Below are 144,179 nucleotides of genomic sequence, written 5' to 3'. Positions count from 1 at the left end.
TGCGGCGGAGCCCAAGCCTCTTCCCAAGCCTGCGGGGAGGAGACGGTGTCCCTGCTGTGTTGCACTGCATGTGTTTGTTTGTGGGCAAAGAGGAAACACACCCTGTGTACAAGGCCAAGAATTTATTCCTACTATAATTAAAATCTTAACGGTCGAATCCAGCGGTCGAATCCAAGGATTATTATGAGTTCAGATCGGATTATTACAGAAAGAGGAAGAATATGCAGAAAGTCTATGTAGAAAATGTTTTAATGATAATACAGTTAAAGCTGTTACACGCACACTTTCTTCCTACCCCTTTGGCCGCTGTCGTGCCACCCTGCCCTGCTCCTTGGGTCCCTGGGGTCGGTGGTTTCGCGCTGGCACTGGCAGTGAGTGTTACAGCGAGTCGCAGCATTGGAGCCTTTGCTCCGGGCATGGCGATGGTCTCCTCTTCCTCGCCCTAGGAGCCACTTGGGGTCATTTCTGTATGTTTGCTAGCAGGCTTTTACACCATGCTCTTTCTTCATTAGCCTGCAGCTCTATGTTGCATCTGAATTTACTATATTCGGTGCTCTTTATGTACGTTAGATACTGTTTCTTTGGTGTCTGCCCCTAAGACCAGTCTTGTCCAGCATCAGGCCTGCACATCTTTAACTGACCGTGGGCAAGCTGTCGACTGCTGCAGGGTCTCAGCGCCGGCCCAAGCCTGTCTCTGGCCGCCCAAGCCTGCGCTGCCCGATGCCTTCCCACAGCCTCTGCTGTTGTGCCAGCCCTGTGTTTCTCTACACTACATCGCTATGTAAGAGTTGTAAATCATGGTGGCACGATGCTAATCTAAACAAAGTAAAACAAATTAGCCATAAACCCTTGGTTAATTAGAAAAATTGCTGTTCAGCTAAACCAAATTAAAGCTGCTGGCAGGTCAAGACAAGTTCAGACAGAGCAGCCTGACAAGCCCCAGTGCTGAGCCCTTGCAAACTCACTGGCGATGCCTGTTGCTAGCACTGGCACTAGTGTTACAGGGCTGCACAGTCAGAGACAGCAGGAGCTCCTGGGTGCTGGAGGAGCTGTGCCACCAGGCGAGGGGGCTGCAGGAAGAGCTCAGCAGACTGCACAGCACCAGGGAAGATGAAAAAGAGATTGCCAGGATCTTCTCTGAGGCACTGCAGAGAAGAGACCCTGAACTGCCAACTTCACAGAATCATGGAACAGTTGAGGTTGGAAGGAAACTCTGGAGATCGTCTAGTCCAAACCCCCTGCTCAAGCAGGGTCACCTACAGCACGTTGCACAGGACCGTGTCCAGGCGCATTTTGAATATCTCCAGAGAAGGAGACTCCACAACCTCTCTGGGCAACCTGTTCCAGTGCTCTGTCACCCTCAGTGAAGAAGTTTTTCCTCATGTTCAGATGGAAGCGTCTGTGTTTCAGTTTGTGCCCGTTGCCTCGCGTCCTGTCGCTGGGCACCACTGGAAAGAGTCTGGTCCCATCCTCTCGACACCCTCCCTTCAGATACTTGTACACACTGATAAGGTCCCCCCTCAGCCTTCTCTTCTCCAGGCTGAACAGTCCCAGCTCTCTCAGCCTTCCCTCACATGAGAGATGCTCCAGTCCCCTAATCAACTTTGTAGCCCTCCGCTGGACTTGCTCCAGTAGCTCCGTGTCTCTCTTGTGCTGGGGAGCCCAGAACTGGACACAGTACTGCAGATGTGGCCTGCCATTCCGCCAGTTCTCAATCCACCTCACTGTCCGCTCACCTAGCCCACACTTCCCGAGCTTGCCCGTGAGGATGTTGTGGGAGGTCGTGTCAAAAGCCTCGCTGAAGTCAAGGCAGACAACAGCCACTGCTCTCCCCTCATCCACCCAGCCAGTCGCCCCATCACAGAAGGCGATCAGATTAGTTAAGCAAGGTTTCCCCTTGGTGAAGCCATGCTGACTACTCCTGATCACCTTCTTGTCCTCCACACGCTTGGAGATGGCCTCCAGGATGAGCTGCTCCATCACCTTTCCAGGGATGGAGGTGAGGCTGACTGGCCTGTAGTTCCCTGGGTCCCCCTTCTTGCCCTTTTTGAAGACTGGGGTGACATCGGCTTTCTTCCAGTCCTCGGGCACCTCTCCTGTTCTCCAGGACCTTTCAGAGGTGATGGAGAGCGGCCCAGCAATGACGTCCGCCAGCTCCCTCAGCACTCGCGGGTGCTTCACAGAAGTGGGGGCAGCCAGTGCCTGGAGTTGGTTGTGGGGCGAATGGAGACTGCCGCCGCGGGGAAGACGGGAGGCTTGTGACGTCTGGCACCCGGAGGACAGCTCCTGCTCCCCCTGCAGATCTGCGGCCACAGCGTAGGTTCGGTGCCCCCACGGCAGACAAGGGGTGTGATGGTGGTGTCGAGGTTTTCGAGAGGGGACGGCGTAAAGCCCTGAGCAGCCTGGCCTGAGCCCCGAGCTGGCGCCGTTGGGCAGAGACCTCCCGAGGTCCCGTCCTGCTTGAGTTATCCTGTGATCCTATGAACTGATCTCGTGTATAACAGCTCGGAGTTCCCACGTTAATTCTATTTCTTTCAACACCTGTAGATTTAACAGCTTAATGATTTAATAGTAACTGTCAATCTGGTATTTTCACTTGATCCAGAAGAGGGCACTGCAGCATAAAAAATACCTGCAGTGTCTCTCATTAAGTATAGCTGACAATATTTTTGGGAGAATTAAGAAAAGAAATATTAAATATGACCAGGGTATTTGCTAAAGAGAGGTGTTTTTTTTTTCTAATCGTATTCTGTTTTCACTACAATTCCTGGTCTAAAACAGTAGGTATACCAAAAATTATATCCTTTTTTAGATTTTCTATTTTAAAACTCCTGCTTCTCTTTATGTCAGAGTTTGAAATAGGGCTAATGTCTAGCATTCATACTTGTCTTTGTTCCACTATAATGGCAGTTGTTTCACCAATTAAACCTTTTCTGTGTACTTTTTTCAGTCTGAAGAAAATTTACTTTGCATATTTCTGTGTATTCTTGTATCAGCAGGAACATACTTCAACAATGAAATTTCAGCATGGAGCCACCACTGTTCATGAAAATAATATGCTAAATGAAAGTGCTCTACAGTCCTTATGAACTGCTGATGGGGTAAATAAGCTTCAACAGTTGGATTTTTTTTTTAATCAGTTCAGGTACTGAATCATTTTATAGTCGAAGTAATAATGTGTAAAGGAAAATTGGAGAGTTATAGCTAAACTGGCAAAGCGGGACACTGCAACCCCATCACATTTCAGCTTATTTAAAGGGCTTAAATAGCATAGGGAGCATAATCCTAGAGCGAGTAACACTCTTTCCTCTCTGATCTTCTTGGAAAGGACGGAAGTGCCTAGCCATTGCAGAGTGCTGAATAGTCGCGCAGGTCTTGGTCAGCCTGGAATACGGCTACAAGTGCAATATCCAGACTGGCGACTAATGAAGAGGGTGACTGTACTGAGACGGGTGGTGGGCAGTAGGTGGGTGCTATTCAAGGAACCAGAAGCCTTTTATCTGGTTTCAGTGGTGTCACGGCTGTAGAACAGATTTTGAGGAAAAGAATATTCAGAAACATGGAGCTAAACAGAAAAAAAAAAGAATTGTAATTTTGAATTACTGTATCTCTAGTATAAATGCCCCAGACTAAGGTAATGATTGATCTTGGATGAGAGAATTGATTTTCTACACAAAGTAAATCACAAAGCCCTAATTTATCTGGACTTTAAGCATTTCATCATTTCAGTCATGGCATAGTCTTAGCTAAGATGGAGAACATAGGCCTCAAAACTGTACAGAAAAAATTAGAAAGTTTTTGATAAAATTTGCTATTGACATAACACTGCATGGTAGCAGTAATACAGATGAAGATGAGACTAGCGTACAGGAAGAGTAGCTGGCCTTGTAGACTCTAGTAACAGAAATACTATGCAAATTGATGGTGCCTGATACAAGGTAAAGTACTTTAACTCGAACGAGAATTTCTGCTGTAAGTTGGGAGCTCATCATCAGGAGAGGGGTACAGGAAACAGAACAGTAATCCTATTTCTGGATTTCTTTTCCAGCAAAGAGCAATTTCAAGATTTGAGACATCATGGCTGCTGGTGGGCCTATCCTTCATGAATTTGTCCAGCTGTCCTTTAACCCATTTATTTTATTCTGCACATTATCTTCTGACAAGAGTTCCACATTTAATCATGACCTACTGCATTTTATGCAATTTAAATGGGTGCACAGCCGATCAAGAGAATCAAGAGTTTATTTCTGGGATGAGACTATGGCAGTTTACCTTGTTGATCCTAGTCAAAAGAAGACTCAGTGGGATTATGATCATCCTGTATAAGTAAAACAGAAGGTAAGTACTGGAGACAAATTATTTATTTTAAAAGATTTAAATTATTCAATTTAAATTAAAAATTAGTTATTTAAATAGAAATTTAAACCAATTATTAAAATTAAAATTGTTGTGTGTCTCACTCAGGGTTTTTCCAGATTTTCACACTTTATTGCTTTTTTTCTTAAACATTTTCAAGAATCAGAAATGAGTTTTAACTATGGATATTACTCTGGAAGGAATACTTGTCAGTGAACAGTGACTGTTAGACTTGTTTACCAAATGTTGGTGCCATCTTCCCTACTTGAAGCTGTGGCAAAGCATTTTAATTAAAACTAACAAATGGATTTTTCCAGTTTTCATCTGTTAGTATTTGTACAGATGGCAAGAAAGATGGGCAAAGCCAAAAGTGGTTAAGTACATAAGAACACGTACATTTTTGGTAGGATGTCATCAGTGATGGAAACAGCTGATGTCCAGCATATCCAAGCAGATGTCACCTTGACACCTTGTTTGGCCCAGAACAGAACAGATGCCCTTTGGTGACGTCGTGCACGAGCAGGACAGCAGTGCTGCAGTGAAGTGCGAGGATACGATTCCCACCTTTTCTTGCAGGCAACAGACAATTAATTGTCGAACGTGAGCAACCGGCGGCACTGAGCAATAGCAGGCACGTAGTGGGAGGGAGACTCCTGCAGATGACGCACACCCCTTTCCATGGGATGCTGTGGATGCTTAAAGGTTACACTGGTTCAAAATGAATTGGACAAGTTAGTGGAATAAAGCCCCTGCAGGCCTGTTACATTTATAGCCACACTTCTGGGCTCAGGGTGTCCCTAAGCTAAAGCTCACTAGAGTCTTAGAAAACTTTATAGGGAAGTATCACTACGTGCCTGTTCTGCTCTTATCCTCCACCCAGGATGTCTGCCTTCATCACTGCGAGAGACGCACACTGAGCTGCTCAGAGCAATCCAGCATCTACTGTGCTGTTAAGAGACTTGCAGAACAAAACAGACCGCGTTTAATACTGTGCACTACTGGTGCACAACTGGTGCAGAAAAATATGCTATTAGGCCAGCAATAATAAAATGATGCTTGAATGAAATATATTATTAAGGAAAGATAGATGGTAAAGTACCAAAAGCTGATGTTCTAGTAGACCAAATAAGAGGTAACAGGGTTAACGACATATTGGTCAAGCACTTGAGAAGATCTGTTAATAAATATTACTGTAGTAGCACTAGGTTAGATCTAAATTGTCAGGAAGATCTCTGTTATTGAAGAAGTCTGTGTTGTTATTACAGAATATTATGTCATTGAGGATAATTTATTCTTCAACAAATGCTAGAGAATAAATGATATCAATAACTGCTATTCCATTTATTCCTGGTTGTGATACCTTGTAAAAGTGTTCAACAAATACTCACCAGACCAACAAAAGAAAGATACTTTTTCAATTTTTCCTTAAGAATGAGTGAAGAGTTCTGGAACAGCAGTTCACAGAACATGACTGTGGACTCGGTGATTGTTAGCTGATCTACTTTTTAAAAGAAGAAAATAAGCAGAATGAATTCCTAAAATTTACCTAGGAAAGCAGATACAAAGCAGAGCTGTGGTTCACCTTTGGCTTTAAAGGCTAAGGCTAAGGCTTTCACTGACTTTAATTTGGGCGCTTTTCTCCTTTTTGTATTTCCAAATTTCCTAATCTAATCTGTCACCAGTCCGCATTGCTTTAATGCCTGGATGAAAGCTGTGAAGGACTTCATCAAATAAGGTAATTACAGATTTACAGAGAGAATTGAAACCAACAGAGGTCTCTTAAAGAGACAGAAAACATCAGTATATTGTTATTACCAATATATAAAAGAAAATTTGAAAAACTTCTTTCCTAAATCCAACCAATGCAGTTAGCATTATGGCTTTCTGTTAAGTAATATCCTCAGGAAAGGACTAACATATGAGTGCAGAAATACAAAGAAACCTGCAATATTTGTTTCATGGAAGTTGGTTATTTCAAATATTTAGGTAGATGTATTAAAAGTGTCTGACATCAGCAACGGCCTTTATCAAGGAGACCTTTATATTTAGTTCTAAAGCACTGTATCCTGACATAGTCTTTACTTTAAACCAAAAAGCAGAAGTGTACTAATATGTACGGAAATGGCATCTCCTTACCCGTTATCATATTCCTGGTTTGTGTTTGTCACATCATGTCAGCCGTTCTCTGCTGTGGGTAATGTGTGTAACAGGATCTCTCGAGCACCCAAGCAGTATTTAGGGCTGTGCAGAGTTGATGCAGGGAGCCAAATAAGAGTTTTCCTATGGCTCTGATCAACCGGCCACACCTGGAAAATGCAGCAGGCCACAAGACAGTTTAATCAACAGCACCGATTTCTGATTTTGATGACCCTAAAATGCTTTCCAAGCAGACTATGGGCAGCAATGAGTTTGACTCACAAACCCTTTTGCCCTTTAAGCAGCATCTCCATACAAGAGTCGAGATCAATGACCAGGTGAAATTTGGTCTCAAGACTTGAATTCATGGGCTGAGGCTCAAGAAAACACACACGTGACACCGTCAGGACAAGCCATGCCCTACAGCACTGCAGTGTGCAGTCAGGTCTGGGGTCCAAGAAAAGCGCTTGCACAGCTCTCGGATACTCCTGAGACCAGTAAAACAGGTACCAGTATACACCCTTAAGAACAACAGAATTGTGATTTTTGGTGAATAAATCACAGAACTGGTAATATAACTTTCTTTTAACATTTTTGTTATTTTCTCCAAGTCAGATATATGGGCTAATGAATTTTGGATTAGGAAACATCTGCCACCTTATCCTATTAAAAAGGAGTAAGTCCTTTTTACATTCCATTCTGTGATCCAAAGAATACAGATTCCTTTATAAAACAAGTAAATGCAAAATTTGTTCCTTTATAGTTTGAAAAATGGCCTTAGCCAGCAAGGCAAGTCTCTCCCCTTTCTTTCCCCCAGGATCTATTTGTTCATAGTGCAGTTTTGATTCCCTTTTGTTATGTCACCTGTGGTTTTACTGCCCACGGAAGCCAAGAGTGAGCATATGAGATTTCCATGAGAGTATGTGATGTGGATACAGACAACACTGCACTCAAGCAAATCCTTAACTAGATCTTAACACCAAATGGCTAGTCAAACAGCAAGGTTGAGATAATTTAGTTAACTGGAATTAAAAAAAAAGAAGACGTGAAGTCTTCAAGTCCTATTCACACAGAAAATTCATTAATTAACAGCTAATGAAGCCGACCTCAGTAGGACTGCATAACACATCCATCAACCGATGGAAAACATAGGCTGTTTCTGCATTCCTGCGTCACCTAATTTTCGCCTTTCTCAAGTCCAAAGCCCAAAGTCCATATAGTTTGTACATATTGTACAGTATGCTGTATGCATTCCTTCAAAAAATATTCTAAATTATTTTTGTGATGCAGGACTCACCCTAGGAACAATAATTTACACATTTGGCATGAAAATGCAGAAGATAGACGTGAAAGTTATTTATGATTCCATTTGTGTGCATTTGCGTGGCCTAACACCAAAGTACAATATCCAGACTTGCCAGGAGATGTTGAAAACATGAATCCTAAAGAAACCTCACTTACTTAAACAATAGTTAAAAAAAAAAATCCCACTCACAACTGTACTATATTAATACATCTGAACTGTATTTTTCGTTTCAATTTCACATTCAAAGAAGAAACTTTTTAATATTTAATCCAGTTTTAGGTTATAAAATATATGTGGCAAAGCTGTTACTATTCATTTTCCTACTTGACAGCACAAAATGCCATATTAAAGGGCTTGAAGTTATAATAGACTGGAGGGAGGGAGAGGAAGAGGTGAACTCTCAGCATGGCTTGTCCTTTGAGCTGTTTTCTTTGTGGTGGCCTGCCTGAAAGAAAACTATTTCCATTACGTGCTGTAGAGATAATCTGTCAAACTTCTGTATAACACTCGGGAGTCTCTTTCTGCGGAAGAAACTGCCAGTTGGCACGCACACTCTCATTCGACAAAATTTTAAACTGACAGTCCAAATGTAAAATCATATTAGAGAAGCACAGTCTGATGATGCTTGCTACGGCACTGGGGCCTTCCCGAGGCTCAGAGGTGCTGACCTGCCTGGGACACGCCAGTGCCCTTTCCAACCGGGCAGGAGCACTTCAGCTGAATTCGGTATTCCCATACATCCGTTTTCCTTCCATCTGCTTCCGTGTTCACTTGGGGAAAGAAAGGATATTACATGGGCTTTTTTTGGGGATACCCGTTACTGACAGCAAATGAAGGTCATATTCCAGCAAGCAACGGAGATGGAAGAGCCTCTGCTGGCTGCAGACTGGGTGAAGGCTGCTGGCGCTGCCAGAGCCACGAATTGCAGCTGCATCGAGTGCTGGCGAGGGCAGTGGCTGCCAGCAGAAGAAGGCTTGCGACTGGCGGGGGATGATGCTGCCACGCACTCAGTCTGTGTTGCCAAAACGTGGGTACAGGTTCATAAAAGTCTGTAGCCCGTGTTTTTTCTTTTGAAAACTTTCCTACCAAAATAATTCAAACAAAAAAAAATTGCTGATGTTGCCACTCTGGCCACCTTAGAGGTATATACGGATGGTCAAGGCTAGCCATATAGGTCACACCAGTGGAGAGGAATTATTCTTTCCCCTGAGCCTTCCTGAGGGAGTGAGGTGGCGGGTGAAATCCACTGTTCAGGGTGGGTTGGTGCATGCAGTGGTGACAGGGAACCGACAGAATGAGCAAAGTGATGGACTCTGAACTAGCCATTTTCTTTCAGGGAAGGCATCTTGGCACCACAACAGATAATTCTGTGTGAACGTCAGCTCCAGGCTCAATAATTGTCCAAAGAAAAGTAGAATGCAAGGAATTACTAGAAAGGGAATTACTGAGAAGGAAAAAAAATCATCAGATACAAATCCACAAGGTCCTGGCATCTTGAATAGTGTATGAAATTCTTGTCTTAAAATACCACACTAGAACTGAAATAAAGTACAGAGAATGGTGACAAAAGTGATAATAGCATGGTATGGCTTCTGTATAAGAATATTGACTGCAGACTGGGGCATTTCAAGTCGTTGACTGAATATTAGAGTGTATAACAGTAGCCTGTAAAATCATGAATATAATAGAGAACTCTTCCCTATTTCACCTGGTTCAAAAAGTAAAATTCAAAACAAAAAATATTAAGTGTAAAACAGGCATAAAGCCAGAAATCACTGCAGTAACTGAACCTGCTGCGTGACTCAGGTGATAAGAACCTGAATAAAGTCCGTCACGCACCGGTCCTTGGCACGAAGGCGCATCAAGGCAGCTCTGTGCTGCAGAGCTCACTGGCGTGAGCAGGTAGACCACCAGGCTCCAGCGAGCTCAGCTTCCCGGGGCCACCCTTCCCGGGGGCAATTCCACACGCAGTAATCCCTCCCTTCACAGGCACCGAAGCCTGAGAATTTGGACCTTTTATTGGTGGCTAAGTGATCTTATCAGGCAGCTGAAGTTGCAAAATGTTTCTGCCTGATCAGAGCTGGTTGCGGTGGGAACCTGGTAACTCTCCCTACAGCCTTGCCTTACCTCTGGTTTGAATTTCAAATGACATTTTCTTCTGCCCGTATAATAAGGATGAAAGCTTGATGGTTGTGTACCATGGTACTACGTAGGTGAAAGTATAAAGAGACTGAATCGGCAAACCCTAAGCCTTGCTTGAATGTTTAGGTAACAGCTCAACTGTGCGGATTTTGCTAGTACACAAAACTGACCCATTCTTGTCAAAGAACAACATAAAAGCACTTGTAATCGTTTAACTCAAAGCTTCTTCTAACCTGTCTCTGGCCGGTACCTAGGTCATGCTTGAGAGACATGTAAGAAAGCATAAGAATATATTCCTGCCCTCACTACTTTCCCAGCTTCCAGCCATTTGAAACTCAGTCTTCCTGAGCCGTGATTGGTTTCAATACATTTAGCAACTCAGTGTAAAAACAAAGCATCCAGGCTAAGCTGGTTGAATTATAGCACTCCTAATACGTAAAATCCCCATCAAAAGGCATCTCACAGCGCACCCTGTGACCACCCAGAGATGTGTATATCATGACGGGACTTGCTGCATCCTGATAAGGCGTGAGGATGTCTTCCTCCGGGAGCAAGAGACTTGTTACCGCAGTCACCGCTATGCAGAAAGCAGACTCTTCCCCCTCCAAGCACTGCAGTTACTGTGTGACAGTGGCCCTGGTTCAGAACAAAAAGCAGGGGCTGGCTGTGCCCTTATGGGCCACATCATTTCTGCTTTTTGCCTTCTTTTTTTTTTGTGTGCATGTACTAGATGCACAGATACATTATGTTTTTAGAAACCCTGGTTTCTTTGAAATAAATATTTTTATTGCTCTCTATAAAGGCTCACTGTACATATACATTTGTAGAAACAAACACGCACTATTCACTGTAGAACAAATTTGCTGTTTTATTCCATGTGGTTTCTTGTGGACAGCAGCTTGGAAAAAAGCCAGTTCTGTTTTTTTAATTATTTTCCTGTTGGCCATTATTTTACTCAAACTCTAAAATGATTAATCCTTCACTTTCTAATCCTTTAGTTTGTGGAGATGCTAAGTAACTTGGCAGATATTCATAAAAGACACAGCAATCCCCCCATTTTCCTAGATTTTCATACTGATAAGAGATGATGTTGAAGACAATGAAACTAAACAGTACTGGGTTTGCTTAGAGCACTGAAAGAAGGTAGCCTTCGACCACATCCTAAGAATATATTCATTTTTTGTAATGAGATGTGGCTTTTCATTAGTTCCACTTGACAAAAGGAACCAAAAACACCAGTGTCCAACCAAAGGTGGATTGATTGATGGGTATTCTTTCAGAACTGCCAAAGATGTCTTTTGTGAAGACGGAACAAAAGAACAGTGGAATAATGTTTCTGAGAAAGAGACCAAGTTCTAAGGTGAGAAGTGTCCGTTAAAAAGAATAATAAAAAAGAAATCCCCTTCTAAATTTTAAACAGAATTTTCCTTCCTTATATTCATGAGCTATCCCATAACACGTTACCATTTTTTCAAATCTATTGAAATAACTTGGGTAATCCAAATGAGCCTTGGAAGTGCTTCTGCCGGATCTGGGTCAGTTTATATTTGGGAAAAGGAAACCTCATAGCTCTTGAGCAGAGAGAACCCTGTTGTGCTGCTGAGATAGTCGCTAATTATTCAGTAGCTGTTACACAAAGCAAAGCAGAAGCTGGGATAGTTCAGGTGTCAGTCTCAGCTGCTTTGCTAAGAGGACAGCTGACGACTGTGAACGACAGAGGAACAGAGCAGATCTCTCTTGTTACAGAGCGAGTGGGTTATAGGACCTCTGCAAGGTGGAATTCTCCCTCCGTATAAGTTTTCACCTGTGCACGTCAAAGGCAGACTTGCTTGCATTCCTGACTCAAACTCTTGCATGAAAAAACAGTTAACAGATATAGATCCAATTTAATATAATATATTTTAGCATGGATAATAATATAAATCTAATAGAATTTAATACATTTAACATATTTATTATGGATATAACCCATTTTGTGGATTTTGCTATAGCTACTTAAATATACTGCCTTGTTGTTTAGATGGTATACAGAATTTTTCCAGAAAATAAATACTCTTGTAGTAAGTGTTTCATAGGCTTTCTGGCAATTGTCAAATAATTGGACAGTGAAATAGCTGAAACAATTTAAAAAGTCCATACAAGTAGAAAGGCTAGAAAGAAAGTTTTAGGAACTTGGGCAAAGTACATTAAATTTCTAAAAGCCTTTGAAGTTTCTCCTTGGTTTTCCAGATTAAATTACCTATTGGTATTTGCTAATAACACCAATGAGATCTGTTAATTTAGTTATGGGAAAATTTAACTGATTTCCACATCAGCTGACGTAAAAAAGCAAACCATGTATAACCTTCATATAACATGGAAGAAGAAAAATGAGGGTTTCAGTTCTTTTGCACACTAACAAACCTTCCTCACTGCGTATGAAGACAGCTTTTGCTATTAAAGGCTGGTCTTTCACCTCCCTTTCCTCAAACAGGAAAACAAGCGCCACCCCCCCACACACACACTTTGAATTTTTTATTTTCAGACTTTCGTTGGTGCTGAGACTGCTGCGGAGGCTTAGCAGATCCCTTAGATGCACCGGATTTTGGAAGGTCGCTGGCTCAGGAGCCTGAACCCCGGGGTGTGATGTGAAATGACGGTCGCTGCACGGGTCCGTGGCTGCGCGGGCGTCACGGCAGGTGTTGGGGTGGGGTGTTCTAAACCAGCCCTGCTCTTTTGTCAAAGCAGGTGCAATTTATCCAATGTTAAAACCTGACTTTTCACTGCTTAATAAGTGCAACATGGTTAAAAATTACAGAACGCCACCAACAGGTGTTGCAGGAAAAGATTTTTCAGAAAGGAACAAGAAGCTTCCTTCACAGCCCAGTTCCCTCTGCTTTCCTTTCCATGTTGCAGGGCGTTTTGGAAAAATCTTTCTCTTCCAGTGCATTTGAGACTCCCCAGAGTTTCCTGCTGTTTCGCTGCAGAGCCCAACAGATAAGTGCTGGACATCCTACAGCCGCAGAGTGCCTAGAGCAAGGCAGAGGGGGCCCCTGTTATCCCCATCCTTCCACTCTCGTCTGTTACGTGTTTCTCCTACGGTCATCTCCTAAAGACTGCCACGTTTTTTTGGACGTGGGACTGCGTGATTCTACACATGTGGAAAACACTTTTAAAATAAGATCTATGATAGCTGGTAAGAAACAAACTGCTGCTTTACCCTGTAGCCGAGTCTATCTCATGAGATGCAAAGGAACTAAGTTAGCTGATTTTTAACAGGTAGGGCTGGGACATAAACAGAGAACCTTCTCCCTGTTAATTCCATACATGTTCCGTACAGGGAACATCCTGTCCTTTTTTCAAGGGTTCAGGATTCTGTCTGAATGCACAGAAGGATTTACATTAAGATTAGGCCTAGAGTTTTACAGGGTGGGTGAATGCTGCGGGCACGAAGGACTCATGCTGCAGTCAGCCACTGCTCCTGTGATCACCGCGCTCAGGGCTGTGTCCTGCACCGGGCAGATGAGGGTCCCTCGCCTATCGGAGCAGAGTTATAGTAAGGACAATTCACGCTATGTCCCTTCAGTGCCTCTTCTTCAGTAGCGAGGCCCGTACGCTATCCTACTGCCTCAGGCTCACCTTTATCCTTCCTTTTAATATCTTTATGCCATCGAATGAAAGCAGAATAAGAACGAGCACGTGTACATTTGCTTATACGGCCATTCATTAACAGCAAGGCTTTGTCAGCATGGCTCAGTTCACGTGCCATTTGCTGTCAGCTGCTCGGAGGCGCAGGGGGGGAGTGGAACAGACCAGTCAGACGGGAAGTCTGGTAGGCAAGGGGAGTCTCCCAAATTTGCTGATAGCCTGAGAACTTGTATGTGAGCTGAGCCCTGCCTGCAAGACTGGATTTGCCTAGTAGAAGAAAATAGCTTGAAGTTACAATTCATTGAATGCTGATAAACAAATAGCTTTTGATTGTACAATAAAGATAATAAATACATGTGGAAATAGAGCAGATGAATTTTATAAACATCTGGGAGGCAACAGATCTTCAAACTATTCTCAGTTGCATAGTTTTATGCCCTGTTAGAGGGCCATTGACAAGGAGAGAAAAGAGAGGGGAAGAAAAAAGAGTCCATAAAGCAAAACCTCTGACCTTTGCAGGGCAGAACATATTGGGGAATTTGAATTCTGCTCTGTCTGACACTGCTCAGCATCCACATGTGCAGAAGACAGTATTTCTTTCCTCTCTACATTGCATAGCCATATGTAGGCATTGTCAGTCCCTAGTGCACGTTAGAGATGTTCCAGAGCTGTGTAGCCAGCAGACCACAGCAACCCTTTCCAGACATACGTGCCGAATGCATAACTGAGCTCCTTCCAGCGGGTAAGGCACAGTAAGTGGGTTCTGACAGACCTGTGAATTAGGCATTTATTGTCTACATCAGTTTTCAAATGAAGTGCAAACGACAGAACAATGTTATGAAGCAACAAAGCCTTCCCTTGTGTACATTTTCGGGTCTTTATTAACCGTTTTAAGGATGGAACTTAGTGTTTCTAAAAACAGTACATCCCAGTTTGGCTAAGGGAATGTGATTGACAGAGACAATATTAAAACAGGAATCCCATTGCTTTAGGAAACCAGCATTAAAATAAGAAAGCTCATCCCTGCCTAGAAGTAGAGCCAGGAGCTGTACTGAAGCAACCGCAGGGCATCAGGCAGGTACCGAGTATGAGGGCAGGAGGAGATGGCGAGACTCCACCACAGCCCTGGGAACAGCTGCATCAGAGCAATAAAAGTGAAGAAGTCAAGGAGAGATGCAGATTTAGAGGAGGCTGTGGATTCAAATCACTTGCTGGCTTTAAATGAGACGAAATGGAAGCGAGTCTCACAGTGGTAAGCGATGTTTTCCAAATCTTGCTGATTTATCAGTAAAAAAGCAGCCTTATTCTTCTGCTCCTCCCTCCCGTGGACCTTTCGACACAGTTGTTCCCCCGTCCTTCTCGGGAGGAAGGAGAGGACCTCGTGCTTTCTGAAGGCGAGCGGCGACAGACTGTCCCACTCCGACGGGAGGCAGCGCTGTGCCTGGCACCGCCTGTCCGGGGAAAAGGGCCTGCAGGAGGGCGCGATCGATCGGTGCAGCGGCTCCTGGAAGAGGCGACCTGGGGACCCGTGAGGGCCGGGCGATGTGGGACAGAATTTTTCTCTGCACCACTCAGGGACTGAAGCGCGAGCTTCACTAGCAGTTGTCAGAGCACAGCAGAAACAGAATATTACGTGGAGTACAGAGTACCCAGGAGCCTTTCTGAGGTAGAGAGCGCTACTTCTTAAGTGTTTGATCAGTTACAAGCACTAGAGCAATCTTTAATTGAACAGATTTTGGTTGGGAAAGGCACATCTGAAAATATTTGAATTCTTTGAAAAATAATTGCAGTTGCGAGTGCTTTCTTTTCATTATAATGTCAAAACCATCTATCCTTGCTTTTATGGAAATGTTTTGATTTTTGTAATTGCCTTGTTTTCTATTACTTCTTATTTTTGTAAATGTATTAATGAAGCCATTCTTAAAAGTATTCTTAAAAATCTAGAGATTTTTGTGCTTTGAGATACAGCCACACTCAAAAACCTTCAAAAATGGTTATTTCCTTTCTCTGCTTAGCTCTGATAACAGTCACCAACAATACACTGCAGAGGTGACCCAGGACTTGAACGAAGCACCAGTCTCAAAGCCCTTCCCTGAGCAGAGTTCGCACAAACAGGGACGTATCAGAGGTAGCTGCAATGTGCTGCTCTCCCTTAGAATGCTTACAGAACATTAAAAAAAACCCAAAAATCTTTCTTTCCTACACTAATTAACATAGCCAGTGAATTCCTATAAACCCTCTGCTGCCTTAACATCTTTACCCCAGTAATCTGTTAGGCTAAGCTGGGCTCCTTTTCAGGCAGACCACAGCTAGAGCAGGTGATTTTCATCACCCATTTTAATCAGCAGCCTATTGAAAAAGAAGAATCAGTGCTCTATTGTGCTGCTGTGATTGCAGGGGAGCTTTTGTTAGACTGTACCTCAAAACTGGTGATGAAGCAAAACATTTGAATTCTGATGAATAGGTTAATATTTTGTCACCTAATTTATGCCAGTTTTCTGCGGAAGAAAATTTGGGCAAATTACTTCATCTCATCATGAGGGGAAAAAAAGGCTGTAGTCAAGGTACCAGTATAATTATAGGCAGAGCTAATAATGCTGTGAGTTTTAAGGTTCCTTAGTACTTCTCATAAAACACCACCTTCAGTTGCCAAATATTTAAAGTTTGGTTTAAATTCTTTCATGCTAGTTTTCTTCTTCAAGCTTGCTACTATATTTTACTTCTTGGAAAACTTTAAGCAAAACAGCTTAGCTATTTCTCAGACTGAAGGGAAACAAAAATATATTATTTTGCCTATTTTGCCTCTTTTTCACTACACTTTGTTGTGCTTTCTCTTTAAGAAGTTCTCTTCTTCCTGTTTCTGAAGTACAAACTTGGAATTTGTCGGGAGGCTTTGTGCCATGGATTGGCTTTCTGGTTATCTGAGAAAAAACTGCTCATAATGATAATTACCGTGATGTCTGAGACTTGCTAGCTCATGGGAGCCAGTCCCCTGTTTGCACTGAATGTACACCAGCTGAAGCCTCTCCCCATTTCCCTGCTGTGTGGGAGCCAGGGGATAGGAGCCTTGGCTCTGTTCTCCTAGGGCCTCCCTCCCCACCCCGGGGTCTAGCAACACAGAGCATGTAGCCCCCAGGCTACAAAGGAGATGAAAGCTTGGCTTGGATGAAAGAGGAATACTGGGACACGGGGTGGGGGGTGGAAGGCTGGAGGAGGGCATCCTCTGCTCAGGACCGATGCTGAGGGTCGCAGTCTGCTGTGTCCTTGCAGCTTGGCTTCCAAGCGATACCTGAGCCTGTGCGCAGAGATGCTCAGGATCATCTGAAAGAAGAAGGCATGCAAGCCCCTGAAGGGAATTATCAAAGGAAGAACAGTTTACCTCAGTGTTTCCAGTGGCCTTGGGTCTCCCTATTGCTTCCCTCGTGTCTAGCAAAGGGAGAATGTGACCTGTTTGCAAGCTGCTTCAGTTGGCTTTGAAGGTGGTCAAACACAGGTTTCCAAAGCCCTGTTCTTCAGGAATGAGTTTCTGCAGCGAATGATCACCTTGGTCTGCCCCAAAGCTTCTAAGTTTAATGGATCCCTGCAGAAAGATTACAGATGAGTCCAAGGGCCAAAGACACTCGCTACTTGGCTAAGCTGTCCTTGCTGGGTGGATGCACTGGAAAATCTTGTCTGATTTTTTTCTTTAAATCAGTGAAATTACCCAAATTAGAAGAAAAAAATGTATTAAAGGAACGTTATGGAGATGTCAAGATCAAGTGTTAACATAAAGACAAAATGCCAGGATCAATTTCAATATTAATTTATACCCTCTTGTACTGTGAAGCATGTACATGTATATGACCGGCTGCTCTTTTCCTTTTGTCTTCCCTTCCCCAGCTCACCAGTGCATAGGCAGCCACCTGCCTCGAGGACCCGTGTGATTTTTGTTGCAGAACAGAGAAAAGAGATGCACAAGGTAAGATGAGCAAAGCTGATGTGACCCAACCGAAGGTTGCCCAGGAGAAATAAGTCCATATGCCTTTTCTATAGGTAAGTCATAACAACCTTCAGGTGATCTCCAGGTGTAATCCGAATCTTCCTGTGTGCTAGATTCAAAGGCTTTAATCAAATTTGCAGAACTGCTAAATGCTCAGAGCAACACAAAGGGAGCTGTATAATGCCAGGAAACTAGTAATAACTTCTTATAGCTAGAATTAATTGACATGTCAAACTCTGTCTCTTTGTTCCTCAGTCTTTCGCAAGTGAGGCTGACTTAGTCCTGCCTCAACTTTCAGAGACATCACAAAAATATACTAATGCCTGTGGGACTTTACAGTATGATAATCTGATCAGTCCAGGAAGACCTATGAAGAAAATTAAATATTTTTCTTAAGAGTTTAGCTTGAATAAAGTGCAATAAATAAGGCCTAAGACGCACATTAAGCAGCAAGAGAAAGCAAAATATTGGATAACTGCTGGCTGTGGCAAAGTGTGAGCAAGCTTCACTTCTGCCAAGGCTTACCTTTGGAATAGTTGGTTTTCTTACTCAGCAATTTTTAAATGTAGTTTTCTGTGTGTAGTTGTGAGATAACACCTTAGACAAGACTATGACAGGTGTTGCATGAATCCACAGTAAGACACAGTCTGTCTTGTTTATTTGCGTTAAAAGTTTAGACAAGGGACAAAACATGATCACGAAAACAACTTATGTGTGATCAGTGTTACATACAGGCTACTGTCAGTGCTGGGACTGCCCTCAGATCTTCCCGCTTCTGATCCGGGAAACTCTCTTCTATTTAACTCTGTACCATCTTCAGTGATGCTGATGAACAAGTAAAATATCTCACTTGATAGGACTATTGACCCTTATCAGCAATAACTATGGTGCCAGGCGTCAGGTGGTGAAGTAAGATGGTGAAATAAGATTAGGATATCAAGAAATTAATTGGCAGAGAATATATGTGTTGCTCTGATTCTCCAAGAAATGGGAATACAATGCTCATCTCTTCTCAAGTCCTGGCTCTATCCAGTGGCTTCTCCTGTAATGCAAATTTGACAAAAGCAAAGAGTCCAAAGACTGCAGGTGTCACTAGTACATTGTCAAAGATTTTCTCCCGGGATACAGGAACACAGTGAGAGGCTTTCTTGGGACACAGTAATTACAATAAATGGGAAAACTGTATACCTTAGTTTACATGGAGACCTGTTGTGGGCAAACAAATTTGACTTGGGGAACTTCACCCTCATAAAAGAAACATGTGGACCTACTGGAGCGAGTGCAGAGGAGGGCCACGAAGATAATTAAGGGTCTGGGGCATCTCTTGTATGAGAAGGGGCTGACAGAGCTGGGACTGCTCAGCCTGGAGAACAGAAGGCTCTGAGGGGGGGGTGTGTGTGTGTGTGTATCTTACCAAAGTTTGTAAATATCTGATGGGAGGGTGTAAAGCAGACACAACCAGACTCTTCTCAGTCATGTCCAGTGACAGGGAGAGAGGCAATGGGCACAAAACGAAACACAGGAAATTCTGTCTGAACATAAGAAAACACTCCACTGTGAGAGTGGTTGAACATTGGAGCAGGTTGCCCAGAGGTTGTGGCATCTCCATCCTTGGAAACGTTCAAAACCTGGCTGGACATGGTCCTAGTCAACCTGCTCCAGCTGACCCTGCTTGAGCAGGGGGGTTGGACCAGATGATCTCCAGAGGTCCCGGCCAACACCAACTATTTCGTGATTCTGTGATTAATTTAACGTATTGCCCATTAACACAAACCTTTAATTACAGATTCAGGTACTGAAAAACAAAGAAGACATAAGCAATTAAACAAACACTTTGGGAAACACCTTTCCTCTCCTTTCCTCCATGTAATGGGATAATTACCATGATTGTTTTGTTTACATGTACAGAAATTTTAAATAACTGCCCTGAACAAATGAAGTCCTAAAGGTTGCCTCCTATCTATGCACTTAAATGGCTCAGTCTCACCATAATATGTGTAGACATATTAAGCTGGCTTAAAATCTTTTAAAATAGATGACAATTATTACTGGAAAACTATTGATATAATAGGTCAAAACTTTGATAAGAAATTTGGCTGGTACGTGTGACATTTGATTTGGGAATGCAAGGTTGTCCTGCCTGGCCACAGTCGTGGGGTGCACAGACCCGCCTGGCCTGGGAAGGGGCCGGGGAGGCTGCTCTCCGCTGGCGGAGCTGCAGCAGGTGCGGAGCTGTGCGGAGCCGCGCAGGAAGGTGCAGCGAGCGGGCTGGCAGGCGCAGGTGCAGGTGCAGAGCTCGCTGGCCGGGGAGTTGCAGTGGATGATCGTTGACAGGCTTCTGGAGGAAGAGAAGTCTGATGGACACTAATGCTGGGACTCAAGTGCAGAGGTTTGCCAGTGGGTATTGTCTGAACAAAGCTTTTCTGGGTGAAGACTTGTCCTAGCTGAGGTGAACAGAAATGATAAATTTTGCTCTTCCTTTTGGGCTTTGCTGAACTAGGGCAACCTTAAGGGCTAGAGCGCTGGTGCTGATGAGATGGAAAATGTGAGTCCAGCGCATTTCCAAACCAGCTGTGCGTGCTCATAGTGTGGTAAGTGAGCCCCACTCGCTCTGATGGGTATGCGTTTCTGTGTATGCCTGAGCACAGGCTGGCAGTGACACAGGTCTTACTAGAAATACCTCTGTTCCGAAGATGTTGGTGCAGGGGTGTCTGTAATACTGGGGTGGCTAGAAAAGGCACACAGTTAATTCGCACTGCAAGCGAGCAGTTGCCTCTGCACTGAAGGGCAGGACAGGCCTGAGGTTTTTCGTCATTTCCCCCTGCCCCCTTGCCGCGTGTCACAGTGCACCTGAACATGGACTTGTGCTCACGCCGTACAAACCAAGACGAGTTAGTCCCAACAGTGAGCTTGGGCTGTGCTCAGACTGCAATGCAGATGCATCCTAAGGAAAAACTGAAACTGTAAGGGAAGCTAAAGAGGAATGCAGAAGTATGAAATATTGAAAATTTTGAAAAATTGGCAACTGAACTTACCGGAAAATCTTGAAAGACTGTCCCAGTCACACTAAGCTTCTCTGTTCACTAAATGTTGGAGGTAGGAGATTTTCTCACTGTCATCACAGAGGATAGAAGACTTCTAGTATTGTCACTTGCTGTGATGAAATATGCTGCAGTAGGGAAGTCAGAACCCTTTCTGTATATAATTCCCTGAAGAACAGGGAATGTGGGAGAGGTTTTCCTGCTGGCTTTGTTCAGGCCAGATGTGCATGACCCATGCTGCTCTAGGAGACCACCTGGGAGACCCAGGCAGGAGGATGCCACTGTGTGCCCAGGGCAGAGAAAGCTGATTCAGAATGACATCCTGAAGCCCCCACAGTGTCACCTGCCAGGTGAGATGGGGCCCTGTCCGTCCAGATGAACAGGGTCTTGAGAGCAGAGTGCTCCCATGCTGCTGACTGGATGGCCAGTGCTCACGTTTTTTCAAAAATACTTATAATTTGACTTGAACAAATCTGTGTCAAATCCAACTAGGTTGTGTGGCAACAGTCAGGAGATGGAATTTTTGGTTATTTGTGGCTAGTTCATGTCCTGGCCTGGGACTGAAGTGACAAGCCCTGCTCCCTGCCTGGCAGAGGCTCCCAGAGTGGTGGTACTGCCTGTTCTCCCGGGATACTGAGCATGAATTCACTGATGGAGAGGTGACTGCGGGGTCCGTCATTAGAGTGATCTGCTGACTTGTGTGGCCCATGTCCAAGACCCGTGTAGGCATCCCCGTGACGTGCAGGCAGGGCTCAGTTGCTGCCTCTAGTACTGCACTTTTGGAAAGAAATGTTTCCAGACTCCATGTAAGAAGTAGTTTTGCTGTGTGGGTTGGCGTGAAGCCCTGTTGTCTCTGGTAATCAGACTATACCTCTATTTCCAAGAAGACAAATGTAAAATTGTGGCAATAGCATCCAATAAGTCACAAAGGATGTGTGATTATAATGCAAATGCTTACATTCAGGTGATAGGTATCCTTCATTAACATCCATAGAGGTGGAAAACAGCCCATTTGATGGAAATGTGGTCCTTTGGTTTAAATATAAAGGTACTAAGATCCAAACAATATAGGATGTTACAGCTGACAGAAGAAATGAGCTCCCAGTCCTGGCTTAATCACCTTCACACACCATCTGTTGACACTAAATGTAAACCATATATATATATTTTTTTCAACCTTCATGAAAATGATACCATTTTCTCAGCTAAAGTCAAGATTTACAAGAAAATGCCAGATGAAACACAATTTTCCTAGCTTCCCTACCAATGAGGCTTATGACAAATGAAAAGATACCAATATCAACCGATGTTCTTTGTCAGTATAGCCCTGCTGAATATTGCCTCTTGGCTTCGGGCTTCTCTTTCAAACAGGCAGCCGGATAACCAGCTACCAAGTCTAGCTTGCCTAAGATAAACCCTCACCATATAGCAGGGTGTGTCAGTTTTGTATAGGCAGTGATGAAATGGAAAGAGGTTATGCAGGAAAAAAAAAAGCATTAATCCTGGGAAAACAATGTATTTACAGAAATGATACGATGATATGAAACAGAGAAAAGACTCAATTTTCTCCAACCATGGGACATTTCTAGTACTCAGAACAACTGAAATCACAGTCTTAATTTCTCAAACTAAGAAATGCCTTTCCTAATATTATCCTGCACTGGCTCCTGTGTATTGCATTTGCTGAGTTGCATTGCAACGGACTGTCTCTTGGCAGAATTTTAAGAATTCTTTCTTCATTGACTCTTACTGGTGTGCAAAGTTCAAACTGAACATCTATATTGAGTAACAAGCAGCTCTATGTATTTTGGTTTTATGTTGGAGAGGAGGAGACTAAAAAGTGCCCTAGAAGGAAGACACTGTCTGCTCATTGAGTTGTTCTCCACTGTCAAATGAAGAGTTTATAAAATTATTTGTGGACAGAGCTTCACCTTGCAAACCTCCATTGTCAGCAGCTCCTGGACATTGTCTCTGTTGGGAGCACGTCACAGATGGGAATCCCGGTTCACTGCCAGTTCCCCCATTCCTCATGCAGAAGCAGGCAGTGATGGACTTTGGAGGTCTGAGGTGAAAGAGGCAGGGGCATGGCATCTGCTGTCAGCTCAGTCAAGACAAAATACCCCTGAGAACCAGGAAAGTGGTGGGTCTACTCTCCTCCAGTGTCCTCAACACAGATCTGGGCCACCTAGATTCAAGCACTTCTGTAAAATAGAACAAAAAGTCTCCCTGGAGTAAGGCAATGAATCTGTTTGAAGTCCTCTTGTAATATTTGACTTTTTTATGGACCTCAGTGAAAACTTTGCCCAAATAAAGTTCATAGGAAGGAGCCACTGGTGATGTGCATTCCCTCCCCTTCCAGTTTCCCTTTCTAGACTTCATTCGAATTTCTACAGATCAGGAGGGAAACTAAACTTGCTTTTTGTGACTGTATGGAACCAGAGGCCCTTGCTGTTCACCTTATGCAGTGACGACCTGACATATTCTTTGCTTTCTGTCCCTAAACAGGGGGACACTGGAGGAGGAGATTGAAAGTGAAGTCTTATCCTGCAGAGATTAAGCTTCTTCTGTAGGATACTGAAGAGCTCTGCAGCCTAAGCAGGTTGTCAGCCGGTTCTCCTTTTCCTGCTTTACCTGTTCTTTTCCTACTTTACTGGGGTGTGCAAAATGGCTTGAAATAGTTGGAGAACTGTTACCATCCTTTGAAGAAACAAAATAATACAGTTTCTCTCAGGTCATGATTTCTTGATGCATACTGTTTGTTGTTATTTAAATCACTTTGCCATATGTGGATGTGGGGTTCCCAGGTCTATAATTTCTGAGATCATTGTTAGTATTCTTCTAAAACAAAGCTACAGCAGTTGTTACCTTTCTTTCCTACTGTGGTTCTGTGTTGTGATTTCTCACTTAGAAGAAAAACAAACCCATATTTTCTTAGTGAATCAACCATATCTTAGCTGAATTTCTTCAGGACTCTTGGAACAATTCCCACAGGGGCCTATTTAGGTTACAAGTCAACTTGTCTGTATTTTCCTGATAAATAAGGCTGAGAAGTAGACCACTTGTTTTTTGGGAAAGAGAATATCTGGGGTAGTTATCACTCTAATGTTTTCATGGTTACAGACTGCTGCCAGTAATCCATCTGTAGAGATACTAGAGTTGGATATTACGGAGATCTTGCACAAGGGAAATCCTGATTTTCCAAAAAAAATTACCCCAAATAGAACAAAACAGAAGCCTGGGAATGTGGGAACTGAATGATACTCATAGAAATATCTGTAACAGTTTTCCTTCCTGAGACATGTTTTTAACAGGTGACAGATACAATTTAGTTTTGCCTTGTCATGGTCACTTTGAACATAAAAAGGAGTCATTGCGAAGAAGAAAGGCCTGCCAAAAAATTACTTGTCAGTTGTTCCATTGGCACACTACTTCTTTCAAATAGTACATCACAGTATGTCCAAATTAGCCTTCTCTATGGAAATTAAGCTCTTACATTTGAGCTGGTATGCACGAAAATTGAACATACAATGTAAAACCAATGAAATGACAGTTATTTTCAGGTTTTAGTTATTCCTGTGCTCTTTTCTGGTCAAAAATAAATAATTCTACTGTCTACAATAATGTACTAGCAAAAAGTTGCAATGAGAATCTTCTCCTACTGCTTCTTGATGATGCAAATTCATAATTTGCCTTGGTTCTATGCTTTTGTTTGTTTGCAGTTTTGGAGGCATGGGAGAGCAATAAATGTCTTGATAAGAAATCTTTTCTGTAGCAGCTGAGCACCTGTGTTACTTCTGAAGCCATTACTGTGTGCAGAATACATGTATTAGATATGGCTTCTGCAGGTGGCCTGGGCACAGCCTGGGCCTGTGGTGCAATACGGAGGTGTTGTGGGCTCACAACTTGCTCCTTCAGAAGCACATGAGCATGGAGCAGAGTTGTGGCTGGGCTTGGCAGCGGGTCTTAAACCCCAGAGTGCCCGAGGACAGTCACTCTTAGGTTCTTTAAACAAAATCCATGAAGGCATGGCAATGCATGGTTCCTGGAAGGATATGTTAGTGCCATGTCCCCCTCTGCTTAGCATGGGGAGTAGGTGCTGAAAACAGCAGAAGGCTAGAGATTGTCAGCGACTTAGCCATGTGTAGAGAAGTTCTCAAAATGCACACAGCAAGCCCCCGTTCTGGGACCAAAGCCAGGTATGTGTGGCATGTATGCGCCTGCAGTGAATGCAGGGCAGCTGCTTCTGAATTTTCAGTGATCAAATTTTTCCCCCATTTGTGGTATCCTGCAGTGCTTTATGGCAGACGTTGAACAGCTGGCAGTATAGCACTACAATGTTGTTATACACAACTAGTTGTGAAAGTAACTCATTTTGCCATTGAAGAGTTTGGCGTAGCTCTTTCTTAACGAAGAGGAGAATCAAGCTCAGTGTATGCCGCGATAATGGAAAACAAGAGTGCGTCTTCCTCCTGGCTGAGGAAACTCATTTCTCTCCCTGTTCTCCCTTTCTCTGTTGCTCACGGGAATCGGGGCACCCAGGGAAGGGGCCAGCGTGGGAGCGCAGGCCTGGCGTTCCTAGGGCGCAAGCGTTTCGAGCGCTGGCCGTGGCATCGAGGAGCTGGGGAGCGGGCAATTTGGCAGGGAAGGACTGCCAGTTTGATGCCTGAGCCCGCAGTGAGCAAACTGCTCTGCAGATGTCAGAGGAGTTCCTGGGATGGCTTTAGGTATATTTTGAGGTTTATTATTCTTTCACTGAGGAAATTAGACGCTCAACAGGTCATCTTATTTCTTATCACCAAAACCTTTTCTGTTTTGACCTGGCCAATTTTTCTTCAAGAAAACTAAATAATCTGTCAGTAGTTCAGTTCTGCCATGCTGCGCAATGTAGCTTCTGAAATGGTCACGACGAATATAAGATAGTTGTTGAGTAGTCTGATATCCTGAAATGTATCAGCTTCTAAGGCAATCTTTTGTCCATTTTTGAAATATATGAAAGAAGGAAGAGGTCTACATGAGGACATTTTGGCTTTTGATATATAGTGCTGCTTGACTTCTTTCAGGGATATCTGCTACGTTTTTCTTCCTTCATTTGAATATCAGTGCAAATTGAAGGATTTCCTGACGTTGATTTAGTCCTTACAGGTTTTAGGGTGGAGAGCCTTTCCATTGCCTGATGGGAGAAGAATATGAAAGCTGTGAAGACGACTTTTTTCATTAAATCTGGCTCTCATCTTCCTTTAGGACTAGTTGAAAACTGGAGAAAGAGATTTTAGCGTGGGAAATATTTCAGGCAGTACTGCAGAAACAAGGACAGCAAATTGTCATGTTGAGGTATGGTAGAAAGTTCCCCTTCTAGACAGTGGGGATCAGCATCTCTCACCACATTTATGGAAGATATAGGAGTGAATAGACAACATTCTGCTCACTTTCCAGTGCTAGAGGTAACCACGGACCATTTTGGCTGTAGCTTGTCTGCTGCAATGCTCTTCTGCTGTGCTTCAAGTGAGGATCTGTGGAGTCCTTGATCTTTGGATATGTGGTCTTCCATACTTTGTGACCATCTCATTTGACTGGAAGGGACTGATTCTATTTTCTATTTTGACTTCTTGCATAACACTAGGTAGAGAACATTCATTAATGCTTCTGCTTCATACTCTTAATTTTTGTTTGGGGTAACGCAAATAATTTTTTTCTGGATAGTCTCTCACTTTGATTAGAAAAATCCTGTGACTCATTGCTGGAACAGCCTGACAGAATTTAGTCACTTAAAAGTAGGCACAAGTGCCTTACTTGGGTCTAGAATTTGAAATATCAGGAAAAAAAATTTATAATAAGAGCCTGAAGATGGAAATTGAGCCTAAAAAAATACATCCCCATATTCAGATCTTGTCTCAGTATAATTGCTGTGAGAGCGCATACTTATTCCCTTAATTTCCTCCCAACCTCTGCTGGAGAAAACATAATGGAGCCTCCTAAATCTCCAGATTAATCTCTGTAGGTGTTTCCTGAACCTTCCCCACATGTTAGCTCCAGAGCTGGACACGCTGTAACGTGATCTGCCCCAGTGTCACAGGTGTTGGGCCTCCCCTGCTTTCTCTCTGCATTTCCCTGCAAAAATCGCTGCCCTGTATTGCAATGGGACTGATGTTCTGTTTGGTCATGTCACTGCCTCAACCTCCACTTTCAGTGGACCTCGGTGGATCTAAGATATCAAACTTGTACTTTAGCTTAATTTTGACATTAACCACCATATCACTCCATGTACGCTTAGCTTTAATGAGGCTCATATTTCTGTGTCCTTACTTTCATGTGCACAGAAATGAGCTGACATCAGTGGAGACCAGGCCAATACTATGGTGATTCTCTGTGTTTTATGAGATCATATGGGCTGGCATTTGGAAATGGGGTAGGTACTGATGAGGTATTTCTTATGAAGTATTTCTTATTCCTATGTTTATTTGGTAGTGCTTAAACTCTCTTCCTCTTTCGTATAGAGACAGTCAACATGTCAATATGTTTGAAGCACATGAGCTGGTTGGTAGTGTTGAATGGGAAATGCTTTCATTAAATGCAGCTTCTGTAAGAATCTGTGTTGGTGCCCAGTGAACCTGCTGTTAAGGAAAGAGAGTAGAAAGAAGAGAAGAACGTAAAGATAAATGGAGAAACAGTTCTCATTTTCACTTAAACAATAACATTGATAGTGCATATTTCTCAAAGGAATTATTTCTTCATGAAACTACATGATACTCCTTTTACTGCTAGGGTTTTGCAACAGTCCAAGGCTTGGTGTAACTTCTGCTGCTGTCAGCTTGAAGATTTTTGAAGCAAGAGGACTTTGCCTTATGGTAAATATATGTGCAATTGCTAAAGATGCCTCCCTGCAGTCCTGTTTCTCACTCGCAAGAACTTATGCCAAACTACCAAAAGATGCTTCTCCTTTCCTTTGCCATTAGCGGCGATGGTGAGAGGAACTCTAACCTATGCACATGTGCTCTCTGAAACCGCCATGGGAGTACAAAGCATTTCTCTTTGCTCTGTACATACACCATTGTAAGATGCTGTGTCTCTTCAGATTGCTCTGCTTTGTGTATCTGTGGACCCAGTTTGTCTCATTCTTGCTGTTCCGAGTGCCTTGCTCACAGCTAATTGTTATGCATTTCCCTAGTTTAAATTGTCTGTCTCCCTCATGTCATTATTTGGCTCACATGTCTTCTGAGAACAATGTAGCTTCCTCATCTGATCAGCTGGCTGATGAATATTAGCAATGATATCAGTGTCACTGCAAGTCCTAATCTCACATGTGGTTTTATTCACTTCCCCAGAATTTGTGCTTATATTAGTGAGCCTGAGCAGGTACATCAGATTGTTCTGGACTTTATGATCTGTATTTTTATATTTTCTCTATTGCTGTGCTGTAGAAACATCACAAGAAACACAGCCAAGCTTGGAACATAAGGCTGAGTAAACATAGGAGAGTGATTCATGAGTTTTGACTGGCTTAAGATTTCTGATTTTCTTGAGGAACCGTGTTTACAGAATACCTTATTATTTGGCATGAGAATGCAGCAAAATGAGGGAGGTGCCTTTTTCTTCACCCATGGAATTCTGTTCAAGTTTGTCGGAATTACAAACTCTTGAATATAATCTTTGCTCTCACAGTTTTAAGGATATGATTCATTCAGTTTGTGTTGGATGCAGAAGGAAGTAGAATGAAATTTCTGTGGCTATTCACATGAAAAGCAATATTTGAAAGTTGTCCAACTTTTTAAAATGACTAAACCTACAAATTAAACATCTTTCTGCTATCTTCTTAAATTCAAGCAACATGCACTTTACCATTTTGTCAGCTTGCTCTCCAGCAACATGTGCTCTAACATACTATCAGCATGCTGCAGTGGCTCATGCTCTAACATGCTAACATCACACAGCCTACTTCTTCTAGCAGCTCGCGTAGCAGCAGCCCTTGAGCTGCACACTTCCTGTTCCAGCAGCAGGTGGTCTGACACCTCCTGCTCTCGCTTTGCAGTGATGTCCCCTCCAACAGCATGCTTCTGTCATTGCAGCAACAGGCATCCGAGCAGCTCATGTTCTGCAAGACACGTCCTAACATTGCAGTGGCATGCACAATGACATTTTAACAGTGTATTTCAGCAGCACTCTCTCGAACAACACACTTTCTAACACTAAAACAACGTGTTTCCTAGCAGCACACATACCAACAGCACACCTTCTGGCAGTGTGCTTTCTGTCACTGTAGCAGCACACCTCCTAGCACCATGCACTCCAACACCGGCACACAGTGTGACAGTCGCAGGCAGATGACAAGTAATCCAACAGCATGCTTTACAACACGCTGACGGCTCTTGTTTGAATGGCACACTTCCTAACATCCTAACGGCACACGTACTGACAACTCACCGTCCAGAGACACACATGCTGGCATGCTTTCTGCTCTTCTAACAACATGCTTTCTAACAGCATCTCTTCTGACAGGACTCATTTTAAAATCACATTTTCTGACATTCCACTGTACACTTTCTAAAGCAAGACAACGACATTCCTTCTGACAGGACTTGTTCAGATATAGCGCTGCCACAGTCAGCCCCACACACTCCAGCAAGGTGATTTGTCCTTCACACAACATGCATTGCAGCGCCAGGCCTTATAAAAACTGGCTTTTTTGCATTCTGATGGGAAAGACAGGCATAAGGGAAAGAGAACAGTTGCCCTAAATATATAAGGCTTTTAGTCCCAGAAGGAAAAGGGAGGATAGACTAACTGAAAGTTGTTGGATAATAATTAAAGTGGAAAAGAACAAAGGCTCTGTCACAGTATCGGTCTAGTTATAGACTGACAAGCTGGCTAGATCAGGTTAAGGGAGTTTTGGCAAAACTGGTATAGGACTAACAGTGATGGGGGCTTAACTGCCCAGGCTTATGTTGGAAGAGGTGCAAATAAGGGAAACATCCAGCAAATTATTGAAACGCGTTCAGAACATTATTTCTTTTCTTTAGAAGGTGGAGGAAAAAAGCACAATCCTGGATGAGTGCAGAAAAAGGAGAATGCACGGAGAACTGCATTTTGAGTAGCTTAGAATAAGAGCACCTGCACAGACAGAAGAGGAAGGCTAGAAAGAGTAGCAAGAGACTAAACGAGTTGGATCGTGGGATCTCTGCTGACTCAATGGGACTGGATGAGGAGACATTCCCTCCATGGCCTCCAACATCTGTTGCAGCTGAGGTGGTAGAACAGAGACTGCCTGGAGCAGGCAGGAGCAGTGTGCTATTGCAGCTGGCACTGCTGTCAAATCACTGCCTTATGTGAGTGAGATATTTTCAGATTAGCTTTCCCTGAAGAAATGAACCCTCAGGTCTGTAGAAAACTGGTTGAGGCAGTCATAAGCATTAGTGGTTATCTTTGAGAAATTGTGAAAGCTGAATGAGGTAAGAGAGAGCTGGGAAAGAGAAGACGTCCTTTTCCAGAAAGGGGAAAGAAGGCAGAATGAATTTTAGGTCAGTGAGTTTAACTGCAAGTTCCAGAAAAATACTAAAATAAATAAACAGTTTGTGAAGACAGCTAGATGTTTATTAGCAGTGTTGTGCTGCACAAAGCTAATTTCCATGTGCAACAGAGGAAAGAGCCTTGTAGGTACAGAGCAGCTGGCCATATCTTCCGTTTTAATTTTAGTAAAGCTTCAGCACTGATATTTTTATAAGCAACCTAGGGTAATATTGATAAGTAGAACTAAATTAGGTGGATGAATAACGGTTTGGAAACTGTGTTTGCGCATTGATTGTCAGTCATTCACTGTCAAACTGGGGAGCCATGCAGAGCAGAGTTTCACAGGGATCCATCCTAGATCTAATATTATTTAATATTTTTATGATTTATGTATGTAACAAGGCAAATGAATCCAGAATGTTTTTGCAATTGAAGAATAAACAGCAACAAATTCCCTAGCAGTAATAATCATAATGACTAATTGCTGCAGAGAGTGTGACACATGTTTTATGGAGACAAGCCAAAGGATCTCTTGAGATCCCCTCCAGCTCATCCTTCCAAGAGTTTGTGAGATGGTCAGAAACAAAGAAATAAATCATAGCTTGTTTTTTAGACCAGCTCCTACCTGCCAGGAGATCCATGGAGGGCTGTTTGATGCTCAGGCAAGATTTCTTTTGACTGCATGTACATTTCCCCATTTGCTGGTGTCAAAAGCCCTTATGGGGGAGTGCAGGAAGGAGTGGTGGAGCTGGAGGAGGGATGCAGGGTCTCTATCCTTTCTCTCCAACTGCTTTCAGAAATGACACTCTGGACTTGGTTGACACAAAAATGGTGTGAAGTTTTGCTCCTGCACCATGGGCCAAAGGAGTGGAAATATTCCCAGCTGTGCAAGCAGCCTTGTCTCAGACTGTTGAGCCAATGGGAGATCTCCAGTTCCTGTTGTGTTCCCTCTTCTGCATCCTGTGGCCAGTGACTCTCCCGGTGCTCTGCTGCTCCTCCACAGCTAGCATTTTAAATTTTCATTTCCCTCGGAGGAAAGCTCTAAGATCATCTTAGTGAGAGCTCTGTTTCTGGGCAGCCTCTTGGAGCAAGACAGGCCCAGCTCATATTCTCATCAATAACTCAAAGACCTGCTGAGCCACCAAGGTGCCCTTGTGGCCAGGAAGGCCAATGGCATCCTGGGCTGCAGTAGGAAGACCATTGCCAGCAGGTGGAGGGAGGTTATTCTCCCCCTCTACTCAGCCCTGGTGAGGCCACATCTGGAGTACTGCGTCCAGTTCTGGGCTCCCCAGGACAAGAGGGATGTGGCACTACTGGAGCAAGTCCAGCGAAGGGCCACAAAGATGATTAGGGGACTGGAGCATCTCTCTTATGAGGAAAGACTGAGAGAGCTGGGCCTGTTTAGCCTAGAGAAGAGAAGGCTGAGAGGAGATCTTATCAACGTGTACAAGTATGTGAAGGGAGGGTGTCGAGAGGATGGGACCAGACTCTTTTCAGCGGTGCCCGGTGACAGGACGCGAGGCAACGGGCACAAACTGAAACACAGACACTTCCATCTTAACATGAGGAAAAACTTCTTCCCTGTGAGGGTGACAGAGCACTGGAACAGGTTGCCCAGAGAGGTTGTGGAGTCTCCATCCTTGGAGATATTCAAAAGCCACCTGGATGCAATCCTGTGCAACGTGCTCTAGGTGACCCTGCTTGAGCAGGGGGTTTGCACTAGATGATCTCCAGAGGTCCCTTCCAACCTCAACCATTCTGTGATTCTGTGAAAGCTATACCAGCAAGGCTGCCTTCTTAGGATGTTGCTTTTTTTCTTTCACCTCCTACTTAGTCATGGGCTCAAAGAAGTTTTGCAAAAGATACAGTCTTACTCTGCAAAGGGCTTCCTAACTTAACTTGATGAAAGCAGTCTATGTTTTATCTAAAGTCTTTCCTTGCTTTAGGTTTGCTAGTCTTGGCAAATTAAGAATTGTAAATTCAAAGTTTCTGAGGTAAGGAAATGGATTGTATGCTATCTTTTTTGGAATCGTATGTTTCAAAAACCCCACAGATTTAAAAAAAAAAATGTAAATCTAAATATGTGTGTGTAAAAACATTAATAGTTATTAATAATATTTTGTATTAATGACTGCTGTCCAACTGTCTTAAAGAGGTACACTTTTACAAATAACTTATTGGAAACTGGCGCAGAGAGACACTCAAGGTTCATGAAGGGTTAAACAGGGTAGATTTTATAAAGGACTTGCACTCCAAGCTGCGTGGGGAGCCCCGGGGACCGCGCAGAGGGGCTGCTGACGGGAGGCTGCTGGAGGCACGGGTTGGACGCCCAGGTGGGACTCCACTCGTTGTATCCTAAGGGCCCCTTAAATCTGCTAGAACTATTCCCTTATCTCAGCTGTGCTAATGTTGAGAAACTACTGTCCGGGAAGCAGCTAGACATTGCTGACAAAACGGAATATGCTTGCCTGGCATTGACGGGAATTCGGTCAGTATGTAGGTTCACACACGGGGGCTGCTATCACGTACTCTGCCAGGCACCTGACTCCCAACCAGATCTTCTGCAGGTGTTATTACTACGCAGGTCCATTCAGCAAAATAATATTTGTAATTGCATTCTTGTCACAGTATTAAAATATACTGAAACCTAATAAATAATTTATAATTGTTATTTTTTATGAATTAAAGTAATTCATTTCTGTGTCAAATGACAGGTGTTTGTAAATTCCTTCAAAAATGTAATGAAGCAATATTAATATTTTATTGGGAAAGAAATAAAACTTTTGATGACATGGTCATCAGCTGACAGAAAGTTTCTGGGTGGCCGAGTAGAGGATTTTGAAATTTTTTAAATCTGTCCTACTCGCTTTCCTGGCAAGAACTTTGTGGTTTATGTGAACTATGGGTGACTAGGAGTCAGGGAACTTCATTTAGAAAAGACACATTTTAGCCATTAATTACAACCACTCTTGTTCTTTCTAAGAGCTCTCTCTGATGTAATGCCTTTGCTTTGAAGGAGAAACAGGGAGCATTTTGAGAACCAGTTACTGAGCTACTGGCAAAGTTTGCATCAGCCATGAAAGTATTAAGCAACTTAACTTGCATATTTTTTGCCTGATTTGCTAAGGAAATTAAACTTATGTGGCCATGGTATCTGTTTCACACACTGTCTATGAGTCTGTTGTCTTAGGAACATTTTAACTCTTTGGCCAGGTTTGACCTGGCCAATATAGTAAAAAGGGTGGGCTCAAAGACAGTGAATTCCTACAGATTTTTGAAAATTAGCAGTTAGGTAGAGGAAGACCCGTGGTGAGTGAAAAGATGCAGACCTTGGACCCTGGTCAATACCTCTGGCAGCTGGTGTTCAGAGTCGGCTGCTGTCTGGCACCGGCGGGGTCTGCCTCTAGCTGGCCTGGGTGTGAAGAGAAGACTAAGGGGCAAAAACCCACAGGCACCTGGGCTTGGTAGGCACAACTTTTTTATTTCTGTTCTGGCAAACTCATAATCCTCTGTGAGGACAGCAAGACTCTGCCCCTTACAGCTTGGTGTTGGATATGCCCCAGCAGGAGGTGGTGGGGCAGCACCAGTGGCGTGAGACCCTTTTTGAAGACCAAGTCCTTCCGCCCTCTGTCTGGGTGGGTTCGGTGTTTTGTCTTGCCTCATGATTCACAAATGCTTGAGAAATGGTCCTTCTGCAGAATCATCAAGCGCATCTGCACTGGCCTGTTTTGCTTACAGTGTTCGAGACTAGTCACAGACAAGTGTCTGCAGCATCCTGCTCATTAACTAAAGGGCCGTCCCGTGACAGCTGGTAGCTTTTATTTGTGTTGTGCTAGAGCCATTGCACAGTGTCCAAGCAGGCAATGCGTGTGTGTACGTGGTAATCCAGTAGCAGCATTCACAGAAATACCTGAGCCAGGAAGCACTCAATAAGTTGATATCAATATGAAACTGAATAACTGCTGGCCCCTGGGCCTGTCCTTGAAACTTTATCATCTGATTCACTTTTGTATGTTAGAGTTTTATATTCATTTTCACCATGCTATGGAGTAAAGCTTTATGATGATTGATGCGTTGTAAGCCAAAATTAAACTAACCAGATTCTTCCAGTTCCCATAAAATGAGAGATCTTTGCAGTAAGAGTTAAATATGGTAAGGACAGTGAATTGAATTTTGACAAATTAATAATTCAGTTACTACAGTCACCAATAAGGCACATTCGAAATATTAGAACTCGTGGCATCTGAGGTAAGTTATTTCCTCTTATAAGAATTGGAAAGTGCATGATTCTATAATTGAGCTCACTACATTTTCCATAAATCATTGTTATGTCTCTATACTAATCTAATTTAGTTAAGTTCTTATTCTGCCTTCATCACCCCTGTATTCAACATCATCAACATCTGTCATGTTCTACCAGATAGAGACGTATGTGCAGTGTAGTTTGCAGTGATTATATACAGAAAGAGGGGAGTGTTTGACCAATTAATGTTGGTGATTGACCAACATTACTGTATGTTTTGTGAAAAGTTATGTAGACCTGCTTTTACAGAAACCATCATGATGGTATATTTTCTCTCATTCTTAGCATGTGATTGACTTTGTAGGTATGTAAAATGTGAGATTCTTTTCATTGTTCACTTGCTGGACTGGTTTTTCAAAGCAACACTTGGCTTGGGTATATTTCATGGGGACCCAAACAACAGCTTGCTGGTAGTAACATTTAGGTGTGCATCTAGGGGCTGACTGTACAAGCACTGGTATTGACTCATATGCTGGGAAGTGTCATCTGAAAGAGAGAGGAACCAAGGCAGCAAACAGTTTCTAACAATGAGGAAGTCAGTGTGACATCTGCCTTAACTGTTTTTGTGCTTGCCTTTTGTTTACATGCAATTGTACAGTTGAACTTCTCTTAAGCAAATAACAAGTTACCTTTATTTCTCTAAATTTAAAAACTTCATATTCTGTCTGTTACCAATCATTTTGGCTGTGGTAGAGGGGCAGGAAGGTTTCAAGCTGAGAAACAACATTAAGCCTCTTGTGCTAGGGCCAGTCTCCAATTATCAACATCCCTGATGAGACACAGTTTTGGTACCATTCTGCATACTTATGTTTCCTACATCTTCCTAAGAGGTAAGGTTTCAAGGGAAAGGTGCAGCCTTTTTCTGGCATTCTACCTGGCAACCTCACGGCCCACGGTTCTTCAGAGAGCTGCCCTGTGCAACAGCAAACCTCAAGAAGAAATAGGGTGCTACAATACCTTTGCACTGTTAATAACTATAGACACATTTGAATGCAAAGACATATTGCACATTATTTTATAATTACTACAGAACTGTTGCATTCTGATTCTGCTATTCTTTGGATCAGATTTTCATTCTTCAGAATAGAAGGTTATGGATAATAGGTTGTCATCATTGGCACTTTATTGAATGCCCATTGTCTTTACTAGTGAAAAGTGTGGTAAAAGTTAAAAAAAGACCAATGCATTTGGCTGAAGAAAATGGACTTTAAAGGCAACAACAAGAGGATTGCTCCCAGGACCATATTAGAGCACCTTGTTTTCAGACCAAGCATAATCTGAATACTCCGAAAGTCATAAACAGTATTGCAAATGGACTTTGTAAACCAGCTGGTTCTTCCCAGTAGGAGGTCTGTGTGAAGGTGTTTTTTTGTCTCTGTCTGAAGTGGAATCTCACCTGCAAGCAGCTGTAGGTTCTTCATAACCATAAGGATTAGACTGTCTGTTTTGCCATGAAGACTCTGAAGCAAATGCCCCATTATAGGTCATTTAATATCATATAGGTCATTTAATATTTTAATATATATTTACTTTATTTAAAATAGTTCATTTAATGTCATCATTTGTCATCAAATTATCCTGTGACAGAGGTTTTATATACTAAAGCTAATGAGATTTTTACTGCTGGCCTTTTAATCATCATAAATGTTGGAGCAAATTTCAGCTGTAAAGGACTTTCCTGTCTTTAGGAGTACTACTACAAATGGAGAAGAAGGTGAAACTCCGCCCTGCTCACATGATTGAAGGGAAATGCTTTTCCAGCCCCAACTGTGGTATCTGTATGGTTCGAAACATTTCAGCAAAACTGATGACCAGAACGCTTGTTTCATTTCACTGGTCTGCCCCGTCCAGTGTCCCGTCTCCAAGCACCGCTGGCCCGGACAGCTCACGCTCAGCGTGTCCCGTGGGGGGTGAGGGGGGAAACCCCTTCGGCAGTCTGCGAGTGCCCGCGGCCCGGACACGCGTGATTTCCCGGCCTGCGTGGTGAGCGCGAAGCGGCTGCGCCCTGAGGCTGGGCAGGGGCTGGGGGACGCCGCTGCTCGCTGGCTCTGGAGGACACGGGCACGGAGGGGCGCGATGCCAGGGTCCGACGCTCTTCCCAGGACAGGTCGTCGCAGCCTCCCAGCCTGGCCAGCTTGTCTTGAACTAATCCTGAACGGTGAAGATAAACTGCCCCACTGTTAACTTCTGCATTGTTTCAAGAGTGAATTTATGAACTTCCAACGGCTAGACTGCGTTATGTCTCTGAAAGACATGGTGGCATGCTTTTCGGAGCCAGGCAGCTTCTGCGTCTCTACCTATGGTGAGCAGCAGCAGTCTGCCCCATCGGCTCTCTGTTAGACTGAGGTCTGGTCCCAGGATAAACTCTGAGTGTTTCCTATGAATAACCTCCTAAGTGCCCACCCCTTTCTAAAGGGTGGACATCAGGGCTACACATCGCGCTCCAGCAGTGTTCTCACCAGTTCTGTGTGAAGAGGCAAAATCACTTCCTTACTGCTACACGATACTTCCCTTTCTTCTGCTTCCGGGAATCGTGTTAGTGCTTCTTGCCATAGTGTTAGTTCATGTGAGGTTGCTGTCTGCAGCATCTCCTCCACAAGACAAAACTTACGTTCTGTGAGAACAACGAGGTGAAACCCACCGTGGCACTAGGAAGTCTTAGGGTATGTTCTCAAGGTGTGCAAGGTGTGGTCATATCTTTGGGTTTTGCTGCACTGATTTAGTGCAGCATTTTTGCATCCCAAGTTGCTTATATTGTCTAAACTCATAAAAATTCATACATGTAACAAAATCCAGGTAAGTGATCAGCAATATCCACAAATAGTGTTGTTAGTGTACTGCCAGTCATGACCTGTGAGAAGAGTGGGAAGAAAACTACCAAGATTTCTTAGCTAGGCTTTTGTAATAACCAATAAGGATCAATTTTCATTGCCTTTGTCCACAGCTAGGCATTTTCAGCTATCTGCTAACACTTTAATTAAAACTCTGCAAACTTTGTTTTTTAAGTAAGGTAAATTTTGTAGAGAGTGGTAATAATATACTAACTGATACTGCTAAAAAATAGATGAGCTGTTCAGGCAATGCAGGCTCTTCAGGTTGGAAACTGGAGCAATATACTTCAGGCTAAGTATGAGTCGAGAACAGTTGTTCTGAATTTAACTTAATTGCACTAATCTATTTTTTGGTGTTTCAGTAGGTGTTTGACAACTTGTTAAGTGGTAGACAAAAACTGGTAATGTTGAGAACTAGATACTGTTTTGCAAATACTTTTGGCAGGGAAGAGGAAGAAAATCACAGAAGCAAGCTTGCAAATACTGAAGAGAAAGGCTTTTTGAAATATGCTGGCCTTTGCATATGCCAGTCATATATGTTTTCAGTGCATATAGCCCAAGGCAGAACTGAGAGGGCCTGGGGAAGGGGCTGCTCAGGCGAGATGTTGTCTGCTTGACTGGACGAGTAGGGGGTGGTTAGCACGTGCATGAGGGGCTGATTTGGGGTAGATGAGCAGTGAGCAGCTACCGTGGCTCTTCCCATTGCATGGGGCGGTAGATCCAGGCCGGAATGTGTGCGGGCTCCCTGCGGCACGGTGGCTTGGGGCCACCAGCCAAGGCCGTGCGGGCAAGCAGCTCCTCCGCTGGCGCAGCAGGTCCCTGCGGACTCACGGTCGGGCTCACAGCTGCCCAACGGCAAACATCCGTCCAGAGCCCGAGATTTCTTCCGGTTGCTCAGTTATTTACTTTATTGGAGTTATACAAAATATGAGACTGTCTGAAGGTATTAGAAACATAGGAACTCCTTTTCATATATTCATAATATCTTAAAGAAAAAATGTTTTGGGGAAGGAAGTAAAGTTTGTCAGATGTGTGCCAAAGATGTCCTGCAACAAATATAAAAATATCACTAATGTATAAAATGCCTAGATTATGTTTTTCTAAAAAAGAAAAGGTAGTACGTCCAGGATGAACTAAATCATTGATGAGTGTCATGTTTTTTCTCATCATGATCTAATTTTATTAATTAGGGTAAAATAAGAGGACTATTACAATCTACCATTGTATAATAAAACACTTAAATTACATATGTTAAAGAATCACAGAATCCCAGAGCAGCTGGAGTTGGATTAAATGATTAGTATAATATATTTGATATTTCATAAGTTTTTTTTTCTCAAGGGAAAATGAAATTATGAGGAAAACTGAACAAGTTCAAATAGCTGGACAGAAAATATAAAGAAAGGTGTTCTTTGAAAATAAAGTATTAGACGGTTAAAAACCATAATTCTACCATAATGAAAAACAATGAGAGCTTGGCCTTAAATGTCAAGGTGGTGTGAAGGCAACATGAGAAATAAAAATAATCAAACAAATTCAACAATATTTAACAAGCAATTATAGTACAGTTTGTGTTATAAAGTATTAGTGAATAATATTTGATGCAAAAGTGAAAAATCTTTACGTAGCAAAACTGAGGAAGGTATAGAGCTGAAGCATTTTACGACCAAAATAAATCCTTTATTTAATATATAAATAGACACATTTTTAGAACGAGATGGTAAAGTTTTTAATGATGCACATAATGAGGATCTTTTCAATACATAGCTGTGTGAAAGAAGCAGAGTGGTGTGCTTTCGTATCACAACAGGATAATGAAGTTTTCTCCAGTTTAGTAATAACAAAATTTGGTGTCAATGATCTCCTTCCAGGGATAAAAATTTTAAATCAATAAACCAGATAACTTAAGATCCATGATCAATTAAAATAAATTTAAAATAAATACTGGAATAAAAAATGAGATGCCAGAAAAAGACAAGTTTCATCTAAAATGCTAGGCAGGTGAGCTTAAAAGCTGTTCCCAGCACCATTCTGCAATGGCTGTTACAGAACTGTGTTAAGAAAAAACTCAGGGCCAAAGATAGTTAATACTGGCTAACTTGTTTTGATTCTTGCTTTGTCTGAATTTCATGAAAAATAGATCTTTTCTGAGGAAATTTATTTTAGTTTTCAATTAACTTATGGGTCCTGGGATAAAAGTATCTGTGATGATACAATGGATGGAATAACTTAGATGCTCTCAATGTGTTTGTAATGTATCTTAATTTTTCATTACACTGGTAGGCCTATACAATCCATAAAACAAGCAATCACTAGAAAGAGCTGTCATCCTCATGGTGGCTGTCACTGGAGAGCCTTCAAGCGGTGGAAGTGTCCCCAGGATGCTCTCCTGGTCTCAGACTGGCAGTTCGGTGGGAAGTGTTGTCAACACAGACTCGCTGGCAGACAAGTCAAAGACTGGTGACTGACAAGGCAAGAACAATTATAAAACAATATGTGCTTTTACAGCAGCCAAGTGCCAAGCTGTGTATCGTGGGATATATCAAGGCACATGCTGAGTAACTAGTGAAATTGTCTGTACAATACAGATGGTCAGATTTCATCATCTAAAAATATCTTCTAGCTGACATTCTGAGGATCTGTGCCCCAAGTCTGTACAGCATTAGAAAATGAGAAACACATTAAATGAGTTACTCGTCATTATAGGAAGCAGTTTGATTAGTTTGTAAAAAAGATTGTGTGATACAATGATCTCCAATAGCAGAGGGCAAACCTCCTAGCCCTGGAGGACTTTTCCAAGTCCATGTCTTTTTAAGCTCTGTGTTTTAGCTATGAAGTATAAGTAATATTACAGGAGCAAGTGCTCACATAGGAAACAAATAATGTTCTTTAGAATGCCTAACACTCTTTGCAGAAATTCCAAGTACCCTTTGAGCTGATGTTTACATCATAAATAAAATCTAGCTAAAATACCTTGCTTCTGTTGGATAATCCAGCCCAGAAGTGGGGAAGGTTTCCTAACGTCTGTGAAAGCTTGGCTCCAAAAGGATATAGCCAGAATGCCTTTGTGTTTATTATAGCTATACCGAAGCTAAAGACAGCTTTAATCATTGCATAAAGGACTTGGTCTCAGTAAACACACTAATTTCGAAGTGCTGTATGTGTGGCATGCTCTGGCTCTGTGCTGGGACAGAGGCATCGTGACAGCTGGCTGCGGCACCGGCAGCTGGATGTGAGTCTGGAGCAGCTGCTGTGCTGCTGCCACACTCAACCGGGGAACGGAAGCCTGGGAGAAACCAGACAGAGCAAAATGCCATCCACGTCTGAGAGCTGCTTGAGATTTATAAAGATCAATGGCTTTAGGTTACTTTTGTCATCTGGGAAGAAATCCTGTAGGATGGTTTGCTGTCACGGGTGAAGAATTAACTGCAGTCCTTGGAACTGCGTTATTGCTGAAAGCTTGTTGCTCTGCAGGAAGAAAACACACCATTTTTTTTGTTTTGCTAGGAAATTCAAGTGCAGCTTGGGGACGAGAGCCACAGTAAATGGGTCGTGGGAGTCTGGCAGCGAGGAGGTATCCTCATGAGCAGAGGGCCACAAGGATCAGGGAGACGGTGCAGGCACCAGGCAGCACAGGGCCGAGAACATACTTCGTAAGAAAAGGAGGGGGGAAGTGTCCTGAGACCCTTCATATTGCATTTGCCATGTCCCGTCTGTGTCTTTCTCTCCCAGTTCTTGCACACATTATAATCCCTCACGCTGAGGAGCTGGCGCCAAGCGCAGCAGCTTGGCAGGGACGGTGGTCTGGGAGCGTGCGGCAGGACGGCTCTGATGCGGGTTTGCGGACCCAGGGCTGGGGAGGACAGAGGCCGTGCAGAGATGGACACCTTGGTGGCAGCTGAGCAGAGGAGGAGCATGACACCTCCAGGTGGAAATGGCCACATCTGGGAATATTTGCAGCCCAAGAAAACAGGCATTCCTGTGATTTATAAAAGTGGTGGAGGGAGTAGTCGGTGAGCTTCTGTAAAGTTGGTCACTATGGCACTAGTGCTTGCTTGCTTTTTTCTTTTATTTTCTTTTTCTTTTCTTTTCTATTTTGGAATCGTCCTTGGTTTCCAGAATGTCTGAGTTACGTTTTGAGCTGGTTTGCTTTAATTATTGATCTTGACTTCTCTGATTTTTTGGTTTTCTGCTGCTACAGATATGAGCTTCTTACTCCAGAGCTGCAACACCTGTTACATATTGAAAATAAGAGTGTTGAAGAAAGCTTTCTGGTTTTCAAATTATTTATTTGCAATTTGCCTGGAAATATCCAATTAAAGTTTTAAGAAAGCCCATAAACCCCCAAACGAAATAAAGTATTACTTAATACAAGGTTTAGTTAAGCAGAGAAACCATTTGCCAAATGGTGCTAGATGTTTGCATACTTTCAAAACGTTCAGGAAGTCTCTGTGCTATAGCTACCAGGAGCCAGGAGAGTATCCTGAGGAAGTATTGCTATATACTACATTCCTTGGCATCCATTATGGGTCACGGATAGAGTCAGAATGCTGGACTTACGCAATCTGACCTGGTAGTGTTATGAGTAACTTAATATTATTTGCAATGCACAAAACCAGACAGAACATTGATTAAAAACTAGCCATCAAGCATGTTAACAGAAAATATCATGTTTCTTCTGTCACTGATGCATGTCTTCGGCAGGTTGTTTGGTCTAATTTCCAGGAGCGCTCCCACAAACACTATTTTTGTTTCAGGAAACTTGGAAGGGCCATGGCAAAGTTTGTTGTGTTTCTGTGACGAGCATGGTACGGTCACAAGCATGTCGTAGACACAAGGAGAAAAAAAGGCGCTCGTGGATGGCTGTGATGTTCTGGGGTCCAAGGTGCTGCCACCCAAAGCTGATTCACCTCTCTCGGGCCTCCAGTCTACCTGGTTTGGGAACGCGGGCGCTAGTGTTCGTGACATCGGTCTGCTCCCTTCGTGCACGCAGTCTCTAAGTACGTATCAGAGACTGATGCAGGTGCAGCAAGCGTGCTGGACAGTGGTGGCCAGAGAGGGGTCTGACGCGCTGGTTTATCCCTTGTGGTTGAACACGAGCGTGATAAGGTATTCAGCGATAGCTATTCGGCCTCGTATCGACGCCTGAGCACGCTGAACCTCGCGGGTGATGCTCAAGGGAGCGACTGATGCGGCCGCCTCCGCTGCGGTGCTGGGTGCGGGCCCCGGGCAGCCGCAGGCAGGGCGCCGGGCAGGCTGCGGCTGCAGGGATGCGCTCGCTGCGCTGCCCTGCCACGGACCCCTCGCGGCGGCCTGCTGGCGCTGGCCAGTCCCCGTCAAACGGGGGCGGGGGGAAGCAGCCAGCAGCCAGCTCCTACACCCTGCTAGCTTCTCTCTCCGCAGACGATGGTTTCAGCATCGCCAGCTGTGTTATTCGTCGGTGTCCGCCTCCGCTCCTGGTCGTGGCCGCCCTGCGAGCCGTGTGCCGAGCGCCGCGCGACGCCCCGCTGTCGCAGGAGCGAGCGTGCTGCGCGCCGTCTCCGAGCGCCGCGTGGGATGGGGGCAGGAGCTGCCTCCGTGAGCCGCGGGGCTCGCCCGGCTCTGCAGCTCCGCTCCTTTCCAGAGCGGGCACAGCACAGTTCTTAGCGTTCACACCCTTTTCGTTAATGATATTATTTTGTTATTGTGAAAGCCACAAATTCACATGAACAAGCTGAAGATTTTTCATACAGCCTCTTTTTTTAAAAAAAAAGCCTTTTAAACTTAGCACATACCCCAAAGCCAAATGATATATTTGTCTCACATTAAGAGGTGGAGAAAATCTAGCTTCAATAAGCAGCTTAAAAGGGAGCAATTTAGAAACTTCACAAATCATAAATCCAAAATTACTGGATTTGTAGGCGAGGAACAGTTTTATCTTTAAAGTTGATTAAAAAAGTTGAAAATCTTCTTGAAGCAAATGCATTTATCTACCAGTGATATAAAAACGGATGATTAAGTCCAATAACAGTCTGGGACTTGTAAGTCACTTATGAGTTTCCCCTCGTAGTTCTTATTCTTGTTCCTCAGGACAAAGCTCAAAGCGTAAGCAAGTGTGAAAAGGCTAACACGATTCACGGCTGCAGGAGCGAGGGGTCTGCCCAAGGCTTCCAGCCCACCAGGAGCGCGTGGCCGCGGAGGAGCGGACAAGCCGCTGCCTCGAACCCCCTCCGCTCCGAGCCCCGGGGCATCCGCGCACGGATCAGGCGGCCCAGGGAGGCCCGAACTTGCTGCCGCCCCGGCGCCTCGAGAGACCCCGCGTCACTGAACAGGGCCTGAACCTGTGATATTTGGAAGGGAACAGGACGCGATTCCTTGCTGTGTTTGCACTGTGCGGTGCGCTGGAGGCACTGTTTGCTCCAAATGTTTTAGTGCTTCCCTGCTCGAGGGAAAACTGCACTATATGTGGTGCCTTTCCTGCGTCAGAAATGTCCCCAAGGGGAAACATATGCGTAATAACCGAGCTGGTAGAGCTTGTCCTGTCTAAAACCAAGCGTGTGCATTAAGGGCCTTTTTCCTGGGGGCTCACAGGCTCTCATTAAATGTGGCACACTTACAGGAGCATCTTCCACGGGACTCATATATTTACGTTAAATGACAGTAACAGAAAAGTCATGGTGGAGACCTGAATTAGTCCACGTCCTACTCAGGAAATGAATAGGAACAATTCAATTTTTTTTCTTGCTGTCCCAGAATTTGGAGAAAAGAAAGGAAAAAAGGAAAACCTCCGTGTCTGGAAAATTATAATTAACCCAGGTACATGCCACTTGTACAGTCAAAAGAAAGAGTACACCGCAATTTTTGAGTATCCTGCTTAGATATGAACAGTGTGAATCCACCTGCAGTCTGTTTCACAGTGTAAAGCATTGTATTGCCCCTGTAGACTTGGAGCCAAAAAAGCATCCTTGTTTTGCTCAAATGAAGATCAGAGATGCTTTATTTTTGAGGCAATATTAAGAAAACACAGTTTTCCTTATCTTCTCAAGTAATTTTTCTTTCAAGTATGCATTTCTACTGACTTCAGATAGACAATTCAGACACCACAAGCTTCAGTTTATCATTTAAAAGGGTGCTTCTCACTTTCAGTACATTTCAATAATCATTTTTTGCTTGTTTTTTTTTTTAATGAATTCATAAAGAAATTTACATGTGCAATTAAAATTAATTTTAATTTGCATCTTAACCTTGGCAGAATCAATATTTAGCTGATTTCTATGATCCATCCAAGTCTAATATTAATTAAGGAAAAGATCAATTCCACTGCTCCTTTTAAGACAGTTTTATACATAACAAATGTAATATATTTTAAGAAAATAAGAGAATTATGATTTCAAGGTGGAAGTCTGTAACTAGCTCACTCCTTAAAACAGGATTACTGAAACATGCACATAGATTGTTACAGGATCTCTTGGTATTGAATAATCTTCCCATAAACATTCCACATCTGACCCCTTTTATCAGGGTCAATCCTTTAACGGTTATGATTTCCCAAGGAGTCAAACCTTTGTTTTTGACTTTTCTAAGGTAATTTTATTATTATCTTAAAAATTGGAATCAAACAGCTGACATGAGCCAATGAGTCCTTTTTACTCTTTTTCTGTTCTGTCACAGTATTTTTTAGATCAGTTTGTTGGTCATTCATGTAACAGTAATTCTTTACAACTTGTTCTCCAATGAAGTCATCATGGAATAAACTTCAGTCCACATACAATTATATTGTCTTAATTTTTAAATTATAGCATTAAAAAAATGTTTTTGAAGACAGTCAGAAAGAAACACAGGCAGTGTTCAGTCACTGAGCATGCATTTCCATCCACCCTATCTCTATCAGCCAAAAACTGCAGCTGAATGATCTTCGCTAAGGTAGAGAAATCAGCTGTGAGTAGCTGAACACTGGTCATCTGCAGGGCGTAGCGATAACCAGCTTGTGGTGATCTACATTAGCATTTCCACACTCAAAATTTGACAAAAAAAAAATCAACTCTCTCATATAGCTTGAGCATTGTTTTGGCAGATGAAGTGAACTGAATGAAATGTTTTTTTATGCAACCATCAAAATCAGTTTATGCCTCCTTTATTACAATGCAAAGCTTTTTTAAGGAGCGGTAATCTCTTTTAATAGCACAAGTGATAGCAACTGAAAGAAATGCTTAAGATTTCAGACACATAAGTCGTATTCCTGGCACAGAAGTGGTAAATTACCAGCAAAGTACAGTTTAGGGCAATTACTCTGAATTTAACCTAATTATGTTAATTAATTAGGTAATTTGAGGGAAAAGTGGCAGACATCTGTGGAATAGAGGCATGAAAGGGGTATACTTGCACCTGTTGAATAGTGAATACTTGAATAGTGTGAGTTGAAGAACTGAAGAAAGTTGTAATATGGCATAAAATCAGCTTCTGTAGAGTCCATATTATTGTATGTGGTGGAAATAAACTACTTATCCTCAGACATACATTTTGAAGACCATTTATAGTTTTCCTTGGAAGATAAAGACTGAGAGGATGGCGATGAAGCAATTACTTTGTGAAAAAATGTTTTCCCACTGGTAACTGGATGCTTCTGTGCTTTATTACTTGCTTTTGACAGTTCGTTATGGCACACAGAGCTTTTCTTAGTGTCTCTGCCATTAGAGGGGTTTATCGCAGTAGCCTTAGCTTGTTAGCAAATTTCATATTTGTTGTTACAATGAAGTATGATGTTTTATTGGTGTTCCCAAATTCAGGGGAAAGTTTCTGTTGCTAATGAGTTTGGTTAAAAGTATTTGTGTGTGAAGAGTGGGGAATTAATCGCACGCTAGACATGATTTTCTTCTGGTATAGGCTGTGACTACAAAACGCTTTCCCTCAGAGCCCCTGGCGGGGGATAACGAGGAACAGCTCATTAGGTGAGATTGGCAGGGACTGTCTTTGCTGTAGTGGGTTAATTTGTACATTTGTTCAAGGGGTTCGTTCAGAGATGGAGTCCGCTTTCCTGGATCTGAGCTGAACGTCCTTGTTGCTGTAAGATCTTTTCTGTTCTAAGATCGGTAAGGTGGGTGTTGCAAATATTCCCCTCGGAGCAAGTGTGGTCGTACCACAGGGACTAGCTGCACATCACGGTTTCTTGGGGTTGCCTTGAGTGGCCGGCGGTTTGCTGCACGTAGGTCTTCTGTATGTCGTATGCCACCAGTTTTTACACTGATCCTGGTGCCTAGGAAGCTGATGTTAATGTAGACATGTTCCACGGAGCATTTGAAGGAGGGATGGCGACAATTTAATGAATTCCAGGGTCGCAGTCCAGTTGTTAAAGAAATGATTTGTGTGTCTTGTGTGTAAACTAAATTATGTGGTACAATTTTCTGGCTGCTTCCTCATAATGCTTTATGGAGAGACTGACACCTTGTGGCTCATTCTGCTACGGATTTCTGTGGTTTTGGGGAGCGGGGGAAAGCCAGTTAAAAGCCAAGCTGTGACTAAGTGTGAAGTGGCTGATTTTGGATGGAGGCACGGTTTGGGGCTGGGAAATTTGCATATAATTGATTAAACTGTTCAGCTGCTGCTATATCCTCTCTGAGCACTGCTTTTGCACTTTTATCACCTATTGACCTTATAAACTCTCTGGAAAAATGCTCCTCCTACTTCCTCGAAGTGTCTTTGGCCAGTGGCTTGGTTACATTCCCCACTCATTCCAAAAATTTCCCTATTTCCAATAAATTGAAATCTCTCTTTCCTACCTGACCCTTTCTGTCACACTTTGAGATTATGGTCAGATGTTTGGGACTAGAAGCATTTCAAGGAATGCTGCTACTGATGCACTTGTCCTCATCCTCCTGTAGAGGAGCCTCCGTTTTGTACCCAATGCCTCCTGCTTATTCTTCCCACCATCGCTTGTGCTCTCTTGTGCCTGGAGGGACTGTGAGAGCCCCAGGAAACCTTAGGAGCATCCAGGAGGCTCCTGAAGTCTGATACCTTTGCAGCTGGCAGGCAAATGTCCATATAGCCCTTAGTGGCACTACAAATCTGGTTATCCATATGTCTGATAATCATTACTGCTGCCACGTAGCTGTGCAACTACCTCTCAATCTGTTTTATGTTGCTGGGTTTGGAACACTTAAGGCTTGTATTTTAAAACTCTTCATTTATTTTAAGAAATGAATTTAAGCTTCCAGATTCTAAAATGTGTCAGGTTTCAAAAACAGGTTTCAAAACAAAAGCAGGTTATAAGCTTTAAATAAGTCTTTTCTCTTATTCTCTTAACTAGCTACATTTTACACTGCGCACATGTACAAGGTAAATGAACTTTAGGTTTACCTGAATGCTGTGAGCTCCCCCTAAGCAAAATGTTTCACTATGGTCTTCAAAATAATCATAATCATTACCCAACAGATTAGTCCCTTTTCTGTAGTAATGAACATCTTTTGGAAACCGTTTGATATTTCTGCCAGTGGCCAGGGAGAAAAATTCGCCCTTTTCACTCTAGTCTTTTATTTTTTTGTTTTTGTCATTTGAAAGGCTTGGCAAATCAGCTTTTTACCACACAGATCCTTCAGTGTGACAAAGACATATAGTTTTAGCTGCTGAAGAATTTAGGAAATGATCACTATTTAACATCAGGTTGCGATTAAATGACCCGCATGACTGATTAAAGATGATGCTGTGCTATGCTCCTGTTGCTTCTGCAACAGCCAGCTTGGTATTTTCTGTATTTCGTAGTTAGCAACAGAAAAGTTCCAAGAGGTTTGTTCTCGTACGTGCTCCTGATATTATTTCTGTGATCCTTGGAAATTTGCTCCAATACTCATTCTGCAAAGCAAAAAGCTTCTTTTATTCATGGGCTACCTTTGACAGCCTGGTAGAGGTCACCATCCACTTGGGGATTCACGAATAATGCTCAGATTAGATCGTGATTGCTCTTATCTCCGCACTTTTGGAGAGCTGCACGTGTGTGTTCATCGGCAGATCTTCTCTGGTTAATATGTGTTGCGTAGGTGACCAGGAGCAAGGGTTTGCCCTGCTGGTCTGCGCTCCCGGGCTGGGGAGGTGCGAGGCTGGGCCAGGCAGCGCTCGGGCTCCCTCCGCAGCGCAGAAGGGCGGTGGGGGGCTGCGGCACCCTGCAGGGCTGTGGAGATGGGCCTGGGCATCGCATGGGCGGTGGAGATGGGCCTGGGGGTGAGCAGGCCACAGCAGAGGCAGGTGGGGAAGCCGTGTCAGAGGGAGCTGGGATTTTGGAGTGGTGCAGCCCCAAAAGCTGGGGTTGCGGTGTTGTGGGAGCAGAGGGGGCAGAAGGGTTTTGGGGGGAAGAGGTGGCAGGGTCCCTAATGATCTGGGCAAGAACTGGGGGCAGTGGGGGCACACTGGTGAAGGGCACCTGCAGCAACAGGTCACCTATCTCCCGGCACAGGTGCCTCCAAATCCCCGCAAATGTATCCCGGTGAGCTGTGCCTGCTCCCTTCCCTGACCAAACCTGCAGCCTTTCTTCCTTTCCCAGGCTTGCTCTCCTGGGCACAACGGCCACGTGCTAGCGAGGGCCCAGGGCTCTGGCTGCTGGTCTTCATGTGACCTGGAACTGAGGCCGAGTGCAGGAAATAGTTGCAAAGCCAGCAGAAGTCACATCTCTGTTTGCAGCTGCAGGGACGTTGGTGTTGCCTGGCCCTGCTCCCCCGCACCGCGCTGCTGAGGGACAGACTGCCCACGAGCGGTGCAGCCGTGCTTCGGAGGCGGGTATCTTCTAGCACTTCTGATGTCAATAGGAGAGTCCTGACGTCCGTGAAGTTGTCCTTATCCTCTAATGCAACACATGGAAACGATGTATTTCTTTGTAAGGGTAGTCACTGAAACAAAGTGTTTCAAAAACTTAAACTGCTTTTTTTTTGGGGGGGGGGGCGGGGGGGGAAGGGGGAAGGAAGGGAGATATGGTAGTGGAAATCAGTGGCCAGCCATTCACATCCAGCTGGGTTGGAAAATGCCGCGATATTTGATTACTGAGCTGGTGCCCACATCGCTGGTGGCTGAAAAAGTGTTTTGTGGTCCTTTAAATGCCTTTCTGTGGCACAAACAGCCTTGATGAACCGTGCCTTGAGCGGATGACTGTGCCCCTTTACTCTGAGCGTATTATTACGTTTCCCCACGTGTACCCTGCACAGCCTAAATAATTTAGAGTTCAGCCCTGAACCCGAGTAGCCTGCCATGGCTACTCAGCTTTTGACCGGTAGATCCAGCTGCAATGTAAAGGATCGCAGTTTTAATTAAATGGAAAGGTTAGCAGGAGTTAATTTTCCCCTGAGACTTCAAAATTCTATTGTGATTTTCGCACAGTGCATGCTGAGCCAGTTTGAGCAGCCGTGATTTAGATTTTCTGCTTATTTCTTCTAGGCTGTTAGAAATTCAGTATAGATCAAAACTAAAAGCGCATTTGTAAGCACTGGCTTACTTCTATAACAACATTTGTATCAGCTTCTTACTATTAGAGTGTGGAAATTGGATTTTACTTCATGAAACTTTCATGTAGTTTTCATGAATTTCCTAAGGACTGATCGGAAGATCTTTCAGTGCACACCCAGTTGGTGAGACACAGTCCAGACTTATGGGTCCCAAATCTCTCTTCCTATCTCAAAAACCAACATTTAAAAATATCATTATAATGCATTGTGAAAATCTATCGACTCCCAGAAACAAAACCTGGGACAGATACCGAGTGCTTCCACCTTGGTAGGGAAATCGATCGCTCTCAAGTTAGAAGGGAACGGCTCATTTGTCCCGAGGAGCAAAGGGGGACTGTCGTTTGGCGTCTCACCTGGAAAACAAGTCTGGTGTTTGTTGTTGCGCTGGTACAACCGCGTGCTGCTGGCTTCATCACTGAAAGCATCAGGTGACTCCTCGTAGGTAGCCCAGCCTGGGGCTGCGCAAGCAATCATTTTCTCATCAAGATGCAAAGATGCAAGGCAATTCATTATTTAAAACAGTAATATTACTAATGATTTGAATGTGACAGCTGTCTTTTGTTGAAGAAAGGGGAATACGATGGTGTTTTCAAAACTATAAAGTTGGATGGTTATGGCTAACTTTAGCCTCTTGCTGGGGGCTAGCGCTAACATGGGCTGTGGAAGAGGCAGTGGAGGGACGGGCAGGGGAAAGGCACGTGGGACGCGCTCCCCAGTTTGCTCGGGAGTGTTCCTGGACCCTGGTGCACTACTGTATTTACCCATGTGGTCAGGGTTGGGGTGCTCCTCGGGTACCTGATGGGTAACCAGCAGTCCCAGAGGCAGGTGTGCTTAGCAGGAGCCTCTCCTGCACTATAGGAAGGTCTCTCCTCGGTAAAGACCCTGTTGCTCTCACAGAAGTCGTAGGAAAGCACAGAGCAGCAGAATAACTGGGGCTGGAAGGGACCTCTGAAGTCTCTAGTCCAAACCTCCTTTATCAGGTTGTTCATGTCCTGGTCCAGCTGAGGCTTGAAAATCTCCAGGGCTGGAGATCCCAGAGCCCCTGTCCCAGCACTGCACCTTTCTCAAGGGAGGATTTTTTTTTCCTTTTGGTCTACTGGGATTTTCCTTGTCACAGCTTGTGCCGTTGCCTCTTGTCCTGCTGTGCTCCCCTGAACAACAGCTGAATGTTCCCTAATCCCAGGAACAAACAGCCGTATAAAGAAAACATGCTAAAAAAGGTGGAAATCAAAACCTGAAATAAAATTCCAGATTATTAATGCTATTGACAATCTGCCAGGTTTGGATCCCACAGAAACTCTCCGAAATTAATTTCAAATAATGTCAAAAGAAAATCAAATCCAAAAAACTGCAGCCTCTCTACAAGAGCTGCTATAAGTTGAAAAGTGAGATTCAGCGTGTTGTTGTGATGTTTATGGTGGCAGTACTTCATAACTGGTCTGCAGAAAATCTTTGCTTGTTGGAATGAAAGTGATGTTTTCTTCATCCAGAGATTTCTCAGGACTTGTTAAAAAACAACAACCCCCCCCCCCCAATTCCTCCCCGAACAGGCAAGTAAAAGTGACAGAGTGCTGCTGTGCTGACACCTTGCTTTTCTAATGAGGCTGATCCTGTTTGTTGTGGTCTCTGTGGTGGCTCCTGTGAAAACGCTGCCTGCTTTGGGTTGGTGTGTGCAAGCCGAGGCTGCTGGGTCTGCGATCGGTGGTCCCACCGGGCACTGCCTCAGAGGATGTAATTAGTAACAGCAACTGAGCATCATTTTGTATTAAGCACTTACAAGCTATGCAGGTGCCCATATTTTGTGTCTGTGCCAACCACTAATTCTGCCATGGTTAGGAAAATACAGGTAGCTATGCAGAGCATGATGGAAAAGGCGCTGCAGACCATCGAAACCCGAGAGACTACAGCTGGCCAGAAAGGGACAAGAAAAGAAGTGAAACTCGGCTAGGTAGCGCTGCCAGTGTTAATCCAGTAGTCTAACGTCATTGCAATGTGTAAGAGTCTGAAGTAAGAGTGCCCCGGCCTGTGCCAGCCTTGTGCTCGTTCACAGTCGTTCCCTAATTGCGCGCTGAGGGTGTGTAAATGCTGCGGCACAGAGCAGCGCAGGGCTGCGTGGGCTGCTTAAGTCTGGGTGCGCGATAACCGGGTTTGCTGTGCTCTGGGTCGGAGCAGAGCCAGCAACACTACGTCTGGTGTCCGGCTGGTTAATGAATAGCCAGGTTAGGTGTCTCTGCAGCGCGCACCCTGCACTTCTGATCTTGAATTAGCATAGCTACGTACATCTCACATCTGTCTGCACCTGACCACTCGGTTCCCACCAGCAGGTTTCCACCAGCCTGCCCTGCTTTTCTATGACTTTGCTAATTGGCAGGAGGCAACTGCATTTTGCTGGTAGTTATGAGGCACTCCGTTAGTCCTACCTACTGCTCATGTGCAATCAAACCCCATATGCATGTCAAGCCTAATGCATGCCCTCCACTTGCAGCTTGTTGCATGTGTTTGGATCCATACAGAAATAAAAGTATGAAATAGCTCTGACTCATCCCAGAGCTGCTGGACAACTGGTACACATAGGCGCAGAACATGCCGTGCATCCTGGACTTGCAGGAGATGCTGCATCCGGGCTGTTTACTACACAGAGGCAGTGTCCAATGCAAACCTATTCCGTCACGAGATCACAGGAACGGGCCAGCGATCCAATGAGCCTAAGAGGAGCCAGTGATGATTAGGGAAGGAAAAGTATAAGAGCGGGGCAAACACAGTGCTTGGTTGCTTTCCCAGAGTATCCTCCCTGGTGGGGGGGAGGGGGGGCTCTCGTTCAGTGGGCTCTCGTTCTCATTCCACTTTTGTCCGTTCACTTTTTGAACCCACGTGAACATTTTTGGTATGTACAACATGCTGTGGGGGGGCTTCCACCGTGCCATGATCTGCCTGTGAATAAACGTGTCCAGTTAATTCTGAATCTCCCATTTGCTAGTTTCATTTCAGGTTCATCTCATTTCATTTTCATTTCATTTAATTTCGGGTTCATCTGTCAGAAGTTCTTGTATCACAATGACTAGTTGGTCCCTACATACTTTCTTTAAGCAAGCCATTCGTTGTTTCACAGACCTCTTTCTTTCCTCTCACTTGTCTGCTTTCCAGACTGAGGAGTTCTACTATCTACCTTTTTCTTTTTCAGAAGACAGCCCTTGTTTCCAATTATTATTTTAGCACTTCTGTGATCTTTTCCAGTAATATCTTCTTTTTTTTGGGGGGGGGGGGGGAGGATCAAAAATGAATGTAATAGAGATAAAAGTGCTCCATGTATTTGTATTGTGTGTAACCATGTTTTCTGGCTTATTGTCTGCCTCTTTAACCAGTAAATGGTTCCTAACATTTGTGACTGTTTTTGAGTACAGAACTTAAAGCTTCACAGAACTATCATAATCCCAAGAATTTGCTTCTGGGTGATAAGAGTCAGCTCAGTGCTCATTACAGTTTTTGTAAAGTTAGGATTTTTTTTCAAGTGTAACCCTCTGCATTTATCTACAGTGAATCTAATCTGCTATTTTAATGCCCAGTCATTACTGAAAAGTCCTTCGCATTTCTTTTTGGTAAGCCTGTCTCTTACTTTCTGTAGCTGTGTGTTGTTGTCAAACATTGTTACTTCACCAGTGACCCCTCTTTTCTAGATCCTTTCTACGTTGCATTGCTCCGCTGGTGACCTCTCACTTCTGTAGAAAATTAATGATTTTTTTTTTTTTCCCCACACTTTGTTTCCTGCTTTAACCAGTAGTGTATCCACATAGGACTTTCCCTCTTATCTCAAAGTATTTCAATTCCTTAAAGAGTCTAGTGAGGGATCTTGCTGAAAGTCTTTGGGAGTCCAGTAAGCTTCAGAAACCTATCAATCAGAGCTGATGCACTCTGCCTTTGAGCTGCAGCATGTCAGTACCTTGCATGTAACCTGTCTGCACAGATCCAGTGTGCTTCACGCAGCCTGGAACCCCGGAGTTGCTGCGCACGGGTGCGGAAATAGCCTCTTGGCCGCTGCACCAGGCCGGCTGCATTGCACGCTTGTGAGGCTTACGCTCAGCCGCAGAAGCGCATCCTCAGGGCAATCTCTTGATTCACCCGTGTTTGTATGAGTCTGAGGCAAACCCACCTGCTGGTGTAAAAATCACTTGCAAGTTTCTGTTGTGCTTCTGGTGCTGGCATGGGAGAAGGCAGCGATGCAGAGACCCGTGAGGTGGCCTAGGGAGGACGTGAGGAGAGGCGCCAGCGCACGCAGTGCTGGATGAGGACACTGCCAGTACATCTGCACCACCCGGGAAGCAGAGGTCGTTCTTCAGGGCTGGGTGAAGATCTGCTTTACCGTGCTGCCTTGTGCCGTCCCCACGTACCCTCCGAGTCTCCGGGCAGCACACCTCGACACAGGGGTACTGGGCTCTGTCCAGGCTGCAGGTGCTGGCTTGGTCATTAATTATTTCTGTTTCCTCAGCTTCTTTTGGGGCAAGAAAACTCGGAATCAGAACATAGTGCTGTATACACCTGGATATCTCAATTTTAAATAGTCTCATCAACCTCACATAAATTGGATCGGGGATGCGGTTCTACAAGGACCCTTGATTTAGGAGGAGATTAAAAACTGAAGTAGAAGAGGTCTGCACACGCCGCACAGTCGCACTCACAGACGTGTGCACTCACTGTGCAGTAAGCCACCAGGCTGAGAAGGCAATGCCATCTGCTTCGACAAATTCTTTCTTTTTCCACCTTAAACATCTGTGCCAATAGCAGTACCCGTCACTCTGATTAATACTCCCCTTTGGCATTGCATCTGAATCAGATTATTTCTCTTCCAAGCTGTCATATGCATCTTCAGTAACATTATAGAAAAATGAATTCTTTAAATGATTAAGTCTTAAAATGGGAATTCTGGGATTTTGGTATTGATTTCAGGTGCAGCAAATCAATTGAGTGCTTTATTTATTTATTTAAATCTGAAAATTGCAGTGACTTTCACAATTTTTGTTCTATTTTATTGGTTTGTTCTAAATTAGCTCTTTCTATAAAAAATGAAAATATCATTTGTTTTGGCAGCAGGGGAAGTTTCTAATCAAAAAGGCGTTATCAGCAGCTCAAGGCAAGGCTGTTGTGAATCATGAGCCCCAAGTTTTAAGGCAGGTTTCTCCTAGGAGGCTCTGTAGGGACTGGAAGTGCTGCTATTCTGCCTGAGAAACCTCATCCAGAAATCAAGGGCATTTAGTCCTCTGCTTGTCGGTCTGGAGGCTCAAGAGCTTCTGCAGTGAACTACATGGGGTGGACACGACTTCCCACCCTTCCAGCAAGCCAGGGTGCATGCTGCCTTTGCAAGCCAAGAGGAGGAGTGATAAACTTTATACAGGGATGGGGAGGGGCATATGTAACCTTGGAAATAAAGAAAAGCAGCTGTGCGATGTTCCCTTCCCCTCTGTCGTCACTGGTGTCCCCATTGCAGCAGAGAGCTGCTGTACAGATACCCCAGGCAAATACTAGCTAGTTGTGTGTCTGTACTGGAGCTGACCGAAAGCCAGGCAACTCCACGGGTGTAGTATTGCATCACTAACTCCACCCGCCTTTGGAAATGTGGCATAAATAAAACAGAAATTAATGTGAAAATGAACTCCCAAGGGCAGCTCCATTCCTCGTTTCCTATTTCATTCACTTAATCTTTCACTTAGCCACTCTTTCTCAATTTAAATGAAGAGTTTAAAAATAGGTGCTTATATTTCAGATGACTGAAGTTACTTCCTACCCAGTATTTGTCTCACAAGACCTGCTGAAGAGCAATACTGCAGAAAAAGATCTTGGAATTACAATGAATCATAAACCAAATATGAACTACTAGCAGGTACTTTTCTCCCCCCCCCCCCCCCCCCAGAACAAAACAAGCTCAGACATGTAAACAATGGTATTTTCTGCAAGTTGTCGCAAGGCAATTCTTCCGATCTGCATGGCGCTGATGAAGTTTCAGATGGAGAACATCATCCCAGATGATGCACTATGAAGGTCATTGATCAGCTGGAGAGTTCTGGGGAAATACAACAAGCATGACTGGAGATCTAGAGGATATCGCCTAGGAAAGGCTGCAGAAATTGGTACCGTTTCATCCAGAGATAAGAAGGTTAATGAGAGACTTGCTAGCAGTACTGCTAAAAAAAAAAAAAGAAAGAAATTCTTCATATTTACTCTAGGTAAGGCTGGAGGTAATGAATTAAACTGCAGCAAGGGACATTCCTTTCAGGTAAAAAGCTCTGAGCCATAAGGATGGTGTGCACTGGAATACAACACCTGGAAGGGGGCAGATGCTTCATCACTGGACGGCTTAAAAAAGATTAAATAAACCTTTGTCAAGGATGACATGGGAAGAACCGATCCTGACTTCAAGGCTGGGGATGGAGTAAGTGACTCTTGCAGTTCCTCCCTGCCCTGGCCCTTCCCATGCCACCTCTAGGCTTCTGGATGATGCTGAGTTCCTCCAGGTGGTCAGGTGCACTAAGGGGTCCCTCCTTTTACAGAGCAAATAGTTTGTGTCCTGTCATCTCCTGGTTCTGTTTCTGTTTTTTTCTAGCAGAAGGACAGTGCTTAGTTCCCGATGGCAGAACATACCCTTTTACCCCCAGACTGCGGCTTCTCCAGCTTTCTTGGTCGCTGGGGTCTCCTTTCAGAGAAAAAGCCCCTCACAGAGGCCACTCATCAGTAACTGCCACTTTATTACCCTAATTTTATCCTTGTTCAAAGCCCAGAGAACTGCAGGTGCTAACCAGGTAATGAGCTGTTTTAGCTTTGCGGCCGAATGGTTTTGTATTTGATTTGCCTTCTTAATTTGCAGCTTCAGTGGTTTGTGGTTTTGGGCTTGGTCTCAATCTGCATCAGCAAACAATGAGCTTCTATGCAAATTTGTGCTCTTTGTGTGTTTTGTTCCTGTGTGTCACGGCTTGATTCTTATAATCCCTGTTCATCCTTTAAAAATGAATGGTGCTGATGCTCCTGCTTCACGCTGAAGCCGTGTACGAGCCTTTAACCAAAGGCTGTTGGATAAAGTCCTACGGTATCTTGGCACTGAGGAGTGTCATGATGTTTTATGCAACAACCATCAGGCCACCCAGCAAGGTTTTCTCTCACTTTCTTTTTCTGCCTCAGTGAATCCTCGCTGCTTCAATGTGCGTTTTCCTGCCGCCTGGCTCAGGCATCTCTGCTCAGGGGCCCTTTGCTGAGTGTTGCCGCGAGATGCCCAATTCCTCCTGCGCACCGTGAAGGGGTCCCAGCAAGCGGTGCCCGTCTGGCAAGCATGGAGCTCCCATGGAGTCCCCGAAGGGGTCACCCCTGCGGCTTTGACGCCCATCTCCAGAGCGAAAGGCTCGAGGTGAAATAATGCCTCCCCCACCATCTTCTGCCAGAGCTCCCTCCCAAAGACGTCGCAGCGAATCTGCAAGAGCCTTCTGCGGCCAAGGGACGTGCTGGCCCGGCTGCAGGCAGACACGGGTCTCTGCTGTGGCCCGGTGCAGACAGACCCGTCTTCCAGGGCTCAGGTGACCTCCCACGCTTTAGAAACGTGCGACTGCTGTATGCTTCTATAGAGTAACAAAACTATATACAAGTATATATAAGTATATACAAATATATATAGATATAGATATAGATATACACACACGTGTGCATGGGTGTTGGTATGTATTCTATACAATTCTATAGAACTCTAAGATATATATGTATTTATATAGACACGCACACACACATATATACAAAAAGAACGAGAACTCCAGAACTCTATGAAATTAGACCTACGTCTGTCTATCTACGTGCACGTACCTGTACCAGGGCTGCCGCGGTTACGAGGCTGGCGAAGGCTGGACCAGCCTTGGCCAGGAGCTGCTGCTGGGGAGGGCGCCGAGTGCGGCCAGCGACCGCAGCCCCTGCAGCCCCTCCTGGTCCCCGCGTTTGTCTGGTTGCAGCCCTCCCACGCGGTGAGCAAGGATCTCACCGGGCTTTCCCCTCTGTCCTCGCCAAAGGAAGACCCTTCTACGCTTGATTCAAGAGCTAGACAGAAATTATCATCGCAAAGATTTTGTACTTCATACTTTTCTTACAAGAAAGCTAGATGACTATAAAGGCTAGATACTAGGAAAAAAAATGTCGTGCCAACCCTCTTCTATTGATTATTTCCCCAGGTTTCTATCATCAGCACACTACTCCTAAGGTAATAACTTCTGACAAAGCTACCCATTAAAATGTTAAATGAGTTTTCCCTTCAGATGAATCCTTGACAAACTGTGTGGTATTCTCCTTTCAGCTCAATAATTTACCTTTCCCTGGTGCTGTCTCCTTCATACTGTTTCTTTCTCATCTTACAGTTCTTCCATAACTTCCCATTTATCTAATGCTTTTCCAAATGCATCACATAATAATTTAGATTTTATTATATATTACTTCCAAAAACATCCACTTGAAATACATAAATAAGTAAAAATAAAAAAATTTATTGAAGAAAGGTATCAGGCTAGCATAGCAAAGTGTTTTTGATAAAGACAAATTTACACACCAACATGCATAAATATAATGAGCTTTGTTTTTGAAATAGAATCATACCAAAACTATATGTCAGTTTTTTTCTGAAAGTCTGAAAAATTTGAGAAATGTGGACTTTGCAAAAGAAATGTAAAAGTTTTTTTTTTTTGAAATGGATGCTTTTCAAGAATTTTTGAACAATCAACATTGACATGAAAGCTACATCAAAAGATTCCCAACAAGCTCTGCTGCCTTCCATTATGCTACTGCTACGATGACAAACTAGATTTCTTGCTATCATTTGCAAGCTGCTATAATAAACTTGGTATTAAAAGCATTTTTATTACAGTACTGACACACAAAAATCTGTTCAAAGGAAACTTTAAATGACAGAATTGCAGAGAATTATGCCGGTATCAGCAGACAGGCGGGCATTACACCAGCGTGAGAGGAGCCATCACATAACATGCACATACAGCACGTAACAGCTGTCTGCAGTGCTCCCGCAGAGCCAAAAGCGAATGAGAACCCTCCTGTGTGGCCGACGGTGCCTTTTCTGTTGCAGCCTGAGTTTCCAAGCCTCTGGAACCGCTCAGCTGTGCAGCTCTTGGCACTGCATTTCCAGTGGGATGAATTGTTAGAAATTTCAAATTTTACTGATGTGAGTTACAGCTTTCAGCTGGTGAAATGCTGGCGAACAGAAACACACACTTTAAAACTGTTTTTACTCAACAATGACTCACGACTCACTGGCAAAGATGACTGGAAGCTTGTGTTTGTGTCACCCACCGAATTTGTGCCCTGGGAAATTGTGTGCAAACCTCATAGTTCAAGTACAAAAAGGCGTTTGAAGCCTAATTAAAATGCAGGTGTTTTCCAGGTTTAAAAACATATTCTGCCCTTTCTGAGGGTGGTCTTTGGGGCAGTCGTTGTCAACAGACCACAGAGAGCCGAAGGAGACACACGAATCACAGCCCTTGTGCTCACCTAGGCTGGACTCAGTTTTTCACTTACTTATCCAAGCCACCGAGCGTTTCATCAGCCTCTTTGGTGGAGCAGGGTCAAGCTCTCCCTGTTCCTCAGCTCTGATGTATTTCATTGCTGCGGTCTCAGCTCGGCCGTTCAGTTTCATGGGGAAAGGGCAAAGGAATGACTCTTGCTAAGGCAGGCAAACAGCACAGAAGTAAACTTTTGCTTCTACACCATACTCCTTCAGTACAGCGTAGTTGTAAAAATTTGTGTTTAATAGAGTAAGAACCGAAAACCTATCAGTGACCTGTCTTCTTTGCAAATATGATGTATCTATCTTTGCAGTTATGTTTTGTGTACTTCCCTGGTGATGTTATTTATTGCTGCAGAATCTTGTTACTCATGACACCATTTCAACCAAATTGTTTACTGAAGACAAGTATGCACGTAGGAATAAATCTATTCCTGTCTTATAACATGCATAATAACAGAAATGTGTTCCCATGCAAACATGTTCCCCAGCTGCCAAGGTTTATTCCTTGAGCACAATGGTTTCCACATTGTGTGCTTAAGCATGGCATTGCCACAAAACACAACTTTAACATATAGCTAATTTTCAAAACAAAAAAAATATTTCAAACTCGGAATAACCTTGGGTCCCATTAAATTATGGGGTGAAAAATGAGGCATAGTTTCTATCCCTTTTACGAGACCGGAGTTGAATGTGTGACTGAGAAACTCGTGTCTTAATCCCTTGCTGTGTGTTAAAAAATGATGGAGTACATGAATGAAATTTTGTCACTCCAATACCTACATGATAAGCAAATAAACCTCCATGTAGGCTCAGCAGTAATCTTTAACTGATTTTTCTGGATGTTTTATATCTCATACAGCTCAATGGTGACCATCAAAATCCTGAATAAAGAGATGAAATCTCAAAGATTGAAGAATCTGGTCTTCTGTGCGGTGGACATGTGTTTCCACACTTACACAGTTCTAGGAGATCCTTCACATAAAATGTGAGTCAGGGAAATGACTCAACAACAATTTCTGCATTGATCGGAGAGACTGTGTTTTCACCTCTGCAGTGTGTCTCGACAGCTGGATCCAATCAATACCAAGGCAACTCAGGTTGTCCCAGCGTGAGACCCAAATACACACAGGACCAGTCAAACAGCAGAAGAGCATCTGACAGGGGGAGCCGTAAATCCTGGTTAAATGTGAGGTGGACATCACCTGCCCCCTGGAGACCTTCTGGATTTCTTGCTACTCTTGCTTAAGGAATGAACATATTCACTGCTGTTTCAGATAATCTGATTTGTATTCTGTTATTTTAGTTAAATTTAATCAAATTAATGTATGTCTTCAAATTATTTAATTAGTGTAAGAGACAAGATGCTAAAACTTCCTGTTTAACTTCAACCTAATCTTTTTGTTATTCTCATTTTCCTTTTGGCATGCAATCCCCTGCAAGTTTGAATTAAACTTTTCTTAAGCCTAATTATGCAGCAGATCTTAATGGCTGACAATTTCCTTTGTTGCTTGCTGTGCATTTACCAGTCTCCCAGTTCTATCTCATCAGCAAATTTAGCAGTTTATGGATAGTCTCTCTGTGTAGGTCATTTATACATATTAGAATGAAGAAAGGTTCCAACAGTGACCCTTGGGATCTACAGTCAACACTTGCTGGCTGCTTGCTATATATTCATTTATAAGTCCTTTTCCCTACAGCCTGTTTAAAATATTCAATATATATCCTGAAATGCTTCTACTTTACCAAGTAAAAATCTGCAGCTGATTTCTACACAGGTTCTCCATGAACTCTGTGTAGACTGTCCTGTGTGGTCTCCACTTTAAGGCAATGAAGATAGTGTGACTGTTTGCAGAGTGAATGGTTCAGTGAAAAAATTGGAATGAGATTCATGTAAAATAAAATTTTACGTCATATTTAATACTGTTTATTCTGAACTTGTCTGTAGTATTACTTTCCGACCTTGGTCACCTGTCCTGAACCTGAGTGGAAAAATAGGAGATTCTTGCTGCTTGCTTGTTGAAGCCGCTGAGGAACCAGGTCCTAACACTGATGCTTGGGTGGGAATAGTTAAAAAACTGTCTCCCAAAACTCAGAATGAATTAGCTTTTAGCCCCACCTAAAATTTTGTAGCAATCCTGTGAATTATGGATTTTCAGAGATTGCAAATGCCAGTTTGATCACAGTATTTTCTTCCTGAAATAAGCTAAAAGAGGATAGAAAGAGGTAGTTGCTTTTGCAGCCTTTTCCTTTTTACATTTCTGGCAGAACTCTGGAGGAAAGAGCTGATGCTGTGCAGCTAGCGAGACTTTGTAGATAGGGATGCAGAAGTAGTTCTTAATGAAAATGAGCGAGAGCTGAACACACTGGTAGTATCTGTGGGGGCAGAGAGGACGTCTAACCGAAAGAACCTCTGCCTGTAGCATTTCAATGGGGGATCAAAACTGGTTTCAAAATAAGATTTTCTTATAAGGTGATCAGGGGGGGGAATGTGACCTCCAAATGAGCCACCTGCTTCTGGGTCCAAGGCAGGCAGAGACAGCAGAGACAGCCATGCCATCATTAGACTAAGGTCTGGATTCCTCACCAGCGTCCAGTTTCACCATTTACAGAGTACGTACAAACCTATATGGGTCATTAGCATTTTGTGCCTCTGACCCATAGAAACGTAATGGAAGGCAAGTGATGCAGCATCTGCTTCTGACCCCGATCCTGCCCCCGCGCAGATCCATGAGACACAGCTCCCGCCAGCTAATACGCGGCTGGGTTCTCCTGGGCTGGCCTGCTCCCGCCGCATTCACAGCAGGTGTTCTAAGCAAATACAGAAATCTTCAGGCCAAACACATTCGTGCCCCTCCCTGCAGCCCCCCCCCCCGAAAAAAGTAGTGAATGAATTTGAGAGAAGCAGCATTTTGTAAGAATTTGATTCAGACCTTATTGGTGCCTGAAGGACTAGTATTTATCCTCAACATTCTGGCATCGTTAGTATCAATGTTTATAACAGAAGAAGCAGACCTTTCTTCATGGATAAGATAACTCCAGAACTTCTGATCTAGTTTGTATCCATCAAGACAAAAAGGTGTATTTCCACAGGCATGAGAGGCATTAATATTGCACCTCAGTAGAAAGAGCACAAGGAAGAGGGAACCAAATCTTACCCGACGTCTAAGCAAATGGCCAGATCCCCGTTCTTCCATGTGGGCAGTATCCGTGTGCCTGCGAGAGCCCGTCCCCGTCGCACGCAGAACAGGGGCTGCCGCGGACTTTTACAGCTTCCTCTGAGGAGCGCAGCGGGAGTCGTGAAACGAGCCGTGTGCTGCCTCCTGCGTCCCACAGCTCCCAGTAGCTGATATCAAACAGTAGCCAGTAATTTTCTGAAGAAGCCTCGTGGCTTCCCCAGCTTAAGCAGGGAACCGAGCTGATTCCTAACTTGCCGCAGCACTACAAGTTAAGGAGGGCAAGAGCAAAAAGGGTCCCAGCTGCAGGTCCCAACATTGCTCCTTCCCCTCTCTTTCTCATCTTGATCCAGCTGCAGCTCTCGTGCAGCCTCGGACCTCCATGCTTCTCAGCAAGTACACTTTCAGGTTCACCTGTAAGTTTGAAAATATAATTAAAGGAGTGATTTTGAAAAATGCATCTTTCCTCTATATAGATCATTACAGCGTCTTGGACATGTGGCTGTCTTTACATCTGCGTAGACTGCACAGCAGTTCCTTTGCTAATAAGTGCTACTGTTCAGAAATCATAAATTATATGCAAAGTGCAGATGTACATTCTGAAAAACACATGATTATCATTACTAACATTACTTCAGGAAACAGAAAGTGACATGTCAACAGATGAAGATTTAATCCTACAGAAAGGAAATGCTGCATGTATCCTGTTCAGTAAAACACAGGAACAACTTTACGGGATTTTGACTCCCTCGTGGTAAAGCAAAGATGTTGCTGTGGGATAGTTTTGCAGAGGCCATTTTTTTAGCTAGTCAGTGTGCCAGAAACATCGTACTTCCAGCATTTCTTTATTAATTATGTGAGCAGCAATAAAATGGCATTCTCTAATTTAAAATTGGTCTTGTGCCGTGAAATTATATTTGTGGAATGGAGAGGACTGTATGTGTTTTAATTTTATACATTTAAAAAATATATATCTTTGACTATAAACTTGGCCCAGTGCCATTTTCACTGCATTATAAGCAGCAGAATCTATTCTAATATCTTCAGATTTTCTGCTAAAGGGGTATTACATTTAATGACTTGTTTCATCAACAGGTTTTTGAATGAATTTCCCTTTCAAATGTATGTATAACCTTGGATTTTCCTTTATTCTTCTTTTTTGTTTTTGTGCTTGTTGTACATATCAAAAACATCTTGGGCCAGTATTTTTACAATTGTCTGGCCTTTGCAGTATAAAGAAACTGTAATAATACACAGGGCAGCAGAATTCCTGTCTCCTTTGCCATGTGAATTATTGCCACATTCAAAGAGTTTTAATAAATCAGGCATTTGTGCTAGGTAGCAAAATTTCTTGTGATTATGTTATTACGTGATGAATAGCAACTTCTACTCACAGGAAGGAAGAGTTGAGGACGCAAGAATTATCCCTGAAGGCCAGCTAGCACACAACACTTTGACTGAAAAATAACAACAGTCTAGAAACAACAGGACACACGCTGAACGGATTAGCAACCAGCTAACTGCGAGTCTCAGCATGCAACTGTGACAGAGAAGCATCACTGTGAAACTATTCCCTTCACTTTATATTTGTCTTTGTTGTCAGTTATCCAATGCGCAAGAATGCACTATCTGTATTTTTTAATGTTTCATGTTAGCCCCAAACCATGGGATAGGTATTTACCAAAGAGAGAGATTGCTACACAGAGCAATTGGGATAACTTGTAAAGCTTTGTTAGGCAAATAATTGATTTTAGTATAGTCAGATGAGATGCCTAAGAGCAAAGAATAAAGGCTAAGAGGTCAGAGGAGAGATCTTTCCCTGGGAAGCAGAGATTCGGAGAAGGATTTAGGTCATGGTGACTAAAGGAAAAAGACCAACTGCCACAGAAAAACTCAGCTAATTAGTAGCAGACATCTCATAATAAGGAATCTCTGGGCCAAGTCATCAAAAGGGAGTATCAGGAGCCGGTCTCTGCTTCTGCCCTGATCAATGTTCTGCAGTGACTCAGGGCTCACCGTCGGCCAGGTGGCATGCAAAATGAACTTTAGGAAAAGTTCTTTACTTCCACATGACAGGACCGTTGTAAAGTTTGATCAGATGAAGAATCTGACCCTGCAGATACCATAACCTATGCACCTGAGAGCCTTAAACTCATTTAAGTGTTAAGTCTTAAGTTCAAATCAGATTTCTGAGTTGATAATATTCTAAATAGCAACCTATGGCTGCAGGGCCTCATACACAGAAGTCATTACAGGGAGGGAATTGCCATTTAAAAGTTTAGTGTTTTAAGACTGCTACTATCTTGAAGAAAAGTCTAATGGATGGATACCTTAGGAGATCAGCTGCTGTTTTACATTATTGGAAACTGTGATTCTTTGGCAGTGCCTGGGAAAGGTTATGCTGAGCATCTGGAGCCCTTGCGCTGCTCTGCAGCACCACCTGCCTCTCGCGCTTCTGCCAGCGCCTCTCGTCCCAGAGGCACCCAGAGGCCTTGGAAAGGGGAGGTGGGTCTGACTTCAAGCATAGGGGAGCACAAGGCAGCGTGAAGTTACATCTCCTTTCCTGCCTGAGCTAAGGGTATGACTCTGATGGGAAGCTGGCTCCTCGCTTTCCCTGTGGACCTGGAGGAGCAGCTCCATAGCGGTGTCTGGCGCCTTTGTGTTTGGCGGCACCAGGTACAACCTTCCAGGAGACGAGTGAGGAAGCAGTGTTACGCAGGATGCATTATGTCTTTGGCTGCTTCTCATAGGCGAAGGATGGATTTATCTGAGATTTGGGCTCTTCCTTTTTGGTTGGCCAAATTGCACTGCACATGCAGAAGCAGAACTGGTTCTGGGGTGAATGAGGGGCTTGAAAGAGGAACAACATGTACAAACACGATGAAAAACTAATGGGAATCTCCTGAGCATCTGCCGGTAATTTAAATTTTGTATCATTTTAAACCAATTGTAGTATTTAAATGATTAGCTGATTTCAGCTACAGTTTGAACCAGTCAAGACTAAGTATAGCGCTCCTGAAAACAGATATTCACTCATCAAAATGAATGAGCAGTCGTAGCAGATAAGCAGCTAAGAAACAGATTTTTATAATTTCTTTAACAGTTGTAATAGTTAACCTTATATTTGCATTCATTAGCCATGAGTCATGGTTCCTTCAGAAGCCATGAGTGTCAAACACCTTATATTCTGCTGCCAGAAAAAGCAGTCTCACCTCCATAAATTGATAAATTCTCAAAGAAGTCCTCCGAGAGCATTACTTCATGGTTTTTCATTCATTCTGCGATTTTCCTTGATAGAAATGGGAGTGGAGAGCAGCAAGACTGTTCCAGCGGATACCCGCTAACGATACCTGCAGTGACACATACATGAAGCCAGTGTTAAACGACAGCAACACCATACGGTGTCAAAGGGTTGTGCTTTCAAAACAGCGCGGAGCCAGAATCGCTGTACTGATTGACTCGCACCTGGAGTTTGCAGTTTGAGACCACATAAGAAATGGCAAATTTGGAAACCTAACTGGAAACATTCTGTTATATCATCATTGCAAACACAGTGAGGCATTTTACCGTTTAAATGAGATTACCTTGAATAAAATAAATACAAACATCATGGCTCAAAGCACCTAACTGCAAAAGAACGTATTGGACTCTACACAGGCCAAACTGTATTGAATTAGCAATGTACTATTATAAGACCAAACAATTTTTTGGAAGCAATTTAACTTCATTTCAGAATGTGAATTTGAAAATATGGATCATTTGCTTATTTTGCTCCACTCATTCACCTGCATTTTCTACATTATTTTCCTTTGTTTTCCTGTACTCCCATATAGTATTTCTCCCGAGATGATTATTTTTCACAGAGAGTATTTCCGGTTTTAAAAAGCATATGAAAGCAGAGTTTACATTTGATTTAGTTGCACCAAATGACATAAAAGGGATTGTTCTTTATTTTTCAGTATTAACTAAAACCAAAGCGTACACTTGAGTTGAAGAAACTGCATTTTCAAAATAATATTAAAATGTATTTTAGGGAGCGCATAAAGCTTTATCTATCATCAGAACACAAAAATATCCAAATGCATTAAAGAGTGCTGGCAGTTAGGGTGTTGCCTTGAAAATATAGCTATTTTGAGTAACCTAACGGTTGTGCAAACATAATTTATTTTCTTGATCAAGGTAATTACTCTTTTTTTCCGCAGAAAACCACTGACCTGGGCTTGAACAAGCCAACTTTGCAGCATTTAGCAGCAGTGTTTGAAAAAGCTCTCCCACTGTTTATATACGGGAATACCTATAACTTTGCAGCTTCGTCATTAACGTATTGACGTTTGTTTTTGAAAAGCGGCAGCTGGACTAATTCTCGACTGAAGGAAAACCCCTGCGAGAAGATTATTTGTTGCTAACAGACTGAAGCCCTTGAAACTGATGGAAGCGAGGCAGCAGCCGCCGAACGCCGGGAGGGCAAGGCATCTCGCCCAGGCTCCCCGAGGACGAGTCCTGGCGGAGGTCCGAGCGCTCCTCTGCCGCGGGGCTGCTCACGGCAGATCGGAAGGGCCCCGTTTCGCACGGCCTGGCTGCCGGCAGCCCCAGCCGGGAGGCGCCTCGCGCTCCGGATCCGCGCTCTGACCCGAGGTTTGCCTTGGCGAAGACCGGCAGCGGCGAGGCGCCTGCTTTGCCGCGCTGCCGGCCGTGCATCGCGTGCGAGGCGAGCCGAGGATGCCTCGGCAGCGGGGAGACCCGGCGCGGCTGCGGGAGGCTGCGGCCGGCGCGCGGCGGAGCTGCCCACGTCCTGCTGCACCAGGCTGGGGCTCTGGGACAAGGACTAGCAGCTAGGCAGCTCCCTGGCTCCCTCCTGCCGGGCCAGCGCCTCTACCTCTACCGCACGGTCCGAGTTTCACCAGCTCACTGTAATACTGAGCTCATACAGTTCCTCTGTTTTCCTCTGCAAAATTTCAGGTTATCGCTTTGCCCCAGGCCAAATGGCTTTCATTACAGATGTCATCTATTTTTCAAACCATTTCCACTGGATGTAATGAAAGAACATGAAGATAGAGACCTATTTATCGAAGACAGAAAGAAACAAAGGATGTCTATCGCTATTTGATGAACTCTGGCATAGCTCAAATGTATGTGTGCTTAATACAACAATTTAAAATGCTCCTTAGCTCTTCTGAAATGTCAAGCTATTAAAAAGCATGTATTTTTAATATTTTTACTATTTATTGATAAACTGAACTAGAACACACAAATTGACTCGTGAGAAAATCATTACCAGCAAAAAATAGTAAGCTGTAAACTAGCATAGTGAATGCTTCTCTGAAGCAATCTGTTTAGGAGCATTAACCTCAGGGGAAAAAGTTATTGCAGACAGGAAAAAAAAAAAAGTTCTAGGACTTTTCAAACTGTAAAGTTATAAGGTAGCAGTTATCTAGGGGTCTCCTTGCCCATGCGGGCTCCCTGCTCACCTGGCACCTGTGGGTCCCCAGACCACCGTCCAGCTCAGCCGCTCGCCGGCAGGAGCCACCCAATCTGCAGCGAGCAGCAGCTCCAAAGGGGCTGGAGCAGCAACACAGCTGCAGGATTAGCAGCCTTTGCTAGCTGCAGGGAAAAGGAGACTCCAATTATGTCTTTTTCCTGCCCAATCAGCTCCTGCTCTCGTGACTCCAATTGCTAGCAGCTGTATTGGGAGAGGAAGAAATTCAAAGGACTTGTGAAGAAAGAGGGACACGTGAAGCAGTCTGGCTGGTTAAAACAGGAGCAGCAAAATGAGAGTGGAGAGACTCTGTCTCCAAGCAGTCATTGCTCCTTCAAATACCACGCACCTGCACTTCCCTGTGGTTTTTTCCCCCCTCCAGAAGTCTTCTCTGAAAGGAAAAAGGAGGTTCAGACGCACTCCAGAGTTTCTGCAGCTGCACATCTGGCTGTGTCCAGAAGCTGCCCTGGGCTCGCTGTGCTGCGGCAGGTCAGCCCTAACGCGTGTGCAGCAGGTCTGGTACTGCCTACGTGTGGGCCGCTGGTGCGGCGTGTGCACTCCGTCTGATGCATCCAGAACTCAACACCTAATCAGCACAAACTGATAATTTGTCAAAGAAAGCCTCAACAAGAACACGGATCCCCAGTACATCCTATTATTGGCCACAACAAAATAACTATTCTCTCAAGTAGTGAATTAGAAAATGATGTTATACAAATGAACTGCAAGATTGCAGTGTTGCTTCTCCAAACTGGCATAGAAACGATATGAAAATGCAAGGTAAATCTCTGAGAAGCCTGGAAGGTGTCGTGCACGCGCAGCAGCTCCTACATGCTGTTCCATCTAGAGTCGCAGTGCTGCTCTTCTCCCTCCGAGTCTCTTCAGTTTCCCAGCGCTCCTTGAGAAAAAGAACACCTCAGCATTTCCAGTGGCAGCTCTTTTCTAGAATCTAGATTAATCTAATTATTATACCTTGACGTCAAAATTATTCTGAATGTTTTCTTTGTAGGCCAGTAAATTATCACTGCTAGTAAAACGCCAAGGGCTGTGCAATGAGCCGGCTGTGCCTGGGCTTGCCCTGGTGTGAGCTGATGGTAGCTCGTTGCAGCTGTGATGGCAATAGTCCACCTGTCAGGAGAGTAATGCCCACATTTGTTTTAGTTTTACCTTAGTCTTGTGCAACTGTACGGTGTAACACCAGTTAGTCACTGGATCGTGCTAACCGGGAGCCGTCGTGGCTAATGGGAACCACCTGCAAGCCCACCAGGACAGCGTGGTGTGGGCAAGCGCCGGCGCGGGGTGCCAGCGGCCCTGGCTGCAAACCGGGATGTGCTCCTGCTTGCCCATAACAAGATTTTGAGAGTGACACCTTCTTAATAGCCAGTTACCTGCGTGTAATTATCCACTGAGCTGCATACGAGCAAGTACTTGGTAATTTTACACAGGAGCAGATTTGTCAGGGGCAAGGGAAAGGAAAATACCGTACGTTTGCATCCTGCAGGATAATCTCTTCCAGCAGCACGGGTCAAACAAATGGTGCAAATGTCTAGCTCTGGCAAGGGCAAAAGAAACAGAAATGGAAGGAAAGAATGGAAGTAAATTTTTTAGGTGACTTTGACTTAGGTTTATTTTAAGAAATTATTTTATATGAGACTTTTCACTCATCTCTGTACTCAACACTATGAGCAGGGAAAGAAATCCTCAAGCTGGTATTAACTGCAGTTTTTCTAACTTCAGCTGATTTATGATGATTGACTGAAGCTGGAAATCTTCCCCTGAGCAGATGTTTTTATTAAAGTTCTATTTTAGTTTTTATATTATGACAAGATGCTTTCTGAGGAGTAATCTGAACCTACCTACTTTCAAGAGATGCTATTTCATGTCACTAGGGTATTGCACGGAGCCACTAGCAGAACTCTAAAGTGCTTAGCAAATGGTAGTATACCATCCTGAGAATATATTCATCAGGCATGGAGTAAAATATAGATGAAGAAAGTATGCTCATTATGTAACTAAGACCTTCCCAAATAGCTTGCAAGCCATGTTAAGATCCATGCTGTCACCACCAGTGTTTGTTCCACCTTTGTGGACGCGGTTATTTCAGAAAATTACAATTTTGTTCATTTTTTTCATAATCTATTTTTATTAAGCATTAATGTAATTGCAAAAGAAATGAAGCAAAACAAATCTTGTACAGAAAAATAGGTTCAGCTAAAACTGTGAGGATGCATTTCAATGGTTTTTAAAGTTCAGTGGAAACCTGTGGACTTCCCTGTGTTCCTGGCAGAGCTGAGAGGTGCGTTGGATCACAGAACAGTCGGGGACCTTTGGAGAGCGTCTAGTCCAAGCCCCTGCTCAAGCAGGACGTTTTGGGAGACGGCGCCAGAAGCCTTACTGCAGCCAAGGCAGACGACATCCACTGCTCTCCCCTCATCCGCCCAGCCGTATTCCATCACAGAGGCTGTCAGGCTGGGAGTCCGCATCAAGCATTTTCAAAACGGTCCTTATAAGGAGAAACAACTGTTTAAGTACCAAGTTTGCTACACAGTGAGGACAGAAAGCTGTTGACTGACGATACTAAGAAGGTACTCGTCTCTAATGCCTTTCCCGAATGAAAGGCAGGCGTGCATATCACAAGGAAAACTGATGGAGAGTGTCCAGAAAAGTCAGATATTTTTTACTTGACTGGGCATAGTGATATTTATACTACAGAAATGGCAAAGGAAAATCAGCAGTTATTTCTGAGTATTGATGGAGAGCAGGGAAAGATGCAAAGGGATAAAATGTGTGTCCTTCTCTGTGAAGGAGGGAGCGAAGGGAATGCAGCGAGTCTTTGCCCACTCAGCTCTTGAGAAACCACACTACTAGTAGCTAACAGAGTAGCTAATCTGTGCACGTCTTGCAGAAAAGGAGGTTGTGGCTTACAGGAACAATAATAATTATTATTCTAGTTGTGGCTGACATCGGGCCAACCGTTCTGTAGTTTCCAGATCATCCTTTCCCTCTCCTTAAGTATTGGAATTATTTCTGCAGGCTTTCTGTTCTCTGGTGTTTCTTTAGATTTTCAAAATTCATTAAAAATTATTACTGCTTTGGAGTGCATCTGAGCTGGATCACTTCACTGTTGGATGCAGATGACTAGGACTGTTGATTTAGAAGTATTTAAGTTTAGCAAATGCTGTCTCATAACTTATTTTGTTACAAGCAAGCAGAATTATTTCGTTGCTCCTGCCGTATCACACGAGATGGATTGTCTGTCTTTTCAGGTCACCGTCTTTCTCACGTTCCCCTCCATCAACGCACATGTGCTGACCGACGCCAAGCTGGGGTGAGCAGTCGATGGCGAGGGCAGGGCTGCCGTCCAGAGGGCCTTGGGCAGGCTGGAGGAAGGGGCCGACGGGAACCTCGTGCAATTCAGCAAGGATAAAGCCGAGTCCTGCCCCAGGAAGGAAGATCCCGGGCAGGACGCGGGCTGGGAACGCCCGGCCCGGAGCAGAGCAGCCCTGGGGAGGGCGCAGGTCCCGGCAGGCAGCTCTTCCAGTTTAGTTCACATTTTGTCCAACCAAGCAGAGTCACCTTTGCTTCTTGCAGAGTAGGTCAGCATAGACCAGGGAAATGAAGGAAACCACTAATTAATTCTAAGCAAGCATACAAGGTTTTCACTGAGAAGGGATTACGAGAATTCCCCTCTGCTTGCAAACTGAAAGAAGAAATATTTCCTCTTTACTTGTTTGTGCTTGGCTGTACATAAAAAGTGGTGCAAAGAGCTCTTCCTGCTGTGATTTATTTCTTCCTTGCATATATTGCACTCTCCTGCAGCTGCCGGCCAAAATATTTGTCAAAGGACAGAATACTGGAAATATTTCACCCTTTATGTAACAGTAAAACTATTCAAATGAAATTTAGGTTATACACTGTGCTTTACGGTCGAAAAATGAGAAAAAGTTTTCATGCGACCCCTTAATCTGGTCTCCCGGAGGATGCTGCAGCGGCATCCGGGGCTGGTGGGGAGCTCTTCCCAAGCAGGAGAAGCGGCAGGGAAGAAATCACGAGGACGCTGCTCGGGAGTGAGACGGGTGGGCATTGGTGGCGGATCTGCAGCGGGAGCCGCTCGGAGGACGCTGCTCAGGAGTGAGACGGGTGGGCATCGGTGGCGGATCTGCAGCGGGAGCCGCTCGGCGCGGGGGCTGGCGTGGAGGGGAGCGCAGCCGCGGGCAGAGCGCGGGCACGTTGCGCTGGCGCCGGGGGGATCGGAGCCGGGAGGCGCGAACGGGCCACAGGGAGCTGCGCGCTGCCGGGCTTCCCCCCGCACGGCAGCTTTCCTTCTGGCGGAGGCGTCCTGCCCGGCGCCAGCAGCGTCTCATCCCCCCGTCGCGGCGCAGCGGGGCCGAGATGCTGCTGCTGCCGCCTGCCACCAGCAGCTGCGGCCTTGCGGTCGGGCCTGGTGGGCGCTGGGCACCGATGCCCCGTTGCCGTCCCCGTCCCGTGGGATGGCGCCCGCAGCAGCCCGGGACGCGGCTGGTGCCCCCTTCGCCCCCCGCGCACCCCGCGGCGGAGGGTGCTGCCGCGGCGCTCCTGCTCCCGGACGCGCTCCGAGGTCAGCTCCACCGTGGGGACAGGCGGCAGCGACCGAAGCAAGCGCCAGGATTCCTTATCAGCGTTGGCTTTACCGCACATGAAGGAAAATGCAATGAGCTAAAAAGGTATTGAAATGAAAAACACCCAGAAGGATGAAGGAGGTACCGATGCTTTCTGGACTCACAACCGCAGGTCTGCAAAACGTCAGCGCACACCGGCTGGAATAGCCTCGTTATTCACCCATCAGCAGTTCTGTGTTGTTTTTTCCTTGACGCTGAGTAAGAACAACGCTTTCTCTGGCTATGTTTAGGCCCTAATATATGTCTGCCAAATGATATTATGTTACTGTAGAAAAGAAGCAAAAGGCAGATTTATTCCTGACTTGGTGCCCTTTCTTTGCTACGGAAGGGTACTAAACGTATCACAGCCTGTTTATCACGCTGCCTTCACAAAACAGTGCTTAGAACAAACACGCCTCGATGTTTAATAGTTTTGCAGAAATGAAACATAGCTATTAATTAAAGATACACAGACAGTTATCCTGTGCAAATGTCCATGGGAAACCTGGATATCATGATTAGTCGGCATTTTATTTTCAGTAAAAAGGAGCTGATTGTCTAGGATTAAGTATTGCAATGATATATTTGTCTACGCCAATAATTTTTTAACCTTTATTTCTTTCTTGTATACTGAGAAATAGGGCAAAGGGAGGTGGAGGGAAGTCAGTGGGAATGCAGAAAACCTTCTTCCAGCAGGCCCGTGTCTGCAGGCAGCTCTGTCGTTGCCCGGGCGTTGCGCCAGCTACCTGACATCCTCCTGAAAGCCCAGAGCAGATGTGGCTCCTGCTTTAGTTCTTGCCCCTACCTGCCTGCCACGTGAACGGTCATGCTCTTTTCCTTGCTGTTTCCTTTCTTCTGGTCTAATTATACGGTTGCTGATGTATCCACCCCGGTGATACCTACAAGGCTTTTCCTGGAAGCTAATTGCAGCAGCAATGAGGTGCAGGACTGTGAGTACCGTTCAGCTTCCCGGACCATGTGAGCAGGCACAGCGACTGTTTGCTAGTAGTAAACAACTTGTTGCTAGTAGTTTGTGATGCTTCGAGAGAGTCTGCCTCATGTACAAACTATGAATTCCAGTTCGATTTGACAAACGGCTTGCATTACTACGTCTGATGACTGCCTTTCGTGCTGCCATGCTCTTGTACCAAGGAAAAGAGCATCTACCAGCCTGTCTTTGAAAGAGGCATTTGTTGAGGACTGTCACCTAGCGAACAGGCCTTTCTCGGACAGAATAAGGGAGATCGATGAAGCCTGGAGCAAGCTGGTTTCTCCAACTTCTCTGCAAGGGGCTGGGTTTCACAGCACTGGAGCTTTCTCTGGTAGCACATCAAAGAAATCAGGCAACGATGCTGGTGCTGAATGGAAATGTGTGCACACACACAGGAGCTGCAGTGCAAGAAAGAAAACCGAGATCTGTGCTCTCCGAGAGGTGTTTTAACTGTGGAGCAGCCCAGCTCGCTACAGAAGAGAGAGGATGTGGATCATTCAGAGGAAGATCCTGAGTAGCATTGGGAATCCTACAGCCTTTAAAGGACTCTGGCCTGTTTTCAGAGACCACCAGAAAATGGTAAGGAAATTGAGGCAAATAAATGCATCCTCATAGTAAAGAAGTTTTTCCTCATGTTCAGACGGAACTTCCTGTGTTTCAGTTTGTGCCCGTTGCCTCTTGTCCTGTCGCTGGGCACCACTGAGAAGAGTCTGGCTCCATCCTCTTGACACCCTCCCTTCAGATACTTGTACACATTGATAAGATCTCCTCTCAGCCTTCTCTTCTCCAAGCTAAACAGTCCCAGCTCTCTCAGCCTTTCCTCACATGAGAGATGCTCCAGTCCCCTAATCATCTTTGTAGCCCTTCGCTGGACTTGCTCCAGTAGTGCCACATCCCTCTTGCACTGGGGAGCCCAGAACTGGACGCAGTACTCCAGATGTGGCCTCACCAGGGCTGAGTAGAGGGGCAGGATCACCTCCCTCGACCTGCTGGCAACACTCTTCCTCATGCACCCCAGGACACCATTGGCCTTCTTGGCCACAAGGGCACATTGCTGCCTCATGCTTAACTTGGTGTCCACCAGCACTCCCAGGTCCTTCTCCGCAGAGCTGCTCTCCAGCAGGTCAACCCCCAACCTGTACTGGTGCATGGGGTTATTCCTCCCCAGGTGCAGGACCCTGCACTTGCCTTTGTTGACCTTCATGAGGTTCCTCTCCACCCACCTCTCCAGCCTGTTGTACTATCTTCTGGTCCAACTAATCTGGGGACCTGTGGGCTGCTCAGCCTCACCTCAGAGCCTGAGAAGGTGATGGAGAAAATCCTGCTGGAAAGCAGATCCAAGCATGTGAAGGTCAAGGAGGGGTCCTGGGAGCAGCCAACAGGGATTTAACAAGTGCACGTGGTGCCTGATCAACCCAATTGCCTTCTACAAAAGGATGGCTTTCTGTGTGAGAGGGGGAGGGCCATGCTCTTCTTTACCTTGGCCTTAGCAAGAGTTTTGTCATAGTATTGCATAGTATCCTGGCAGCCAGACTGATGAGCTATGGACTACACAAGCAAATGTTAAGGAGAGTGGAAAAGTGGCTGGACAGCCAGGCTCAAAAGTTGTGATTAACAGTGTGAAGTCCAAGTGAGGAGATCCAGACTCTTCTCAGAGGTGCACAATGACAGCACAAGTTGGAACACAGGAAATTCCTATTAGAAAAATTAGGAAACATTTTTTCACCCTGAAACACTGAGACAGGGTCTCAGAGAGGCTTGGCATCTCTATCCTTGGAGATGTTCAAAGCTAGACTGAACAAGGCCCTGAGCAACCAGATCTCATTTCAAAGTCAGCCCTGCTTTGAGAGGGGAGTCGGACCAGAGACCTCCAGCAGTCCCAGGCTGTTCCATCACTGCAGGACAAGTGGAAGCCCCTTTCCCAAAAGGGACCTCAGCGAGCGAGAGCCTCAACCTGCTTCATCAGCCACAGCTGGTGAAGAGCTTGTAATCTGACTATCCTGTCATGTTGCCTGGGATCTGCAGGACCGTATTCGGGCAGGAAGGGAAAGCCTGGACCAGATCCTGCCTGCGCTGTGACTCAGACCCCAGGAAGGTGGCCAGGCAGCTCCTGCAGCGTTCACCTGGGAGAGACCTGCTGCGGCAGAGCTGCAGCGATGTGCGTGGGGACACGCCGGGCTGCTCTCGCGGCCGTGGCCGGGGATGCACCTCGTGCGGCCGGCGGTGCTGCTGGGGAGCAGTGCTCAATAACGGGGTCGGCTTCCTCGCGGGCGGAGAATTAAAACCCATCACGGCCAGAAAGGCTGCAGGCCTGGCTGGCGGCGCGACTGGGCACGGCGGTACGGGGAGCCGTAGCAAACGGCCTTTGAGGGACGGGGTGCGGGTGAACGACAGGAAAAGCTGGCCAGACCTGGCAGTTTGGTGCGACGTGCGTCTAAGCCCCACGCATCCAGTCGTGGGACGCGGTGCGGCAGAACAGACCGCCAGGCTGGGACGCAGGAGCCTTAGGAAGGGAAACGATCCCTCTGGATCCAGGGAACACAGTCTCCTTATTCCTCCCACAGCACAACGCCTGAACAGAGACGGCGAAAGCAAGCGAAGAGCAGCTGTGCTAGGAGCTAACCTAAGAGCTAACTCTGAAATGTTCGGAGTATTTTCTGCGAATAAAACATGCTATATCCGACGCAGTAAAGAAAACACCCGCTGGTGAGCTGATACAAGCGCAAGTTACATAAAATCAGTCGCTGAATGGGAACTTAAGGGCTGTTGGAAGAAATCTGCTCATACAGCATGCTGTAGCCAAAAGAAATGGGTAAGTAGCCAAAGACTGGTGCAGCAAACCAATATCTGAATAAGCAGAAAGTCAGACTGTTCTTCACTGACAATTGTCTTGTGCGAGGGTAAAGGATATTTCTTTGCACATGCTGATGGATGAAAAAAAAAAGTCTCACCAGACTTGATGGCAGCCAGAGACTGTTTTTCTTCATCCAGCGTTCATTTCTCCCCTCCTAGCGCTATCAGTTCTGAATGCACGTAGCACTGGCTGTGGCCTCCACGTACGTTGCCCTCCAGCACACAGGCTCTGGGTGTTTCAGAGTTTTGTTTCCTTTTAAGTTGTTTTGTCAGGCAGTCCTAAACCTCAGTAACTACCGATCTGTCACCGAATCTGTTGCTGAGAGTTGCATCATGATGTTTAGCTAGGGTTGCATCTTGTCAGTATTCTGAAGGACTTTTAAGAGCATCTTACTCCTTCCTTACCAAAAAATCACAGTAGTCAGGAAGTAAATCCATTAATAAGAGTTTTTGTCAAGTTGTGACAAGCACTGCATAAATATAGACAAGTAAGAATTTGCCCCTAAGTACTGAATAATTCTGAGAGAGACACAAAACAATTGATTTTGTTTATTCTGTAAAAAGATAAGTGCCAGAGAGAACTTGGCATCTCCTGCTTTAAGGAGAGAGGTGCTGTGTTAATTTTGATAGCACAGCTGGGCCCTGAGGTTCAAAAAATGAACACAGCTCTGACACTGCTGTGTTAAACATGGTTTGAGTTTTGACTACATTGATCTTGGTCAGCTCAATTCCATGGCAACAAGCATCATTACAAATTGTGGTGTGATTTTAGTATAGGAAGTGAAACAGAAAATAGTTAATGTGTATTTGAAATATAAAGCATTAAAAAGGATTTCACTTTGGCAATGTATTCATTCACCCTGTATTCATTTTGCATTTAAAGCAGAGATTTTTCATAAAAGAAACTGTATTTGACAGTCTTTATGACAGCACTAATGTTGGTATTTTTTTCCCCCTTCATTTATGTCCAGTTTTCAGCATACCAGAATCAGCCTTTCTACACACACTCATATCTTCCTCCTGTTTACTAAACGCCATCCCAGTCAGGCCTCGATGGAGTGCTTTTTTCTTGGAAAGCAGTTAATCAGAACATCTTTAACTTCTGCTGGTTTGTACAAGTGATACTAGATATTTTTTGTGACCTTTGACAACTTTGGGAAATGCACCGACACACACCTGTACAGACGGTGTGTGCTGACACACGCCTGTGCATGTTGACACACACCTGTGCAGTGTGCACTGACCCACACCTGTGCAACCTGTGCACGCTGACACACGCCTGTGCATGCTGTCACACACCTGTGCAGCCTGTGCATGCTGACACACACCTGTGCAGTGTGCACTGACACACACCTGTGCAGCCTGTGCACGCTGACACACACCTGTGCAGTGTGCACTGACACATGCCTGTGCAGCCTGTGCATGCTGACACACACCTGTGCAGTGTGCACTGACCCACACCTGTGCAACCTGTGCACGCTGACACACGCCTGTGCATGCTGTCACACACCTGTGCAGCCTGTGCATGCTGACACACACCTGTGCAGCCTGTGCACGCTGACACACACCTGTGCGGTGTGCACTGACACACACCTATGCAGCCCGTGCATGCTGACACACACCTGTGCAGCCTGTGCATTGACACGTTTTCTTCTGGCCAGCTGTGGACGGACGCCTGGCGGGGCCGGGTGACAGAGCTCTGCTTTGCCAGCTGGGTTTTGGGGCAGCCTGGCAGCGTCCGGCTGGGTGGTCACTGGTGGTGCGCGGCCACGAGCCGCGAGGGATGACGCACGCGGAGCTCCTGGGTGCTCGGCACTGTGACGAGGCTGGATTATCCCAGCCTACAAGTTCATGGGATGAGTCGTGACATCCTTAGCGCCTGTGACTGGTGTACTTGCCGTGCGTGAACTGCCGAAAACCGTCACCTCGATGCGCCATGGCAAAGGATAAGTCCCCTGTGCACCTGCTCCGCAGTGCTGTGTGCGAGCAGGGCACATGCAGTGCCCAGAAACGGGGCGTCCAGTGCTTGGTCTGTGCCTGGAGACCCTCCCGCAGTGCACAAGACTTTCCTGTCTTCCCTAGGGACTGCTCAGTGCTGAATATTCCTCCCTTGCTCCCTCGCACCGACATACCCGGAGATCTCCCTCAGGTTTGCAAGACATTCGGTGCCTTGCAAGGCAAAATTTACCTCTTTCCGGGTGTGTGCCGCTAATTTATGTTTCGGCCAAGAAGAAACACTAGCAATAAACTGCAGTATTTGCATCCAAGTACTTAGAGATTAGGGATGTAGCCCACTCTAGAAGAACTAATATTTCAGAGATAAGAGCTGAAAAATAAATAAATAAATAAATAAAAATCTAAACTTGGGGCCTAGATTTCAACCTTCTATGAAGAGCTGCAGAAAAAACAGAGCTACAGTTAAAACCCAGTTGCCCCAATTCGGATGTATTTTTATGCATACATGTTTCTGACGGGGGAGAATCCCTGGAAAAGTCCCTACGGAGCCTGGAGTCCAGCCGTCAGCGCAAGCTCTGTGTGTTGCCGCTCACGCCACAGGTGACCTGATTTCACCCGGCTTCGGCCTGTAGAAGGCGCTGGACCGAGACTCGCCGGTGCCGGAACCTGCGCCGGGGTCTGGATGAGGCGGGAAGCGCCGAAGCCTGGAGCAGCTCCGGGGACAGGCAGGCGTGAGGACGCGTCCCCGTGCCACCGCCCGTGGCTGCAGCCGGGGGCCGCTGGCAGGAGCCGGCGGGCAGAGGGACGCGCTCCCGGCTTGCTCCGAGCCCCATCCCCGGCCGACCTGCAGCCCGGACGGAGCGGGACCCAGGGCCACGCGGGTCGGGCGGAGGCGCGTGGGTGGGACAGGCGCACGTGGCACAGGGGATGCCGGTGGCGGGGGACACGCGTCCTCCCGCGCCAGCCCTGCTGCCGGCGCAGCGCATGGCGAGGGCAGCTCCAGGAGCTAACTTAACAAGGGTGTAATTTAAAATGCAATTTAATTACTGACTCCCTACCCAGAGATATTTAAAAACAAGTGGTTTATTTTTAGTTGCTGATCCGTAGTTGGCCATTTATTATCTACCTAAACAAACTCGTGACTGCAGCGAAGTGATTTAGTGCAAACGTGCCTGCTCTCCTCAGTGAATGCCAAAACGGGTGTTCAAAAAGCCCCAGCCAAGAAGCACAGCCGCCACCTACGCCTCTGCGTGCCAACCAGCTGTGCTGTGCCCGGAGCTGCCTGCAGCCCCGGCTGTCTCCTGCTGCTTCCTCTTCTTGGTCATGAAGACACTGGACAGTCACCAGCTATCATTTCTACAGGACACTCCGGATAAAATTATCAGGCCAGATAATAAAAGGAACATTTGTTTCCTCTCCCAGACAGCTTTCAGAGATGTAGTCGTGATCAGTCATGAAGGCAGCGGGTAAAGCGAATGCAGAACTGTTATCCCCAACATCCCACAGAACTTGTGAGGGGCACTCCTGGGAGCTACCGGCGCTGTTTAAAGCAGGAAAAAAGCGCTTTACGTAGCAGGTGGTGAGCTCCTGGGACGCCCTGCCCCAAGAGGTGGGGGAGGCAGGTGCGTCAGCAGGTTCAGAAATGGGATATGGGAATTTACGGACAGCAGGTCCAAGAGGACCAGGCAAGGGTATGCCCACTAGACTGGACAGGTCTAACGGGCAGATCACTGGCGGGACCCAGGAGGGCATTTCTGTGCCGTTGTCCTACAACTACACCAGCAGCAGGGTGTGTGCATGCACACGTGTGCAGCACCGCACAGTCCATGAAGCGTTTTTTGGGCATGCCCATTACACTGAAATACATAAATGAGCAGGACGTTATTATATTGTCTAATCTGGAAGGAGATATTCCATAGTAAACCTTTTTAGCAAAAACTGACATTACTGAAGAGCTGGAAAGAAGAAGAAAAAAAAAAGCGCAAAGACAGAACATGCCAACTTGTTTTAATCCAAGTATTTGCTCTTATAAGCCCTGGGGAGAAAAATACTTTGAAAAGAAAAGGGTATTCATGAATGTGGCTTAGCCACATGGGTTTCTGCTACATGGTTAATAAAAGAGTAACTTTAATTTGCAGCAGCTACCACAGACACTTCAACAGGAGGTGAAACAAGCACAGAAGTCCAAAGACACGCCATGCCTTAGGAAAGGAGGATCACTCCTGGCATCTCCACACCGCAAACAGGAGTCCTGAAGCCTATGACTAAAGTTGATTAACTGTATTACAAGATGGTGCAACACAGACCATAACTATTGCTTATTCCAGTCCATACCTAAAACTACCAGAAAATTAATCACTCCAAATCTTATATAACCCATTTTATTTTCTAACTCAAGGATCATGCCTTTATAAAAGTGTAAAGCCATTTAAATTCTCGGTTCACTGCTTCATTTCACAGGATGATCTGACACTTTACTGCTCTGATATTCTGAAAAATTCTCGTAACTAGCAGACTAAAATCTTCCATGAATAATTTGCATCCTCTTGATCTTGTACCACTATCAAAGGAGTAATTAAATACTTGCAATCTGTAGTATGCTGCTATTCTGTTTTTTTTTGTTCATTTTTAAGTTATAAAATGTACAATGATACATTTTCAAAAGACACTTTTCATCCCACAATCTTCGATGTGAGAATATGAAAATTAGTCACAAAACTGTTTTAAAAATCTGTCCAAACTATATAGAAAATAGTTTCTGGTAATATGAGTAACATATACAGGGTATGTACTGGTTAGGAAAAGAATGACATCGTATAGATAAAACGCATCATAAACAGTTCCTAAATTCATACCAAATTCTCCACTGTTCTGTATTTCACCATATGAGAGAGATGTTAGCATGGACAAATTGACATAATATTATTTTCATTCCATAGCCTCCCATTTGTAAGGCCTTAATTATCACCCAGCTCATTTCCGTGGGGCTGGAGTCACTGGCTTCCAAGATATAGTTCTCTTTGCTAAAAGACCCCTTTGCAACTGCTTTCATAAAAATCTTTACAAATAGTCCCCAGCTAACTGGACTTGATGCCGTGAGCAACTGCTGATGTCAGAACTGTGGAAATGCTACAAATAATTGAAAGTCTGGGCCCAAATCCACATTAAATTAAGGCTGAAGTGTGAAGAACTAATTCATACTGCGGGAGAGGACAGCGGTCCCCGGGCGGCCAGCAGACGCCCGTGTGCTCCCACAGCAGCTCCGGCAGCGGTCACAGCCCGCGGGAGCTGCCCGCGCCTGGCTGAGCAGCGCCTCTGCTGCGTCAGCAAACGTGGCTCTAGGTTGTGTAGAAATGGGGTCAAAAGACATTTCTTTTTACTATTTATTTCCCTCAGCCCCTTCCTGCAGTCGCATTTTTCTGTTATCCAGGGGACGGAAACTAGAGCTGCTGTTAGTGTCGGGGCCTCCTTCTTCCCATTCCGCCCAGTAAGAGCAAAAGCTAAAGCCACTGCCGTAACGCAGCAGCGTGCGAGAGCCCAGGGTCTGCTCTGCGTTTGTGCTCTAACCTGCATAATGGTACTTACAAACCTGAACTGTCCGGCTGCATTTCTTAAGTCTGATAGTACATTTCCTCAGGTTGCATTTTTAAGTTACTCTAATATATTTACTTGGTTATTTTTGCATATTTTCAGCATGCAGAGAACAAATGCAGGGAATAATATACTGCATTTTTCATACACAAAAGTTCCTGAATGGTTACTTTAAGTGAAATACTCATGTAGCCATGAACAGCTCTTGTATAATGCTTCAGAAAGCAATTAATTTGGAGCAAATTCTGAAACAACAATTACAGTATCTTGTTTGGTCTCTATCATTATACAGGTCCCTTAGATTTAAACTTTGTTACTCCTGTGTTTGTATTTCTGGAAGATGTCCTTGGTTAAACATAATTATTTTCTAATTTGAAGACATCAAGAAATAAAGAATCTAGCACTTCTCTCTGAAGTTGATTTCAGTGTTTAATCATGCCCGGTATTAAATTCAGAGAGAAATGAGGCATACAAATTTGTGTGCATTAATCTCCCAGGCTCTGAGCGTTTTGCCCTTCCCTCCCCGGGTTGCTGACACAGACGCACGTGGCTGCATCCCATCCTCGGAGGAGGTGCAGAATTTGGTCTCTGTATTTGGGGTCCTTCTGCTACAGACAGTGCAAACTCACATTGGCCTGCTTGTAGGTAAACACAAGAAGCCATTGCACCAGTGCAAGTTTTCACATTTGCAGTATTCACCAAGACACAGCGTAGAAATAAGACAACCCCTCCGTCCCACCCTGTTGTCAATCTGTTCCTCACGGAATTTCTGCATAGCTGCCTAATTGCAATTAATCTGACACAAAATACTCCAGCAGCAACACCACAAACTCAGTCACAAGTCATCCTCACAGCACTGGTCAGAGGAAAAACGAAAGCTCATGCAAAATGAACTCCTCCCTAGGAACATCATTACGGTGGAATTTATTTGGGACAACAAATCAAGGAATCTTATTTTTCACCCTTTTTCATACTTTGTTAACTGCAAATACATATATAAAATCAGTGCAGGGTGTTTTATGTAACTAAAACTGATAATCTAGACTCAGTGCACACCATAATCCTGTTATAACTACCTCATTTTCTATTATTTTAAATGCATACACTTTCAAAGGCTTACAGGAAATTCTTGTAAAAATTACTGTTGACGTTAGCACTGATATTTAATGATACTGCTGAATATAGCATTACCCAGTGGGAAGCGCTTTTATCAGCTTTGTTGCGGGACGACCGACTGCCTTACAGTCCCGGACCGTGCGGGTTTCGCGTGGCGCGAGGGAGGGGAGGAGGGAGAGGAGATTTACTGCAGGACTCCACAACTCGTCTCAAAGATCAGGATTTACTGCACGAGTTACAACGGTGCAAAGCAGCAATTCTTACCAACAGAAACGTAGCTCAACTAGAACACTTATTTCCAGCTGCACTAAAAGTTATGCTGACGGTAACTACTCAGTAGACAGAAAAGGATAGCTAATTTATACTAACTAACCACCCAAACGAATGCACTGGGCAAACCAGTTCTGGCTGATCTCACGCACGCGTTGCCTCAGCGGCCAAGGTACCCTCAGCCCCAGGGAGGTAACTGTGGGAGGGTGTCCCCGTCCCGAGGGGTTCCCCGAGCTGGCAGACCCGCTGCCACCCGCGAAGAGCCCAGGACGGCTCCGGGGCAACCTGCTCATACCCTCCAGGGGAAGGTTGAGGGTCTGACCTGCTCCTACCCTCCAGGGGAAGGTTGAGGGTCTGACCTGCTCGTACCCTCCAGGGGAAGGTGGAGGTGGAGTCGCCAGGCCGGTTGCAGTTCCCCTCACCCAGTCGCAGTCCCCGGCTCTTGGCTGCTGCAGGGCTCAACTCTCCTCCATCCTTGCTATGACCATCGCTCCCACGGCCGTGGGGTGGGGTGGGGGTGGCCGAACACCCCCCAGGGCAGGCTAGCTGCCTCGCACGCTCTTCAGCACTGAAGAAAGGAGTTTGAGTGACTGCAGATGACTGCTTTACTCTTGCAGTGGAGGTCCCAAGGAGAGATCCCATAGCTGGGCTAAGAAGGAGTTAATTCCAGTCTGCAATGATTAACACTGCCCCAGCTGTGAGAGCAGGTGTTACCTCTCAAGGTCCTGGTGAGGAGGAGACAGTCCTGAGCACAGCAATTAACGCTGCCCCCGCGGTGAGAGGAGGTTTTTGTTTCTCAATGTCCTGGCGCCCAAGTAGGCTTTATCTCAAAGTCTTGACGTCCTCCCTTTTGGAGTGTAAAACACAGGAATGCAGACTGCTTGTAACTGGCACCAGATGGGGGTGTGTGGGGGAGCTGGGAGCATCCCCCCCCCCCCAAGCTTGGATTACTCTATAGAACAAGCAACCGTGTCTTTAATTAACCACTGTTGAATTGCTACCTAGCGGTTTCTCAGACAGACATTTATACTCTACTTGTTATCCTGAAATTGTTACATAAATCTCTCCATTTTTGGGAGTAGCATTAGCACAAGCAGCAGGATCCACTACCAGCAGCAGGTTTGAACTGGATCCCGTGAGGCCGCTTACGTCAGGCTCAGGCGTTTGTGCGGGGTGATCTCCAGCATCCTGGGGCAGCACTGCTCGACGTCTTCACTGATGCCCTGGATGGTGGGACAGAGCGCACGCTCAGCGGGCGCATGGTGAGCAAGAGGTCCGTGCGAGTACCGAGCCCCGTGGCAGGGCAGGGCATCGGGAGAGACTTAAAGAACATGTTGGCGTGAGCCTTGCTCTGGTGCGTGGACTGCTTACGTGTAAGCTAAGAAAGTGCTAGGGGTAAAGTACAGCTTATTGAAAACACGCAGGGGAGCCAAGGCTGCACTGGAATGATCTCTCTTAGAAAGTACGTAAGTAAACAATAGGAAGCAGATAACTGAGGGTTTTTTGTTTTCTGACTATTCAGCTGAGTCAGTGAGAAGGACAATGGCGACATCAAATTAAGCCCCACGACAGATGTCGCTGCAAGAGCAAGTTTGAAAAAGAGCCTGTGAAAGAAAACATCAGGTTCCTTTAAACATACAAGAGATTCATCAGGATTTCAAGCAGAGGAGGAAGAAAGGATGGAGAAGTCTTGAAAAGAAATTGAAACATGAGTTAAGGCAGAATATTCAATTTTCAGAAATTATGAAAACACAAATTTGTGTCCAAAACGGTAAGAATAAAGAACATTTCTTATTTACTAAGTATAATAATCTAATACAGGTGGCTCTGTGTCACATTTTGCAGAGCTATCATATGACCAGTTACAATCCTGACTTATCCTGGTAAGAAGCAAGGTACTATATGGGAAACTTTTACAGAAGCAAATATAGAAACAAGATTTAAGATATGGAAACAAGACTTAAGGTATGGTAAGGAATATCTGTGTATTAAAAAAAACAAAAAAACAAAAAAACCCCACCAAACAGTTTCTGGAAAAAAGGAGTTGACTAAAGAGAGCTGTACACCAGGGAGAGGTCCTGATCAACTGCTGAACCGACCAGGGCTTTGCATTTCACTTTTGCCCTTTCTTCATATTCCTGACTGCCAATAACCCTGGTGCATGCAGGTTTTTTTTTTTCTTTTTTTTTATAAACATTAAATATGAGCTATGAACAAAGGACCGAGTGCATTATTAAGATTTTAAGATTAAAAAAAACCCAAAAAACAAAAAACCCCACCACACACACACCCTGGAAGTATGTGAAGACTCTGAGAGCAGGCTAATGAAATGTGACGTAGCTTGGCTTTGAAGTAACAGCTAGGGATCAGTCTGCACAGTTCTGTGCCATAGTGTCATTATTTGTTACTGCTGACTTTTACAAAAAAATCTTGAAAGAGACACAGGATTACATGAATTGAGAAACAGATTTGCCCTTCAGATCTCAGCTGAAAGAAATTGGGTCGAACACAGACTTTGAGAGCTGTAGTGCAAAGCAAATGACGTACTTAAGAATAAATATATTTGAAGTGAATGGCAAGTTAACAACAAGCCGCTTAAGCCACTGTGCAGGAGATCTGGCAAGGGGAGGTGCAACTGCAAGGCCATTCTCACAGTGAATACCAGGAATAGCAGGAAATGGCTCACTTCACCCGATCAGGAATTAGACGTTCAAGGCATTCAAACATTAGGGTTTGCTCTGTGAGCCAGCTGGGAGCTCTTTCCTTCACCCATGAAGGGTCAGGATCTGCTCCAGGGTCAGCCACCACATCACCCAAAATGCCCCAGGGACTCTCTCCGTTCGGAACGGCTCCAGCCGTCACGTCTACTTTTGCGTGTGCCCCTTCACCCATCCAAACATTGTCTATGACCTGGATCGGGAGGAATCACGGTTGGTTGGGGATCATGTCATACGTGACCACGGGGATGTTAGCTGGCAGCTACATTTTGAAAGGTTTAGTTTTGTGAGAATGTGTATTTTCTGCAAGACCAGAGCCTTAATTTTAGCAGCACTAAAGAATGTTTCAGCAATTAACTTCATTTCACTTTCATTTTCAATTGACTTCGTTTGTGAAGTTTATTCATCTACGGATTAGAATTCACACACTGACCCAAATGCAAATTACAGATTGTTAAATATGTGAAGCAACACATATATCACTGATAGTCCAATTCTTTTCCATTCTTGAGCTTTTTTCGAAGTAGTAGTTCCTTAACACGAGAAAATATGTATGACAATCTATAGGACAGAGCTGAAAGATTTAAAATGTATATCTCCGAACCAAAGACTGGTACTCCTCTTTCTTGCCCCATAAAACTAAGACACACAAAGCACTTTTCAGCTGTGTAGCTTCTAATATCTCAACAAAGAAAATCTTTTGCTAGTGAAAAAGCACTTTTCTATCACACTTTTAAACAAAACCCTTAAAGCCCCAGAGCGTAAGTGTGCCCTGTTCCTTACCGCTGGCCAGAGGAATAGATTTCTCCGTTGTGCAAATGATGTTTTTTTCCTCCATATTGAAGGGGATCATTCTTGACAATGGCTAGAAACGATGCATGTGCAGGCCAAGATACTTAGCCAAAAGGGCTGGAATTACAAGTAGTGCTGACCCCACAACATCTGTTTGTCAAGGCCTAAGGCTTTATGAACTGCTGTCAGGACTACTTTACTCACTGCATCCCACTTGGGGATGGGCTCTGACAGAACCAGACTGGGTCAGACTGAGTACATCACTTCCAGTGCCCTTCTCCACCAGTGGCCAGAAGCAACCCTCATGGGTAGGATACGTGAGCAGGGAGTGCATATACAAATGCTTCCCCCTGCGTGTCTGCTACCTTCTAGGAAGCTTCAGCTTGGCATGCGCTAAACCAGAAGTGGTAAATGTGTACCTTACAGCCCTTGATGCGTTTTTCTTCCATAATTCCATCCGTTTTCTTGAGCTCACCTATAATTTTTGGTATCCACAACTTCCCAGGGCAATGAGTTCCACAAAGCATTCAATAAAATTATGGAAAACCAACTTCAATTAACTTTAAACTTGATAATTTCATTTAGCATTCCCCACTTCCCATACTGTGAAAAAATGAATAATTGCTTCCTAATTACCTTCCATGTGTCATTCATGATTTTAGTCCTCTGTATTCTTTCCTCAATTGCTTCTTTTCCAGAAGAAGGAATCATTTACTTAATGCCTTCTCCTACAGAAAGGATTTCATACCTTTGATCATTCTTGTTACTCTTTCCTATATCTTTTTCATATCTACAACATCACTTTTGAATGGCAGAGAACCAGAAGTTTGCAGAGTATTCAAGCTATAGGCACCCTTTGAATTTATGCAGAGGTATAATCATACTTTCTGGTTTGCTTTTTATTCCTTGTTCCAGTAATTCTGAATTTTATTTGCATTTTTTTAAACTACACTAAGTATTAAACCAGTAATTTTCCAAATAATACCCACAACAACAACAACAACAATAATAATAATAAATCTTATGAGTGGTAACATTAAGAGCCTAACATCATCTCCCTATAGCTGGTTTTCTCTATTGGAATTACTTTGTATTTATCAACCCTGAATTTCCTTTCATATTTAGTTCTCCATCACTGTCATGAAATCCCAATTATGGAAAGTTTCAGAAACTTAGTCTCTGACTGTTCTGGATGATTTGGGGTTTTCAGCACAATCCTGTTCATTCCCCTTCCTAATTATCTCTGAATATGTTGAAAGCAGAGTGCCAGCACAGACCCTTTTCATTTTCCATAGTAACCTGCCTCCAGTATGAAAGCAGAGTATTTACTCCTGTTTTGCTTTCTATCAATCATCTACTAATCCCTCAAGGGATTTCCTTAGTTTCTGGTGAAGTTCCCTGTATTTGGATTTCCAAAAGGATTTTGAAACTCTTCACCAGTTGGATCCCCTTATCCTCAGGTGTTGGCTCTTTCCCAAAACTAACAGATTTGTGAGGTATATTTCCCTCTAGAGCAAGCTTTGCTGCCTCCTCCCCTTCTATCACATTCATCCATCATGCATCTGTCCATTTCATTCTTCATTTTAGCCCCTACTACATAGTAGCTAGGCTGTCACATGCAGACCCTTCACACAAAAACTTTTCAAAAATGGTGAAATTGGTGAGATTTGGTACTAGGGGAATTCAAAGTGGCAGGTTAAGCACCAGAATCAATAGATCTGCTATTTCATAACCCATGTCACCTAGAAAGAACCATCTCTTTCCTCTGCTGGCATTAGTATTCCCAAAATCCACACCAGTAGGACCACATTGCCTTTCACATTGGTATTCCCAGTAAGGCTTCAGCCGGTCTGACTGGGATCATCAAAGTCCCAGGAGAAAAGGGATCTTTCCTTATCCTACACTCTCAGGATCACAGCTCACAGCTCTTTTCCCTTCAAAACATTATTTGGAAAGAGCCTTGCCTCTTTCCCCTCCTGCCTTTAGTTCGGGACCAGAGGCAGGCTTGCTAAAACGCCAGCAGGTCCCAAGAGCAGCCACATACCCACCATGCTGCTACAAAGACCAGACTCCCATACAGCCCATACCCTGCTCTGCAGCCGAGCAGCGGGAGAGCCCGGCTGTGGCCTCTTACACCAGCTGCACTCGTTGCTCGCCAGCTCGCCTTGCTGCTCATCATCACCTGTTGCTCGTCAGCTGTTTGGAGCAAAGACGTCCATGCTCCTTCTTCCTCCCCCTCTTGTTTCACAACGTGACTAGGCCGGAGTTTTAGCATTATAGGCAATTAATGCTGGAGATAATAGCAGACAGCAGTTGCATCCAGAAAAGGGAAACACAAAATTCAGTTCTTTCAGTGGTTCCCAATCAAATGACCTTCTTGCAGCTTTGCTGGGAGATGCTAAATGGTTTGATGCAAAAGATAGTCTTAGGCTGCCAGCTTCTCTGCAAAATACAGCAAGTTCATGCAAAATATACCAAGTTCTTTGGCATGCTGTGGTGACAGCTTGTCATTTTACAGTCTTGCTTTTTGTTTGAGTTCTGTTTTATTTTGTGCCAAAAGTTTCTATTCGCGGGAAACAAAAACTGCTTGAGAGAAAGTATCAGACTTGATGATTTTCCTGTCATATTTCTGACAACTTTTAAAGCATTTAGAACAAACCATTAAAACTATCAAAGTGAAGAGCTGGGAGAAGGAGGGGGATCGGTTTCACTTTTTTATAACTCCCCCCAAAATGAAGAGTCAGTGTCAACAGACGTGCTAGGACTGAGCCCAGGTCCGCAGCCGCAACAGCAAGATGACCCTGGACCCGGCAGTACCCCACACCTGCCCAGCAGCCCCAGCGAAGGGGGATCGCTGCCAGCCGAAAGCCCTGCGGGAGCCAGTGCCTCTGCTCCGGCGATCCCTCTCCCCAGCTGCCTGCAACGGCACGTCTTGCAGCAGAGCGTGCGCTGAACACCTGCGCCACGCGCTCGATATCCCCAGCGAGAGGGTGCTCTGGAGACTGCGAGTGGGGACAGCCCGTACAATTCAGCTGGCTAAAAGCGGATGGGTAATGTTATCTCAGGTGTCATCTACCCTCTGAGCGCAGCAAAACTGCAGATACCCGTTGTCCGTGGGTGCATCCATGTGCCCGAACTGAGAAGTGTCAGCTCTCACAGACGCACTGAGACAACCAACAGGTGTCTCATACCCACCTCCTTCTCCGTTCTGCTCTCCGTATTTGCAGCCACATCATTTTCAGCAATACCAGTACTGTGTCTCCCCGGCGGAGCACCTTGGAGTAGGTCCCTAAGGCTGCATGCCCCAAGGACACTGTGCCAGGCACGCTTGTCCTGAGCAGGGGAAGGAGCTGTGTCTGCCCTTGTGTGCAACCTGCAACGCCTTCCTACCAGCTCAGAGGTCAGTGCTAATTCAATTCACGTGAAATGTTTCCGTGACTGCCCACCCGTACAGGTTATGAAGCATATGTGATGGCATTCAAGAGAAAAAAGGCACAGAAAAGAAAAATATGTTCTTTGGTCCTTTCCCCTTTTTCCTCCAAGTATTATCCTGTTAGGGTGAGAAGTCAGGACCTACCAGCACTGCAGAGAGACTGAGAGACCTCAGAGATGCTCTGAGAGCTCATGGCAGGTCCCATCAGCTCTGCAGACCGCCTCGTACATTCACCCCTGCTTTTCCTGGACACCCTTCAGCCATTCTTGCTCATCCACACCCTGTGCTGCCAGCCACATCACTGCCCGATGGGAAGTCCCCCGCTGCTGACCACGTGCAACTCAGCTCTCTCAGGAACTGCTCCTGCATCCCCCTTGCCAGAAGGAAGCCCACAGAGAAGGTGATATCCCCATGCTGACTCTATAGTAATGCCTAAAATGTCCAACCCCACCCCCTCCCACTTTCGCTGCTGTCATTCGAGTGATGTGACACACCATGCAGTAGATGTCTTGTCCCTGCTGATCTAATATTGCAGCTCTGGGATCAGGCTCTCCTACGATCCAGCTTCACTGGCCCAGCCTCCCCAGGCTGCTATGCTCCCATGGTTATGTCCCGCCCCGTGTCAGGAGCAGTGGCAAGAGGCATGTGCCTGAATTCTGGCAATGTGAGGATCCGTGCCGGGGTGTGTGCTGGTGGGGAGCTCCGAGGACTGCTGGGGACTCCAGAGGCAGACTGGTGCCTGATTGCCTGCTCTTGCTCAGACGTGTCCATGCATGGTCCAGCCACTGATGTTTGCATGTGAGAGCCCTGAGGGGCTGGGGCTCCTGCCAGGCACCGGGGAGGCCAAAGTCCTTTCCAGGAATGAGACATTTCCTTCTGAGAATCCAGGCACAGTGCTCCGCCGTGGGAAAGCAGCACACCGATTTCACATCAGTCCACAGTCTGGACTGTGACAGTGGGTGAAGCGGCTGGACCGCATTGTCCAGTGAGGGAGAGTGAGACATAGCATGTGTCTCTGGCCTGGGAGATGTCAGGTGAAGTGAAGGTGTCCTACCTTGTCAGTATTTGAGATCCAGGCCAGGGAATTTTCCATGTCGGTGCGGAAGTCTGCAAATATTACCACTGATCCTCTCCCAGGGCACATTTGGGATGCTGGCAGCCTTCTGTACATCCCTAGCAAACTGCCTTCACCATCCCTTGCGCAAGGAGGCTTCTGTTGGCCTTGTGGGTAAAATGTTTGGAAGATGAGGCATCGGCAGAGCGTGGACACAGAAACCACAGGCGTTCCCTACCTATGAACTGCAGCCTTTCTGGATGTATTGGCGAATGCTGCTGGGACTGTGCTCCTGGCCTCTCTGCCTGTAAAGGGTGGGGAGACAAGGGAACTGTGTGTTCACTACCCCAGACACCCTGAGATCTCCTCAGCCTGTGCTGGAGGACCTCTCTCTGGCCTGGGCAGGCAGCAGGTCATGCTGACCTCAGCTGGCAAGTGTAACCCACACGTATGGTGCTGCCCTCCAGGTCTCACCCGGTTCCTACAGCTGGATTTGGCACGATGCCTGGTGGAGTCTCCTCATAGACGGACTGCGGCTCTGCAGCTGGCAACGTTCAACGAGGTGCGCCATGTGCATAGCACCTCTGTCATCTTCTGGGCTGCGTTATCCTGGGAGAGAATGCAGAGATACGGTGTGAGCCCCTAAAGTCCTCCTGAGGTTGTGATACCTGTGATGGAAATATAAAATGTTTGTGAGCTATAAAGGGGAAGAAAGAAAAGAGGAGTGCAAAGATGATTTCTAGGTCTACATAAAACAAAGTAGATGTGGATGGTCTTGTTTGGTGTTACTCCATCCATCTTAAAGGAGGGAGTGGAAGAATACTCCAGAGGAGAACCCCAAAAGTGACCATAAGGCATGTATTTTTGCAGATCTGGGATGAGAGATTTATAGAACTCAGGTTCCTCTTTATTAAAACAGAACCCAGAAGATGCTGCAAGTAATCTTGACAGTCCTTTGGGATGAAAATAACTGGTTTGAAAGATTTTGCTACTCCAGCTGTGTCAGACTGAGAAGAAACCAGTGCTGAAATCTGCCACAGGATGTTTGCACTAGTAATAAAACATGAATTTAAAGGAAAGACAATTTATCACTGGAACAAATGACTAATGGGAACAGCCAGTTATCCCAATTTTGACATACTTGAGCCAATTCTACATGGCAGGATATTCTGTAATCTAGCATTTAATCTGCACATGCAAAGTAAATTCTTCCTGCCTGAAGAGAAAGCTGTATGCTACGGTTCTTACAGTCACCGGACCAGCTTCACTGCACCTCTACAGCGCGGATGGCCTGTACCCATGTTGCAAGCCTCATGGTCCCTGGAAACAACACACTGCCGTGCCTGTAGGGACACTGACTATGATGCTTTGCCCAGTGTGAGCGCTTCCTTTTGGCTTCTGGACAGCCCCGGGGTGGGAGCCACTGGAAGAAATGGGTGTGCTAGCAGCTAGCTTCTCCCTGTGCAATTCGTATGCAATTCAGCTCTACACACCTGTGTTGTTTCATGTCATCTCCACTCTGGAAGTTGCAAGATCTTATAAAGGAAATCCCACCTACCCTGCAGCAGGCCAGAACTGGAACAGAGTTTGCAGTTTTACCTGAAACAGACAGCTGGAGATCTGCTGATTCTGGAGCGTCAGTGGTGCCCACTGTGGTCCTCACAAGTGAACATCTCTGTTGAGCATGTTGCCTGCTTCCCGCTGTGTGCATACATTCCCACTCCTTGGGTCACAGAATATTTCTGTTTCAGCTGAATGGCTTTTCTTAAGAAAAAAAAAAAATCTTGTTATTCTCTTTGCTAGTTAGAGAAACAGCTGTTGTCTTTTGCTGTCTGAGTGCTGAATATTTTGATCTGCTTCCATACATATTTAGATTGTTCTATACAGCCACGGAATTATTTTCCACTGTGTCCTTGACAGATGGAATATGACTGTTTAAATTGTATCCTGTGTATACACTTGTTCATCATCCTTTATTCAATTTTAACAATCTGAAAGGCTGCTGGAAATGATTTAGTTTGTGTTTGCCCTAATTGCTGAGCTCAGTGATTGTGGTGGGAACTCCTGGAGACAGTTTTGTGTGCTACACACTGATGGGAATGTGAGACAGCAACAAATGAAGGTGTACTCTTGCAATGCTTTCATTATTTTCCTTCTTCTCCTAGCTGTTGCTGAATCTTTAGAAATGCTCAGAAGATCAACAATGCCAAGTTTTAGTGAATTTTAATAGTGTTTGAGACATGGGTCTATAGAATAGGAAATCAAGTATATGCCTGAGTATATTTCAAGCATGCAATTTCTCATAAATGTCTCAAAAACCTCAATCCTTTTCTTATTTGCATATCTGAACTAGTCATTTTGAAATTTATCTCGATGGTCTTTTCATTATCTTAGCCTGTAGAAAATTATAACAGTGATTCTTACTCCTCCTGTCCTCTTATGAAGTGATTCCACATACCTGGGAAAAAGTCTCTAAATAACAGTTGTTCTCATTCTGTAAATTGTCATGCATTACAAAAGGAAATCCCACTGAAGCAAAGCCACAGAAACTCTGTACCTGTCTCCCACTACTTCCTTGCGCCGCTCCAACAGCGATTACGTATCTCTTCAGGGTAGCGAACAGACACTAACTGGTTTGAATCCCATTGCACTGGTCGATTGGCCCTTACTTCTGAACAACAGGTGTCAATACGTCTTTGAATACAGTGAAATTTCATCTGCAATTCAGTGGTATAATGTATTAAAAGATGTCACATTAGGTGTGAATAGCAAGACAGATATAGAACTTTAACATATTATACTTAATAAAGAACACACACGCATGTATAAAGTCTTTGAGCACACGGGGCTTCATATAACAAATAAAACACCTGTAACAGTATTTAAAGAACATACGGTTTCTTCTTTTCATGTACTTCCTCTCAGAAAAAAATTATTAAAGGTTTATCATCTCTCTGAGCTTGTGAAGACATTGATGCAATGGGTGTCAACCACGGCTGCAGGAGGTGAAGCCAGACTAAGGATAGCAACTTTTCATTATTACTCATATTTCGTTATTGTCAGCGGCACTCAGAGTAACTCCCACCATTTTCTATATACCCCTGATTTTCAGGAAGCCCAGAAACGGAGGCGGTGTCTGTCCTGCCACAACACTTTCCAAATTTGGGATCTTCCCTCCCTGTGAATTTTCCTTCCCATCGTGACTCCAGCGACAGCACGGGCACTGCCTCATCCTCCCCAGCAAGCGTCTGGCTTTGGGTTCGTGAGAAGGGCTATGTCCATCAGTCCGGGGAGTTAATGGATAATTGTATGGGCAGCCGGTCCTCTTCCACCAACTGAGAGTTCACTCTCTCATAGCATACTGTGGTTTTCTTTCAAAAGCCGGACATTTTATCCTGTTCTTTGCTGTCACCTGCATTCTGATCTTCACATTTTCAGGATATAAACTATTATTTACTGTGTCCAGTTCTGGGCTCCCCAGTGCAAGAGAGACAGGGAACTACTGGAGAGAGTCCAGCAGAAGAGGGCTACAAAGATGATTAGGGAACTGGAGCATCTCTCTTATGAGGAAAGGCTGAGAGAGCTGGGCCTGTTTAGCCTAGAGAAGAGAAGGCTGAGAGGAGATCTTATCAACGTGTACAAGTATCTGAAGGGAGGGTGTCAAGAGGATGGGACCAGACTCTTTTCAGTGGTGCCCGGTGACAGGACGCGAGGCAACGGGCACAAACTGAAACACAGACACTTCCATCTTAACATGAGGAAAAACTTCTTCACTGTGAGGGTGACCGAGCACTGGAACAGGTTGCCCAGAGAGGTTGTGGGGTCTCCATCCTTGGAGATATTCAAAAGCCACCTGGACACGGTCCTGTGCAACGTGCTGTAGGTGACCCTGCTTGAGCAGGGGGGTTGGACTAGACGGTCTCTGGTTTCCTTCCAACCTCAACCATTCTGTGATTCTGTGATTATCTTATTTTGAAATCCTGTTGCTCAAGATGTTCCAAAATGTATCTATTGTACATGTACTGGAAATGGATCATGTCTTCTGTCTGCCTGAGCATCCTCCCGTGCCAGAACATGTCCACATTCTGTCCCACAAACAGAAGAAATAAATTAGGTATGATTATTTATTTTAAAACAGGCAAACAGTAACATCTGGTCACAGAGAACCTCCTGTCCTTGTGCCAAAATTTAAACAGGGTTTGCAGAACAAATGAAATAACAAAAGCCTAATCGCTATGGTTGCTGCAGGACAGAAGGGTGTCTGGTCTCCACACAACACTTGCAGCCTGCTCTGGGCCGTGGTGTGCTGAGGATCCATGGTGCGACAGAGGCTGCGGATTCGTATTAGATGACGTGTCTGGGCTAAATAAATGTTGCAACTGCCTAGTAGTTTTTAACATTAAACTAAGCTACAGTCAAACGTGAGAAAAAGAAATGTGTCCTTAAGACAACCCAAGGCCAGACTTAGGAGTGCTGGCTACGGCAGGGTCAGGAGGCCTGTGACCAGGTGAAGCGGTCTAAGCAGAAACCCGCAGGAACAGCTCTGGGCACGGTCTGGGCAGGGGAAGGAGCCGAGGCAATATATATTTCTTGGTACAGATGAACTAATGCGGTTGTATTGATAGTCGAGGGTGGGGAGCTTCTGCACGGGTCGGGTATACGCAACGCGCCCGGGTGCTGTGAAACGCAGCTCTGGGTTTGCACATTCTGGGAGGAGAATCTGAACTTCTCGAGTCCTTGTTCCTCCGCTTTCAAGGCTTTAGTGGGTCTGAACACGGCTGTCTTGAAGGCAGGCAACAGAGTCCACCTCTTGTTAACCGGGTTCAGGCGCTTCGTTCGTCAGTTTGAAGCAAGTAAAACAAAAACGATCGTCGTGGCGCCCTGACGTTCCTTCGCCCGGCGCTCCTCCTGCCGTCCCGCCGTCCCGCCGCCCCGCTCCTCGTGCTCCCCCGGCGCCCCTCTCCTCCCGCGGCTCCGGGCAGGGAAGGCCACGCGCGCTGTGAGGTTTCCGCGTCCTGCACCCGAAAACGCCTGCCGCTTGCGCTGAGGCCAGCGGCACCCCTTCGCCGGAACGCGGCTCCTGAGGCTGAGGCTGGCGGGGATTAGCGCAGGCGGGGGAAGCACCTGGGGGCTGGCAGAAACCAGAAGTGGGAACGAAGGAGCAGAAGCCTGGGAGCGGCACGGGGCAGTGGAGGGGCCAGAAGTATCCAGCGAGCGTGGCTGAGGATCAGTATCGTGTTTTCACACATAAACCCTCCTTTTTAGATCATCTGCATCCCTTTACATTTACAGTTTCTTGGAAATAAGCCCTCAGGTAATGGAGGTTGTCGCATGCTCCACACAGAAGCAGAGGCCGAGGTCCAAGTCCCATCTCACGAGGGGCTGAGGGACAAGCGGGCCAGGGCAGATCAGAGGTAAAAGGGCCGCTGGGCAGAGGAGGCTTTGGGCTTAGCTTCCCTTTGACTGACTGCCGGGAGGGACATCGTGTTCGCCTCCTCTTGCGTCGCCCAGATGTGCATATTCACTGCACCTCTGCTAAATCACAGGCCTTTTGGGTGGGGGGGAGGAAATCTGGGTTTGATTTTGGAGACAACCCATGAATAGTATCTGTGAAAATACGGTGGAGCAGTGGAATTTTGCAGAGCTGACACTTGCTTTCTTGAATTTTGGATACTTCACCGCACTATTAAATTGTGAATTACTGGTATCAAAACAGCTAAGTGTAGGCTGTATTAAGAAAACTATTCAGAAAAGTATCAGCTATATTCATATGCATGCATTTAACCACAGACAATCCAAAAGCCTGATCAGAGAGCTCAGTGAGGATAATCCCCCTGTGCAGTGCTTTCACATCTCTGTATAACAACTTTCACGAAGTAAATTACATATTTTAATAACTGTTCAAGGCATAAAACTGTTTGTTAAAGAAAACACAAAATGCTCTGAACCAAGAAGCCATCACGGCTTTTAGGTGTGGTGTTTCTGGGATATAGGTTTTTTCATTTGGATGAAAGTAATATGGGCTGCAAACACTATTAAAGCTGTTGCCTGACATGTGAAAATTGTGTCTGCGTTTGCAAATAAACTCTGGTTGTTTCAGGAACAACTGCAGAACGAAGAACTTTTACAAGTCCTTCCAAGTCAAACAGGGATGTCGAAAAACACTGCAGTGGGACAAGCTGACAGCTCCTCTTCTGAACTATTTCAGCATCTTCTGCTGAAGAGATCTCTGACTGTTCTGGGTAACCTTTCATCGCTGAAGCAAATAATTCTATGTTGTCGCTGCTCACTTAAGAAAGAGCTTCTCAGTTGGAAATCACTGAACTTCAGGAAGACAAATGATTTTTTTTCCTAAAGGCATGCGTACTTCAGCTTTGAACTATTGTGCTAAAAGACAAATTCATCAACTTCAGGCTGGGTGCCCTGGCTTATTTCTGTTTTGGCTTAACATATTCATGTGAATACACTTTTTTTGCTCTCAAATACCTAAAATTAAAGGGCAGATTTGCTAGGACTCATGTGCATTGTTATGTATGTTTATCACAGCGTAGAAGCCAAACTTCAGGAACACGGCAGATATTCCAAAAGTTACACTGTGTCCAAAACTCTTACTTCAAAGAAATGATATTGCTGTTGCCCTCTTCTCCTAGTCAGTAAACAGAAACCATCATTCGGCCCATTAAAGAAACAAAACCAAAACTACCATATACTGGAAATACATTTGTTAGCACACTTATCAGTGCTAAGTATGCAAGAAAGGCCAGTTGTCTCTGACTTACAATAGCAGTAGCAGTAAAAAAGGTTATGAAATACTGAATTATGGGGAAGGACCACGATGTAAAGAAGCTTTAGTCCTTAGATTCTCTACTCTCTCTGTTTATTTTCTTAGCTTTAGTTCTCCAGAAGTCTTATCACCACTTGTAACAAAATAGTGAACTGATTCAAGACTTGAAAAGCTTACAAATAACCAATAGCTTTTCAACTAATACAAAGCAGGCTTAATTTTAGTTCCCAGAGTTTGAACACCCCTCCCCCCAATATTTTCTACTTTGAAATAAATTCATAGAATTTACCTGAATTTTAGTGATTTGTTGCAATGTAGGGTAAGGCTTGTACTATGTCTCCCTATGTTTCTGCTCATTTTTTAAAAGAAACACTCACAAAATAGGGGGTGAAACAGAAACAATGCTTTTCTAAAACATATTTTATGACTGCAACTTCTAGATGCTGAAATCACTAATGTCCAGAGCTGAGAATCTGCAGATACTATTTTTTCATAAGAAAAAGAACTTGCTCTGGAATGTGAAAACCCATGAAGGCTCTGTTGCTGTGCAGCTTGTATTAGCACAGGTTGGCTACCTGCGTATAGAGTCAGAAAGTAAAAAATTCTTAAAAGATTAAGTAAAAATTCACCTTATATTTTTATTTGGTTAGGAAAAAAAAAACTTACTATCTAAGCTGATAGTTATTCCCTACTTCTCCAAAGAAGCACCAAATTTCAAAAGCAAGCGTGCAAATAACCAGTTTATAATATCTCCAGATGCTGAAATAAAGCCATTCAGCACACTTTTAAGTTAAAAAATCACTAATACATAATAACAACAAGACAGAAAAACAAAACCTTCTTTCTACCCTCTATAATGAGAAGGCACTTCCAGAACTGCAGCTAGAGATGCCAGAAATTAAATACTGAAATTTAGAACAGAAGTGAAGTCCACCTGTCGGGCCAAAGGAAGCAGGAACGCTGTAGCGCGCAGTGGAGCAGCCTGGAGCATTTGCCATACAGCTGAGCCGACACCGTTATACGATTCATACAAACTGTCTGGAGAAGTTAACGTCCCTGGCGTGCTCTTCTCTGGAATAACTACGAGCATTTTCAAGGGGCTGCTCTCGCACGGCACGACGCCCCGTGGGTGAAGCGTGGGCGCACCACGCTGCGGTCCCTGCCACGGGGCCGCCCCACGGCACGCTGATGCCCGGGGGAAACGCTGGACGCACGAGACGGGAGCAGACCCGGAGCGGTGCCCCGCGGCCCCCGCAGAGACGTGTCTTTCAGCTGTAGGAATAATCTGATTTGCTGGTGACTGCTGCCGTCTGTAGACCTCTTCCTGCTCTACCCACAAGGACACAGCCTAAGCATCCCTGACTGTTACTGCTTTGATAAATGCAGGAGATGCAGCTCATTACAAAGAGTAAAAAATAGACAAAGTTAATACTTCATTATTCCTCACGAAATAAAGAAGAAAATAGACTGCATTAAACTTATCTAGAGTGGATTGATTTGCAAACAAAATTCCAAAAGATACATATTTTTGAACATGGTATAGTAACTTTATCTTATAGAAATACTATTGTAATTTAGACATTTCAATAGTCAGCATTTAATTAATTATATCTGCATTTTAAACCCTCCTTTAGCAAATGTCAATAAAAATCAGTGGATGCCCTAGGAAATAGTGATTAGCCCATAACCCATATTATGCTGTATAAAGAAAAATGTGTATTATCAGATTAAGCACTATAGGTATGATGAAATTTCAAGGTTAACCTCACATTTATTAAGACCTTAGAAATTAATTATTAAACTCTATCATTAACATTCATAGCTTAACCTGTGCATTATTCTCACTATACCTAATGATACTGTATAAATATTCATAGACAAACATCCTTATTGTTACCAATGACAACTATATGCATTTATAAATTATTCAATTATGTATATTATCTATATTCAGGATATCCGCTCAATTAATATTGACTGCAAAATGAATTATTTTTGACTATATATGTAAATGCCATGCTGTTTGTCTACATAAGTGTTATCTTCTTTACCCTCTATACAAAACAGGAAAAAGAGAGAGAATGTATTCATTAACACAAAACAACGAGGCTGAAAGGGTTCGGCTGAAATCCAGCCCTCTAGATGTCTCAAACCACCTACTGCAACTCAGAATCAAGAACTAATACTGTCAGCTTGAGATGCAAGAGCCAGGCTTGCCATTGTGCCTAGCATGCAACGAGCAGCCCTGTTCCCATTTCTGCAAATCCACCCAGATTTAATGCATGTGCAGCGGAGAACCAAAGGTGACAGAGACTCGTAGCGGCCTCCACCAGGCCTGCGGCAAACGGAGGAAGGGTCAGCTGCAGTGGCGGCCTGCATTGCAGAGGAGGTCGGGGATGTGAGTGCTGGTTTGCTCGCTAGATGTTGTTTATTACCCAATTAATGTGCAAAGTGATGGAGCAAATGGGTTGTTCAAGTAAAGCAGATTGTTCCAACAGAAGTTTGCATGCGTAGGCTGATAGTGACAAAAAGGGAGAAAACCCGATGCTTCTCTCTGTGGGTTTTAATAGCAGCTAGGGAAGATATATCTCAGAATATACTGGGGTGCAGAGTAAACCTGAACATTTAAGAAATCAGTGCATTGTGTTTCCTGAACACACAGTCTTGTGTTAAAAGAACGAAAAAGCCTTTATGTCTTCTACAGCAATGTACGCTCTGACTTCAACAGCAGCTGTGCGGTGGGGCTTGCCAGGGAGGAGGTGCGTGCCTGCCAGCTGCCAGATGGAGCACAGAGGAGCAGGGACTGCATGAAGGAGCGTGGGATCTCAATCGTCATTTCGTGGAGGATGGATGGACAACACGCATAGTAACGTAAAAGGGATGAGTTGCCAAACAACTTAGTGGTGCTGGAACAAGCACAGATGGAAAGATTTTCAGGTCCAGGTGCAAAATGAGATATTGATGAATATTAACAATACAATTAAAACACATACAGCTGAAATGATACTTTCCTGGACTTGTCTCCGTGGCTGCAGCTGCTGGGTCACTGCAGCCCCAGCACTTAAGCAGGCAATGCTACTATGGAAATAGTAGCATTATATCCCTGCAATATTCTCTAGTTTGTGCTCTGCACATTTGCCTTTGATACCCATGGATATCTCATAAATATTTATGAGATTAATTACTTATGATCATAAAATTTTCTGTTTTGTTCCTAAGATTTCTACTTTTCATTTGAACCATAGAATGATGAAAAACTATTAAGCCCTAAAAAGTCCTAGCTATTTTAATTGAATGTGACGACATAGAATAGAGCTAGAATAGGCACCCAAAAGGGTGCCTCTCCAGGGCCAAAGTGGGGCTTTTTAAATGAGATTGCAATAATTTCTCCCAGCCAACAACGGTGTCTGAAACGGATGAACCTGGCACTTCATCTTAGAGAAAGATGCTGTGACTCAACATCAGCTTTAAGGCAGGGGAGTGTATTCAGGAAGTTTTCCAGTTGTTGTAACTTTAAAAAAAAGTTGTTTGTGAGGATTTATATACATTTTAACAAGTATTTTTCATACCTTAGTTAGTGTTTTGCAGAGTAAAAGGTTAAACTGTTCTGTCACACTCTTTTGAAGTTCTGGCTCTGCTTCAAATGCGAGATCTTTCCTCACCGCTGCTTCTCGTTTTTCATGAAGTGCTGTAGGCCACTTTCGTGCAGGCTAAGAAGGAACAGGGGTTTGGGTATAGCCCTGGCTGGGGAGCTCCCCTCGCGTCAGCTCCAGCCGGGATAGCGCTTGACGTCATTGGCTTCGCTGGAGAGCCCTGGCTGACCCCGGTTCCCTCCCTGGCCAGCTCTGCCAACAGGGAACTGGCGCTGCGCCCGGCTGGTGAGGGCACTGCCTTGCCGGGTGCCGCTCCAGGCCCTTCTCCCTGTCCCCTGCGGAGCAGCCTGCCCTTGCAGCTCCCTGACGGAAACATTCACGGAAATTCTTGGAGTCAAGTCCTATGCAAATTAAATGAGTTCCTGCTCTTTGTTTTCACTGCATGAAGCACCACTACCAGCCTCTTCGGTCATGAATAAAACCCCAGGATGCTTCAGAAGGCATGTCAGCCTTGGGTACTTGCGAGCATTTAATTTGTTACATGCATTAACGTAGCCACTGAGGCCTTGGCACAAGCAGATCACTTGCTTTTTCACTTGCATGCCAACTTGCCATTTCTTTGAGCCCCATCCTCCAGCTTGATGGCCCTTCATATTTCTGTGGGAGCTCTGGGGATGCCAAAAAAATGCATATGTCAATATTTACTTTGCATTGAGGTAGGTCAGCTTGTGAATATCTTTAGGTATCTGTGATTTACACAGCTCTGCAGCTCTGAGATCCAAGACATTGGGAAAACAGTCCAAAGTTGTGAGAAAACGTAACCCAGTGCCATCTGCAACCTATCATCTCCAGGATGGTCCTGCTTCCCCGCTGAGCAGAGGGCTGGCAGCACTCCTCTCCCCCTGAGAGAGGCATCAGAGAAGCAGCATCCCGCCCCTTCCTCACGCACAGCTGGTGGGGTTATGCCTGTTGTGAACAGGGCTGAGCTCCCACCGGTGTGTCCTGCCTGTCTGAGCCGAGCACGTGGAGAGAAGCCGCGGGGAGGGCGTTGGCTGGACCCCTGAGCAAACAGTTCATTCAGAGGCAGAAAGGGGTCGTCTTTACTGGCACTTCATCCCAAAGTCTCTAAGCAATGAACTGCAAAAGCTTCCCTATATCCTTGGGCTAAAGCACTTTTCTGGCACAGTACTCAAGCTGGGAGCAGCAGAATTTGGCACTGGGAACTCAGAAACCCTTCTGTTGTCTCCGAGCATTTGGAAGAGGCTCTCATGGCTGAAGGGGGACCGAAGCTCCTAGCGAAGAACTTTAATGGACCAAGAGAAAATAAGCAATGAGTTGGAAGTGATCATGAAAGGGTTAATGCCTGCTAATTATGGAAAATGGGATTGCTTGGGAGTTCAGCCAAAGAAAATGCAGGACATTTGGGGATTATGCTTGTTTGTTTATTTTTCCTCGGAAGTTTGCAGTCATTTCCTTCTTACTAGGAAAGACAGCTCTGCTGAGGAGCTTGAGGATCAGCTCTCATGAGTGCAACGAACACGGTGGGGAGTTGCCATGGCCTGACTAGCACGTGCTTCACAGGCTGCACACGGCCTGGCCCCAGACCCCCCCGGCGCTGCGCCTGGGCACTGCAAGTGGAGAGCAAGGCTCAGCAGACTCATGCTAAGCAGATGCATCGCTCTAGCTCTTTCAAAAAATAGGCTTTGGAAAAAAAAAAAGAAGAAGAAGCATTTTCATAGCTGTCAGCAGGAGTTTGCCTTTGGTCTGACATGATCTGACAGAAAATGAATGGCTCTGGCAACTCGCTGTAGTACAGTGCTTCAGGTTTTCCAGTTTATGGCACTCTCCGCCTGTCCAATTCACCTTATCTTCGTTGTGATTAATAACTGTCTTGAAAAACTGTGCTGAGCTGTCTTGTTCTGCTCTTAGCCTACTTCGGTTGCCTCTTTTGAGGAATGTTTCCTGTTTTATGGTATGCCCCAGGTAGTCAGGAGACGAAGGACGTGACGAATGGCTGCTGCTCGCCAGCGCTGATGGGAGGCCAGTCCCACGGGTGCCCGGACGCGGCTCCTCCGGCATCAGCCGGCCGCTCTGACCGCGTCACCACGCAGGGGCCGCTGCAGGGCACTGCTCACAGCTGCCTGTGCTACATGGGAGAAAAAGTGGGGATGAAGATTAGACAAAACGATGAGGCTGAAGCAGAGGATTAGAGCAGCTCGGGGCCTAGATGTCTTGGGGAAATTTAGCAGCCTGTGTGACACAGGTGAGAATGTGAGGTAGCTATGGTGTCTTTGGACCTCAGTGCTGCATAAAGCCGGGCTTTCTGCACATAACTGACTTATAGGCAGTACAGATCAAACATATGCCCAGTACCTTAGTGCCAGCAAATCTCGAGCAAGACAAGGAGGTTCATGTAACTGAAACATGCACAAAAGCTGTGAGATGCAAAGTAGAAACGTTGCCAGTCCCTGCTGATGTTCCTCCCAGTTTTTAATGTTTTTTTTTCCCTTTGGGATGCATAATTTCCTTCCACATAATTTGTTCTTGAATTTGGTATTGTTATTGCTGTGTTCATATCCTTGTGTTTGTCTGTCTTTTCTTTTTGTGGAATGTTGACTTCTATGCAGACGCTACACCATACTCAGTTCTTTTCCTGTCACTGCTATAGTGCAGTTACTGCTTCTTTCATCTTCGTCCTCTGTTCTGGCACTTCTTGCTGTTCTCATTATTTCTTCGTGGAGTGTTTTTTACTGTCCATCTCCTCTTTGCCACATTCCGGAATTTCTCCTGGCCTCATTTCTCTCAACTCTCTTCACACTGCAGGTGCCAATAAAAAGTAAATATAAAAGAAACTTAGAAACCCACTGATGTCATGATCCTGCCAATTTTCTTGTTGTCCTCATCAGAGAGGAACTGGAACTCCACGGTGAAGTTTCATGTTGCCTAGCGATAGGTTTCTCACCACCGTGGGACTGTGATGCTGTGCTTACAAGTGCATTTAATGAAAGGGACCAGGCAGGAAAAATGAGCCAAACAGGCTTGCTCTGGCAGCGCCCTGCAAGTAGGAGAGAGGGTCAGACAGAAAGGAGATCTTTCTGATCCCAAGTGGGGAACAGACACTTCCCCTGATATCCAGCCTCAGGGCCTGATGTGCCAACCACCAGAGCCCAGTGAGCAAACACAAGGTGTTCAAGGCAGTCACCGCAGCCGAACGTGCCAACAGTCAGAAACAGCCGCTGTCCCTCAACACGCTGTTCTGGTGGAATGAGGCCACTGGCATTTGTTGCTTGTCTTTCCAACACTCAGGGCATTGCACTTTCCTCTCCCTCAAAGGCCTTTCACTGTCTAGGGAAGTGCTTTGCATACATCTTATATGCGTAAGCTCTTGGCTATACAAGTTTTGGAAAGTATCTAAGTTCTGTCTGTAAACTTCTCTATGTTTTTAGGTGTGCTGTTCAGCCAGAAACACATTTTTTAGAAGTGGTTTGACAGAGCTATTTCAAGATCATAATTCTTGTGGCTTGCTGAGCACTGAAACCTCTGTTTGAGAGTAACCTACAGAGAGTAGTGTCACAGGGAAATAAAAGACAGACCAAAGTTGCTGGGAGATTGGTAAGTATTTCAGCTCTTACTACTACTGCTGTCACCCCTGATCCCTGCTGCAGCCAAAGGCCCCTCTCCCTCACTAGCTCACCAGATGCTGGGTGTTACTCACTCAACCTCCTACACACACCAGGCGCTCAGCGCTGTGGCCGAGCACAAGCAGGCAGCATCAGTGACGTTTCTCTGTGCCTCCTCTCCGTGGTGGGCCGGAGACCTTTGTGCACATCCACTACACCTGCTCCCAACTGTAGTTCCTCTCCTGGTTTCTTCAGAAACTCCTTTTTGGGCTCTGGCTCTGCAGTTCCCCTCAATCACCCCATCCACAGCCTTTCAGTGCAGTAGGTCCACTTCCCCTACCTTCCTATGCACCAGCCAAACTGGCTGTTTAAAGCCCCTAGACAAACCTGATAAGAAGGCACGTTTGTGGTCTCTTTCTGAGCCTTGTGTCCTCGTGTATCTGACCAGAGCCCCTCTGGAGACAAAACAGGAAATCCCCAGTACACTCCAGGAGCAACGTGTGCTACTTGGGGTTGTGTTAGGTGTTCGCCTGCACAAATTGTTTTTAAATCTATTCCCTTCCTAATCACTTCATATACATGGCTCTGTGTCTCCTTGCTTGTGTCCTCAGTTCCATCCTTGGCCTTTGCTCAGGAGGAGTTCAGGCCCACCCATATCAAGAATAAAAAAAAGGAGCAGATGCTTGGAGAGGTGAGCAAGAAAAGTGAGGTACAGGACTCTTTCGCTGCCTGGCCTCCCAGGCTCTTGAATTTGGCAGCTGAGTGCTTGCCTGAAGTGAAGATGATGTCTGGATCACCACTCGCAGCCCCGAGGGCTTATCCTCTATGTGTCTCACTCATCTAGATGCATTTTAACTTCTGGCCTCTATCTCATCCTCTGGCAACATGCTTCACGATTTAATTATATCTATGTGAAGAAGTACATCCTTTTGCACGTTTTGAAGCTGCTTCCTGATTATCTCAATCTTATTCTTGAACAACAAAAAATACAGATCTCCAGATCATTCATGATTTTATGGATTCCTGTGGAATCTGCATCAGCTGTCTCTTTTCCTTAAGCATTTCCTGTTTCTTTGGTATGCTTACCTGCATTTTCCACCGAAACAGGCCTATGCACTCAAGTAATACTCACTGAACCTAAAAAAATGAAAGCCTATTTTCAGTATTAGATATGCTAATGGTGTTTATATAAATCTATGAATGTGTTTCTGCATGTGATCCAATATGCACCTGACCAGTTCCACAGATGATCATAGCTGATGCTGACCATTGATACTTGTGTGTGCCATACAGGAATCTGCAACATTAGAGATTTGTACTGTAAAGAAGGTGTGCAATGGCCTGCTGAGCTGTACCTGGTGCTTTACCACCAAGTATGCTGGTCTGTCAACTGGGATGGCTAGCACGGCAATTGTAAACTGATCCTTCAGAGAGACTTGGACAGGCTGGAGAGGTGGGCAGAGAGGAACCTCATGAAATTCAACAAAGGGAAGTGCAGGGTCCTGCACCTGGGGAGGAATAACCCCATGCAGCAGTACAGGTTGGGGGTTGACCTGCTGGAAAGCAGCTCTGCTGAGAAGGACCTGGGAGTGCTGGTGGACACCAAGTTAAGTATGAGGCAGCAATGTGCCCTTGTGGCCAAGAAGGCCAATGGTATCCTGGGCTGCATCAGAAAGAGTGTTGCCAGCAGGTCGAGGGAAGTGATTCTCCCCCTCTACTCAGCCCTGCTGAGGCCACATCTGGAGTACTGCGTCCAGTTCTGGGCTCCCCAGTACAAGAGGGATGTGGCACTACTGGAGCAAGTGCAGCGAAGGGCCACAAAGATGATTAGGGGACTGGAGCATCTCTCTTATGAGGAAAGGCTGAGAGAGCTTGGCCTGTTTAGCTTGGAGAAGAGAAGGCTGAGAGGAGATCTTATCAATGTGTATAAGTATCTGAAGGGAGGGTGTCGAGAGGATGGGGCCAGACTCTTTTCAGTGGTGCCGAGCGACAGGACGCGAGGCAATGGGCACAAACTGAAACACAGACACTTCCATCTTAACATGAGGAAAAACTTTTTCACTGTGAGGGTGACAGAGCACTGGAACAGGTTGCCCCGAGAGGTGGTGGAGTCTCCTTCTCTGGAGATATTCAAAATGCGCCTGGATGCAATCCTGTGCAATGTGCTCTAGGTGACCCTGGTGGAGCAGGGGGGTTGGACTAGATGATCTCCAGAGGTCCCTTCCAACCTCAGTGATTCTGTGATTCTGTGATTCTGTGATCCTTGAAATCCGGTGTGCAGTTGCAAATTCTACTCTCAAGGGTTGTGTGGCTCTGACTTCACAGGGCTTTAATGGCAATTTTGATGTCAAAATATACAAAAATACGTGTTTCCCCCCTTTACCACCCACTGTAGCAGAGCTATAGAACCATAGGAAGAGCTTCTGCATCAGAAACTCTAGGAAGGCAAGGGGTGCAATTGCAGCTCGAGTACAGCTAATGTGACATCAAACTTTCATCTGAACACCTTTCTGGTATATAGCTCAGTTCCCTCTGCCAAAAGCAGACTGTGAGGAAAAGGCAGTGTTCACTGTCTTGCAATTCCAGAAATGGTGGTGCACGTGCCGTTTCATTACAGCAAGGTTACAGTGCAATGCTGCCAGACAAAGGAGAAATTTGTAATAATGTGCCCCTCCGCACTACGGATCATTTCACAGAATGGAGTTTGCAAATGGTCTTGCCAATTTCTACAACAATTCTTACGTACTGACAGCTTCAGGATAGCTGAGGTTATTTCACATCATGTTTTCACAAATATCAGTGAGAAAGAGCTGGGTAGAATGAGAGAAGCAAAAGGCTGAAATCTTCATATCAAGGAGTAGTGAGGCATTAACCTTTCAGCCACTAATCTCAGTTGAGGTTATTTTGATGATGTGCACACTGGTGTAAAGTTAAGGGAGCTGTCTTTCCCCACAATAAGATTTTTTTTCTTTTTTCTTTTTTTTATGTTAGGATCTCTTTTCCAGAGTAGTTGCTTGAAGATTGTCTTGGCTAGATCCACTTTGGAATATTTGTGTCTGTAAGGTTAGGGCCAGGTAAAGAGGTGGGACTAGCTGTGAAAGCAAATCAGGGTGATTTTTTTTTGAAACAATAGGAGAAGGAGAACTGCACCAAATCCATCATTTGGTGTGACACTATAATTTTTTTTCTGGCTTTCTCCCTGAGATTGTTTGATTGATTTATGGTAGGGAGGGAGAGAGGAAGGAAAAAAAGGGAAGACCTGGTCTTTGTTTCATCAAGGATTTCAACATTTTCTAATGATTTTTTACACTGTGCTTATGCTGCTGTTGATTAGTTTCTGATACTGAGTCCAATACTGGCTGTGTAACTATTCAACTAATGACACCTATCTGCTGACCTGATATCTTGTCTAGAGAGGTTTGTTACCTGCCAGGGGCTCGAATATGAGATGTCATGGAAAGACTGCCAAGGCTTGTCCACGCTTCGGACAATTACCCTCTGCTGCTCTTCCGTGTGGGCACTAATGACACCAAGGGCAAATTGGAAACCATCAAACAGGATTTCAGAGCTCTGGGGATGATGGTCAAGGGTCTGGGAGCCCAGGTCATTTTCTCCTCAATCCTGCCAGTGAAGGGGATGGATAGGAGGAGGAATAGATGGATTTTCCAAGTTAACAACAGGTTGTGCCACTGGTGTTGGCAACAGTGTTTTGGCTTCTGCGACCATGGGACTCTGCTTGAAGATTGACAACTGCTTGGGAGAGATGGGATCCACCTCACTAAGTGGGGCACGTGTGTCTTTGCTAACAGGTTGGCCAACCTGGTAAGGAGGGCTTTAGACTAGGAAAGATGGGGGAAGGGGAGAGTTATAGAGACAGGGTAGTCGGCGAAATGTGGCTCAAGTCGGGATGCCTCCAGTGGGTGCATGCAGCTGGGGAAATGCATACGGGACATGAATATGGAGGAGCCTCTTGTATCCCTCCTGGGAAACCTGCACGCTCGATCACCTCTCTAAAATGCCTGTACAGCAATGCACGCAGCATGGGGAATAAACAGGAAGAACTAGAGATCTGTGTGCGGTTGCAGGGCCATGATCATGAGCTCATGCAATTACAGAGACGTGGTGGGATCGTTCACATGACTGGAGTGCTGTCCTAGATGGCTACCTGCTTTTTAGGAAGGACAGGCCAGGAAAGCGAGGTGGTGGAGTTGCTCTTTAGGTGAGAGAGCAACTGGAATGTATCGAGCTGTGCCTAGGGGTGGCAGACTGAGGGGGGATCTTATCAATGTGTACAAATATCTGAAGGGAGGGTGTCAAGAGGATGGGGCCAGACTCTTTTCAGTGGTGCCTAGCGACAGGACAAGAGGCAATGGGCACAGATACACAGGAAGCTCCATCTGAACATGAGGAAAAACTTCTTTCCTGCGAGGGTGACAGAGCACTGGAGCAGGTTGCCCAGAGAGGTTGTGGAGTCTCCATCCTTGGAGATATTCAAAAGCCACCTGGATGCAATCCTGTGCAACGTGCTGTAGGTGACCCTGCTTGAGAAGTGAGGGGTTTGGACTAGATGATCTCCAGAGGTCCCTTCCAATCTCAACTGTTCTGTGATTCTGTGTGATTCTGTGATCTCCCTGCTGTCTGTTCAGAAACATGCGCACAAACTATGCAAGGTGCTGAAAGGTTTAGAACCATATTTAGGAAATAGATAACTGCAATTCCCGTGTGTCAGGCTGGCTGCTAATTTTGTGACTCCCTGGACCAACAGGTCTTTTTGTACTGCAGGTGTAGTTTGGGTATATGGATTTTTGGAACGGTTTCTCTCATGGCAGTGACACTGCTCTCACTTTCAGATGGAGGATATACAAGGGTGCCCAGGAGGCTGGTCTGGAGCCTGCCAAACACCGGGCGAGGCTGATGCCAGGCTGCCCTGCAGATGGCAATCCTGCACTGCAGCAGCCTGGCAGAGCAGCGCTCCGGGGCTCTGGCTTTGTGGTAAGGGGGATACTTGGATTTTACCTTACATTTTGAAGTACACTTGCTGTGAAGCAGTCTGTGTCCCAGCATTTTATGGCTTCAGTAAAATATGGTCCAGAGAAGGAGATTCATAGCTGTTATTTACTTCTGTAAAACAAATGCACAGATTTACTGTGCTGCAGGGTCATTCGTTTCAAAGGTGCGTTCAGTACATCACAGAGCACGCACCGCTGCAGTGGCCCTTGCTGTCTAAAGGCTTCATCTGCTGGCCATTACACTCACGCTTTCACTTTGCTCCAGGCAGTGAAGAGTAAGGAAACCAGTCTTAGAAAGAACACATACAGTTTTCCTTCCAAAACATTTGTCAAAATATTTTCCAACTAATTGCCCTCCAAAATATCCTGTGGGGGAGGGGAAGTGTGAATGGTGGAGAAGGATGGGAAGGAAGAAAGGAAGCCTCACAACACCAGTCTATCTGTGATACTGATTCCAGGTGTGATGGAGTTGGAGTCAGCTAGCAGTCTTCACGGTCTGATTGGGTCAGTGATGAAAGCTCTGCAAGAGCTAATCTGCCAACCCCGGGCACCTAGAGCAACCCGCTGGCACTGCCCCTTTCCATCCCAGCCGTTGCTGGGTACGGGATAGGGGGAGCATGTGGTGCTGTGGCTGTGCCACATGGCGATGAGCTGGGGTTCACGCGAGAAGGCTGCAGGAGCACGTGAGGGGAAGAAGAGCTGTGCTCTGCAGGCACAGCACTGCAGTCACAGCTCACTGAGCATCCCCAACAGCCAGGAAGGGATATGTGGGTTGAAACCAGCTCCACTCATTGCTCTCTTCAAAATTCTTTTGTTAGTTGTTCGGTTTTTATACTCTGTGTTGGGCTGAGGCATGTATGCAGTCCCCCCCAGGCTGGTCTGGCTAACTCAGGGAGACGTTCACACATTTTGATGAACTCAGGGAGAAGCGTTTACACCAGTTGATCCACTCAACTGTGATGCAGTCATTTGGTTCACTCAACTGACATAGCTGTTTATCTAAAACGAAGGCCACCCTCCAGCCCCCTTTGCATTGAGATAAAGTCAGCTTTCTGTGCAACAGCTGTGCGTCAGTCCCACCCAACATTATTCCCAAAGTTTCACAGGTACATTGCCCTTGCCCAGCTCCTCTGAGCCTTCTTCCATCGTAGGGGTTTATTGGTCAGTCACACCATCACACAGGGCCTGGTCTCTCTCTGGCAGCGAGATGGCCCAGGGCACATTCCCCCACCTCAATATGGAAAGGGCATTCATGAAATTTGCTCTGCAATTTTTTTCCCCTTCAGTGAAATGCTCCCTGCTAATATGTGCAATAGAGAGAACTCTGTTTTCTGAAAGATGTGTTGGGTTAACTCCCCCAGCTTTGGAGGGGGAGGCTTGAGGGTTGACTGCAGTGGGCTGAGGGGCAGGAAGAAGGGCAGAGTGAGAACATTTGGCCAGGGGGTACATTTTTGGGCTTCTTTGGCTGTGCTACATATCAAGGAACAGCTCTGCCTGTTGGAAAGCTTCCCCAGGCTCATTATTCTGGAAAGTGTACAATATTCCTAGCAACCTTAACCTTGAAGGTTTTTGTTAGTAAATCTGTGAATGAAATCTTTCTCCTTTGAAACCCAAATTCTCCTTCATCTTGGTTGTGGACTGAAGTCATAATTATGCATTTATGCTATCAGTCTGTCACCATAGCAACAATTGTCATATGCTTAGCATTATAACTGAATCACAGGAGCCATCAGGTGGATATCATCACATGGAAAGTATCCATGTTTGACTACAACCACAGAACATTTGCAAATGTGGCAAGGAGAATTATGGAGAAATCCATGAAACATGAAATTTGTTTACTCTCTTTTCCAATATATTTTTGCCTGGTAGGAAAGCTGGTCTTGAATATTAAACCCAAAAATGTTAGGGTTCATAATCCATGAATTTACTGTTTTGGTCAACATTTTAAGAGCAATTATATATAATCTGACAGGTTAGAAAACAGAATAAATGCCCCATTTTGAGTTTTATAGACTGCATTCTCGGTTTCGAGACAAAGCCATGGCTGATCTGATGACAGTTTCTCTTCAAGCAGGAGGCTGAAACAGAGAGCACTGAGTTTCACCAGTTGTAGAGCATAACATGGAGAGTTTCCTAGCACACTTGTTCCATAGATTCTGTGCTTTCTTCATAACCCCACCAATTGAGGAAAAGAATGGTGGCAGGGGGCAGGTTGCGTCTCTGTGTTCTGGAACAACTCTACTCATGCTTACCCAAGAATCACAACTTGGCATATTTGCAAATGTTTTCCATACTATTATCTCTCAATTTGGATAGTCCTCGGGACTGTTTTTAGCTATAAGCTGGCTTCCAGTTTGCTTTTTATTTGTATTTTCTTAGAGTTTGTTTGCATTTGACAATAAAATGATTTTTGACTTTTCAGAGTCTCTGCTTTGAGAAGGTCCATTCCATTTGCCATTCCATTTCCATTTCCATTCCATATCTTCTCTGACCTGTTCTTCTAGTGGGTTACAAGTGTAAAGTGCAATGTCTTGGGAATGAGACTTCCACCCATCGGGAGTAGACTGGTAGCCCTTTTCAGATATCCCCGATCACACTTCCTGGGATGGGTTGGAAGCTGAGTACAAACTTTGCAATAGAAGCTTTTGTGCATGTCTGGGGGGGAAGCAAGGACTGACTGTTCCCTAAGAGATGGGGAATTGGGAGTCAAGCGCAATACCATCTCCCATGAGGGCAGGGGCCTCACCAGCCAGGGCCCAGTCCTACAGTACCCAAGGGAAGCAAGCAAGCAGGGCAGGCCCAGAGATCATGGCCAAGTTCCACCAAAAGTCCAGATCATCAGGCAGTTTGAGGTAATGAGGCAGATTCAAGGTCAAGCTGGGAAGTCAATCCACACGTCAGGGTTAGAATCAGGTCCAATGACTGCCAGGCAGGTCCATGGTAACCAGGCAGGCCTAAGGTCAAGCTGAGAAGTCAGTCTGTGGGTTAGAGTCTGGGTCATCAGGGTCCATGGCCAGGCAGGGGCATGGCTGTGACTGAGCTGGAGACCAGCACTCCTCCAGCATAGCTCAGGCAAGGACTGAAGGCCCAGGCCTGAGCTTAAATGGGCTCCAGGACAGGGGTTGTAGGTGGAGGCCCCGGGTGAGACTGGTCATGACCATTAAAGCTTATTAGTGCACTTATGGCACTGACGATATATGCAATGAGGGTATCTGAGCTGTGCCCTTTCAAAGGCCACCAGTACCTGCCCTGGCAATTCACATGACCATCTAGGTCACCACTGGGATCCAGAGGTGGGCCTACAGCATACATGCCTTGGAGAAAGTGCTAGGGATACATTGCTCTGCAAATGGCCCTATACTGCACAACATTCCCTTCAGACTGTGCACCTGCACGTCTGGTAGGAGAGAGGTTTGTGACTCTTATCTCTGTGGACTTCACACTAGTGACTGAGCCTTTCTCATGAAGCAAATCTTTAGTTGTAGTCCATGTCAACTTAGGAGTGGAAGAGTCAAGCCATAAGAGTCAAAGAATAGCCAGTGGACTGATTTTAATACAACACAATGTCAAAACACAGAGGGAAAGGGAACATGACTGTCTCTCTAACTTATCACTGTCAGCACAATGCAGATAAGACGTAAACTCTCCCATTTCCATCCCCATTGTTTCCTTGTTTTCCTGTCTGTCTGTACCTTCCACTTGCCTTATTCTCATATTTGAGGTCTATGTTCAGGATTTTGAGCAGAGTCCTTTCTGGTTTGCACTTGTACAGCATGTAGCAGCACAGGGCTGCAGTTCATGCCTGAACTTCCTGGATATTATACTGTTAGAGACGGCGGAGATAAGAACAGACTGTTCTGAATGCACTACAGGTAACCGGGTATAAATAATCACAAAGATGTAAAATAACAGAAAGGAAAGGAGTTTTCACATGTTACCTAGAGACAAGACAGGAGTTGCTGTCTCAAGTACTCAGCTCACTGACTTGCAGCTGTCTGAGAGAGAAAAAAGTGCATGAATGAGTTGTGATGTGTAAGTCATGTCCTGGCCAACGCTGGGCTAGAAACTTCTTCAGTGATTTCTTCTTTCATGTCAATTGACAGGACAATATTTCTTTCACATAAATTTACAGAGACAACAAATTGCCTTCTGGAACTGATGTGCACAAGTACTCTATTCAGTTTTGATAAGAGGTGGTTTTCAGATTAAACACACAAAACGAAGGAATCACATTTGCCCCTTTCATTCTCCCATTGAATACAACTGCTTCTGGGAGCCTGGACACTGCTCAGCCTGTAAGGCTGCCTAGAAATAGGATTCTTGCATCTTTGAGGACCAATTCACCAACAGGATAAAGGAGGAATTACTACTGGAATGTCAGGATGGGCCTAAGCTCTTTAATGGGTCTCTGTGACAAAAGAGCCCGAACAAATTTAAAAATGGGCCTTTTCATTAGGAGGAAAAAAATGATGAAGTTATAATATGTTGTGTTTTTCTGTGCCATCTAGATACTACAGAATAGGAAGCCGTGAAAAAGCTTGGTCCTGAACTCCAGATGCTGGCAAATATGTAAGGGTACTCTTGCAATATAACAAAATGAAGGAAAAAGTTATTTTCTTTCCTTCAAATTAATTAAAGCAAAAAAAAAGAAAAAAGACCCAGTTCTTACCAATTTCTTATCACAAGTCTCAACAAGAATCTTAAGATATAGTCTTAAAATTTCAAGACAGTTTGCATGCGCTATCCCTAATCATTGCAAAATGCTGTTTCCAAAAACAGCCTTAAGGGTAAATTAAAGCAAGAGTATCCTGAATGTAGAGGAATTCTGAAGTAAATCATATTGCAAAAAACCCACCTTTTCCCCCCCAAATCTCCTGGCTTTTAAAAAATAAATTTTTTGAGCACCTTACAAAGAAAAATTCAAATATTCAAACAAAAATCCCACAGTCATGAGTCACTTGGAATGTTTTGGACCCCAAAATAAACATAACTCTTTTTAGGCTTTTTATGCTAATAGAGGAATTGGCAAGAGAGTCTTTTCTCTGTCCAGCATCTTTTCTTCCATAAAAAGCCAAAACAGAGATACTCCTAGCTGAAGTAGTATTACTACAGCATTTTTGGCAGTTCTCTTAGGATTAATAGTGAAAGTTGAGAAGGTTAAAGTTCAGGCAAACTTGCAAATCCTGCTCTATGAACAGTGCAGCACACAGAAAAAAATATTGTTTTTCATTCTTTGATGCATCCTCTGATTCTAACATTTTCAGCTGGGCCTATCTCTCTTGAAAGAAAAAGAATAGCACATTTGATCTGTGTAAATAGGAAGAAAACAGGGTAAAAGTAGGAGTAGATCTTGAACCTATACTCAGCAGCACCTGCCTCCACAAGATATCTGTTAGCATATGCTAACTTTGATCAAGTATCTCATGGCGCTATTACTGTAGGAAGGAGAGAAATAGGATCAGAAACGACAGGTATATATAAAATAAAGAGCCATCTGGAGGAGATAATTAGTGAAACTGTGTTCTCCCAGTCTCATAACAGAAAGATGAGGGACAGTCAGCGAACAAAGGAAAGAGTTTAAAATGAATACAAGGAACTGCATTATGCAACATATGACTAGACTGGGGAAATTATTGTCTTAGGAAGTTCATGAGGTCAAAAACTGTATGGGATTCAAAATATAATTGGCTACTATATGAAGAATATTTAAGGATATGACCAAGCATTAATAAGAATTTTCAAAAGTATATTCATTCTTGTATGTCAGGTTTTAATCTCTTTAGAGAGACGAAGATGAGTTAAAGCAGTTTACAAAGTTTATAAATGAACAGCAGAAGAGATTATCAGCTTATTTAATTTGGCCTCTGTGACCACAAGGCAGGAAAGGGAGGGTGGGATACTGGCATAGAGAGACACTCAAGGTTCATGAAGGGTTAAACAGGGTAGATTTTATAAAGGACTTGCACTCCAAGCTGCGTGGGGAGCCCCGGGGACCGTGCAGAGGGGCTGCTGATGGGAGGCTGCTGGAGACACAGGTCGGACGCCCAGGTGGGACTCCACTCGTTGTATTCTAAGGGCCCCTTAAATCTGCTAGAACTATTCCCTTATCTCAGCTGTGCTAATGTTGAGAAACTACTGTCCGGGAAGCAGCTAGACATTGCTGACAAAACGGAATATGCTTGCCTGGCCCTGATGGGAATTCAGTCAGTATGTAGGTTCACACACGGGGGCTGCTGTCACGTACTCTGCCAGGCACCTGACTCCCAAACAGATCTTCTGCAAGTGTTCTCACGACAGCCTCATATATCATAGTGTGAGAAAATCTCAAATAAGTGCCTTGTATGAACTCCAGAAGCCTTTTACTGGGCTAAAGCATTTCAGACTTTGGGACACTAGAGTGCCAGCAACTGAGATCAGGAAAGGCTTCAGTTCTACCAGTGCCTGAAGCCTCTGAAAATGCCTAGGAGTTAATTAAGTGAAGCAAGCTGGAGTGTTCCCAGTTGGTGATCCGTAAACTGATACACGAGCAAGTGAAAATCCCTAAAGTGCCAATCAAACTGACTTGGCTTGGGGGTGGGGATTTGTAGCAGCTTCTTTCCTTACCAGCCCCAAACGCACAGCACAAAGTACTTAAGGACAATTGCTTATGCTCTTAGCATCTCATCACCAGCTGCAGCCAAGCACTGACAATTCCCCTGCTGCAGAAGGAGATAGATCTTTCCTCTCTTCTTACCTCAATCCACTTGGTTATTTGCACATCAAGGGAAAATGGCCACCTAAGCCTTACTGTTGTCCAGCTGAAGTGCTGAAATGTGATATATGGCTGCAGCCCATGTCTCAATGTAGAGCTGAAACCGTCATGCTTATCACTAGGTCAAGGTAGGTGTTTCTGTGCTGTGCGAGACTCACAAAAGTGGATGAACAAGGGGACTCAGATGCACAGAGTCCAAGACCAGAACGTACTACTGTAACCACCTAAGCAGGCAGTGCACAACGGCTGACACTTTACACTGTCTTAAGCAGCATTCATGTCCAGCCATGATCAGAGCCTGAACACTGATGTAGTGGACCATTGGTCTGTTTCTACTGGGTATTTTTGTTATTACCAAGTAGAGCAAGGTAAGGTGTCTTCTTCATTTCTGTGAGATGCTCTCTTGAATCACAGGGCCCTGAGTTTAACTTATTGATGTGTTCAGGTACGCTAGGAATCCTCCTAAGTCATAGCTGTTAAATAGAAACACTATTGCACTACCTTGCCATTAGCTCTACTCTGGGCAGTAATCGCTATGTGGGGAAGAGGAAGTGTGCTACTATATGATGCTCAGGAGTCAGTAGTTCACACTGATATCCCCAGAAAATCTGCGTATCTCTTATAAAGACAAGCTCCAGGCTCTGTGCTCCTGAAAAGAGACTGGAAAGCCCTCAGTAAGTGAGCGAAGAAATCATTCAGCTTCACTCCTTATGTCCTTTCTGAGATTTTTTTTTTGAAACGCTGACAGCAAAGCTACTCATTAGATCCCAACAGAGATTATTCAGACAGAATGAGATAATAACTAATTTATCTTTAAGCAACAGTGGTTTCAGGTTATTACCATAAAACAGAAGCAAACAATATTCATGTGATGCTCCTTCCTTCTATATTGCTAGCACTTTTTCTCTTCTTCCACCATTCTCCCCTAAATTATGATATATATTGGATACCTTTTGAGCACAATTAGAAATGATGGCAAATTTGGAAGACGGCTCTATTTCTGTTCTTAACAAATAGAAAAGAGGAGCTGAAAAGAGCAATCAAGTAAAGGTAGGCAGAGCAAAAGAGGGGACCACAGAGCAAGCATGGAGGAAAATGTTGGAACCTGTCACTACCCCTGGCACCTCCACAGTAAGACAGAAAAGAACAATGAGGAATAAAAAAAATTCCTTTGGACTCCCTGAGCCACAACAATGACAGTAAACTGAAATAAACCTGCACTTTAGCATTTATTTTTCCTATGTCACTGCTTGCTTCAAAGCTGAGCACAAGAAGCTATGCCCGGAAGCTGCTTCATACTTAAATCTGACATTGAACTGTTTGTACCATTTTGTTGTTATTTGATGCTAATTTGTCTACCAATGACATAAGCAAAAGAGAATTTAATAATTTATTGGTATCAAAAGAAATCACATTTTAATGAACCAATAAGAGGCTTTCTTGTGCTAATTCTTCCCTTCTGACCAAGTCAGAAAGAAGAATCTTGTGAATATATAGGAATGTGTATGTAGGCCATGCACCCCTGCTTGCTGCCCTTGCCTGGGCAAACAGTGTTAGCAAACAGGGTAGCTTAGCAAAAGGGCAGGTAAGGTGTCAATGGGATTAAAGTGCCTAAAGAGAGGGAGACTCACAGCTGTTCATAATGGCAGTGAATCATAGACTGGCATGGTCCAGTTCTTACCTCCCACAGGAATGTGATATAAGAACGTTCCTATGAGCTGGGCACAACATCCAACCACTCTTGCAGTCTATCTGGTGCGAGCAAGTAGCAGATGCTCCGGGAAGGAGCATGCTAACATACAACTATATGGATGCATTCACATATGTATACAGGTAGGCACAGCTGCCAGCCATCTAGGGGATGGGAATTCCTGAGCCAAAATTAGTGCTTTCAACACTATATTTAATCTGTCTTGATGGACCTCTCTTCTTTGTCTAATCAGTTTTTGAATACGCTTATCCTTTTGACATGCACAGCTCCCTGTGGTAATGAGGTATACTGTTTAACTATGGGCTGTGTCATGTCTTCCAAACTGCTGTCTGTTTTCTCTGATGGGACAGCCAGCCCCTTGCATCATGAGGAAAGGTGACTATTGCTCCTTACTTATTTCCTTAATGCCATTCATGGCTTGGCATCTTCCATATATTCCCTGTCTATCTTCCCTTTTACGAAAGCCATCCAACTCCTCTCATCCCCTCCATAGTCTTCCTAGTTCTACATCTGAAAAGAGGAGACAAAAGCTGTAATATAGTATGCAAAACATAAGCAATCATAGTAAGCTTTTTCTGCCTTGTTTCAATTCTTCTCTAATAACTCCTCAGACACCATCCAGCTGGAGCAGAGATCTAACCCACATTCTCCACGGTCTCTCCTTAATGGCTATAGATAATTTAAAAGAACTTTGCTGTATATTCATAGTAAGGACTATTTTTTCCATGTGTATTACTTTACATGTACTGCCATTTAATTACCTGGTCATTTAGTATCATGAGACCTTCCACAACTTTCCGCAGTCAGTTTTTCTTTTTACTACTCTGAATACTTTTGGGCAACCAGAAAACTATGTCACCTCACTCTTTTTCCATCCCATTTATTCATATTTAAACACCAGAGTCTGAGATTCCCACAGGCCTCTCTGGTTATTCCTTTTCATTTTGAAAATTGGCCATTTACTCTTAATTTGAATAAACAATTTAAAAAATGCTTTTTATTAAGGTATGCATTGTTGATGAGGGACTTTATTAAATTTTGGTGAGAAACGTAAGTACATTAACTAATCAGCATGCTTTTCCCTTTTTGCTGTCACTTTAAAAGAGTTCAATGATTTGTGAGGAATGTCTTTCATCTACAAAAGCGAGGTTCATTTTCACCAATATATCATATTTACCTGCATGCCATCCACATCTCTTATTTATCACTGTTTCTACCAATTTGTCTGCTACAAATATCAGACCTGTGGACTTGCACTGCCCTGCATCTCTCATTTTTGCAACTTTGTCAAATCTGTTACCTTCCACTCCTTTGGTACTAAGGCTGCTTAAGTAATAGGTTACACAATGCTTTGGCAAGTTCATATTGGAGTCCTTGCAGTCTCTGGTATCCATCACTGGTTGGTCCTTATGATCTGCTACTCTTGAACCTACCAGTTTGTTCCAACACATATTCTACTGACATTTCAGTTTGAAGCAGCTCCTCCTCCTGTTCCTCTGTAAGGAAACGCTCTGGGGTGGGAAATGCTACACAAGAACACTGATGCAGAGGATTCATTTAATTTTTCTGCTACAGCCTTAACTTCTGTGAGTGCTTCTAGAATGTCTTGATCATCTGTCAGTCTAAAGACTTATTACTAGTTTGCAATTCTTAACAAAGAAAATCTTAACAAAGACTGCTGAGAAACAAATTTTTGACATTATGGTTTTACACGTAACTGATCAGAGCTTATGCTCTTTTCTTTTATCTTGTCTTGGTATCCATTTACTCTGAACCTTTTTAAACCAGCTACATCCTGCCTGTCAGTATTTTATTCTTTGGGCTGCCCTTTTTAACAGACAGCTTCATCTTTGCCTATGTTCCCCATTTTGAAGAACACACATCTTTTGTGGATGTAGGAAGGGTTTTGAAGTTGAATATATTGTAGTTGTTATTAGACAGTAGCAGTTTAATTATTGCATTTTAAAACAGAATATAGAGACCTAAATCCTAGCATCATCAGAGACACCCGAAGATTTGCCATAAGAGATATACAGTTTCATCAGGTTTTAACAAATTTGCATCTCTCCTGGAGCATTTACAGTAGCAGCAGACTTGACCAAAATGCTCAGGAAGGGGCCCTACCCAGTGTTTTCGTATTAAATATGCGTCAGAGTAGAATTGTGAGAATTACTACCTTTAAACCACATCACACAAGATCCTGACACAACATGCTGTAAACAAAAACAAACAAAACAAAACAAATTTTCAAGAACCCTAAGGGAGATTTAAACAATGCAAGTGTGCCTAACTTGTGTACATCTCTGTTCTCTTAATATCAGAAACATAACATCCAAATGATGGTGGAATGGAAAAATGGTAGCTAACACATTTTAAAAACTAATACAAATGATGCCATCTTCAGTACATATAAAAGTCTGTGATTATCTGATGTGCTAACCCAAAACATATAGGACCAGAAACCTACAGATTACAAAGGTCAACTGTTGGATTTCTAACGCTAAATATTACCCTTTTTTTCCAGCCCCTCATGGTCAAGATACTGGATCTGGGAAGTTTTACAGGATCAAGACAGACAACTGGGTAAGAGCTGCTTTTGCAGAGAGAGAAGTTCCAGTTTATAAGGGAGAGCTAGACATATCTGGTGATTTCTGTCGCAGGCAAACATGCTTGATTTTTACATAGGAATACAGAATGACTCAGATGAAGGCCCCACATCCCTAGGCTCCTGAATCTCCATCACACCAATACTTCATACTCCAGGAGCTCTGCTGTAAGTTGACGTGGATTACACTTATTACAGAGCAGTCACGTTAACCTGAAATCAACCCTAACAATGATTCTTGGCTGCATCAAGCTCTCGAAAACATTTGTGTTTTAGCTATGTTTCAAAGATTACTAGCAAAACATCCATCCAAATGGTTAGACAACTGAGCATCTATTTCCCATGTATTACCTTATTATTAATACCTGTTTAGATAATACCTTGCCTTTTCAGTGTGATACAGAGTTTTGAGTTATTCACTCATTATTTACTGTAGGCTGAACACCACACAGATTTTCAGCAGTCTGACCTCTAGTGTGTGTTCTTTTCTATTGCAAAGAATGAAAAAAGCTGCTTCTCAAACAAGTTATAAAAAGTCTGGACCAAAACAACAGAAACCAAAAGGATACTAGGTTGGTCCTAGAACAAGATAACTTTACGCCATGTAGATCATCTCTAGTCAGGAACAGTATGCTTATTCTGCATTTCTCAACTTTGTCCTAAATTTCTTTTGGTAAGACCTCTGCTGGCTGTTGTTGTACTGAAAACACACACATTAATTCTGAGTAAAAAAGGACAAACCTGGAAGAATTTCTTTGCTTCCTGGAGCCCCAAGGAAGCCAACTCCCATCCTTCACCTCAAGAATCAGCCCAGTCTTTAGCTTGCTCTCGTTTTTCAGAAGAAGTTGTTTCATCTTGGTCCTTTTTCATTTCCAGCATAGCCCATTCTCATCCATCCTTGCAAAGTTCAGATCCCTTGTGTATTCGCATTGGATGACAGACATCATTCCACACTTTCAGTGCAAGCACACATCTAATCACAAATGAATCCCAACTCTCCCTTCCTCTCTGTGTGTCATTAACTTGTTCATATGCTTATCTAATATCCATTGTCATAGTAATTGGATACAACATTCAAGCAACAGTGTTTAAAAACACACTCAGAATAAACCACAGTTCAATGATAGCACTCAGACTGTTAATAGCAGACTGCACAGCCATCCTGATCAGGCCTTTATTAAAAAAAATAGAACAAATGAGCCTTTAAAACAAACTCATCAGTAATGGAAAAAAGAAGAAGGAAAGGTGACCTCTCAGACGACTATCAACGCACAGCTGAAGAGTCTGATACCACACAGAGCATGAAGCACCAAGAGAACGTGAATAACACAGGAATGAGCAGAACAAAAAGGAGAGGGATGCAGGCATGGGGCCTGCCCAGGCACAGACCAACTGGCAAATGAAAACTGAGGGTTAAATGTTCTTCCCTCTGCTCATGTAAGGAAGGAACCAGACATGGAACTCATCACAGCTTCTTCATGAAAACCTAAAGCCATCTTTCTTTGCCTTTGCACACTGCCCTTCAAGCCTTCCCTGACTGAAACTTATCACACAGATATCACACAGTATAGAGGGGAATACTCTTCTGTGATCCTTCTCGTCCCAAACATCTTGTCTGTTTACCTTGTGGAAATGCTTTTTGCTCACTACAGGTGTAATCTAGTTTTACATTATTTTCCCAGGGAGAACTGGAGAAGGCATGGAGAATTACAAGTTACACTTACGATGCTGAGTTGCTTTTTTGTTTATTTGTTTTGTCAAGATTTCTTTGAACTTCTGAATTGAGAGACATACAATTGCTTTCTGAACCCACTAAATATCCTCTGATGAAACAGATATAATTAATAGTTATTTTAAAATGAGATAGGTAGGAACAGTAGTACCTAAAGAAAAGTCGATTGTGAAAATGAGAACATGCTGTCTATTTTCTAAGGAAGTGAAAGTAAATAAAGGGAAAGGGAACTAAGTAGCATAACGAACAACTGGAGAGAGAAACATTACTGTGACAAAGATAAGATAGTATAAGACACTCAACATGGACAGTGTATCATGTCAAACTTTAACCAACAAATGCTGCAAATTAAGAATGCATTACCAAAACTCCCTTGACATTGATTCTCTGAGGATTTACTAATTCCTCACAGCAAAAGGTGAAGGTCTGTTGTTAATGCTGTATCCATCATGAGAGGCACAAGAATCACTGGGCTGGTCCTGTGTGGAGAGAATCTGCCTGAACTGTGGTGATGGCCTTGTTTCACCTGTGGCAGGGCTGGAAGCATCTACAGTGAAGATAGGGCCTATCCATCACCTAGGCCACTTCCTCCTTTCCAAGGTCCAGCACATGAGATGATCAGTGATGCTCCTGAGCTCTCCCTCCCCCAACCCAATAATCCCTTCTTGATATCACCTACAATTAATTTTCCCAAACAGATATAGCATTAAAGTGTTGTTCCTTGTTTATTGTTACTACTGCATCTCTCTATGTCCTTTATCACTACCATTACTGGTTTGAGCAATATTGCTAGCTGTTTTGTGATAATTGCCCAGTTGTTTCAACACGAAACAGAAAAGAGAGGCCTAAGTATTGAAAATACTTTCAGGCTGCTTAAAAGCAATATTCCCACACATGCTAGGTGCATGCCCTTAATAAGACAGCAAGGGGCAGCATAAGGCACAAGATGAAGCATATCAGGGTAAAACTGGTGGCCTTGCCCTTTCCAGGGCCCATGTGCCTCCTTCCCACTCATTACCAGCATGTCTACAGAATGCTCCATGTCTGAGCTGTGTCCTGCACAGGATCTAATGCTGCTGCAGGTGGTCTGCCCCTCCGGTCACTGAGAAGACAGTAACACCAATAGGACCATCACTCACCTCTGGGATTTTTCCCCACATAGGGAAAAATTTCCCCCACATTGTTACTGCTGGGACAGCTACAGTTTGGAAAGGGCTGTTTGGGGCTTTGTTTTGTAAATAATTTTCTCTTCAAAAAAGGCAGCTTGAGTTAATCAGAAGATATTTGCAAATTCATATCGAATCATTTTGAGAAAACAGAATAAAGAGAAATCAAGCCAAGTTCAGAGGCACAGCTGCTTCCCTCTCCCTCACAACTGTCACTGAATAGCCCAGGAGCTGGAACATTCATCTAGCGCATGAGACTACCTCAAACCCTACTCTGATCCAAGCACTTCCCTGTACAACACCGAAGAGAAATATTCACTGATTTGTTCTCAGTTTGAACTTGATCCAGTTCTAAGTTTGAATCTGACTGAAGTTCAACAAAAGCAAATGCAGAGTCCTGTATCTGAAATTGAATAACCCCGTGCAAGAAGACAGTCTGGGACCGACCGGCAAGAAAGCAGCTTTGCAGAAAACAGCCAGAGGGTCCTGGTGGACCAGTTAAACAGGAGTCAGCCTTGTGCCCTGTGTGGACCTGCTCTGAGCACAGTGTTCAACCAAGAGACCCCAGAGGTCCCTGCCAGCCACAACTATTCTGTGATTCCATGATGCAATCGCCAGCTAACCCAGGGGAAAATACTGTAGAAGGGCAGCGGACAATCGTAAAGGAAAACTCCCTTTGCAGCAGAGAGAGTTAAAACAAGACTGGCAAACTAATGGATGTTGCTGCCCAGAAATCTCTCAGGGAAAAGACCCCTGTCAGAATTCAGGGCTGGTAGAGCCTTTCCTTGATATCTCAGCCAGTTCTCAATCCACCTCACTGTCCGCTCACCTAGCCCACACTTCCCGAGCTTGCCCGTGAGGATGTTGTGGGAGGCCGTGTCGAAAGCCTCGCTGCAGTCAAGGCAGACAACAGCCACTGCTCTCCCCTCATCCGCCCAGCCAGTCGCCCCATCTCAGAAGGCTGTCAGTGGCTAAGCACGATTTCCCCTTGGTGAATCCGTGCTGACAGTCACGGCGCTGCCTGCCGAGACGCAGCCCGGGCCGCTCGGGGGCAGCGCTCGCCCGCGGAAACCCGCGCAGCCCTGGCGGGCGCCTGAGGCGGCGGCGCCCCGCGGCGGCCCCGAAGCCCCGAGCCCCCCCCGCCGCCCCGGCCCCGGCCGCCGCGGCGCCTCCGCTCACAGCCCGCCCCTCCCCGCCCGCCTCGCCAGGCTCGGCCAATCGCGCCCCCGCTGCGGGCCTCGCGCCTCCTGATTGGTGCGTCCAAACACGTCGTGTTCCGTGAGCCGTTGGCCCGCCCACGCCACTGTACCCCCGTGTGGGGGCAGTGCTGTGGTACCCCCGTGTGGGGGTAGTGCTGTGGTACCTCCGTGTGGGGACAGTGCTGTGGTACCTCCGTGTGAGGTAGTGCTGTGGTACCTCCGTGTGGGGCAGTGCTGTGGTACCCCCGTGTGGGGCAGTGCTGTGGTACCTCCGTGTGGGGGCAGTGCTGTGGTAACCCCGTGTGGGTCAGTGCTGTGGTACCCCCGTGTGGGGGCAGTGCTGTGGTACCTCCGTGTGGGGGCAGTGCTGTGGTACCTCCGTGTGGGGGTAGTGCTGTGGTACCTCCGTGTGGGGGTAGTGCTGTGGTAACCCCGTGTGGGGTCAGTGCTGTGGTACCTCCGTGTGGAGAAAGTGCTGTGGTACCCCTGTGTGAGGATAGCGCTGTGGTAACCCTGTGTGGGGGCAGTGCTGCAGTACCTCCGTGTGGGGGTAGTGCTGTGGTACCCCCATGTGGGGTCAGTGCTGTGGTACCTCTGTGTGGGGCAGTGCTGTGGTGCCTCCATGTGGGGTCAGTGCTGCGGTAACCCCGTGTGGGGGCACCGCTGTGGTACCTCCGTGTGGGGTCAGTGCTGTGGTGCCTCCGTGTGGGGTCAGTGCTGTGGTGCCTCCGTGTGGGGTCAGTGCTGCGGTACCTCTGTGTGGGTCAGTGCTGCGGTAACCCCGTGTGGGGGCACCGCTGTGGTACCCCTGTGTGGGGTCAGTGCTGCGGTACCTTCGTGTGGGGGCAGTGCTGCGGTACCTCCACAATGCCTCCGCAATGCCTGGATTGCCTGGGTCTCTCGGTGGTGGGGGCGATACCCCGGTGCCTTGGCTCACTGGACAGTAACCAGGCGCCTCGGCAGAGAGGTGGCACCCAGGCACCTCAGCACAGGGGCCTTGCCTGGCTACCTCAGCTCGTGGAGTGGTGCCGGAGTACCTCAGTGTAGGGGTAGTACCAGCGTACCTCAGCTCATGGGGTGCTACGTAGGTACCCCAGCCCGTAGGCAGTACACAGATGCCTCAGCTCATGGGTGCTTGTGGGACCCAGGGATGAGAAGAGCAGTATGTGACACTTGTTTGTCTCCCTCCTTCTGCTGGCTAACTCATTTCCTGGGGCATTGCTCGGATAGGGCTGCCTCAGAGCAGGCACTGCTCAGCTTGAGCTGACAATATACATGATGAACTAAGAGATAATCCTACTACAAAGAGATAAACAGTTTTTTCCTGGATGTTAACATGCCAGACTTCAAAAAAATTAAACATACTGCCAATTTTAAATCTTTGCGACAGCACAGCTAAGATATCAGGAGGCTGGAATTTCCTATTTCTGCATTTTAGGTTTAAATGCTTTATCAACTTTGGTGTAAATGAACAACAATAATTTAGACTTGAGATTGTAGACAGTCTATTTATGAACATTGGGTAAGAAAATAGGAAAGTATGTTTTCTTGTCTGGTATTGTTTAGAAGTACTTTGATAGTCTACTCTGCAATTATATTAAGGAGCATTCAATGACACAGCAAAACACGGAAAAAATGCCAAACAGTTGTACAGCAAAGTTCAGAAGAGAACATCCCCCATTAAATATTAATTCTTCTCATAACAACATCACTTTCAATATTTGGTTTTGCTTTAAAAGCCCCTGTGAAAGGGAAAACAATTTCTTCTTGCTGGTTGTATCAAGAAAAGCAATAAATAAAGACAGGAAAATGACCGTATCTGTGAGTTTAATGCTAGTGTTCAGTTCGATTACTCTTTTTGTTCCCTACAATTGCAAATTTCCATCCTATATTAAGGAAAAAATATGGGTCCCCACCAACAAGGGTATGTCTCCTTCACTGACCCATTACTAGCACAGAGTACAGAAACTGCAGTTACTTGCTGTGCTGCCAGTTATCCCTGTGAACCCAGCCCAAAGTAGAACGCATATGTGCTAAGGAAGCAATTTACCCTAAGACCAAGGACTTCTTAACAATAATGGCATGTACCAGACAGGAAGAAAAAAGGCTCTATTTTGTACTTTAAACTTCTGCTCAGGAACAGTGAAGGAGTACTGCCTCATCACTGTGCCCACAGGCCCATTCTGACCATCCAGACAGGCACCTTCATGTCAACATGTCAAAGCCACTGACCACTTTAACTAACTCTATAGCAGTAAATTAAACATGATTGGGAGTGTCCTCATATACCGAGGCACAAAATTACCTCTTCTATGATACTAAAATCTCTCACCTGAAGCAGGGTGGCTGCTGCCTGACAGCTCCCTGATTGATGCTAACTCCTGAACTATACCCAGGAATTATTTGGGACAGTGTTAAATCTCAGAGGTGAAAACCATTCAAAGAGCTGTTGTTGCAATTAAATAGTATAAATGATTGAGATCCTGGGAATGTTCCCTGGCACTGTTTAATTTACTAATACAGACAAAGCCTTTGTGATTTTAATCAAATCTACCATGGTGGACGCATGAGAACATGGTAGCCTGGCTACTGCAATACAATATAGGCCAGAAACCTATACACCATTACATGAGCAATGTAATTTGCCAATACCAGGACAGACAGAAATGCTACAATTTCAGTTTAGTGCTGCTTTGTCAATCTCCGTTCTAAGAATGAACACCTGAAGCACATCTATAAACAACACTTGAAGATTTTTTTAAGCTCTTGCTTAGAAATTACTTTACAGAGAAGCACTACAACCTACTTCTACAATCTGAGCTGTGGAAGAAGCCCAGTGAATACTTATACCAACAAATTACAGAACCATTGCCATTTATGTTTTATGTTTTATGCTTTAGTTGAAAGGATTTTCTAATAGAATAACCAGCTTCCTTTTGGGAAATAAAAATTTACACTGTGCCTCTTTTTGCATGGGCCCTTCGAATTCCCTTGATTGTGGTCTATGGCTTTACAGAAATAGGTTAATTGTTTTCATAATAATTAATATGGTTTGCAATATAACCATTATAAAACCTTCATGATAAGCTATTTTGTGAACTCCATTTCAGATAATGGGTATTTATAATAGCGTAAAAAAACATACAGGCTTGAGATTTCTTTAAAAAGTAAGTTAATTCCAACTATTATTGCTGTGGAAATTTACTGATCATTTTGTGGTAATCAAAATCTTTCTAATTATCAAATTCATACCTTCATTAAAAGCAAACACATAAAGCTAGGATATTACAAGTTCTTGGTGACAGCCATTTTGTCATAAAACTATTCTGAATTTATTTAAAAAATAATTAGAAAATACAATTTATTAGCAGGAACAAGGACTTACAAAACAAAATCTGGAAAATACATAACCAGAAAGATGAGCTTGTGCAATCTGCTTCATTGCTACATTATGAGATCACTTTTAATTAAATCCATACCAAATTTATGAACTCATTCTTTAAGACTTGGTGTCAGTAAGCAGATTATTCATTTTATGGTGTATTTTTTTTGGTGATCTGTTGATTGCATCCTTTCCACTGATGAAAATATTGTCATTGTATTGATATATTGCAAGTATATTGAAATAAAACCAACTAGACCAGCCTGATTCCTCTCACAGAAAATTACCTCTTACTCAATTCCTACAGCCTTTCCATATAAGTCTCTAGAGTAGCAGTTTTCACATGGTACTTCATGGGCTACTGCAACATGTTCTTTGAAAGGTAGCTAAGACAAGTGAACCTGCGTCCTCAGGTTAAATGGGCTGTACAGAAGCTCACACTTTTACTGGAAAAGTTATTGTGTTGATCCATAAATCTAAAATGATGACAAAGAACTAAAATGAGTCTTTTTTTCTTCCTTTTCCTCAGTCTTCTGCATGGAACCCATGCTTTCCTTTTCTGAGTCTGTCCAGCGTAGCTACAAATTGCACTCTATTCTTTCCTCCATTAACATCTCCAATAAATGGTGCTGAGAACTAAAATCGCACTTTCTACCACAGGTTTCTGACAAAGTTCCCAGTCAGCAGCTCAAACATCACTGGTCTTTCTAAAATAGCCTAAAAGGAAGACTGATAATTCTTGATAAGCATGTCAGCTTAGGATTCACAGTAGCTTGTTGCAGCTGTGTGGAAAGGCTGAAGTTAGATCATGCAAACCATCTATTTCAGTTTCTCTATCAGCTCAACAAATGTAGAATTACTTCAAAGAGCAGCAAAGAATGTGGTTTGCTGCAAGCGTAGAAAGCCCCCTTCCAAACAGAGGGCCAACACAAATATAGCTGCCCACCTGCCATATTTATATTCTGTGTTTCGTTTTGCTAAAGTGTTTAAGAATTATCTCAGGTCATTATAAATACAAATTTTTAAAAGTCCTATAAACATTACTCAGTCCTGAACGGGAGAATAAAAAAAGCTGAATCTGGCCTGTTTGATTTAAGATGATTTACAGATCTCAAACAAAGTAGCTGAGAAAGTTCGTAGGAGTCAGAGAGGCACTTTAGTTATTTAATTTTGATCTGGTAGTAACGTATTAAAATTTATATGGTCTCCTTCACCAAAACCTGCAAACTAACAAAAAAGTTTTAAATGTTTTTGATGACTACTTTGCCAGCCTCAAAAAGTAGAAAAACGGATAAACTTTCTCACATGAATGTTATTTCCTGCTAGTGTCAGGCTATACTTTGAGTGGCTGGACTGTGACAGTAATGAAAGTAGATTTCCATGTCAGCCACATGAGTAAATATGCTAATGGTTCATGGTGAATGAATTTTGTTTCTACACTTTGTATATGAATATTTAGTAAGAGTTTGCACTGATTAGCTACCCTCTAGTCTCAGACATTCTTTTTTTAGGGCCTGTGGGAATGTAGGGGAAAAAAAGGAGTTTGCATGATACTCTTTGGTTCTCTAGTTAATCATTTATTCATCATAGATTTTTCATCCTTTTCCTTATGATGAAACAGTTGTCAGATAACCTAAACCTAGACAGTGTAATAACTCTTAGTTATTTCTAAATATCTTCAGTATTTTTGCTTCCTCGTGGACAAGTTGTTGAAGGTACTCGAACTTCAGAACTTAGTCTGCCTTGAACGGCACTGGCAGGAATACGCTATTGTTTTTGTGCCTTGGCTGAAGGGCTTTCACAACATACATGGATTTCAATGTATATAAATGCCAGAGATATAGGCCTAACATTTCATAAAGAGATAAACATCACAAGTAGCAAGGAAATTGCTGGCTCCTTCTGGGGCACCCTACTGGGACAAGTAATGCTGTCAATATTGGGTACCATTAAGGTTGACAAGCCAGCAGAAGATGGTCTATAATTCACTTAACCCAAGGTGAGTTTTCAAGTAGCTGTATATACAGTGACACAGAAAAGGTGATTCAGCAGGTAGAGTCACTATAAAAAGGTGCATGTGCCAAAACTGATCAGGATATTGACTGCCATGTGTATCAAATATATGCATGCCTTATAGCCAATTAGCAAACTTAATATTCTCTAGAAGGATTTGTGACATATAAAAATGAAGTGAGAGCTATTAACTTTGGATTCTGGTTAGAAGTAAATCTGATATTCCAGCACTGGTTATCCTTTGTCCAGCAATATATCAATGGTGTGCTGCTTTACTACCTGACAAACTGCATGAATAAAGGGAATCAGAATGATAATACAGGTGTGGAGTCAAGTGGTCTTGATCTAAGAAGATCAAGGTCTTTGGCTGAAATGACAAATCTTGAAGGAAATTTATTGGCAGTACCATGTTTTTCATCAAATCTGAATATGGAATTGACTGCACAAAAAAATGTCTGTTTAGGTACTTTATAAAGATATCAAAACCCAAAATTCAGAGTCCAGGCCTTAATCATACTGTTTACACTTTAGTAGAAGGCCTGGCAACTGGCACTAGATGGGAGTCATGGACTAGAGTAAGGCAGAAAACAAGGATTGTTCTTTGTTATTCTGTTATCCTCCATTGTTTCTTACCACTGCCAAAGGACGGTCCAAAAGGCTGCAAATCTCCTGTGATCTGCTCACTGGCATTCTGTAAATATTTGTTGATTGATAACTTACATGCAGAAATTTGATTTTGTGAAAGGTAGTAATCAGACCTATTGAGTGGAGGTCAACATACTCTTTCATAATATTCAGATAGATGGAATTTCTCATCCAAAATCCCCTTTCTACAGCATTTTCAGTTAAAGAGCTCCAGGTACCATGACAAAGAAAACTATTCTTCTCCCTGTACAGGAGTGTAAATCTTCCAAGCATTCCTTGCTCAAAGCAGCATGGGAATCTTTGCCACAGGAACTGTCTAGTAACAGCTGTGGTGATCCCTAAAAATATGTTCTTCGGACTAACCCTTAATTCTGCATCCATTCATGTGACTTAATGAAAAATCATTGTCGACACTTTTCTTTTGATTTTTTTAAGGCAAAAGTGTTTAACAGAAGACACTAATCACATCTTTAAACAGAAGTGATGACAGGAAATGCTTGATGTCTGTAAAATTAAGAAATTCAAAATGAAGATCACAGATCACAGAATCACAGAATGGTTGAGGTTGGAAGGGACCTCTGAAGATCATCTAGTCCAACCCCGCCCCTGCTCAAGCAGGGTCACCTAGAGCACGTTGTACAGTATCGTGTCCAGGAGGGTTTTGAATATCTCCAAGGAAGGAGAGTCCACAGCCTCTCTGGGCAACCTGGTCCAGTGCTCTGTCACCCTCACAGGGAAGAAGTTTTTCCTCATGTTCAGACGGAACTTCCTGTGTTTCAGTTTGTGCCCGTTGCATCTTGTCCTGTCGCTGGGCACCACTGAAAAGAGTCTGGCTCCATCCTCTTGACACCCTCCCTTAAGATATTTGTATACATTGATAAGATCCCCCCTCAGTCTTCTCTTCTCCAGGCTGAACAGGCCCCACTCTCTCAGCCTTTCCTCACAGGAGAGATGCTCCAGTTCCTTAATCATCTTCATAGCCCTCCGCTGGACTTGCTCCAGTAGCTCTATTCCTCTCCTGTATTGGAGAACCCAGAACTGGACACAGTACTCCAGATGTGGCCTCAGCAGGGCTGAGTAGAGGTGGAGGATCACCTCCCTCGACCTGCTGGCAACACTCTTCCTCATGCACCCCAGGACACCATTGGCCTTCTTGGCCACAAGGGCACATTGCTGCCTCATGCTTAACTTGGTGTCCACCAGCACTCCCAGGTCCTTCTCCGCAGAGCTGCTTTCCAGCAGGTCAACCCCCAACCTGTACTGGTGCATGGGGTTATTCCTCCCCAGGTGCAGGACCCTGCACTTGCCTTTGTTGAACTTCATGAGGTTCCTCTCTGCCCACCTCTCCAGCCTGTCCAGGTCCCTCTGAATGGCAGCACAGCCCTCTGGCGTATCAGCCACTCCTCCCAGTTTGGTATCATCAGCAAACTTGCTGAGGGTGCACTCTGTCCCTTCATCCAGATCATTGAGGAAGAAGCTGAACAAGCCTGGAGCCAGTACTGACCCCTGGGGGACACCGCTAGCTACAGGCCTCCAACTAGACTCTGTGCCACTGATCACAACTCTGAGCTCTGCCATTCAGCCACTTCTACTCATCTAGCCCACACTTCCCGAGCTTGCCTGTGAGGATGTTACGGGAGACAGTGTCGAAAGCCTTGCTGAAGTCAAGGTAGACAACATCCACTGCTCTCCCTTCATCCACCAGGCCAGTCATTCCATCACAGAATCAAGATGACCTCAAGAAGATCTCTTACGTTTAGTCAACAATTATTCTGGCAAAACACTACCTGAAAGTTAATGGGAGATTCATTTCAATAAGCTGTTCACTGGGGAAACAAAAGAAAACTAGTGAGCAGATATAGTTAAAATGTACTGTAAATATAACTTTACAACTGTATTCTGTGCTCTTCTGGCACAGCTTACTATCTTCCAAAACTATTTGCAGCTTTTTCCACACAAATAACTTGAAAGTATACAAGAAGGGGCAATTCAGATACTCAGAAAGATTCTTCTTTCTTTTTCTGACATTGGTTAGATGTTTGCCCAGTACACCAATGCTGGCGTTTGGCAGGAATGGACAAAACAGTTTCAAGGACAGCTTTTTCAGGCCACTATAAAACTTTCTGCTTCTTCAGAAACAGTACATATCTGGAAGCTTTGAGTGTGGCAAATGCATGAGATATGCATCAGCATCTAATATCAGGATCATTAGCTGGAGCAGGTCCCAGTGAAGTAGTGGGTGAAATGAGATGTGGCCTCGCTGCCACTGCTTTAGCCACATACAGAAGAAGTCAGTGGCAGTAGCAGGCACAGTGGAGGAGGAAGATCTATTTAACAATTCCAAGCAAAAACTTTTGCTGGACCCTACTGCAAAGCTCACTGTGAGAACATGGGACACCTGCATCACACATGGGGGAATTTTTCCTGGGCAGCAGCAGCTGTTCAATGGATTTATGAGCCATGGTGGCCTGGCAATTCAACACAACAATGATAATGTGAAATTCCAAAGTATCACATGGCTGCTCACTCTGCAACACTTGAGATGGCCCCAAAGCTATTTTTCTGTACACTTCCTCCCTGTTTCACGCCCAGGGTGTGTACAGAGCCCAGCAGGGTCACACATGCAGGGTCACACAGCCAACCAGGAGGGAGACAGAGATCTGTCGGGTCCCTGTTGAGAGCACACTTGGGGAGAAGGCATCCACTGGTTGCACTGCTGCTGCACGGTCCACACGGAGTTCAGTGTCACCACAGCACACAGACACATGCATATCACTGCCCCAGACTGCCATGGTTTTCATGCTGGGATATTCAATATCCAGAAGTCTCACACCTCACCCAATCTTAGGAGCACCATCTCCAGAAAACAAACTCCTTGAGTGCTGTCCTGTTCAAAGCTCCCTTGTGTTAGCATAACTCAGGTCCACAGGGAAGAAAGGAGCTCAGTTTTAGTCAAGCCTTTCACAGGCTGTTGGCTTCACACAAAGCTGGATGGCTGCAGTTCCTACCGTGAAACCTTGTTATCACTTAGAGCACCTTTATCCTTTCCTGGAGAGAGACTTAATCTCATTCCTAGCTACACTATTTGGTATGGGTCAGTTACAGCTGACCACATGCTTTCTGCATCCTTAGGGGACCTATGTACATTGTTTAAAAGTTCTCTTCTGGGTTTGGAGATTAAGATAGAAGAAGCGAGACTGAAAAACACCTCAGTGTTTTAATGAGAGATTGTTTGTTTTCTCAAAGGGATCAACTTTTAGACACATCTAAGATGCTAATGGGGATATGAAATGCAAGGACTGCCACTACTTGCTTTAGAAAAATAGCCCCGGAAATATGACCTCATCTGAAGCACCTCCACATGCTAACCACCACATGCAGAACCTTCCCATCATTACAGTTAGATCGGAAAGTTAATGCCCTGCTACAGAGCAGAAAGGAGTTCGAGACTCATTATTTTAGACAGAAAGTGTCAAGAGACCATCAGCGTCTCATTTCTCGTTCAGAATGCTAGCAGAGGGAGGAAGAATCCTGTCCTGACTCCTAAGGTTGTTTTGCATTTTACATTTTGTTATTAAAGTGCTGTTATAAATTATATAAATATATTATAATTTTATACATGTACTTAGCTTATATAAGAGTATGTGTTATAAATATATAAATTTTGTTATTAATGTACAAATGCTGTTTTGGGAAACGGGCTGGTTTTTGTCAAAGGAAAGGTAAAAAATGGGAAATTGTGCTTTTTTCAGTGTGGATTTTCTTTATGCTTTTGAAATTAGTTTCCTAGGAATTGTAATAGGCATTTAGGGATCTGAGGATACAGTAAATAGAAGGATCTGCTCCAAGAGTTTTCCAGAGGTTGTCGCAACCTGCTCCCTACAGCATGCCCTGACACACCGTGTAGAATTAGCCCCTCTTTAAGAACAAAAAGTGGCAATAGGGGAGCAGGTTTCTTCCATGCACTTGTGTTAATTATTCATAGGCTGCTGACAAAAACCAAACTAACAAAGACAATACAGATGCCCTTTTGTTGTTTTCAAAGGCACAAAAGCGTTTTAAACACTTGATAAAACAAGCAAAACACATCAGCCTTCTCAGATGAGAGTCTAAAGGGAGCTCTCTGCCCACTTGTAATTTTATACAACTTTCAGTTAACTTGTCTGTCTAAATGTAAGATTCAGCACCTAGGGAAATAACATATTTATGACATCCTGAGGGATTCTGCTCATGTGCTGATACAAGCTGTAAGAGAAGGCATATGAAGCAAATGTTCTTAAAAATTGACTTCAGTAAGCAAAAAGTTATTCTTATTGTGGCAAAGGCATAATTTTGTTTGAAGTATGTTTTAAAAGGCAGTCTTAGCACTAAGCAGACATATATTGTTTTAAAAAGCAATTGTGTCTGCTTCCTTAACTAGAGACAAAACCAATGGTATAGATAACACTTTGGAAAGGAATTTCCCAGGGTGATCGTTCCCAGAATTAATAAAGCCTATATCTTGGAACAGAGGCCACTTTACAGGGTTTGGATTAAGAATCTGTAGAGCAATTCCTGTACTTCCTGTAGTACACTGGAGCCTCGCTGTAATAAGTACTGTCCAAACAGAGGACAATAAGGTGAGTTTAGGTTTGTGGAGTATAAATATACCCAAGTATAAAACAAGTGAGGACACAGTCAAATCAGAATGGGAGAACAAGAAATCAGCCCGGCAATAATTAGCAGGAAAAACAACTGTTTCAGCAGAGCAACTGAACTGTCTTTGCCCTGTTATTTGTAAGCACTATGGCAAAAAAAGTTTTGAAAAACTTTTAAGTTAACTTTGCAGAAGTGTTGGCCGATATGCTACAGAGGCAAAGATAATATTGGTAGTTTTCTTCTTTTAACAAGGCACACAGGTATAATTGAATGCATATTATTTTTATCTATGTTTGTTATTATTTTTACGCTACAGAACAGGTGACCCATGATTCTTCAAAATCTTTAAAACAAAAGCAAAGACCACAAGTAATTTTGGACAGACAGGGAAACTGTCAAAAATTAAACTTGCCTTTCTTGTACTGTGCATGAGCATAACTAGTGAATAGTTTTGTTTTTATTTTCCTTTACACCAATATAACAAACACCCAGAAACTAGGAAATCTCTTCTTGGAAGGTGACATTTTTGAATGACTTGGAAAAAAAGGAAGGACAGGAAAGGACAGGCTTGTGTTAGGACTGCAAAAGCAGTCTATTACATTGCTGTTATTGCAAGGTACACATTGCAAAAACGTGTAATAAACTAAACGAGATGAAATGGCATTAACCAAACAGACAGAGCAGTACTGTCAGCAGAATTGCTAGCATAGCTGCAAAAACTAAATTTTGACTCGAAGTAAAGGCAAATAATTTATTTTCTCATTTAGTATAAGCAATTAATCTGTTCTTTGTAGAAAATCTCTAAATGAAATTTGAAACTTAAAGGGTAGATGGAGGTCCCAGTAGCATACCCTGACAAAGTCAATCCGCTTGCATTTGAATGAGCTTTTTGAAAATAACTTCACACTCTTCAGGTAAATAGAGGTTTAGTGAAATGATAAATAAACTGTGAACTTGTCTTATCCTCCTTGGGGTAAAATACTCTAAACAAACCAAACTTTGAGCAGATAAATGCTGGCACACAGGGAAATATTGTCACAAAACTACTGCACTGACGGAGACTTAATTTACAAAGATGAATGAACAGAGACTATATAAAGCTACAAATTGCCATACTCAAAAAATTTTTTTTGACATCCTGATAGGAATTTGAAAGATTTAAATTGTGAAGAATGCTAATGCATTTCTAATGAAAATAAAATGTTTTTAACTAAAAGGAAATCCATTAGCACTGCCAAAGGTGATTACTCAAGGAATGAACTCTTATAGGAGAACAGCAAATGGTGTTTCTAGCAATAAATTCATTTTTAATAGGTGAATCTTGCCCTGCTGTAGAGGGCAAGCAAAGGTACAAGGAGTGGGAGGTAACTGTGGCAAGAACAGGTAACTGTATAAGTTTACAGTCGTGAACACTGCATTTCTGAGTCACTGGACTTATTTTCTCAGCTTCTTCACTACATTACAAATTGCATAAAATTACAGGAAGTTTTAAAAATTTAGACTGATTGATGAACACTCTGTGGAAGGAACAATTTAATTCTCAACACTTGTATGCACATCACACTCATAATTGCTAGATTCTTTATAATTTCTATAAATCTGTACATTGCCTCATATAAACTGTAACTGGCAGGTGAACATGAACACACATTTTACCGGAGTTTATCAAAAACTTTAAACTACCATTATATTAAGACTTCTTTTTATTATAATTAAATTATTTTAGAAAAGTGATAGTGTTTTAAGATATATGTGACCATTGCTGTGATTTTGTCATGCATATGTTTAGTGAATGAGATGAATTATTCAGGATCAGCTGTGATGAGCCAGAAGTACAGTCTGCAGGAACAGACAAGAAATGTCCACAGAGTGAGATGTATCACGGCGAAAGAGAGCGCTGCACGATGCTCTCTGCCAAAGCCAGTTCACTGGCCAGCTCTCTGGGGCTTTTGGCTACAAACAGGCTGCAATGAACCACTGCGATGAGGAAAGAAAGGCAGACGTCATATGAACAGCTGCCTTCAACAGGAAAATTACACGAGTGGAAGATTGGCTTTGCAGAAGCATCAAGCCAGCTCACGTGCTGCAAGGAGCTACACTTTGTGACATGGGCAGTAAGCAGCTGCAGGCCTACATAGCTGTCCGTGACCACCGTAACGGAGTCATCAGGCCTCATTATAAACCGTGACTTTGACCAGTGGGCTCACAACGATGCTGATGTACCTGTTGTTTGCGGGATTCCTCTGGCGACATTTCAGTCCTGACAGAAAAGCTGCAACGACACCAAAACCCTCCAGGCGATCAAGCCTGGATGCTAATTATGCAAGCTCAAAGTCATTTCTACCACCCATGCTAACATCTGGTCACTGAGCACCTCTGAGAGCAATCCTGCTGACATTGCAAGCATAGGCTGTGCTGCAGAACGTACAATATAGGCTGGTTTGCACCTGCAAAGCTCGCGGGAGCACCGTTACATGTGTTATAGGGCTTGACTTACACACAGGGGCCTTGCTGCTCCTTGTCTCACTTCTGTTCTTACATCAGCCTCCCTCAAAATACAGCTGTTTGGTGTTCGTACTGCTCATGTTCTGATCAAGAGCTGCTGGTGAGCCAAGACTGATGAATCATACATGATGCTGCAATCTTTGTGAGGATCTTTTTTTTTTTACAGGACAAAAATTTCCCACAAAAACAAACAACTATTTCACCTAAAATGACTTTTTCATGGAAAAAATGACAAAATGGGGGCTTTCCAATAGGATCCTGCTATCTGAAAAAATGCCATACATTCTAACTATAAAATGAGCAGAGCTTTTGTGTAACTCATATGTTTTATGATGTTTAAAGCGAGCTATTGAAACCAAACCCTTTCTGAGGAGGGAGGTGCTGAAACAGCTCAATGGGAAGGAGCATGTGAATGTTAAATATCCCCCCCTCCCCACCATCCCAGTCAGTCACCCCTGGCAGAGAGGGCTTCAAAAGCCAAGCTGGCTAACAGTCAGGAAGCCTGGCCTGATTTGAGGAGGAGGAGACATAATATTCAGCCTGAAGAAGGATGGACAAGAGGAGCGAGCGCCACAGAGTCTGCCTGTATTCTAATTGCACTTTGTTGTACACGCACAGAGAAACCACCCTGGGACAGAGAAGGCGACAGACTTCACAGTCGCCCTCCCTTCTGGCACGGACACTAAAGCGAGCAACTCACCCTTCCGGGCAGACTCGGCTTTGAGGCACCAGCATTCATCCGCACGACCATTTGCAGGCAGACACCAGTTTATGACAAGCAGCGCTCGTTAGTTCAAGCACATCCCACGCTACTCACAACTGCATGATTTCTGCTTTGGAACTCACCCATTTGTGACTAGCTTACTACATGGGCAGAGGAAACTCCTTTCAAAAAAAAAGTACGGCTCAACCTTAAGGGAGAGAGCAAATTTTTTGCAGCTCACACTGCTTTTGAGGAACTCCTGCATGGAATGAACTGTAGAACCACAGGTATTTCCACAGCAAGTGAAACAGCTTGGCAGAAAGCAGGTCAATCACCTCTGACACACAGGACATTTTGCTGTTTGTGTATCATACATCCTCACCTCCATTAATGTTCTGTGACCCTTTATTAAAAATATTTATTAAAATATCAGAGTATAAATATGTTCTGATGTTAAATATGGAAACATTGCCCTGGGAAGATTTCCTTGGAGTGTTGTGAAGACTCCTCTTGGAGTATCATAAAGACTCCTCATTGTTTTGAAAGGACTGAAAAAAATGAGGAAAAAACCCCATTGGACTTCCACATAGCATTGCCATCATAATGGTGACAGGAGAGGACAACAAAATGCATTTTAAACCCCTGATGAAGTCATTTTCTTACTGGACAAAGGATGAACTAGAATCAGAATCAGACTTTTAAAAAGAGGTCAGTTTGTGACCTACAGTTTTGCTAGTGTTTCTGTTTTCAGGAGGAAAATGGCTTTTTTCCAAATTTTTCTTTTTTGTTCTTTTTTTCCTGGCAAATAGCTTCTCTCTTTTCTCTGACTGCTACATTTTCCTCCATACTGACTTAAAAGTTTAGGGAATTAATCTTGTCCTTCATTTTAAAGCTTCATTAGCACTATCATTGTTAAGAGACTGCAAACACCTTTGTTATTGTTACTCTCTTTTATTTTTGTCAGATAAATTAGTCTGAACCTCATTAAGGGATGAATGCACTTCTCGCGTGTGTAAAATGATGAATGCAATGAATATTCACTAAGAAATGTACAGAGAACAAAACAATACATGGCTTGTCTTTCTTGCACATTTGAATGCATTCTTAATATCCTTAAGGGCATCAGCAACTGAAAGGGTTGGGAATGCTCAACCGGGATGGACTTAGGAGGAACTGGGAGCTGTTGCCACTTATCTGTGAATGTAATTTGCTCAGCTGGGTGAAGGAAACCACAACTGTCACAGCATTGCAAGGCACAAGAAACTTTGTACCTCCTAAGATGAGTAATAACAGATGAGACAGATCTTGATCTTGTCATTATTTTGATGTTTCAATGCTTGCAAAAAATTATTAAAAACTTTAACATAAAAGAGAATTACTTTCTTTACAAAGGCAGATGACTGTTTTATGCAAGAGAAAACTTTTGTTGCCTTGTCTTTATTTGCACTGTTTTTAATGCCGGGTGAAAGACCTGTGATAATCAATGCATTGTTTTAAGATGAATACTCCCTGGATTCATTCACATTCTTCAGGCAGAGTCTTCTTTGCCTGCCTCAAAGAATATCCCACAAGACTAAGTTGTGTGCTATAACTGTGGCAAAGCAATATTTTAAAACGGTATTAACATTTTTGGATGCTTCTCTTTAGTTAGAGGTGGTATTATTGTTCCCAGAAATGCCTCATGTAAATTCTGTATTGCTCTTCATGGAAAGGTAGGCAGCAAGTCTGTTGTGTCTGTGTAGGATATTTGTCCTCAACTGGTGGATGTGTACAGAGCTAAAGGAAGTTTAAGGGTTTTAGATGCAAAGCTTTGTGGTGGGATGGGCCCCTGTCAGCTTTGCATCCTGAAGGACAGTTTCCTCAGAGTCTTGTGGCCAAGCGCAGAGTGAGGTCTGTGCCTGAAAGCAAAAGCCTGCAGCAGCCTTGACCTGCCCATGGCTGTCTGAGAAAGAAGAGGCAAAGCAGCCAGGTACTGTCGTGGGGGAAGCTGGCATGCAGCTGGAGACACTGCAGTCCTTAAGGCAACCTGGTGGGATGTCCTGTGCCCTTTGGGAGATGCCAGCAAAGGCTTGCTTGGTGGCCTGAGGGATAGCTGAAGGTGATTCCTGCAGATTTTTGTAGAGTACGGCTTTGGCTCAGTTGCCAGGCTGTGTCTCACTAGCTGAAGGACGGGCCACTGATGTTGCCTTCCAGTTTTGACCTCTACTTTAGCAACCATGCAGCCAATGAGCATAAACTGCGTGCACTTCTTCAGGACTGTGCTGCGAGCACAGCTTTGGTGGTTGCCCTCTGACGGTCTGCTGTGGGAACCCGGAGCAAGAGGCACGCAACAAGGTCCGTCCGTAGGACTCCAAATGCCGTTTCAGTGTAGCTCCAAATGAATACTGCTGTCCTGTCTACACTTTGGCAGTAAATATATCTGGTAGGCTGCAAATCACTGCAAGGTCCAATAGACTCACAGTCACCATTACTGCTGAAAGCGATTTCCTTCCTCCACACTTCACCCTTCACTGCTCCTCAGCCTGCTGCTACGCAGAGTGTTGCGTGTGTCTGCCATGAGGCCCTGCCACCTGAAGTAAATCTGAGTGAAAACACAGCCTACATTTTTGGAGGGTGTCAGATTAAGTATCCTCTAACTCTGTTTATGCTGATGTACTTTTATGGTAAATTAAGTTTTAGAAAATAAACTGTTACCTTGTTTATATGTTTAAATTTAGGAAAAAAGGTCTATGAAAGGGCAAATATTTTCTTGTGAAGGTCACTAGCCTGACTTGGAATTCTATTTGTACTGAAAAAAACCTGATAATTCTATTTAGCTACACTATATGGAAGCTGCAAATGCCTTATTAACTCTTGAAAAGGTCAAAACTTTTAGGAGAAAAAATTATCTTCAAAACAATGAGTGAGTCAGTGAAACAGAGTACCATGGAAAACACAGGAACAAAAAGGTAAAACTTCCTAACAGATAATGACAAGTATTTCATCTTCTCTGTAGTATATCCACTGCAGTGAAAAAGTATGTGGTGTACCCAGATGTGAATAAAGTGATGCAATACTGAGAAAAACACAGAAATAAACTCTCATATTTACACACTGTAACACAGAGCTGTGAAAAATTAACAAATCCAGTCCCTGCTGAGATATGTAAAGTCATCCCCACCCATGGATTCACACCTGTGCAAAGTTTGGTATCACTGGCTGGCTCAGCAGCTGTTAACTCGTGTTTTTTCCCTCTGGTACCACCTTGAATTTTAACCTTCATTACAGAGGTCACACTAACGATCAAGCCACGGTTACCTTCACCACAGAAGAAATGGATGAAGATGTGTCTTGTATACAGAGACCCCAGTTTGGTTTCCGAAATCAGTTAATCCTCTCACTCCACAGAGTTTGGCTGCGTGTTCAGGCCAATCTGTCCTGCTTCTTGAGCACACTTTTAGCTTTGTCCTCTCTTTGAGAATCTTTTCCCTTCTTCAGTATTGAGCTTTTTTCCTCCTAACTGCTATCTCTTCACATTTTTTAATGCAGCAGCTTTATGGATGAAGTTTTCAGCTGTGCCACAGAAAGGGTTTGGGACATCTCTTTGCTTCTTTCAAATAGTGGTAGACAGCTTAGAGACAATGCAGTTATAAAGAGAGGTCATCTGCAAAGAAGACATATGCAAAGAATTACAGAAATCAGACAGGACCTGGGAATAATATGAGAATGGGAGTAATAAACCACTGTTATGGTACATCCAGGACTTTGCAGTCCCCCAGCCCTTGAGGTTTTAGAACAGGTTGGGATAACTCCTCTAAAAGCTGCACTCCTGTTTTATGCAAAGTTTTGACCCTGTGCAGGAATCAATACACAAAGGTCTTTAGACTGAGCTATCAGAGAAGCCAGACCACTTGGTAAATCCTTCCTCAGACTGTGAAAATCTACAAATGAATGACTCCCTAGCAGCAGCTTGGTTGCTAGTACCAAACAAATCTAAGTATGCATGTTTAAAAGCATTTAACTTACTGAGCTGTAGATAATATATGATTTCTTTATTTGTTATATTCCAGAATGTATATTCTGTCATACCTCTCATACGATAAAAAAATTATTAGCTACAGAAAAATCCTCTCTTGTTCCCATTGAAGTCAGGGAGCCACATTCTGTTTCACCTCTCCCATAGAAATAAGAATAACTTCCTGAAGTCATTTTTGACTTCCCGCATTCCCAAAGATCAAATTCACACAGAGAAGTGCTCACTGTGTCTCAATTTAATGTTCTCTGTCAATTAATCTACTCTACTTAGTGGCTAACAACCATGCGTTAATAGCGCTTTTCAGAGCAGGCCCTGCACAGCACAGTTGCACAGACACTTGAAAGACGGGCTACTGAGACAGCACTAATGTTTGGCAGTGAACATACGTAAAGTCATCCCAGGCAATACTACTGTAGTTACACTGGTGTAACGGTGACGATACTCTGAAGGATCTTCAGGTAAAATGGCTGTGTAAGGAAGGACAGCTGGGCCCATGGTGACAAGGGGCTTCGTTTTTAAGCCTCAAGGACTTACTGGTGCTTCAGTTTGTATTTGGTGAAACAGTGAAGGATAACTTACACATTTTAATTTTTCCAGGATTCTCTTCTATGTCTTTGAGCTTGACTGTGTATCTCAATGTTAATCTTCATCTGGGAATCTGCCACTGGAAGCAGTGCTGTTGCTGTTATATGGCAAACCTTGGCAAGTGTTATTGTTAAAATAGATAAAAAGCAATTCCAAGATTCCAGACTCTAGCTGCAACCAGGAATTGTTTTCTGAGATTTTTCACAACAGCGTTATACACATAATTAAAAGTATGTTACAGAATCA

At 44.3% G+C, this 144,179-nt stretch overlaps 3 long non-coding RNA genes across 4 annotated transcripts; 1 reads left to right on the top strand and 2 right to left on the bottom strand.

Moving 5' to 3' along the window:
* Positions 1-41,385: 41,385 nt before the first annotated feature.
* Positions 41,386-67,942, bottom strand: LOC106492287 (uncharacterized). Its single transcript, XR_001293969.2, has 4 exons — positions 67,857-67,942; positions 65,601-65,738; positions 62,371-62,802; positions 41,386-41,454 (listed from the first exon to the last, which is right to left on the bottom strand). It is a non-coding gene; the product is annotated as an uncharacterized lncRNA (long non-coding RNA).
* Positions 58,165-62,178, bottom strand: LOC106492285 (uncharacterized). Its single transcript, XR_001293966.2, has 2 exons — positions 62,146-62,178; positions 58,165-62,023 (listed from the first exon to the last, which is right to left on the bottom strand). It is a non-coding gene; the product is annotated as an uncharacterized lncRNA (long non-coding RNA).
* Positions 67,943-71,815: 3,873 nt separating the features above from the next.
* LOC106492286 (uncharacterized) lies at positions 71,816-80,882 on the top strand. 2 transcript variants are annotated; one of them, XR_001293967.2, is made up of 4 exons: positions 71,816-71,940; positions 76,057-76,304; positions 77,317-77,453; positions 80,440-80,882. It is a non-coding gene; the product is annotated as an uncharacterized lncRNA (long non-coding RNA). The 2 variants fall into 2 exon arrangements; XR_001293968.2 differs by having other exon boundaries at positions 71,816-72,004.
* Positions 80,883-144,179: the final 63,297 nt, after the last annotated feature.

The sequence above is a fragment of the Apteryx mantelli genome, chromosome 4 (genome assembly GCF_036417845.1).
Source record: "Apteryx mantelli isolate bAptMan1 chromosome 4, bAptMan1.hap1, whole genome shotgun sequence".
Lineage (NCBI taxonomy): Eukaryota > Metazoa > Chordata > Aves > Apterygiformes > Apterygidae > Apteryx > Apteryx mantelli.
The sequence above is the reverse complement of the archived record's forward strand: the minus strand, read 5'-3'. Positions and strand labels throughout refer to the sequence as shown.